General features: G+C 26.8%; 8 protein-coding genes across 18 annotated transcripts; 3 read left to right on the top strand and 5 right to left on the bottom strand.

Annotated features, from left to right (window-relative positions):
• Window positions 1–3458: 3458 nt before the first annotated feature.
• On the top strand, window positions 3459–6525 carry LOC112603545 (tubulin alpha-1 chain). The gene is made up of 3 exons (XM_025352161.1): window positions 3459–3587; window positions 4998–5220; window positions 5280–6525. Exons 1-3 carry the CDS (start codon window positions 3585–3587, stop codon window positions 6404–6406), a joined length of 1353 nt encoding a protein of 450 aa, XP_025207946.1. The 5' UTR covers window positions 3459–3584; the 3' UTR covers window positions 6407–6525.
• A 33-nt stretch (window positions 6526–6558) lies between these two features.
• On the bottom strand, window positions 6559–12050 carry LOC112603582. Its single transcript, XM_025352230.1, has 4 exons — window positions 11488–12050; window positions 7425–7621; window positions 6825–6926; window positions 6559–6749 (listed from the first exon to the last, which is right to left on the bottom strand). The coding sequence occupies exons 1-4, from the start codon at window positions 11660–11662 to the stop codon at window positions 6654–6656; spliced, it is 570 nt and encodes a 189-aa protein (XP_025208015.1). The 5' UTR covers window positions 11663–12050; the 3' UTR covers window positions 6559–6653.
• Window positions 12051–13480: 1430 nt separating this feature from the next.
• On the bottom strand, window positions 13481–26516 carry LOC112603634 (EF-hand calcium-binding domain-containing protein 4A-like). 2 transcript variants are annotated; one of them, XM_025352313.1, is made up of 9 exons: window positions 26151–26169; window positions 25562–25747; window positions 23193–23304; window positions 22632–22764; window positions 21367–21550; window positions 21145–21210; window positions 18961–19134; window positions 18710–18866; window positions 13481–13654 (listed from the first exon to the last, which is right to left on the bottom strand). In XM_025352313.1, exons 3-9 carry the CDS (start codon window positions 23281–23283, stop codon window positions 13599–13601), a joined length of 861 nt encoding a protein of 286 aa, XP_025208098.1. In that variant the 5' UTR covers window positions 23284–23304; window positions 25562–25747; window positions 26151–26169; the 3' UTR covers window positions 13481–13598. The 2 variants fall into 2 exon arrangements, with proteins under 2 accessions (XP_025208098.1, XP_025208097.1); XM_025352312.1 differs by lacking the exon at window positions 25562–25747 and having other exon boundaries at window positions 26151–26516.
• Window positions 26517–32931: 6415 nt separating this feature from the next.
• LOC112603638 (rho GTPase-activating protein conundrum) lies at window positions 32932–96021 on the bottom strand. 4 transcript variants are annotated; one of them, XM_025352320.1, is made up of 15 exons: window positions 95750–96021; window positions 68943–69119; window positions 59826–59975; window positions 49318–49701; window positions 47116–47225; window positions 37815–37957; window positions 35875–36031; window positions 35671–35806; window positions 35382–35553; window positions 34969–35316; window positions 34679–34868; window positions 34412–34595; window positions 34097–34263; window positions 33815–34005; window positions 32932–33191 (listed from the first exon to the last, which is right to left on the bottom strand). In XM_025352320.1, the coding sequence occupies exons 3-15, from the start codon at window positions 59829–59831 to the stop codon at window positions 33082–33084; spliced, it is 2298 nt and encodes a 765-aa protein (XP_025208105.1). In that variant the 5' UTR covers window positions 59832–59975; window positions 68943–69119; window positions 95750–96021; the 3' UTR covers window positions 32932–33081. The 4 variants fall into 4 exon arrangements, with proteins under 4 accessions (XP_025208105.1, XP_025208103.1, XP_025208106.1 ...); XM_025352318.1 differs by lacking the exon at window positions 68943–69119; XM_025352321.1 differs by lacking the exon at window positions 68943–69119 and having other exon boundaries at window positions 95746–96021.
• Window positions 96022–103426: 7405 nt separating this feature from the next.
• On the bottom strand, window positions 103427–106159 carry LOC112603546 (trimeric intracellular cation channel type 1B.1). 3 transcript variants are annotated; one of them, XM_025352164.1, is made up of 8 exons: window positions 105913–106159; window positions 105687–105815; window positions 105454–105610; window positions 105275–105370; window positions 105132–105220; window positions 104973–105060; window positions 104791–104911; window positions 103427–103725 (listed from the first exon to the last, which is right to left on the bottom strand). In XM_025352164.1, the coding sequence occupies exons 2-8, from the start codon at window positions 105805–105807 to the stop codon at window positions 103573–103575; spliced, it is 825 nt and encodes a 274-aa protein (XP_025207949.1). In that variant the 5' UTR covers window positions 105808–105815; window positions 105913–106159; the 3' UTR covers window positions 103427–103572. The 3 variants fall into 3 exon arrangements, with proteins under 3 accessions (XP_025207949.1, XP_025207948.1, XP_025207947.1); XM_025352163.1 differs by having other exon boundaries at window positions 105879–106158; XM_025352162.1 differs by having other exon boundaries at window positions 105917–106150.
• A 6164-nt stretch (window positions 106160–112323) lies between these two features.
• On the top strand, window positions 112324–127599 carry LOC112603513 (ATP-dependent 6-phosphofructokinase). 5 transcript variants are annotated; one of them, XM_025352111.1, is made up of 17 exons: window positions 112324–112848; window positions 112921–113014; window positions 114158–114309; window positions 115295–115695; window positions 118647–118755; window positions 122589–122777; window positions 123512–123702; window positions 124839–124926; window positions 125035–125046; window positions 125153–125173; window positions 125496–125642; window positions 125706–125864; window positions 125936–126088; window positions 126204–126430; window positions 126498–126595; window positions 126707–126929; window positions 127367–127508. In XM_025352111.1, the coding sequence occupies exons 2-17, from the start codon at window positions 112927–112929 to the stop codon at window positions 127506–127508; spliced, it is 2400 nt and encodes a 799-aa protein (XP_025207896.1). In that variant the 5' UTR covers window positions 112324–112848; window positions 112921–112926. The 5 variants fall into 5 exon arrangements, with proteins under 5 accessions (XP_025207896.1, XP_025207898.1, XP_025207900.1 ...); XM_025352113.1 differs by lacking the exon at window positions 118647–118755 and adding an exon at window positions 119486–119594; XM_025352112.1 differs by lacking the exon at window positions 112324–112848 and having other exon boundaries at window positions 112927–113014; window positions 127367–127599.
• Window positions 127600–132789: 5190 nt separating this feature from the next.
• Window positions 132790–136801, bottom strand: LOC112603540 (adenosylhomocysteinase). Its single transcript, XM_025352157.1, has 2 exons — window positions 136577–136801; window positions 132790–134206 (listed from the first exon to the last, which is right to left on the bottom strand). Exon 2 carries the CDS (start codon window positions 134162–134164, stop codon window positions 132857–132859), a length of 1308 nt encoding a protein of 435 aa, XP_025207942.1. The 5' UTR covers window positions 134165–134206; window positions 136577–136801; the 3' UTR covers window positions 132790–132856.
• A 155-nt stretch (window positions 136802–136956) lies between these two features.
• On the top strand, window positions 136957–140636 carry LOC112603541 (LETM1 domain-containing protein 1). The gene is made up of 7 exons (XM_025352158.1): window positions 136957–137531; window positions 138551–138860; window positions 138930–139114; window positions 139287–139400; window positions 139646–139817; window positions 139900–140046; window positions 140215–140636. The coding sequence occupies exons 1-7, from the start codon at window positions 137434–137436 to the stop codon at window positions 140395–140397; spliced, it is 1209 nt and encodes a 402-aa protein (XP_025207943.1). The 5' UTR covers window positions 136957–137433; the 3' UTR covers window positions 140398–140636.
• The last annotated feature ends 3543 nt before the right edge of the window (window positions 140637–144179 follow it).

A 144179-nucleotide genomic window follows, 5' to 3' on the forward strand; every position in this document is an offset into this window, starting at 1 on the left:
AAAAGGGATAAGTATACTTTGTGAATTATTCTGTAAAGTGTATATGATATGTAAAGTATTTAATTTTAATAAAAATATTACTGAGTATTGTTTATACACCTAATATAAACAACAAATACTTCAGATAGTTATACTGTTATTTTAATAAAGTCAACTTCATTGTCTTATAACATATTCAAATATTGAATTATGTTATCAAATCAACACTATATTTTAAAATGTGATAATTTATAATTAAATAACATTTATTAATCATTTGCATTTTTAACAATAATCCTACATAACTAAAACAATTATAGTTAAAAATGTTTCAAAGAGTAATTTTTTATATTATTAATTTAAAATATTCATTGGAAACATAATATGTAAAGTTAAGTCAGATGACTCATATATCCACCCTTTACCTAAGTCCCCATTTTTTATACTTTACCCTTATAGACATATTATAGTTATAGTATAATAAAAACGTGGGGCACCCATAGAACATTCAGTTTTTTTACATATAATGTACATGTGCATACCTACAACTATAAAATATTAACTACATAATATTGTAATATTGCATGTATTATGTACTTAAGTAATATTTGAGATCAATTTTCAATAGTTAATAGTTAGTAGTTACTAGTTACTAATAAAGAATAATCAAAACTCAAAAGTAATAAATGATAGTTGAATAATATGCGTTACCTATATTAATATTAGGTTATGATTTAAAATTAATTATTTTATATATTAGTGAAAATAACTGATAACAGTGATAATCATTAAAATACAACACATTACATTAAAATATAACACAATTATAAAAAGTATCTGGTATAATATTATGATCAAATAATATTTAAAATTAAAATGTAATATGTTTATAAAAAAACTAAAATTAAAAGAATCCTTCAATTAAAACCTGAATCAAAATTAAAAATATTTTCGTTTTATTGTTTTAAAAATAATTATTTCGAAACTCTACAGCAATAACTAACAACCATGAAGAAATGTTATAATAATTAGATTTTTTAAATGATAATCACTAATTAGTAATTACATTTGTAAATTTAATTTAATGCTTGTACAAAAATACCCTGAAAAGAAACAAAAACTATCTGATATACTCTTATACTAAAAAAAAAAAATTAATTTAGATGGTTTATTCTCTGTGTACTCGTATTAGACGTATATGTCTATACTTTATATTATTATTCTATATTTTAACCGTGGTTCGTTGAATAAGTAGGCGATGTCTACAAAGTACAGACAGATCGTAAATAAGAAATACAAGAAGAGAGTGAGAAGAACAAAAAAATGTTTCATTTTAGACACTGAGAACTTTTTTTTCTATCTTAGACGTATCTAATAATAAATTAATTCTCCTGGACTTTTGGCATTCATTTCGACAGTATAAGTAAAACACAGATGTTTACCAAGCACAGGTTCAATAAACTCTAAACAAATTTATTCATTTGGTACTGTTGTTGAGATATTTTAATGCTTATCTATATTAAATATTTTTTTTGAATAATATAAATGTTTTTATAGACAGTTTTCTTTTGTCTGGAAATAATGTTTTAGAAACTTTTGAAGTGCAATTCTATTATTGTTGAGCAGCTCATTAATTTTAAAATTTAATATACTTATAATAATGTAGGTACCTATATACTTCAATTCAATTAATTACAATAACATGTAAGTGTAGTACACATTTTGATGATATATCATTCTGTTATTCATGTTAAGTCACTAGTTACTTTTCACTTGTTGTTTTCCAACAATCGTTTATTGATCGGTTTTTATTAGCCCGAAATTAAGTCATTTTAATAATAACGTAATAATAATTATTATATTTGATGTAGGGCTTACAAATTTAACAATTAATAGCTTAGATTTTTAATATTATACATCATTGATATAATATCAGTCTAAAATATTAAATTTTATACGTCATGCCTACATTCGAGTTGATCAAGATTTATTTACAATACCTTGAAAAATTGAAAGTGTTTTAGATACCTACGCATTGAACTATTTAATGTGATACAGAGTGGCAGATAAGTTACTTTACAGTAAATCTAGTTTTACTATTAATACATGGCAATAGGCCTATTGATAATGTTATATACATTTTTAGAAATTTATATTTCAAAAAATCATTTTACAAATGTCATTAATGACCATTCACTAAGTATATAATATAATAATATAGTATAGACATATAGTCGTGTAGTTAACACAAATATTAAAGGAAAAAAAATGATCGGTATGTTATTAGTTATTACTAATATGACTAATATGATAAGTGTGCTATTATTATGTATGAAGGCATGTCAGTTAAGTTTAATAGCAATGAAAAAAAAATCGTATACACTGTAATTATTTACCTGAAATACTGCAGTAGCATACTTGCAAGTCAATTTACTATATACAAGTTTATATACAGTACATAATTCTCGTATGCATTTGGCTGTTTGAGCTAAATTCATTTTGAATGATATAAGTATTAAAGTATTATATGAATATTATATAGATCAATAATCATAATAGTATGAATCCAGTTGCTTAATATCGATTACGAATATTAAGATTTATAATAAATTTGTAAATGTAATAATAGGTAAATAAGTTTCCATTTTAATTTTTCAGCGTAATTTTGTACACTACCTATTTGATAAAATCGTGAGAAGTCGATTTTATAGGCGTTCCTATCAAATTATATTCCTGTTTTAAAATCCTATGTAGCATTTCGTAGTAATGTACAATAAAAATGATGCAATTTGTAACGGCATATCGCGTAAAAACACTGGACGGGTACGTGTAAGTCGAGTTTAAAGTGATATTTTATTATTTATCAACGTGTCGTCACGGGCAAAAGCCGTCGAATGGGCAAACGAAATGGAAAACAAAGGTTGTTTTAAACGTGACAAGATCGTTCGCTTTTGTCGACGTTAATATAACATCAACATCAAACGGCAAACAGAGTCGAAAACAAAAACGACCGTTAAGCTCGGTCAAAGGTTACGTATTCAGTTGGATTCCGACGGGAGCCGTACGCCCGTGCCGCCGACATGGCCATATCGCTATTCGCTATAGTGCCATACCGAGTCATTTGACGGGAAACGAACGGCGATAACACGTCGGGCGTAGGGGCGAGGCGCAGTATTGGCGGTTAGGCGAGAGTGAGTAGCGAGTGAGTGAGTACGTGACAGACGAACTGCCGAGAGAGATGGGGCGAGAGCGATGAAAAATATTAAAAAGGAAATAATTTAACGGACTCTTACTGAAACGAACGCTGGACGGGGTGGGCGGAGAGACGGGGTACGTTGGTTGCGTGTGCGTTGGTGATTCATAGCGCAAGCGGTGCGGATGTGGTGGGAAGCGTAGGCACCGCATTGCCGGTGTGCCGAACAGCGCGTCGTCGATCTGCAGACGGGTTTCGGAGCATACAACACGGACGCCGTCTGCCGTTTGGCGTCAATTTGTGTTTGGACGTGTACGAAGCCGCTTCGATCGCTTCTTGTCTGACATAATAAACTTTTAGAGTTTAACCTCAACCGTTCGTTCCTATCCAACGAAAACACTCAAACTTCAAAATGGTAAGTAAACGATACTCGATTTACCTCGGCGTTGTAATATTGCCCAAGTTTTTATTCGTTTTACGTACATCTCGTTAACACTCGTCTGAACGATCACCGGTGGCTGCGCCATCTTGACACGTCCGCGCTACGGGGCCGGTCGCTCGTCATCTTGGCCGTATTTCGTCGTCTTACTTTATTTCCGGCCGACATTCTTTCCGTCACCGTCACCGTTTACCAATTTTTTTCGTTCGCTTCCGATCTTTGACCATCGGACTAGCTACCGAATGGGCGTGACCGGAATTCCGCACGAAAAACCGTTAGCCGGTAACGTCTTTGTATGTTCGGCCGACGTGGCGATTTTTTTAAAACGGACGTGACTCGCGTTATTCTTTTCACGAAATGCTATTGACAAAAATATCATTTAAATATCTAGGATCTAGGTATTTTGTTCTTATGGTTTGTTTTTGGGAAACGGCTTGTAGATTGAGACCAAATCCGATAGACTTTTTATGATTATCATTGACGCGACAAAACGTTGGTAAGGGCGTAATCATCGTTACATTTAACTTTTTTTTTCTTTTTTTTTTTTTTGGTCGTGATAAAGTGGGTGGCGGTGCCTAGGTTATTGTTTATTATTATTACCGATTTGTATGACTGTAAAAAGTTTGGTTTTTTTAACCCCTAAGTGTCTGTATTATGCATTAAGACGTATTTAATATTTATATTTATTAATTGTTAAATAATAAAAAAAAAAAATATTAATGATCAATTATTTTTTAATGTTGGAAATTTTTTTGAGGTATAGTAGTTACTTGGTTGCTAAAATTTTAATTGAAAGTCATGAGAAAAACTAATTAACTTTTTTTTCTTATTTGATTTTTTCGATTTTGATAAGATAAATAGGCAATTAAAATGTTACATCTCGTTAACTCGTCTATTATTAATTATTAGTAAGTGAAATTAGTGTCTTAAATTACACATATAATGTACTGTTTTCAGTAATTTACAGTTATAACTATATTTTTATTTTATTCATCCTTGAAATTTTTTTTTTTTTTTTAATTTGAATTATACCTATAAATTGAATGATATTATTTGATGCTTCATTTGATTAATTTTTTTAAAATTAAATTAAATTTCTGATTTATAGAGTTAGCTGTATAAATATAATGGTTTTGCATAATCAGACTCAATATTTTTTTTTTAAATTTAAAATATTATTGGTGGTTTTGAAGACAACTAAATATTTCTATAGGTATAAAATCTGTATTATCATTACAGTCCTGTGAGCTATAGCTGCTATGTATTCATCGTTTTATTTTTAATTTATACATTTGATTGAAATTTTAATGTCATGGATTTAAATTGTTTTTGAAATAACTTATTGTTGAGAACCTATTAAATATTTTAATTTCTTTATTTTTATTGCGTGAATGTATCTCAGTACATGTTGGTCAAGCCGGAGTCCAGATTGGTAATGCCTGCTGGGAATTGTACTGTTTGGAACATGGAATTGCTCCAGATGGTCAAATGCCATCTGACAAGACCATCGGAGGTGGAGATGACAGTTTCAACACCTTCTTCAGTGAAACTGGCTCAGGCAAACATGTGCCAAGAGCTGTGTTTGTTGATCTTGAACCGACTGTTGTTGGTAAGTTTAGTAAAATATAAAATTTCTATTAAAGAATCTAATTTACATTTTAATTTTAGATGAGGTAAGAACTGGAACATACCGTCAATTGTTCCACCCTGAACAATTGATCACTGGTAAGGAAGATGCTGCCAACAACTATGCACGTGGACACTACACTATTGGAAAAGAAATTGTTGATGTTGTTTTGGACAGAATTAGGAAATTGGCTGATCAATGTACTGGTCTTCAAGGATTCTTGATCTTCCATTCTTTCGGAGGTGGTACTGGATCTGGCTTCACATCATTGTTGATGGAAAGACTTAGCGTTGACTACGGAAAGAAGAGTAAATTGGAATTCGCCATCTACCCAGCCCCTCAAGTATCCACTGCTGTAGTTGAGCCATACAATTCCATCTTGACCACACATACAACTCTCGAACACAGTGACTGTGCATTCATGGTTGACAATGAAGCCATCTATGACATTTGCCGTCGTAATCTTGATATCGAACGTCCAACATACACTAATTTGAATCGTCTTATTGGCCAGATTGTATCTTCAATCACTGCTTCTCTCCGTTTCGATGGTGCCCTTAATGTTGATTTGACTGAATTCCAGACCAATTTGGTCCCATACCCCCGTATCCATTTCCCATTGGTCACCTATGCCCCAGTCATCTCTGCTGAAAAGGCTTACCATGAACAGTTGTCTGTATCAGAAATCACCAATGCTTGTTTTGAACCGGCCAACCAAATGGTGAAATGTGACCCACGTCATGGTAAATACATGGCTTGTTGCATGTTGTACCGTGGTGATGTCGTACCCAAAGATGTCAACGCTGCCATTGCTTCTATCAAAACCAAGAGGACTATTCAATTTGTTGACTGGTGTCCAACTGGTTTCAAAGTTGGTATCAATTACCAACCCCCAACTGTGGTTCCCGGTGGTGACTTGGCCAAAGTACAACGTGCTGTTTGCATGTTGTCTAACACTACAGCTATTGCTGAAGCTTGGGCTAGGTTGGACCACAAGTTCGACTTGATGTATGCCAAACGTGCTTTCGTCCATTGGTATGTTGGAGAAGGTATGGAAGAAGGAGAATTCTCTGAAGCCCGTGAAGATTTGGCTGCTTTAGAGAAGGATTACGAAGAGGTTGGCATGGACTCCGTCGAAGGAGAAGGTGAAGGTGGTGAAGAATACTAAACATTGAAGTTCCCAGACAACCCATGCTTGATTTTACAATTCCAAAAATTTAATTAACCTCAGTATTTTTTTTTTATATGGACATTTTTAGACATTTTATTTAAAATAAAACACGCAATTTAAAGAACTTTGTTTTTTTATTTTTACCAAGTTTCCTTAATATTGTACCATACATTTTTCAAATTTATTACTAATTATCTAGATTACTTATTGCCAATGTATTTATACAGTTGGCTTGACAGTGGACTTAGTCTTTAGGGTACATCTTTTGTAACGATTTCTTTGGTATGTATCTAGCTCCATCAAAATCTTCAAAATATAGGTCTATCTCTTTGTGTTCTATCTAAAATGTTCAGTTTTATTTTATATTAAATAATGGTAATGTTAATTTTTCTTTAGAAAATTTGATTTAAATCACCTTGATGTTTTCCAATTGAATTAGTATTTTATCTTGGTCTATTTTAATCAATTCTTCATGAAATTCTGTTAATATGAAGTATTCTGGTTCTTTAGTCAGATCCTAATGAAATAAAAAATTTTTATTAATCAATGATAATTAACTATTTTATTTATATACAAATTTAAACGTAACATATTTTATTTATTACACAATTTAAACCTATTTTGCTTGAGTTTTTTAATTAATTATACTGTGAGTTGTTGTATTTGTTATCACATAAACTAATTTTCAGTTAAATAGAAAGTAGGAATTTCATAAATTAAAATAATTCAATTTTTTTTTATGGTTACAATTGTTTTTGTTTATAAAATATTAAGTAAAAAGTGATTTAACTTTGGTGTAGCTTACTCAAGCCTGAACTGATGGTACATTTTTCTAATATTGAATGTAATAATATGCATATTATACTTTTAAAAATGATAATATGAACAGTTAATTTATGATTTATTTGCAGCAATAAGTGGGATAGAAGTGATTTGAAGGTTGTATTATCATTTAAATTTATTTGTATATTGAATTAAGTTAGTATTAAGTTGTGTTGAAGTATTGTATACTTACTTTTATATCAATGTTCCATCCAACAATAATGCCAGCTATCATAGTCTGCGTCAATACTATTTGTCCAATTCTATATTCTAAATGAGGTGGTCTAAAGTTTCGAATTAAGTTTTTTGGTACTTCTTGGTCTTCTGTTGAATCATCTTTAAATGATTCTGATTGACTTAAATAGTTGAATGTGCTAAGCAGGTAATTTTCTTGAAAAAGTGAGTTTAAGTATTGGATTTTTAAATAATTATTCAATATAATAGACACTAAAATAATTTTTATTATTTTGTATTTGATATGGAGAGTGATGATGTTATTTTTCATGATTGCCTTTTGAAACGTTAATAATACTTAGATTAAATTTTCTACTTCATTATTATTTCTTGTAAGAAAGTAAATTTAGTTGATATTTGGTGGAAAGGAGGGAGTCAAAGTAATACATTTCCAGTACTTTTCTTAATTGGCAAAAATAGGAAGTTTTATATAAAAGTGGTTTTTGAAAAAATCTATTTTTAATTTGTTATATCTAATTCTAAAACTAATAACTATACAGATACTTGAAATTTTTATTAAATGTTAATTATATAATTTTCTAGCCATGGTTTAATTTTCAATGAGTTGACTTTTTTTGATTTATTAATACTTTATAGATATTTGAAATTTTTCATTTTTTTTTTTACTAAAATGTTCATAAAAAATTTCTTAGTTTGTTAAAAAAGCTTGAACATTTTATTTAAGGTTTCCAATAAGTTGTTATTAATTATTATTTGAATTCAAAAAAAGTTAGCTTGTATTTTATATATTATAGTTAGTTTTTGATGTTCAATGTATATTAAAACTTAATACATATTTAAACAAAGATTAATCCATCAAATACCATAGGTTAGGGTCTAAATAATTTACTTATTGAAATCTATTTATTTTACATAATTTCTAAAACAAAACTATTAATAATATTATGAACTTTAATAAAGTATTAAGTTTATTTAAAACTTAAACGTGTAAACATATTTATGAGTTAAAAACAAATTCACGACATAAGTGTAGTTAATTTGCCTATTTATAATGCCGCATGACAAACATTTCGTTATTTCATATCAATAGATAATATAAATCTATAGTAAAAATTAAAACAACGCTGTTTTTTAAAATAAGAACACATAATAGATATTTTTAATTTCTTACTAATTTAAGGTGTTCAATATTATTTAGTAAATTATTAATATATTACTAATATGTCATAAAAATTAAAGTTAAATTTAAATTGTAGTATATTGTATTGTTATTGACAATCACACTACTAGTATTTTTATTTTATAGATTTAGTATTGGGTATACAGTACATACATTTAAATTGAATGATCATTTTGAACTAAACAAATGAAAATTTAATAATGACTTTCGTAAGTATTAAAATTCATAGCAACAAAATTAATTTGTATAAAACTTAAGGAGTCACTTAAGTGTAGGTATATTAGATTTCGCGTGTATCTCGTCATTATGTAGACCACTGTAAGCCCACGACTGGTGTACTTGGCCTATATTTGGTATTGGTGGTTACTTACCATTCCGTTGGATCAGCATACTTGTACAATTATTGTTACTGGTGCCGTTCCCGAGGATTGTCGGTAAATGTGACAAAAGTCAAAGGAACGGCCAGTATACTTGTATTACTGATCCCACGACTGATTTGTGAAGACCAGGAAAAACAGTAGCATGCTAACTTTGGACCAGATCTAATGACGCCAAAGTTAATGAGTACTAATATTAAATAATATTTTATAATGTAATCATTTTTTTAATGTACATTAATATAAATTTTTTTTTTTACAAAATAACAAAAAAGTGAAAATATTGAATTATTATTAAAATGTGGCCTCCAACAGAGGCGTAATTACGGGAGGGGGAAAATATCCCTCCATCTGCTATATTTATTCATTTATATTTTATTGTTTCTTATCTTAATTTTAAGTTTAAATACAAATTTATATATTATTACGAACTAAAAATAAAACGATAACAATTTTAAAATTTCATTAGTAAGTTTTTAGTGCATTAAAATCCGAGCCTTAGTGATGAGTTATCAATGTATTATAAAGGGCGGTGTGGTGGCAAAGCCCCCATAAGTCTACCTTGAAGTATTTTTTGATACCCTTTTTTTTTAAAATTCTGAATTACGCCACTGGCCTCTACCACCAATATTTGCTATAAACAACCAGCTGTGAGAACAGTGTACTTGGTTACTTGTACAAGTGCTCAATTATTAGCGTATTTGGCAAGTACACCAGACATGGGAATGCAGCGTGCATACGTTAATGATAATCATTATTTATTACGTATAGAAAACGATTTTTTGTAAATATGTGTGTACCATTTATTTATGTTAATTTTAGGTGATATATTTTTCTATAAGTAATACGGTTTAAGTTAAACTATTTATTTTTTCAATAACATATATAAGATACCTATTTTTTAATATCATTATGTTATCGGCTAATTGTATATCTATTGATCAATTGATCACAGTATAGCCATTTGTAATAATTAATAACTAATAAAATTAATTATTTTTACACATATATTAAATAGTCCATAACTTATATTGAACACATAAAAATAAAGTAATAATTGACAAAAAAAAAAAATAAAAACCAAGATTTAATCTCAACGGAATTCTGAATTATGTTGACTAATGTTTGGTTTTAATTAGGTGTTCTGGTGTAGGTACTTTACGAATAATTTGTTAAAGCCATTAAAGAAGACGCTTTTTAACCACCATTAGAGGTAGGGGGACTAAGTCCCCTTGCACCTTTCCACTTTGTTTGTTAGCTGTTAGGGTTGCTACATTTTATTTTACTTAAGCCAGGAAAAATATGTTTCGTAAACTATAATCGTTATTTTTCTTTTAAGTACAGTAGAAACTCGATTAACCGTCACTCGATTTACCGTCAGTTTCTGTTATCCGTCATCGGTCACCGTCAAAAAAAAAATTAACGATGCGATTGCGATAAAATCGTCGCGGTACCTAACGCGGCGACTCTCTTGCGTATAAAAATAGTTTATATTGTTTATATTATCAATGTAATAAATGCGATAAATGCGATAATTTTCAATAAAGATGACGGATTATTTTGTTTAATATTTTTTAGAATGGTATTCTTTAAGTTATTACATATTACATATTATTTACATTATTAGTATTTATTATTTATTAGTACATATTTATTATTTATTACTTATTATTATTTTATAACTATTATATTAATTTTTTTCTGAAAATTACGTTGTAAAATACATATATACGTTTATTGAAAAATTGTTTTGTATTATTGTATTTCTGTTAATCGAGTTTCTACTGTATTCAATTTTGTGAAACTTCAAATCTCTATAAAAAAATGTATGTTCTTATATTTTCGATACTATTTAATTAGGATCAAAATAAATTATGACTTTTAATTGTTTAAGCTTTCTGACTTTATAAAAAAAAAAATTACTATAAGCAGTAGATAGATTCAAATTTTTATTTGAAATTCAAAAAGTGCCAAAATATTTTGATAATTATGTATTATATGTATATTCTATACAAAATTAATATATTTCTAGTTTTTACGGTTAAAATTACAAAAAATGACTTAAGTAATTTTTTGGTTATTTTGTAAATCACTGGGAATTTTTTACTTTTTATCCTTTGACATAAAAACTAGGTTTAGAAGATGACAGACAAATAAAATCACATGATCGTAAAACCAATACATTATATTATATACATTCATTGTCTTTTCAGCTTAAATCCTAAAGAAGTCATCAGAATTAAAAGAAAGCCGCTTATTCTATTCATAATATTTAGAATATCACTTGTTATTATACCTATATTGAGTCTAATGATTGTGGAGGTTTATTTTAGTTGTCACAAGTTGATTTCGTGAGAGTAGAAGATGTTGGTACTATAGCGAAATTGTCGATGCATTATAATTACATTTTACGGAACGAAATTTAAAAACCATTTGTTAATAAATTTATGCATTCATAGTTTCAAAAAAAAAAGTTTTGAATTTCCGGGTAACTTATCACTTACTCGCAACGTGGATGTATCCGGCAACGTGGATGGACAGCTGCAGCAGGTCATTCGGTATGTTCTTCACGATTTCCGATACTAAGTGTTTGAAGTTTTGATTGTGCTTGATCAGGTACATTTGTAACGGTACCGCCGCCAACAACAGCATCAACACAATGACGTGTCGGACTTGCATGATTCTACAGTAGGTGTTTTATTGACTATCGATTTAATACTGATGCACCTCTTCTGTACGGGTCATCGACGGCGTCCTGTCTATTTCGGTTATTGCAAATATTAGGCCGATGGTGATTTTTTTTTTTTTAACAAAAACGTTTTATAATAATATGATATGACGTGTATTTATTATCAAAACGATGAAAAATAAATCGCAAATAATGTGATAAACGCTAGCATCTTATTTTTGTGAAAATATTTGAGACGCGAACCGCATTACATGTCGAGTGAAACGGGTTGAACGAAATGCCTACCTATATTATTTGATAAATCGAAATCACGTGTACACTTAACGATTGAAAATATTTTGAATAATGTGCAGTGCTTACGATCAAATAATGATGTATAAAAGTCGATTATACAATACGATTTTATTTTCCACACCTCGACCGTTGGTTTGCTGTGAACACAGGTGTTTTATATTGTGTATATAATATGCTTATAGGCATCATCGCATTTAGCTATATTTAATGTTATAGCTAGTACACACGTGTATGTGATATAATAGTGTATATAGCATACAGAGTGATTCTTTTTACTGCAGTAAACACTTATTATTATCTCAAAAAGTTATATCCTTTCCTATTCAAGAGAACACAATTCTACTGTTGGCGTCGGATCAGACCTCTCTAATGTCTTTCATTATTATGCGTAGACAATTTTTTTTCTTATAGATCTTTTAACGATTTCAGTTGTTGTGCTGTAATTCTATGAATAGTAATCGTTATTGTAGTTGAAACTTTTCACCGTTACACGATTAAATTTTCAAAATTTTTGACTAATTTTAAGTAATTTCTATTCTACACGCTTACGGACCCATTAACACCGTTCTACAGTATGTTAGTATTGACTTATAATGTATTAATTAATCACTAATAACAATAATATGTACATTATTATATTATATTATAATTTATAATATTATAGTAATTATTCTTAAGAGGAAAAGAAATTACTAAAATTACTCAACACAAATAAATCATAGAATAGGTATCATTAAAAATAGACGCCGTTGAGTGGTCACTAATAGTGTCTCTTCTCAGAATATTATTTTTCGTATTTAATACTTGATCATTGCATTTAAATTTGACTCGTCTATTAAACTACTATAATGATGACTATTGACTTAATGATGAAATACACTCGAATCCCTCTAAACAACAGAATTATCCGGATTTTTTGTAAATCAAAATGTTCAAATACCTTTCAGATCAGGCATGGATCCAAGAGGGAGGGGATATAAGCTTCTTAAGCTCCCTTAAAATTATTGTATATTATATATTTATTTATATAATAAATAGTTTATACTTTTTAAAATCCATTAATACAATTATTTTTTATACTGTCATCAAATCTTATCTATAATATTATTTACAATATATTATGCACTAAAATTGAAATTGTATTTTTTTCTGAAAAAAATATAACCACCTTATTTCAGATTTATAAAGTATTTACTATTAAAATATAATCACTCATACTACGCCTACCTATTTCGTCTTTTGGTTGATTTTTTTTTTTGTTATCACGAATGAGACAAAAATTATCGTATAATGTGTAACCTATAATAATTATTTATTAGCGATAATATTATCGCATACTTATTCTTAACGTCACAATTTACTATTATATAAACACAACACACATATAGCATTATTATTATAAAAGTATGATGTTTATATTTTAATAAATACATTTATAATAATAACGTCATAACGATTTAAAAACAATTTTAAAATTAAAAAATAATAATAATAATAATGACGATGATGTATTATTGTCGACGCTATATTATTATTGAGTCTATGTTGATGTGTATTATATAGAACATATCAATGGTATAATTAAATAGTGTAACATGAGTCGATTGCACTGATGATGACTCCTCCTGAGCATTAGTTTAACAAGACGTTTTTCATGTCTTGTAGGATTTCTAACTGTTGCAAAAGTCCTGAAACACATTCAAAAACAGAAAAAAATAAAATTAGGCGTTAAAATAACAGTTATTATATGATATAGTAAAGCATTTAAATGTTAGATTACTGTACAGAAAGACATACTGACACAAGAAAATAGCTAGTGTAATCATTGATACGATTAAAAAGGCGAGAGAAAGGTTCTATTTAGAGCCTTAAGGGTTCCATATGGGCGTCCCCAGGGCGAGGGGAGACGGAGCACTTGCCCGTCGCTAGAATTTTAAATTTATTATCTCATATTTGTAATAATTTAATGTAATGATGACAAAACAGAATAATATAATATAAATAAAATGTAGGTACGTAAGTATAAAATGTATAAATATTTTCATTTATATTTTTAAATTAATTTCTCCTTTACCTTAGAAAAATGTCTAGGGACGCCCATAATAGGTTAGGTTGCATTAAAATAGTTAATAAATTTTAGTTTAAGTACCTAACTGCATAACTATTTGAATACCAGAATACCTTAATTAATAACCATAGTCCTTCCTTATATAATCATATAACATAAAGCTAATTGTATATTTATTTAACTATGCACGGCATATCATGTATAGATATTTATGGATACTGGATAGAAATTTCAATTGATTTATGTACTTTTAATCTATATAGGTCGCTATAGGACACTAGTCTGCTACTTTAATAAGTTTATGAAGCCATAACCCATTTTAGTTATTATTTATTTTTTGCGACTAGCATGTTAAAAAAAAAAAAAAATGATTTATGAGTATTTTTTTATATGTGTGAAATCGGGAATTGTTTATTTGATTTAATATTATCATTTCTAAGTTTATTTAATTTTATTTATAATACAATTGAAGACCAGAGGTAATTTTCTAGAGAAAAACAAATTTTAATGCTTGTTCGAATTCGTCAATAATGCTCAAAACAATTATTATCTCGTCGCTTGATTATACTAGCTGAATATCAGTTATTCATTATGACAGTATCTATACTCGTATACTATATAGTAGGTACCTACTTGTGTGTTTATTTTGTATTCCTCGAATCCGTAATATATATATTAACTGTATAATGTATTTCATTATTCTATTATTTGATTATAAAATTTATAACAAAAAAAAAAAAAAAAACATTGTAAAATAAAGATTTTGTTTAAACAATTAAAATTTAATAAATAAATAAATAAATAAATAAATAATTAAAAAGTATTTGTTTTATATTTTAAATTTTTAAAACGTTTACATTAAGCCACTGATAGACGGTATGTATTAAGTTAATCCTAACGTTTTGAAATGATGTGTATTTATTTGTTATACAAGTTTTAAATTTTAATGCATCGTTAAAGGTAATTAATATCATATATTAATAAATAACTTGTATGCGTAATGTGCTATTTGTTCCGCGATAATTTATACATACCTACTGTATCAAATGCTATGAGCCCAAACACAATTGAGTAATTAAAATCTGTTCTGATGAAATGCATTGGTAGAATTTTGATTTAGGATAGGTAAGCATATGAATATAAATCACGTGTTATAAACCAAGTACCAGGTATTTAATTCTTGGCTAACCTTTTTTGTTAATCGTGCTTAATCATTTCAATTAAATACATGTTGTTGACACATAGATATTTAAATATTTAAACAATAATAATAATGATACAAATAGATAAGGTACCTAAACGCTATATTTATTACATAATTCAAATTTTTAATAGCATAAAAACTTTAAACAAAAAGGATTCACTTCATTAGAAGACTACAGATACGCAGAATAACTAATCTAATGCAATTTTTATTCTTATCACAGCCCATAGGTATCTTTGACTATAATATTGTTGTATTAAGTGGATTCAAATTTTAATCAATTATTATTATTAATTTTCGTTTTCATGAAAAAACATAATATTTAATAAAGGTAACAGGCAGCAGCTAACTGTCGCATATACTATATACCATGTGATTGGTAATGTGTGACTGAGAGTGGACTTTACGATATATGAAAAAAGACTTCAAACTGTTTCGATTTTGAACAACATTTGCTTTTTTATTTCGTACCTTATACACCAACAATATCTAGTGAAAATAAATCTGAATTTGAAACTAGGTAGTTAATATTATTTTCAACTTTAAATGTGCTATCGATAAAAATGGCGTGGTGCCTTAAGAAAATCTTAGTCCAAAAAGTGGAAAAAGTTTTGGAACTGCTGCTCTATGGCATGCATATTTGCATCTATGACTAATATACACACTCTATGGCGTGTTTATGTTACGGTAAAAGTATAAATACCGGTAAATGTTCGAAATTCGGACAAAAATGTATAACTAATATATAAGTGCCGATCAAAAAATATATTGTGCAACTCAATATGCCACAGTTATCAAGCCTGCACAATTATTGCACTAATAAATAAATCATGAATGTAATTTCTATCTCTATTGTTATAAAAATTGTAAGGAGTTTTTACGACAGCGCTTACCGAGAGAACTACTGCACCGATTTGGCTGTAATTTTTTACTATTATACCTGACAAAACTGTCAAACTATTTTGTGTATCCTAGGTTTTACCGAAATCGATTGGATAATGTCCGAGATTTGGACATTTACCGGTATTCGTACTTGTACCGTAACATATATACTCTCTATACTACCTATAGACTATTCCTAATTTATGCGAATATAAATTATTTAAAATGTTTAATGTATGTAACGCCATTATAAGATAATATTGGTTATAAGTTCATATTTGATTTATAAGTAACAATTTTGATTAGGTCTCCATAGTTTCCATGTACACAAAAGGATAATTTTTGACAATTACACAAACATTAAAAAAAACTTGATTTGAAAAATATCTACAACACGTTTAGTATAAGTATATGTAAAATATATGTAAAAATTTCTATTGTGTTCTTCGTTATATTTCAGCTAAAACTTAAATAACAAAAGCATAAACTATAGCCTATAGGTACGTCTTGTCATTTGTTAATTGTTATGACTTATGACTTATATACGAGTTAAAACTTTAAAAGTATACAAAAAAAAAAAAGAAAAGAAATGACAATACATTTTAATTCATAACATTACATGAAATCAGTATTTATGAATATCTTAATTTTATATGTTATTTGTAATTGGTATTTCCTGTTTGTAAATAGTTGTAATAATAATTATACCTGTAGTAAAATATTAAAATTAAACTGAATGCCTAAATTGTACCATTATTTAGTACCTATATAGATGCCATATATTCAGGAATTTCGAGTATTCCATTAAGTCATGCTATCAAACTATTTCATATAGTTTGATACCTATTTTTAATTACATTTAATTGAGAACTTAGAAGTAATTTATTTACATACTTAAAGGTAAAATATTACTAGAAATTATAATTGAGTAATTTCTTATCAAATATTCATCATAAAATAAAAGGTATAAATTATTTTAATATTTTTTGTTTTTTAGACGTTTTAATATTAAAATAACTATAAATTTCTATATGCCTGTCGTATAATACGTAGAATTATTTTATAAATTATATAGTTCGTCTAAACATTATTAATTACTCTAGAGTCTAGCTGTAATGTATTTTAATGTATTTGTAGCAAATATTAAGCGAGAGCCAATCATACTGAAATTGTGGGTGGTATTTGAAGTTTAAATACTTTTTATATAAAATTGAGCTAGGTATTAATGGTAAGTTAGTGTAGTTTCACACCAATATAACACAAATCACTGATTTCATAACGATGTATGTATATATAGGTGATGATCACGTAGTAGAAATTGGAGAAGGGCTAAACTTCCAAAAATTATTCAGAATTGTATATGGGTACAAAAAATAAAAATATATTTTATTTATCTCTTCAATAAACAAATTTTTAAATAGAAGCAGAATGAAAGCTCATGAGTGATATTGATTAAATAAATGCTAACCTAACCTACCAAAAAATATTTATCTAAGAATTGCATGGCAAATTCCTGAAAAAATGCCTAGCTTATGTTATTTAAGAAGTGGTTTAAAATTTGAGATATTTCAGTAGGTATCTAATTCTGAAAAACCATGATAATAAAAAATAGTACCAGCATTTAAAAAAATTAGTATTTCTACATTTTTATCTATATTCTTAATTAAGAATTAAAAAAAAAAAAAAATAATAAATATACATAAATATGTATAATATTATTGGGTGCGCACTTCCAGCAATCAAGGTTTAGGTGTTAAGATGAATAATTAAAACATTTATAACCATTATACTTTTAGCTATATATTGATATGTTTTACTGTAATATGATTTTCTGTGATGGTGGAATTATTATTTTTAATGTTATCTACCATATATCTCTTTTAAAAAAATGAGAAAGTATTTATTACAAATACCGAATACAGTGAAACCTCTAAGTACCGGACACTTTCGGTCGCCGAAATTTTGTTCGCTATTTATAGGGAGGAAGGTAAATAAAAAAAGGAACAACATAAAACTTTATAGAAAACATGATAAACATATTATATCTATTTATAAATATATTTATATTACTTGTAAGTATGAATATATTTATACGTAATATTATTTAAAGCAAAATCAGTTACTGAATGTGACAGCCATTTCCTATGACGAATAAAATATGCTATATATTATTGTGTAAAAATGAAAAATGTATATTGTAATAAAACATACTTAGATAATAATTATGATGAAAATGATCAAAATCTAGCCATAAAAGTGACCGTTATTTAAAATTTATTCTGTAGATAAACAATAAAAATTTTCCTGTTTCTGAAAAATGCCTGTTATTTGGAGGTGTCCGTTTAGGAAGACTGCACTGTATATTTTAAATGAATAAAAATAATTTTAAGTTATTTAAAAATTTAAAAATTTAAATTTAGAGTATTTATCAATTATTTTGAAGTTTAAAGTAGTTAGATGTATATTACATACATCATGATAATATATTATTATCTATGCAAAGCATATTATGTATAAAATGTATTTACGAAATAAAGTATAATATATTTTAAGTAAATGTTTAATAGGAATTTTAAATTTCAAGCGCACCTTCTTCTTTTAGAGAGACCAAATTTTTCGCCACGTAGAACCCTTGTTTGAAATGTTTCTCATTGTTTGCGGCAGACTCTGCATTGGTCCTCTCAATGATTTCCTCTAACCGAGAGATTTTGGCTCGTTCCATATCCAATTCGTTCATCAGCCTTTCCTGAAAGTATTATGAGTACCTACTTATATCTACCATCTATTCCATCCGAACTTTTATTATTATTATAGATTGATTTTCAACGATTTACACTTACACGAGTTTCGATAAGTTCAGCGTTTTCCGCCATAACCGCCAGTTCACGTTGTTGGGCCACCACTAGCTGTCCCGCAAATTCCTGTCTAGTTGACACAGCAGCTCGGAACCTTTCCTCTTTGTCGGCCAGTTCGTTTTCCAACGCAGTTAGTTCTGACCGAAACTTTCTTTGGTCCTATATACGATTTGTTATGAAAATTTAAGATGTAAAATTAAAACTTTAACATCAAAATCTGAATTATGATTTTTAATGTAAACTCTATTCCAAGCCATGATTTTTCGACCTATGAGTAAGTATGTCTAACATCAGATGTCCTAAAAAAATATTTATTGAAATAGGTAATCAAAAATTAAAAAAATTGTGTTATTATTCTCTTGATAAACATATATATGTGAAGATTTATAATTACTTTTAATAAATATATATTATATGTATTGATATTTTCCAGTTGGTACAAAACACAACACAGGAAATTAATAGAAAAAATGGAATGAGATATTTTAAAAATCACAGCGAAAACAGTGAGACTATTAAATTGGTGTAATTTTTGTATAAAAAAATAAAAATGCCCTACACGTTTCCCTAGCGTTTAATATTATAAGAAACATTGTAATATTGCAGACCGTCGCAGTCGTAAACGAGTTGGAAGACTAGTTTTTATGTAAAACAATTTATTTTTAATACTACAGTATCATAACAGTGATTGGTAAACGGATGTTCATGGACATGTTCGTTCGCATGGTTTCATCTCATATTTAACGGCGATTACCTGTTTGGGCGCAGTTTAAAAATATTACCTGAAAATAATTGTTAACACGTTTGGGCACATTAATGAAAACACGTTTGGGCACAATATGAATATTGTAACTATGTAGTAATCGAAAGCCTTATAATATGTAATCTAATCTAATATTAAGTAAACGATCGTTTCATGTATGATCTATAAACCATGTCTTAATTATTGGAAAATACGCATCAAACATAGCTGTAGATATTTATCTGCTACTTGCTAGTATTGTTGTGTTCATCGTTTAACGTTTGATGGTTTACAGTTGTTGTGTATTTAGCTCTCGTATAGCATGACGTGTACTACAAGTTTTATTATTTGATATTTTAGTTTTAGTGTTTTAAAATATTTATTTTAATTTTGTATAAAATATGGAATTGAAAGTCGACGAAAAATTTGAAACTCGAATAGGCGATTTATGTATTATAATTGATGGCTATACATTTATTAAAAGTAAGGAAATTAAAGATAAAAATATTTATTTTAGATGAACAGATCATAAATTTAAACTTAAATTTTATTTACACCAAAGTTGGGTTTGTAAAGTTGTTATTAAAACATTACACTGAAAAACATATACAGGCGGATTTGGCTTCAAAACTATTTTGGTTCGAGTTTATTACCGTTTGAAAAAGTTAAGTATGGTTTTGTTAATCTTATGTTTATAGTGCCGCCCAATGTGACAGAATTTACTGATTATGTACTTGAAAACTATAGAAGATTCACAATTTCCATCTCTAATTTGGACTGAGGAGAAATTTTTATACTTAAGAACAACTAATGACCCGGAATCTTTCTATTCAAATTATAACCAACAATTTTATAAACAACATCCAAATTATCAAAATGTTATAAACGTATTGACGGAAATTCAAACGGAAACCAATTTTAAAATAAAGAACATTGAAAGAAAAATAATTAATAAATTAAAAAAAGAAACCGAAGAAAAACTAAATTTTGTTTAAGCATGTTGGGAAGCGTATGAAACTGAAAAAATATACTAAATTGTATGAAAACATTAGGGCCATGTTTGACGGTAAAAAAAAATTTATTAATTAATAGGATAATATACAATAATATTAATAAATAAAAATATTAATTTAGGATATTAAAAAAAAAAATCTTAATTTTATACTTTTGGAAGACTATTAACTATTTAACTCCTTGCGGTGTTTTCTGAGCAATGCTGATAAGCTTAGATTTAGTATAATATATTAATATAAGTAAAAAATAAATGTGCCTAAATGAGCTTTTATGAAGGGAAATATTACGCTGAAACGTTGTACGGATTTACGCCCTAAGTGTTTTGTTTTGGGTAAATGCGCCCAAACGTATTTCCCCACATTTAGCATGTGGTGAAAATTATTGACACGGTAGTACCTACGTTACATACATACTTCAAGTTTGGTCTTTTCTTGCTCTTCGCGGAAATGCGATTCAAGTTCTTCGAAAAGTTTTTGCATCTGAAAATCACACAACACACAATGATTATTACAATGTATTATCACTACTCATAATTCGCTGCGATTTTCACATATTGTCAAGTGATAAATTTGTGATAAATTAAACAGGTTTAAGTATAATTGGTAATATTAGGTAGTTATATACCAGTAACATACGTTGTTTTGGTGTTGGATCTCGCGGCTCTGTAGCATCTCTTCCAGTTCTTTGTCGCGTTCGACAATTTTCATAAGGTCCATGTTGAGCGCTCTGAGAAAGGCTTCGACGCGGCCCACCGAAACTGCATTGTCTGGTTCCGTTTGAGAGGCTGCCTTGCATATGTTCTCTAAATGTCCTATGCTCCTACAGAAAGCACACTAATTGTTAATAATCATCGCATTCGGTACATGTTGTAACACGATTAACTTATCGATGATTAATACCGAAGAAAAGGCAATTGAACTTAACTAATTATTGGTCATTACTCATTTCTCGGTAAAAATGTATTATCTCGCATATGTTTATAAGTCTAGACTGGACAAATAAATAATAAAAATTACTTAAACTATTGGTTTAAAACATGCATTTTAGATATTTGATATGATGACTTAAAAATTCAAAATTTTTCCAAAATTTTTAAATTTAACGTAGAGATAATTTGTGTTGTATTCGTTTATAAAATAATGAATGTACCTACAATATTTTGTGTTAAATTTAAGATTAGAACGAATCCTATTAGAATTAATGTATCATCAAGCTTAAAAATAAAAATATTATAAAGATAACCTCAAAGACTTTTATTGGTGTTTAAACTTTAAATAAGTTATTAGGTACCATTTAAAAAATGTAATGTTTAAATAATAATAATAATCAAAATTAAAATCCTACTACATTCATTATACCACGTTTATATGCAGTAGTTAATGCGTATTAACTCAATGCGGATTGAGTTAATGCGCACTAGGAAGCGGGTTTATATGCATATAAAATATCAAGATTAGATGTTGAACAAAATTAAAAGTTAATGCGAATGTTTTTTAGACCGTACTTTATACTTTGGATTCCATAACCAAAATAATTATTGTACTTTTATCATGGTGTTATTTTTTAATTAAAATTGAAATTCCCGCTAAAATATTAATTTGCATTAAAGCGTTTATATGTATTTTTTAATCCTGGAGTAAGAGTTAATTTGATTTGACGAATCGAATTAAATAATAAATTCACATTAGTGTTATTCGAATTAAAAATGCGGTTATATGCATCCAATTCTCGGACTAACTCAATGTGCATTAACTGCTGCATATAAACGTGGTATAGATGTACCATCCTTAATTTTAAGTTTGGTAGTAACTAAATTTACTCTAATACTAAATCTCTAATAACATAAAATTGATCAAGCTGAACAAAAATTTGGTACATTGTGCTTTTATAAATAACTTACAATTTAATCATATTTGTGTCTTTAATTGTTTGCAAAAGTGTTTGGATGTCTTCAGTGTAAGAACATTTGAACGAAACAATATTTTGCTGCTCCTTCCATCGATTATTCCGAAAATTCATTGGTGCTGTGTCTTCTGTGTGCGAATATATATATATATATATGATATAATATTATGTTTCATTAAGACGTATACATTTCATAAACCTGCACTAATAAATATGTTTTGATTAATGAAACGTTTCATGTTTGCAATTATATTTCAAGTTAATTATTATGTTCTATGATTTTTTAATTTATGATTAAATCAAATATTTATTAAGTCACGTGTTTTCAAAAAACGAATAACTGCAAAAATTAAATATTTCAATAACAGTGTGTGATTTTTGTTATCCTTTTCATCTAACATCTAACCAAATCCACCAAATTTTGTATGGACGGTGGACTATAAGATAGTTGTAACTGATGTAACCAATAACATAATTTTATAATTTATTATTTTAAGTTAGTGCATTCACTGAGCATCCTATTAATAGAAAACTATAAATCATAGAAAGTACTTACTGAACTTTTCCAAAAATTGATGAAGTGTGAGGTAACCCTTTTGCTCGACATCCAATGTATCAAATACGATCTCCAATTGCTCCGGCGTCATTGAGAGTTCGTCTTTTAATTTCTAAACAAATATTTTTTTTTTTTTTTTTTTTTTTAATAAAGAAATAATTTGATCCTTAGAATTAACTAAATGTATTAAAATATTACATATCTTACACATGTTAAATACTAAATGCATAATTATATTTTTGATTTAAAAAGTAACATTGTAGGCGCAATTACATACATTATTACATAGAATATTGAGTAATGTTTTGATCGACAATCTGATCGACTTAGTCGATTTTTTTGAAATTTTTAATTATTACATATTATACGAGTATATTCTGATGTAACTTTCAGCTTTTTTACAAATATATTGGCATTTGATCATCATACCTTTATACATCATTATTATATTCTTATTTCCTTTAAATGTAGTTTTGTAATATAGTATGATAAATAGATTTTTACATTATTATACTGTAATGTATTTTGTAAGCATATTTTTATTCAAAACTTTTTTGGGAAGTAAATAAAAAACCAAAATAAATTATTAGTATGTAAGTACAATAAATCGTTTTAAAAATCAAACAAATTTTGATTTTACTTGAATGAGCTTATAAGTTATATCTTTATAGCCTCACCGAATAAAAAAAATAAATATATTAAAAGTAAGAAGTGCTAAATATATTTTTTAAATATACCCCCCTCCCCTTTCTCGTGGATGACCTCTAAATTAGCTACCGGGTATAATTGTAATGGTATAAATAATATAGTTATTAGTGTATTTAGGTACCTATGTTCGTTCAATGGTTTTTTAGGTAGGTATTATAAACGGTATAGTGACAATGCGTTGTGTAAGCCGCTATAATATATGCACTGGATCGTTTATTCAATTTTAAATGTTGTTAATTGTACGCACCACTATATAGGTGCCTACTGTGTAGCTCTATGAGAATTTATACAAGTTTTTTCTTCATTATTTATTGTCTATATGGCGTCGTAATGTGTTATAATGGTATGTATTCCGTCATTGCCTTCGTATATGCATATTGCTTTTCGTGCGGACAATAACTGTGTAGTTAGGACACAAATTACGATAATTACTTTGCTTGTTCGTTGTTTAATAATAATCGAGTACATTATAAAAATATATATATATATATATATACCTTCCTATTTGGAATACGAAGCAGTAAAATAATTTATTATATGTGGTGAGTTATTGCGCTCGGCGATGGACTGGTTTTAAGTTTTATGTAAAGGAAAAATTGTGAATTAAATTTAATATACCATATACATTTTCCTGCGCTAAAACGTATTTACGACGAAAATTTGATCGTCTAAGCAATTGTAAAAGCTATATATATATATATATATGTAATTTGTACGTTAATTATATATGTAATAATATACGTACAAAATTTACTTTTATCGTGTTTAATTTATTCTCATTCAAATATTTTAAACTGTGTGTTTACTATACTCTATACAGTATATAATAATTATGTGCATTACACATATAATGTTTTATAATTTTTTTATTGTATTGTTTTTTAAGAATATTTTTCCACGTTAAAATTTGGTATTAAATGGTTTCGAAGAATTCTATAGGAAACTGGGTACGACAACATGCGTGTTTAAACAAGTGTTCGCCATTATTATAGGCGTAAAAATCGCTAATGCGTGTGTGGCAACTTCCAATATATACAACAATATATTAGTTTCAAATTTAATTCATTTTTTTATGGTCGTTTATTGTACTTTTTGAAATTTAGAATTTGTATTTACATACCTAATAAATTGATAATAAATTGATGAAACAGAACCGATAATGGACGATTATTGTAAGTTGTCCCAGATAATAATATAAAAATCAATACATTTTTAAAGTGTGTTTGTGATTTACTGTGACCGTTGGTTAAATAATTGTCATTATAATTATAGTTTAATAAATCTTAATATATTAAGCTTATTATTTGTTTATTGTTCTATTACGAGTATAATACCTATAAGTGTATTAAACAAGATAAGTAAACATATGATAGATAAAAGTACTAAAAAAAACACATTTAGCTATATTAAAAAAAAACCGTATTAATATAAGTTATAAAACGCAATTAAAAAACGTAATGGGGTAATACACAAAATTTATTTTAAAAATCGTGACGTCCATGTAGTAGAACTCTGTACTCATAAAATACAGGTATTATGAGGGTGTATGTGTACCATAGATGTGTTACATTACGCCACTATTCAACCGTTACATATGAAAACAAAAGATTTTAATTGACCGGGATGCGAAAAAAATAAGTTTTGAAAAAAGATATACCTACCAGCTACTCACGACATGCATGTTTCTTGAGACTCAAAAAACGGTCAAAATTTCAATAAAAATGTGAATTGATTGTAATTTATGGTGATGATTGCGATTCGTAGCGAACACTCGATTGATTCGCCTTGGTCGATACGTCAAGTGTAATAGTGTGTTGTCATTTCATTTATCTTAAATTCCGTGTTATCTGTCAATATACCGCAGAGGCTTAATTCATGCGATTGTAAATTATTATAATATATGAAACTGCAGTTGGTAACGTGAATTCGAGTTGAATGTTATGCAAACTTCGGTTTGCATAACCTTTTTCATTGCATATTGTAATAATAATAATAATAATAATTGTACTATACGCGTGCTATATATGTATATATGCATGGTATAAATTATAAAAAAACTAAATATATTCCGGCAAAAATCAAGATCCTTCGTCCTTTGTCCTTTTCCCGAGGCTAATAATATCTACGCGTGATCGCAGTATCGCAACAACGACGACCGCCACCACGACAAGTCCGTAATCTATACATCATAGGTTATAGGTATACTGCATAGTGGTATCCCATTTTTTATAGATATAATATAATCCTTACTTGCATGTCTCGCCTCACGATGAATCCCTTTCCCTCGGGGTCGCCGAGCTGAAAGAGTTTGTGTCCGATGGCCTCCATGACGGAGGTAGCTACGTGCACGGTATTTTTTCAATTCTTATCTCGAAACGCCACGACCCGATGCCGTGTTGAGCTCGCCGGTAGGAATGTACCGCAGTCGCAGTTGTCGCAGCTGGTTGGGCTGGCAAGCAAGCAAGTAGGAAGAGGTGGCGCAATAAAGTAACGCGGCGCACAAAGCTGCGTTCGCGCGGCAGACGGCAGTCCAAGGTCGCAGGCGGCGAGCACGCGTCGTCGATAAAAGCGGACCAGGCGACAGCGTGCGACTTTTTCGCCTTTTCAGCCGAAAAACGTCGCTGCCGCCGATTCAACGCTGATGCTAGCGATCTATATAATTCACTATAGACATAATATCATAAATATTTATTATGAATATAGATATGTGTTGAGTTTCTGAAACATAAATGATTAAGGAATAATTTAATTTTAGATTTTGAACGGAGCGATGAATGTTATTGATTTTACTATGATTTGTGTTCTTTTTGTATGTGTAGTCGTACACGATAAGTAGTTGATGAAATGTTTAGATTTTCAACTTCAAGGAATGGTTTTGGACTGACGATTGTCTACCTTTTTTATTTTTTATTTTTAGCTTATTCAGCTTTAATTTGTTCATTAGTATGATAAAAGTTTGAAATATTTTATTTATAAACTTAATCTCAGTAGCTAATATTTAATACATAAATACATATTTATATATATTATATTCATTTTTAATTTTAATTTTATTCTTAAATTAATAATAAATTAACAAAATACATGTAAACATAAGAAATCATCAAAAGATTGTAGGTACTTTTGATACTTCCTTTTAATCACTAATTATAACATGCATATAAGGTGTGCAAGTCGACGTAGAAAATCACTGAGGATTTTGGGAGTTTATTATTTTACACGATTATGATATTGATATCGTAGGCAAGAGTGCAAATGTTTTAGTGCGTCAATTGGCGTATAAATAATAAATCATCGCTGTCACCCCGTGCATCCATAAGTCACATAAGTGCCTATCATTAATTCATACGCGCGATTTATAGTATGTACTATTATTATTATATTATATTTACTCATATTCCGTGTTTTTCATATGACGCAACAAATATATCATAATATAGAGTGATAAGCAAAAATCATTGATCGCAAAAACGTTTATAACAAAAACAACAAATTAATTATACACTATAGCAACGTGTTATGTAAGTAATGCTTGTTGTGATATCTATCGCTTCGTATCAATTTTATCGTACAATAATCAGGCCTGATATTTATTGCTTGGATCAATTATTTATTTCATAATCTATGCCTGTACGCCGACCAGGATTAAAATAGGTAGAACGAACACATCTCCGGGACTCAGCGTTTTGTCAAATTAAAATGTTATAAAATGGTAATTATTTTTAATTTTGATAGTGAAAAGACATTAAATTTTGAAATAAACTAAAAATAAAATAAAATTATAGTATTAAATTATATTCTTGAGAAATATTAGGCGCGTAATACTGCGTACCTACATAAATTATCATTTATCAATACCATCTATACGTACATACTGACTGCTACCGTGATCAGACCGTGTTAAGACTGTTGTCCATTTTTATAATTAATTTTAAACAATTTGTTACCCGGAAGATGGTCCACAAAAACATCAATAATAAATGTTATTACATCGAATGTTTTTATCATTGATATTATTTAGGTAATTTGGTTAAAATTAGCGATTAAGTTAACCAGTTACGTCATGTAAACGAGTAAAGTTAGGTTAAAAGATGAATAAAGAAGTATTTAAATATATTAAAGAAAAAACAAAAATATTTATACATAGAAGGTGTCTATAGTAAGTCTGAAGTAAGAAAAGTACAGGTTATTTATTTATTATTTTTTTTCTTTCACATGGACCATTTTGTGTGTCACCAGAGAAAAGACCACTGATAAAAATACATTATTTTTAATTTATGTGGTGTTATAGACGCATTTATGTAGTTAGTTCTCGCTAAAAATCGCGCCACAGCTAATGATTTATTTGAGCAGTACATTCATTTCATATACCACGTTACAAGCGGCCATAAGTCTATAGAAGCCCCCGAAAGTTCATGAAATAGAATATTTTTGAATATTTGATTTTAATATTTATAGAACATTTCCCACAGTATTAACAAGCTGTCTAATGACATGCAATATATGCATAGTGATACAAACTTGACGACCCCAGGAAGTTAGAGATTTCTTTAACACAGAAATCAAATTAATAAATAGTAATTCTCAAAAAAGTCAACTAGAGCTTATATACTTATTAAAACAATAACATTATTTTATATTTGTATGTTTAAAAATCAACTCTGTAAACTTTCGTTTAATTAAAATAAATATTTTCTCAGTGTTTTTTTTTTTATATCATAGTAAAATTACTGTACTCCAAACTCGGATGATATACCTTAGCACGGGGCCCCTGCTACGTGGCACGTTAACTGCAGATATTTAATATTATATACTGGAAAATAAATTTGTGGCTATCATGTAAGATTATATGGTTTACGTGACGCCACTGTGTATTTTCTGTAGTAACACGTAAAGTGGTCTGTATGAAATAGATCTACTTAAATGAAGCAGATAAGAAAAAATAAGGAAAGCAAGTATAAAACCTCCAAAAATGATGGAATTTTCTAAGTTTTTTTTATCTGTTTTAAAAATAAAAAAACGGAAAAATAAATAACACTAAATAAATTCATTATTTATAGTTTTTTATTTTTTTATTTTAATTGTTTTTTAAATAACAATAGTTTTCACCTATACCTACTATAATGTTAATATCTATATTTATACAAATTTTAACTTTCAAATGATATTTTTAGGTAGTATTATATAAAAGTTTAAATTTTGTGTAATTATTAAGATTACAACAAAGTGTTTAAACATTAAAAATATATTATTTTAAAAAGTGAATATTATATTTAAAATTTGATGAGATTATTTTTGAATTGGTTAATCACCACAGTGGTACTAATATTATTGATATTATTTTTAACAACGAGCATGTAACTATAAAGAAATGCTTACGAAAATGTGGCCAATATTAAAATGTACAATGGACACAAGTACAGGACTTTATTTTATTCTTAATTGATAGGGACTCTGAGAGGTATTAATGTAAACTTGGTTGTGCGCATATTCATTCTACCACATGTAAACCACGAAGAATGAAAATGTCATGGAAATAGAGAGGTCTCATATGTAAGAAATTTCGTTCAATTTACATAAAGATGATGAATATTAATACAAGAATAAAAAATAGAGAAGTAACTTGGGGCGTATAATGACTGTGTATAGTAGATATCAAGTATATCTCGTCATTGAGTAGGTTTCTGTAATAATGTGTTAAATTTGAATTCAATAATAATTTATATATTGATGAAAAATGAAAAATGTTTGGAACCTCGAAAATAGTTCAACAATAAAAATAAAATGATTTTAAATTTTATCAAATTTCGTCAAAATTTGAAATCAAATGCTATTAAAAAAAAACTATTATGGCTATTTATTTAGGATATTTAATTGCTATAAAAAATTTGGGAGGATCCTGATTCAATTTTTAAGTTATTTTACTCATTTACAAATAAAAATTGAATCGAATAAAAACTAACAAAAATAGACAATTTTTAAGGTCTATAAATAACTTACAAAGAGCCAAAATATTTTCATTATATTTTTAAAGTATTAATATAAATATTTTTTTTTTAAATTGCAAGTCTCTATAATTATTTGTTTTTTTAATTAAGTATAACAAAAAAAGAAAATCGATTTTGTTAAAAACTGCTTTTGTATAACTATTTCTAGATTTTAGTAATTTTTTTGATTACCTCAAATGCAAACTAGTTCCAATTTACTACCAGAATATTCCCTTAAAGGATATTAGAGCATTTTTTTCCTATAAAAAATGTATTTAGATTACATAGTAAAAAAATTATATTCAGCGGAGCGCTTAGAATTTAAAATGTATTTTTTTTAGTTTATGTTTGATATTTTTATTTATAAATAAATTAATATTTTCTTCATTATCTATGGATGTTAAGTTATCAGATTAAAAGTCTCTTGTCATTTTAATTAACATATTCAAATCATAGTAAATATTATATCAGTTATTACAATTAGTTAAATTCTAATAAAATAAAAAAAAATTATTATTAATTATTATATTTTATTTATTTTTTCAGAAGTAATTAAATACATTTTTTTTCACTAGTTAGTCGTATGTATTATAGTTATTTGAAATGAAAAAAAATCAACTTAGTTACTCTATTGCGATATATTTTATGTATAAGCACCTACAACAATATCTGAATAATCTACATAATATATTAATACGCTACATTACTATGTACGTGGTTTAAGTCATCTGTTATTTGTTAATCATTACTAGTCGACCGACAGTGAAACATTTGCATTCATTCGACTGTCATCGGAATCATATATGCAAATCGTCCGAAATATATAGTTTTGATCTTCATTCGGCGTATTGTGTTAGGATAGCTTTGGTGTTTTTTGAAAGTTATTCTGTGGGTTGTGATCGAGTCCGTTATCGGTAAAGATTTTAATTTCACGTGCAAATAACTAATGACTATTTTGAAAGATTGTCGAAAAAAATTAGCTAATAGTCAGTTGTGTAATGACTCGTGACTAATAGAGAGTATGGATGGAGTATAGAATAACACTGAAGTTTTAAGGTGCAATAGGAAAAAAAAATAAAACTGTTAAAGAAGTCAGAGCTTGAAATGAACAATTTTCTAACTGTAACGTAACGCCCAAATTTTATTGTGGGTGGGGTCAATTAGTAACAGCTTTTTTGCTCATTAAAGCAAATATTTATTATAGTAAATTATTATTTTTTTTAATATTTTGACACTATTTATTCACCTATTAGTTGATGTAGATATAGTTTTTCAGTATATTAGGGCTTATATAGATGGCCCCCTTAAACGCATAGATTAAATTATTAAACAGAGAAGCCAGAAAAAGTTAGACTTTATAGAATTATTTTTATATTTTAAATCAATTTATTTTCAATATTTATTTAATGTAATGATATAAGTCTTGTGATACCTCAATTTGAACATATTTCGAGGACTTCAGGATCTGATCCCCGGTGGCCCTGGCCTAAATACACCACTGTAGCTTATAACTTACTAACTAATATAAAATGTATGGTTTATATATTTACTATATTTAATTAAATTAGCTCAATATTGATAAAATTTCCTATCTCAGAGTTTTTCAAACTTTTTTTTTATATTTCGTACAAATATGTATATATATTACAGATCAGTCTTGGTACTAAAAATGCTATTCAAATTTTCAATACAAAAAAAAAAAAATAATAATGTAGAAAATAATATTAATATTTAGGTACATTTAACAGTATACTTAATACTTATTTACACAAGACATAAAATAATATAAGATCCTCTAAAAACAATAATAAAATATTAATTTTCCATATTACCACCACAAGTCCACACAGTCATCTGTATACCTCTAGTGATATGCGTACCAGGGTCGAGAGTCGCTAATCAACTTGAATAAATAAAAAGTGTTAATATAATTATTAATAATATTAACCTTGTTACAGAAATCATTATTTTAAAGATTAGAAAATCATTGTTTATTTTTTAAAACTAACATGTAATTATAAAGAACCATATAAATGGCTGTCAAATATTTAAAAAATGCAAAAATAAAGTCTTGTACGATTTTGTAATAAATTCCACAATGTCTTATAATATTTGTATTTCATGTTAGTAGCTTGCTGCATAATCAACTAAATGCAAAATAAAAGTTAACAAATTGTATTAATATTTTTTAAACAGGAATAGTAGCTATAGCTCTGTTGGAAGGTTCTAACTTGTCACAATTGTTACAATGCTCAATTATTTGTGCAACTACAAAAAAAATATAAAACTGAATAATAATTAAAACAATAAAAAAAAAAAACAGATGACAATATTAATAGCCTATTATTGTATACTACAGCGTTTTTCAATCTTTTTACTGTGGCGACCCATTTTTTGAATTTCAATCTTTTAGTGACCCCTACTATTATTTTTTTTATTTACTGGCATAGATTATTATTAATGTTCAATACTATAAGTACTGTATATAATGAAGTGTTTTGTGTTTATTGATTTTATTTTTTCATTACTTTATTTTATTATTTGAGTTTTTAAATGTTTGAATTAATTTAGACAAATTTTAAATCATACGTTAGAAAACCTAAATAATAAGTTGACGATCCCCAAGGGGGTCGCGACCTCCAGGTTGAGAAACATTAGTATACTATTTAATATTTTTATATATTGAGTTTTATTGCTTTTAATAATATTTTTCACAAAAACCGTGTGATGACAAATGTTACTGAGTTTTGGCATTGTCAAAATGTCAGATAAAAAATATTTAACTTTTAATTAAAGAAAATATCAATTGTAAAAACAAAGAAAATATAGTTATATTTTAAAAATTGTATAATATATAATAATTTATCTTGTCCCTTGTTTTATTCATACAACATTTTAATCGACAATAAAGTAAATAATAAAAAAATAAATATATATATATTTATAAATAGATTACGTCATTATAGTTGTTGGTATCATAATTAATAAACAAGTAGGTAGCAATAGTAATAATAAAAATAATAATAATACAAATACAAGTTAACAATATATAAGCATCTTAATAAAATGTACAGTATAAAATCTCGGTGTCAACAAAACTATATAAAATTATATGATGGATTTTTGGTTTTACTTTCCTTACTGATCATATAGAAATAAATTCAAGTAACGTAAGTCAAACTACATTATGTCAGTCATACGTGTGTTATGCCGTTTCTGTGATCACATTTGACAAACCACTGAGCGTTCGGGTTTGCTTGGTATACAGCCATCATGTTGGCGGTGGGTTCTATGCGCCGTTGACCTATACACAACCGTAAAAAATACACATCAGTATATTATATTGCCGCCAAATAATAGCACAAGAATGAATAAAATGTGTAATAGGTACGCCGGATGTAATTTAAGTTTTTATGAATTCGCTAGTTAACGTGAAACACAGTGAAAAAAATATTAGTTATTGAGCATATTATTTTAAAGGTTATTTCAGTCTAATGGTTTTAAGTTTTTAAAAACACGTTAAACGAATAAAAATTTTTATTTTTTTCACCATTAATAAGTAGAGCATATTGTCGTATAATATTGATAAATTAATTCACGCTTTATTTCAGATTTTAAACAGACAAAAAGAACTGTCAGTTAAATAATAGAGTATAATTTTTGTTTTTTACTTTTTGCTAAGGAAAAAATAATTTACCATTTTAGCACACACTAAAAATTATTGTTCGAACGTGATGAATTATATGACTAAAATTTTTAAATTCTAAATTTATTTTTTGAACACACAATTAAATTAATATTATAATTTGAAATAACTTAAATTTTTTATAGGTTTATAAGTAAATACAAAACCGTTCGATTGAGAAATCAATTAAAGAATTAATACTTATTATTTTATAATTTAAACGATTATATGTAACGCATTACCGATATTGCCACCAGTCTCGTATAGGAAATGTGTCCGAGTAGCCATATCAGGATCAGCAGTAGTTAATAAGCACGACAAGTTTCCATTGGGGGCAAGTTCAGTTAATGCCCTTGACTTGAGGTCCTTACGGCCGGGTTTGCCATTGTGTCCATTTTTTGTTACTGTTTGCTTAGCAGCTTCTTCCACAATCCTTCAAAAGTGTAATAAAGTAGTAATGAATGCGTAACGATAAATATAATAAATATGCCATGATAATACTACGGTTTATGGAGTATACTCACTTAAGTATTACGTCTCCAACTGTGGTGGAATCAGATAAAAACAACGGTATACCGGAAATTCGAAATTGAGGTGCATCAACGCGGACCACACCGTCTTGATAATCTACCTCATTATTGATCTTTTTGGTGACAATATCTGTTTTCTTTTTTCCAAGGAACCTTCTTACCTGAAATATATAATGGTTATCATAATTAAAAATATGATAAAATAATAATAAATAATGATAATTTAATTACAGGACCACCTTTTTAGTGTTATTTATAAAAATAACTGATAATAACATAAATAGAAAGTGTCAAGCAATGTGTACTCACGGGATTATTATTTTCTTTCAGTCTGCATTGATATAGTTCATTGTTGTGTCTAAGCTGGGTCATAAGGTCGTTAGGAACTAGGCATAACTCTTCGATGTGGTTCATTAGAGTTTCGGTTAGACGGCAGCTTCGGGCAGCCTGATCCAGATGTGACTGCAAGTCTTTTTTCTCCAAATGCACGGACCTAATAATAATAATAATAATAATAATAAAATAATATATAATATAATTTTTACATTAACGAGTTTTATTTCGTTTATATCTTACCTAGGGGGGAATAGAGACGGTGCAATGATCATGGCCACGTTATGTTCGGTCATTTTATTTTCTAGATCGTGTCTTTGCTGATATTCGACCAGCTTAGACATGAATTGTAGGAGGGCACGCAATGTGGCCCTGTTTTCTGCAGGTAACAGTAGCACCAATAGGTTTAGAGCTCTTACAGTATCTAGTACAGCTGCAAGTTAAGAATAACAAAATGGTTTAAAACGGTTTAATAAGACCCTCCTAATCAATTCATAAAGCATGCAATTGAGTATAGGTCACTAGATACTTACAATAACTCTGGTAAAAAAAATTGACCAACTCATGAGTGAGCAATAACTCGGGCAAGTCTCTGAGCAAACGTTTCAGGAAAGCAACTAGATCATGAACAGAACATTTTTCTAACAGTTGATCAGCTTCTTCATGCTGCTTGGTATAGAAACACTTCTCAACAGCACAGCATAATTTATCGACTTTTGCCTTAGGAGCTGCCATACGTAATAGACCTTGCTCACCCAATCCCCGTTTCTCCAACTGTCCAAGTACCTTCTGGACAATCAAAGGTACTTGAACTCGGCGGTTGGCGATAGCCTCATCACGGTCGACAAGCGTTGACAACGAAACACCGAAAATTGTACCTTCTGATAAAACAATAATAAATGATTAAGTAAAATTTGTAATATTTGTCTGAGTTTGTTTTAATTACCTTCTCTTCTTTTGCGTTTATGTGGTTTTCCTTTATGAAACGGTATACCAGCACTGTCAAACATGGAGGAAAGTTCGAGGAATAATAAAGGGCGTAGTTTAGCCAAATCTTCGTCGCTTAGAGAGTCAGGCCAAGTCCTCCCAGTGTTTTCGTCGACGGAAGAACAGGATTTCTGTAAGAAGTTAAAAAAAAAACCGTAATTTTAATATTTAATCAGGTGTTTATATTGATCTATTAATGTGTTATAGTTTCAAAGGCAGTATATACTAAATATAATTTATATGTATACCTCCAATTGATAATTGTTATTTTGCCACATTTGTTCGAATCCCACGTACTGGGAACTATCCCGGTGATTATCGTTTGGCTCGTATAAACAACCGTGACTGCGGGTCAGGCTAGATTGAGGCACTACTAAATCCATGCTATTTAAGCACAAAAAGAAATTTAACATTACAGTAGTTATATAAATAAAAAAATGTATTTATCATACTTAGGAGAACCGACGTGTTCGTCAGAAGAACTTGAGTATAAATGGAGTGGATCGCTACCACTACGATTTCTATCTTTGACCATTGGTAACGGTTGTTGTTCGAATTTGTAGCCACGTACGGTGCCAAGTCTTTGAAAACCAACCATTGTAATACCATCTGTAATAATAATAATAATCAACATTATTAAATAATTTTTCAAGCACTCAAAATTCCTATTAAAACATAGTTATTAAAATTTATTATGAAATAGGTATTGTAACGTAACTATATATTGTAATGTATTTTGGTTTGAAAGTAAAAGTTAAAAAAAAGTAGAAATAAAAAAGTGGAGAGATTTTAGTAATTGACTTTAATAGCTGGTGGTTGACAAAATGTAATCATAAAATTATTTTCATGAGATTTAAATTAAAGTTAATTGAGATTGAATGATTTAAAGTAATAGCGATATAAACACATAATAGGTAAAATTATATAGGTACCTAATAAGTAAAACCTTGAAATTATTTAATTTATGATATACCTACTTAAGTTATAATAATTATATTTGTAAGGGAAATCGGGCAATGATTATGTATTTACGAGTCTCCCGATAGATTAGGATTTCTTAAATATTACTGAGCAACGGAATTAGGCCTTTAACTAAGTATAATAAATGAATCCCAATAATGTATTAATATGCAAACAATACGTTGTAGTTTGAACACTATTCTGATAAATTTTAATCACAGGGTATTATTTAAATTAGTAAAAAATATTTAAGTCATTTTAATGTCATTTTGAGATACATCCCTCAGATAAAGGTACTTGATCTCAAAGGCAGACCAGCTTTAGCACGAAGCGATTTTTGTTTGGAGCTCTTAGATTATTTAGTATTTGAGTCTGTGAACCTTCATGTCTGTTGTCACAATAATTTGTTATTTGACACTTATAATCATTTTATTATTCCGGGATAAATATTCGAGTAGTTGAGTGACGTTATTAGTGTTTATAATATTTTATTTAATACTGTAATGAGTACATAAACTAATGGTTATTTATTGTAATGAATAATAGTAAAGCATTTTGTTAAAATAATATGGTTTTTCGACTTTATTCATTATTACTACTCGATTGAGTACTACACGGTTACAAATGTTAAAATTTTTTTTTTTATTGAGTATATCCATATTCAAATTACAATAGGTTAATGTAATTTAAATTGATTGTACTTAAATTTTTTTGTACTTGAATATATTTTGATAATATTTAAAAAAGTTTAAGTCTAAAATTATTGTTTAAGTTTGGTATACACTATACACTAATTCATAGCTCCTGCGGATGATTTGCAGAATAAAATATATTGATTTATATTAAGAAAACGAAAAAATACTCCTATGACTAGAGATCAGATTTATACTCTCTTAAAATAATTTAAATATGTTTTTATGTGGTTTAAAAGAGGCAAGATATTCCCTTAATAATACCAGGTATATGATGTTTTATGTCTTTAAATATTTAAAATATTTTTTTTAATATTCTGTAAGAAGAAAAAAATTATTAAAATTATTCAGTTAATTTATTTTATTTTCTCTATAAATTTACAATAATAATTATTTGGTGCATAAAAATAATATACAATCTAACAGTTAATTATTTTTTTTTGGGAAAATATTTTCAAAAAAAAAAAAATATCATTTTTTATTCTTAAATATTCTTTAACGTATTGAATATTTTCTAACCCTTAAAATATACTTTTTATGCAAAATATAATTTTTCTATGAATTCCATTTTTTATGAATCGTAAATATATTTTAATCTTATTTAACTGCATGTATTAGAAAAAAATATGTGAGTTATAAATATCCGACCTCGACGACCTCTACTTATAACGATAGGTACTTAGGTACTTTATAAGTTATCACTTCTATGATTACGTAACAGTCAAATGTATTATACATACCACTTTCAGAAGCGACGATACCATTATTGCTTCGATTGCTTCTGCGAAATATGTCTCTTGATGGTAAAACTGGTGCACTGGGTATTCGGCGGACATCTTTTTTTGAATACGCGACTGCCAGTTCGTGATTGGGATCCGTATATCTGAAAACATATTACATCAATGTATTTTGTATGTAATTAATATATGTGTTGTTGATATTAGTTTGTTACTAATCGTATTTTAATTTTTTTTCCGCTTAAAATTATATCGCCAGTAGCAAAAGTTGGTACCTAAATTAAATATTTGATATAATATAGAACAGCAAAATACTTTTTTGTTGAGCTGATCGAAACTACTATTGTATTTTACTTAAACCAGGACAAATATGTTTTGTATGAATTTCACTCTTCCTCGGGCCATCACTTAGTTATTACGCACTATTTAGTCGTAATTTGGATATTACACGCAATGGGCAGTACTCTACGAGTCTGCGACGTACGTAAGGTAAAAACTAATTCAACATTACAAATTGGAATAGTGAATATTCGACAAAATTATCAATTATTAACGATAAGTGATAACAACAATTGTAGTGGAGATCAGGAAAACAATGAACTTATTCATCAATAATTTTTGTCATTGAGCTGGTAAAATAGTTTTATAATGGATTTTGTCAGTCCATTAAATAATCAAGTTTATTATTTTATCATTAGTAAAAATAAAATTGTTTTTTTATTATAGAAATATGTTTAGTAAAAAAAAACAAATTTTAACATAAATGATTGAAGTTAAATAATAGCAAAATTTACATTTAACCGTCCCAAAACACTCTTTGTACAACGGGACGCTTACTAAACTGTTTATTTAAAACAAGTATAGCTCCGGCCAAACTGAGAAGTATGGTACCCTATATAAGGTCGTATTAGCGCCGACGTGCATACGTGTGAAGTAATAGATTTGGATCGACCGGTCAAATGGATAATAAAAAACGAGTCAGTATATATCCTCGTCCGCATCTAATTGTATTAGGTATTATTAATACAGGATGATGAATGCACGGTTTCAAGGTGGTATTATACTATCAGTGAGGTTTCCCGAGAAAACATATATTACTTATACCAACACGTATACCCAAGCATGTCATATTTTTAATTACCCACGATATCCTTGACCTATCGAATGGTCTGGTTCATTAAATAATATTCAAAGAACATTTTTATTATAACACTGTAAAAATATTCAACCCATATCCATAGCCGGTATACAAAATAAACAGTTTCACTCTTAATGTCTGTGTGAACTTTGTCAAGTGAACATCTATTACGTAGTGCGTAGCTGATATATAATCATTTAAAACGAAAATGTACTTACAAAATGATTGTGTTGTGGGTTTGGTTGGTTTTTCGGTTAATAATTACATATATAAGATATTATACGAAAAACCTCTGTGTAACCCACACACACACACAACAGAACTTCACCAAAAATATAAAACCTATTGTGATGATAATATATAATATTATATATATATATATAAAAAAAAATTGAGTTTGCTAAAACAAACGAAACAAAACGTGACTAGCTTTCGTTTTGCAGTGGTTAATTCATAAGCTATTGTTTGGTCGTGTCCGTGGCTTATTAATTCCAACCTTGACTGGTGGGAAAATTCAACGCGGAGAGTAAAAATAATAATAAATATGTACTTATACGCATAGACTAAAGTACGAGAGAGACCGTTTACGGGAGCGAGCGGGCGCTTAATTACGAGAGTGGAGAGAGCCTTGGAACGGCAGGAAACATAACAAATTGTACAAAAAAAATGATATATTATATTACATTATACTTTCCGACGAAAAAAAACAGTTAAAATTAAACTAAATAACAGTCGTTAATGTACACACTCGACAGAAGGAAGGAGACGAGGCGTAATAAATAATAACGAAAACCCGTGTATTCCGCAAAACGCATTATTATTATCATTAATGAAAGCGCATTAAAATACATGTAGGTAGTCGAAAGCAAAAGCAAAAATGTATTAGCACCGTCAATGCACATTCATCTGAAAGTATTTTTCAAAAAATGCATACTTTCTTGCCTACCAGTACAAAATGGTCAATTTAAAAGCTACATCAATTTTTTTTTTTGGGCGTTTTCAGTGATTTTTAAGAAAAATAATGTTATACGTTTCTAAATTTTGTTAACCGTTAGAATTTAGATATATTTATAACTATTTTACTCAATTTTTACAAATGAATTCAATTTTATAGGCATTATTATTACCATGGTGACTTTATAGGTTTTTAAATTTGATAATTTGAGTGAATTATAACTTAAGTAAAAAAAAAAAAAAATTACATAAATAATTAATATACATATTAGATTGACCGACATAATAACGAAAACTAATAGACAGCGATTTATCGTTGTTTATGAAAACGTATGTGAGCAGTTAAAATGTAGACATAATATTATGTAAGACCAAATTATGAGTCAGAAAAAGACAAAATTGAAATAAGGCACAGATGCCAATCAGTATTTGCATGATTACCGCGCCAATGCTTAATCTAATGGTATATTATCAATGTATCAGATTTTCCAATTAAATTATTATTGTTATATTTGGGGCTAGGCTGACGTCATAGCTGGTATACATGCAAAATAGTCGGTAATTTAAATAAAAGCAGCATTTTTGTACCTAAAATACTCGGCTATACAATAGTATAAATATATTACATAAATGTTCGAGTATATAATATAATATTATACTTGTATAATCAAAATAAATAATCATAAATAAAACATGTTGCATACAATAATAATAATAGTAATGCAATATGGTATCTAAGCTGTTAAGTGTAAATTTACAGAAAAAAAATCGTTGGGATTAATATCACGGTTTAGTGGGCAGTGGCATAACTACGAAAAGAAAAGCAGTCCGGACGTGCGGTGCAGCCCTATAGGAGGTCGTAGTTGCGCTCTCACCAGTTACCACCACTATATACATAGGACATAGGTACGCTATATATATATTATAACTATTATTTAGTTGTTTATCGTTAGTCGACCAGTTAACGTCGGTATATGTGTATAATATGTAATAAATAATAATAATAAACGCACTAAACTGTTTAAGACGATTGGCCACGGTCAGCCACCTCGCGGTCATACATCGAGGTTCATTATTTGGTTTTCAAACACGCGAATAATCATGAAAAAAAAACAAATTACCCCGTTGTTGCAAAATTTTATAGCACAATGTAATTATACCTATTTTCCTTTAGGAACAATGTTTTTAGTTTGAAATGTCTTTATCAGGTATCCAAGCAGGAATACTTAGTATCCCCAAATCATTAAAATATAATCATGATTTACTGATTTTATTAGTTGCATAATAATCAAAACAAAAATGAATCTAATCAAAATTTTATTGGATATAGTTTATTATATTTTTTAATTTAAATAAAATTGAATTATTGCAAAATGCTTTTTCAAAAATATACAAAATAAAATATTAATTGTAAATTAAAAAATTGATGTTTCGCAGCATCAACAATAATTGACCAGAAGTGGTATAGCCACGGTGGAAGTGGGACAAGCAACCACGCCTCTTCATAATTGCTGTATTATCTATATATTTAAATTTAAAATACTCATGCGTTAACTTTTAAATTATTAATTCTTAATTCTGCGATCTACAACGATAGAGGAGAGGATTGCGACGGACTAACTATATGTTAGTAAATATAAATAAATCTGAAAAAAATCACAGGACCGAAAATTCTTTAAGTATTTTACGAAAAATGATTTCACATGTATTTTGGTATTGGACGAAGGAAATAATTATTAAAAACCTTGGAACTCATTTTGTTGTATAGTAGATCTCGAAAATTTCTACATCATCAGTGGGTTATCTACTGTTTGTTACGTATTAACCAACTTCTAAGAATGTTTTATAATTTATTAAAAAATATTAGTAATACTGCAGTAAGTTGAACTTGAACTAATTTTTGATAAAAAATATCATATAATATAATATCTTAGAACTTCAGTAAATATCAACATATCGTAAATAGGTTAGGTAAAAAAGATTAAAATTAGTGTAAATATTTTAAAAACAATGATAAAATTTATAAAATGTGTAATTATAAAAAGTTTGAAGATTCTAAAATTATTATTTTTTTTTAAATAAATGAAATGAATTTTTTTTTTATTAATCCATTTTTTTAGTATCCAATTATAAAGCAATTTTAATTTTAAGTAAATATTAAAAAATACCACGGTGGCTATGTATTTTCAATATTTGAAAATTGTTGTGAGAATCACTTAATATAAAATTTGTATTTATTTTTTAAGTGCTAGGTATTAAAATTTAAAATTGTATGCATTTTTAAATTATAAAATAGTATATGAATTATTGTTATTTTGATGAATTTTATCAACGTTTTAATTTCAAACGTTTATAAAAAAAATTGTGCACGTGTATTTTTTGTAAATTTTAATACTTTTTCAAGTTTTTTGACCGAAAAAAATTGACCTCCCCCTTTGCCAATCTAAAATTCTTGTTTCACCTATGTTGATTAGTAAATTGTACGTTTCCAATATTTAGCATAATGCGTTAACAATAAAACAATGACTTTTGAGCACAATTCCAAATTTGTTCTCTTAGCATACAATATCACCTGGTAGAATCATTTTTTTTATTAACTTTGGTTGATAGAATCTATATATAATACACAGTACACACGTAATAGAGTTGAACAAGTAAAACATGTAATCGCAAGTATATTGGTATATAAAACAACAGCAGATTATTATATATACTTAATGTTTATACTAAAAGTATATATATATATATTAGAATCAGATTATAGTAAATTTTGGTATTAAAAGATTTTATTTACATATACGTTTAATTGAATTTTAAATTTGAATACAAACCTTGAGAAAAATAAATATCAAATATTATTTTATGAGTATACCCGTATGCTCTGTTATACGTATATTACGTAAAATATGCTAAGGTGAAACATTTTATTTGTATGACTGTTATATTGTATTATACATTGTAATTGAATAACAACGTTTTCTGATAGTGAAATCTTATAAACTATAAATTAACCACATGACGTTAATATATGTAACATAAATTGAGGTAAAAGAAAATGAAGGTCACCGAAGGAAAATTGATTCGGGTAATAGGACTTAAACATATTTTATAAATATAAGATTGGCAAAATTTTGCAGTGTTATATAGATTATAGAATATATATTGGGGATTTAAAATTACTAATCTAATGAATGTAGCTGGTAATTACTTAATTTTATACGAATACTTTATTATAATAAACTGCTGTGAAAATTTTGATCGATCAGCTCTTTGTAGTTAATAATATATTTGATTATAACTACAAACGTACATCGTAAAAAGTTTTAAAAAAGTTATAAAATATAATTACACGAATGATCTATTTTTTTTAATAATTAAGAATCTATATATTCGTACCTTAAATTATATCTTTTTAATTGTTTTAAAATTTCACCTTTTAAAAAAGATCAATTTTGTATAGGACTTTACCATCATAGTATAACATAAAGTGTTTTTCTATTATGTAAAATAATTATAAGTCGATAAAATAATACTTAAGGCAATTACCTTTTGGAATTTTAACGATGCTATATTATAGTAGGTATGTGTATAGCTTATAAATATAATTTTATTACATTAATTTCTATTATGTGTAAGAATTTTGATTGGGAAATAATAAACGTATGATTACAAATTTAATATAAATTGAATAGTTTAGTTATTTTATTTTTACCATAATAATCTGAAGAGTTGTATTTTTTATTTTCAAGTGAAAACTATAAAAATATTTGTAAATCGTTGTTGTTGTTTATGAATGTCTTTTTCTTTTTTAAATTTAAAATTTAAAATGGCATTATTTAATGAACGATTATTGTAACAAATAAAAACTTTACTCCGGAATTTTTTAAAAATATTTGATTATGAAACAAGTGCAAAAAAAATAAATGGTACATTTCAATGGTTTTTGTATACGACATAGTAGACGTTAGTACAGTTTTATGGGAATCAATAATTTTTTTACTTAATTTTTGACACGCATTTAATGCGAGTGTTCACTGATTGTATGCTGTGAATTAGTATGCCCTATGTCAACAGGCAACTATTGTTGTAAAATTTAATGATATGTAATCAGTATAGGGTATACTGGTATACGGTAGAAGGTGATACCGAATTAAAAATAATATAATATTATAATAGTATTTTTTGAAAACGGTTTATTATTATGACTTCATAGTTTTTGATCATATTTTACTATATTACACTGTTATAGGGTATTAAGTGTTCATTTATACTTGTACAATGATATGACGTAAATGGCACGCGGTTATTGTGCGTACTAGCCAGCAAAATCGAATAGTAGAATTAAATTAAAATGTGAGGAAATGAACATAATATAATATGTATATTATTATTTATTATACGTACGAATGATATTTGAGTGTAAAGAATGTCACTCGAAGTGTCAATTTTCAAAATTATTTCCAAATACTTAGGTTCATATTATATAGTAATGGAAAATTAATATTATGTATTAAATTATTATTACTTATGCATAGACAATTTAAAAAAAATTTTCAATTGCGTTTAGTTAATGGCGTGTATGTATGTATGAATTAAAACCAGCTATTACTGATATTATTTTTGTAATGAACTCAAACGGTTTGTATTACATATCAAAAATAAGCGTTATCATGTTTATAAAAAAAAATAAAATGTTAACATAAATGTCTATACTTTATATAATTATAATGTGTACGGTAAACCTATGTATGTTTTTAGCACGCTAAAGGCTTCTCGTTTATCTATAAATATAAATAGTTCTAAAATTGAAATCTGATGATTGCTGGTGCATATATTTAGTGGCATACGTGAGGTGAGGTATTTTTTATACTTTGAACATGAATTTGAGCTTGGACCTCGAGTTCGTCAATATAATAAGTAGTTTTTACGTATCTGTTCAAAAATAAATTTCTCATCAGAAATATGTATTATTAATAAAGGCTAGGTTATACATTTTATTAAATTTAGGTAAAAATATGATACATTTTTTGTTACGGTTTATGATATTTTCCTATCTCTTCCCATACCAAATTGCTGACTACTTCACTGTTTGCGGTACACAGAGTAGTGGACAGTGCATATAAACATTGGATTTATAGCTGACTACAGTGAAGCGTGCGGGAAGACACGCACGCATCTGCGATATTATAACATGGCTAATAAAATATTGGACCATCATCGGTTACTACTCAAATATTAATTCCTGAAACCCGTGACTAGATTACCAGCACCGGTTTTAAATGATTATTTTCTCATCCTGCCGTGTCCTATTATTATTTGCACGAATGTACGATACAGGTAGGCGATTTATGTCAGATTGCACAAGCGGTATTGAAATTGGGTTACAAAAAAAACTTCCGTTGTCCGATGATTTGAGAAAATCCAATGAAATGTGATCCATGGGATATATTATATTGTTGTAATCGTAAATTGAAAATAAAATGTTTTGTTATTTTTTCTAGTTTAGAAGAAATGTCAGCAATATTGCTGTACAGCATATATGTAATGCCATACAAACAAAATATTAATTTACAATTATTATCAAATGTATTTATAAGAACCGAACATATACAATCATGTTTTGAATTTGATTCAAGCTACTTTGGATATTTTTAAAAGTAGCAACTACACAGTAGACATTGCAGTATTGTATAATTTAGGTATGTTGTACATTGTATAAAGTTCTTTGGGTATTTACTTTGCAAAGACAATAATTACAAAATAGTTACCAGTTATTGCTCTCAACAATTAAGATCAAATTACATTTCACTAAAGTCAATCAAATTCGTATTACAAATGTTAAGATCTATTAAATATTAGGTATTAATATTTTATATATTGTTGAAAAATAAATTTATATTTTAATGCTATACACAGTTTGTAATAAATTCAAGCACTTCTATATGCGAGGGTCAAAATTCAGTTTTAATACTTAAATTGTCTTTAGATTAGGCACATATTATGATTTATGAATATTAATTTTTATCTAAAACGTTTGACGGTTACCCACATATGCGTTATAATTATCTTTTTGACTGCACGCATATTCTTTATGCAGCCTGTATTTTAGTGCATAATAAACATCATTTCCTACCTCAGGCTAAATATATAATTAACTCGTATGCAATAAATTATTAAATGTACCGTATAGTGTAGATTGGTAATTAAGTATTTAAGTCAAGATGAAATATATAAAGCATTGAATAAAATTATGCGAACAAAGGATATAAACGATTTATATGCATATATTCGTTAAAATTATAACAGTTTCGTTGTGGGAGTTACTTGATATCCATGTATGATTGTATAATATTATATACTATATAGCCATAGGGATTCATAAAATCTCTAAATCGAAATAATCGTAGTCCAGTGAATCTAATATGAATTAAGCAGAAAGTTTGAGACACGTCTTCACAATCGTCATATTAAAAAAAAAAAATTGTGTTAATAAAATATAATGACTGTAGTATTATACTGCTGTAATAGTTATAGGTGTAAGTACATTGTACACGTGAAATGTGGACTAAAGAATTATAAAATTAAGTGATTGTAGTACCGTACTACAAACAAAACTTAAATCCATATAATATTGTTCATTGTACTACAGAGCAGGAACAATATAAGTAAATAAATATGTTTGAATAAGTATAATATTTTTATACATAAATTATTGCAATATGGTGCAAAAGTGTGCTTGTTAAGAATTGATTAAATTCATTTATTTAAGCGTATTAATCTATTTTGTTTTATTGTGTGTGATTAATGACTTGCAAACACAAAGAAAAACGATTACAAATCATTTTGTGAAACCGTATTAGCATATTATATAATTCACATACCTAATCGATTAATGGAGCTATGTGTGACGCTCGAAGATAATATATATATATATATATATATATAATTAATTTTGTGTTAATGACTTCTATTTCATTAGATATCACTTGTTTCGCATATTTCTACTGATATTGTAGTCCAACAATAACTAATTAATTTCATTGTAAAGTTATTTTACGAGTGTATACATTATTTTTATTGCTTTTTAACAATCTATGTAAGTATTACTACTATTTGTTTTATACACGTTTTTACATTCGTAAAGTATTATGCAATATTTCTTGCGATTCATATACGGGGTCAGTAACCCAAAAACTAAAATTGTCTACTCACTTAGGTAATGGCGTAGGTACTGCTATTTCCGTTTGAGTCCATGACATGGGTGGACTGTTTGAATCCGAATCTGGTGTTGCGCTTCTAGATCTAGAACTGGAACTCAAACTCTGAAATATTGGACAACACATGTCAGACACAATAATTCTAGTTGTACACATAAGAGAGACTAAGAAATATTACTCAAAAATAATTCACAGTAGGTATATTTTCAAGGAATTTTATCACAATTATAGTCAACATAAGGTATGAATTACAATCAAAATTCGATAAACAGTTTGACAAGAACACATTAAAAAAATATTGTTTAATCGTCTAAAGATCTGATCGTTAAAAAAATCGGCAGTCGGCACATAACCATTGATAATATGATGGATTTGGCATAGGTTGGTTTTTATTAAAACCATAGATTTCTAGGTATTTAAAGATCTGTGATTAAAACTTAACGCTTGAAAAATCCCATGGATATCTTTATAGTAACAGTGTGGTTCAATATAGTTATGTATATAGTTCGTAATAATCATAATAGCGAATGGTATATTATCATGTATGAATATTGTATATGTTAGGTACCTATAGATAATATTTAGTGAATATGACGTAAAATCATACGCTCGATAAACCCGATATTCCTCTTAATCTTAATTTTAAATTAATTTTAATTTAAATCTATATAGCATACTGGTTACTGGCCGTAGTTTTACTATTGTGAAATTTTAATTTATAAAAGCATAATATATTTATATTATTTAAATGGCTTTAAAAAAATAATTTTAATTTTATATATGTTTAAAGTATAATATGTATTGTATTCATTTTTTAATTTGTGTTTATTATATTATTCTCTTTATCTATTACTTGTTAGTCATAATATGTTAATCAAATATTTTAATTTTCATTACCAGCATAGTAATTGTCAGTTATAATTAAAACTATAGTTAATCTGGGGCTCTTTGGGTATGTTACCCATATATGATTACTCACATGGCTATCCTTTATGCATTTTTTATATACCTATGCACACAACGTGTAAATTCTCAAATGCATTTAACTTTGTAGCGTAATTTTATTATTATTTTAAAATACCTGCTAACTGTGTTTTAATAAAAATTATTTTTAACTATGTTCGAAGAGTGTTACAGATGTATCTTAAAATAAACAATAACCAGGAAAAACATCTATTGGCGGAAAAAAATTTAATTTAAAGATTTAATGCAAATACATGAATACAAAAATATATGTATAGCATAAAATGCTATTGTGTACACGCATATATACCTTTAATAATTATTTGAAATAATCTAAAAATGTTTATTTTTTTAAGAACTTCATTATCATTATATTGGGCTGGTTTGTTTTGGACATATTATTATTTTGTTTGCCTGTATAATTCCAACTATAGTCACCACCTAAATTGTATAAAGAAATTTAGACTCAGCTTATTCAGAATTGTAACATGCCACTGTTTCATTAGATTATTTTTAGACATATAAATTGTAAATACAAAATACACAATGTTTAATTTGTATAAATAATTTAGAGATACACGAATAACAAAATGTAAAACAATGACATTAACATTTTAGGTATAAAATATTATTATTGTCATTATATGATTATATTCTCTGCTTTGTAGTCTAACCTGATGAATTATTGAATTTCCAGAATTTCCTTAATCCTTCAGTCACGAATAAAATATCAGACAACAGTATTTTACATAATGATATAATATATTATCAAATAATTTACGGATCAAATAAGAACTTAGTAATAATGGATTATCTAACGCCATTAAAAAAATAATAATCATAAATTAGTGTGTCAGTAAGTACCTACTGTAACGCCCATAGATGTTCACATAAAAATGTAATTTATTTAGTAAATCCCAACTCTAACCAGTATGAATATGGTGTCTTATTTCTTAGTATTATAACGCATTTGTACCTAATACTTATAATCGCTTGTAAAAAATGTCTGACGAATAATATTAGATTAATGAGCTGTAATAGTAGTAAGTATTCAAGTATTCTTTATTTTCAGACTATTTTTGTACACTGATGAACAATACAAGAACGACAACTTTTAGTTAAAAATTATCGATATAGTTTCTAGCTCCAAAATATAAATACCGCACTAATAATATTGAATAATTATTATTGAATATATCTCCTATAGTTTTTTTCAGTGAATACTCAAACTTACTTCAAAGTCGCGGAAAACGTCTCTTATATCAGGTTTTTTGTGCCTTGCCTTTAGCTGTCTACCCCTTTGTCTAACCGTATGATTGAGTGAATGTACTCTCAACCTGACAGCGTCTGCTTGTCTGGTGGAGAGATGTCTAATCGCCGGTTCAAGTTCCGAATCCGGAACTTCGCACCCGTTCTCGAATGATTCAGTCAAAAACGACAGACCAGCGGAAGACAGCCAATCGGCTTCCACAGCGCCTTCCGGTAAGTGAGTGGCAGCAAACTCTTGTTCTGGTGGACATTCCTCATCCAGGTAACTATCAAGTTGTCTAGTTTCTTGGATGATCTTATATTCATTCCAATAGTCTTCGAAATCTTGACTCACATCAGTCTCCATAATCTAAAAAGCAATTGAACAATTTGATCAGTATATTTTAAGTACATATATATTATATATAGTCATAGCTATCTTTAATATATGTAGATATAATCATATACCAATATATACGAGTATTTAATAATATTTAATATTGGATAAATTTTAATTTAAATCTTAGCGGTGTGAGGTGTGTTTAACTTTCAAATCTTTATACAAGGTGATTCATTAAGTAAATACGTTGTTTTATGATTCTACGGACTTTCTATTACTCTAACGTCTCTAACACAAACAAATCAGACATTCTCAACGAATCACCCTGTGTTTATTAATATAGTTTAAACTTCGTTAATTGTCATAAAAATGTTATTATATATTGAAGAAGTTATAATGAATTTATATATATATTATAAATGTCAGAAAATCAACCTGAGTACTTAGAAAATTTGAACTTATGATAAAATTGTTTATCCTTGTATGATAAATTTTATTAATTTTTAAATTAATGATAATGATAATTAATTTTATTATATTCTGCGGCGGAATCAAGTTTTAAATTGTACAAAAGAATAATTAATAAAATAAAATTATGAATTTATTATACATATGTCTTGTATTTATATGTATCAAATAAATGCTTTTTAAAAGGTTTATTCTTTCAAATTTCAATGAGTTACAGCTTTATTTTTTAACAGTTAGAGTATAAATATATTTGAAATGCAGTATAAGTTAACATTTTCAAATATAATTTAAGAACCATAGCTATTTATAAATATTTTAGAAAATATTTAAATTTTAACAGTTTTAACATAAATTTTAATTTGCATAACTACAAGACTATCAGTAAGGCTGAGAAAGTTTCAAAAATTGTATGACATGTTATAAATAGCTTTAAATTCATATCAGATAACCCATATCGATATCTCTGATGTTATAATAGTTGAAAATATTGTACAAGTTTAATTAAGCTATTTTTCTTGAATATTAATGATACCATAAATAGATTTATTATCGAAGTATAATTCGTATACATTTTAAATAATATAAACACGTGATTTAAAAAATGCATTGTATTTCTTAAGGCTTGCACAGCTTGGTTTGCTATAATATGATTGCCTTTGTATACATGTATAATGTAGTTAAATGTACTTTACAGTTGGATATATTGTACGCTCGGCTAACTCGAGGGCGGAGACCGTCGATTGCTTTCCGCAAAGTAACTTGACTGAGGAAGCATCTACCGTGGTATGACAATCACGACGGGAGGCATGTGATGTTATTTTAAGAGAACGCCGCACCCGCATGTGTTGTCTCTGCCTTACATACATACAACATAGGAAATTTTCGTTCAACAGAATCTATTTTATGTTGTTAGCTTTAACATTAGAGTAAATTAACTTATTATCAAATTTAAATGTAAACATTTTATCTAGGCAACGACATAGGCTTATATATATATAATATTATAATTTTAAAGTGAGTTATGAGCATTTTAAAGTTTCATTATAATATTATAATATATAACTATATTTCAGCTGAAAAATAAAATCCTATGTCATTGCCTAGATAAAATTCTTAACTTTAAGTTTGATAATATGTAAATTTATTCTAATGTTAAAAATAAACAATATAAAACAGATTCTGCAGAACGAAAATTTGCTATGTTGTATGTATGTATGACAGAGATTACACACGGATGCGGCGTCCTCTTGATCATACCTATAGCAATGATAATTATGGAGGGAGACCTGGGAAAAGCTGATAGATTAATTTTAAGTGTATAAAAAAAAAAAAAAAATAACTTAACTATTATTTTAAAAACTAATTTTAAATATAACCATAATTTAAATTTCTCTAATTTATTTTTTGTAAATTAATTAATAAAATATAAAAAATTTGAAAAAGTGGAATTTTATTTATTTTGCCCTGGCATCTGGGAAAACGGTATACAATGAGATAAATAAATAAATAATAATTTATACTAATAAATTTGAAAATTGTATAATATTAATGCAAACTAATTAATAAATCAACTCATAATCAAAAAACAACATTTTTAAATAAAATATTTAATTCTTCATAATAGCCATCAATTTTGAGTGCAGATTTATATGCATTAAAAACTAACTAAATATGAGCTAAAAAAATCTTAAATATGTATAAATAGGCGCATGTAAATTCCACTGAGTGGGACTTTTAGACCATTTTTCATGTAAATTCCACAGATTTGTTTTTTTTACTTAAAAAAATTTAAATTCCATCGGTACAATTGTTTTACCTGAGAAAAAAATGTAAATTCCACTGGTACATTTTTATTTTTATTTAGATATATGGGATTTACCCTTTTACATTTGTGATAAATTAATTAGTATTACTGTATATGTGTGATATAAAATTATTACACATGCAATAATAATAAAACAATAGTAAGCAATAATAATAATAAGTTACAATAGATAATAGGTACATAATTTATGTACAGATTTCTTATTTATACATAGTTAATAAATTAAAAATTTAGATACTTAGGTATGTCATTTTTTAAACAAATTTAAAAAAAATATGTAATAATTAATAATGATCACTAGTTAGTAATTACTTACTTTACCATCATTGGAATTAACATGTTTTCAGATCAAAAATACGTACCGGTGGAAATTACATTTTTTTTTTCAGATCAAAAATACGTACCGGTGGAATTCGCATGTTTTAAATTCAACCCTAAAATTGATTACCAATAAATCGGTAGAATTTACAATCGCCCGTATAAATATATGCACTAAAATGTTAAAATATACACGAAAAATAAAAAAATATGCATACAAGAATTATTTTTTGAACAATAGGTAGTGAAATAATGTCAATGTTCAACCATGGCCGTAATCGATATTTTCTTATCTTGATATACGTATTTTATTTTTCCGATTATTGGTCTAAGGCCATATTTGGGAAAACCATGTATATTTATTAATTTATTTTGATATTTATTGAAACTATAAAAATATAATTTTTTTTTTTAAATATTTTTATAGACAATAGTTTATATTTAAAAAATTTCTAAAAAAAATATTAAAAGATGAAATATGCAAAAATATGCACAAAAAAGTTTCATTTTTTAAACCATTATGTTATGAAACAAAGTTTGTGCTCACTTAGCATATCATACGATTAACCAGAATAAATATGCAAATGCATACAAATCTGTTCTTTACTCATTATCATAAAATAATAAACTAAGTTTAAAACAGCTAATTTATAAATATTATTAAAAAAGCTTAAATTTTTATCTTTTATTTTTTTACGAATTCATACTATTTTAAATAAACCATTTTTTTTTTGTTTGGCGAATTTAAACGTGTGAATGATATTAATTTATTATCCTCGTATTACCAATTTAAATGCTCAATAATATTTAACCCTCAATATTGAAAAAATTATCATTCACTTTACCCAGGTCTTCTTTACAACGTTGCTTTATGGCCGTGTATGGCATATTCGTGTATAATTATATAATAAACAAGGTCCGTTTGTTGATCTCTAGTATGCAGTAAAAAATATTAAATTATTTGTGTACGTATATAATGTATTATACTCGTTGATTGGTGCACAACGAGGTGCCCATACTGTGCAAAAAATTGAATTCTGATCGGGTTTCCCTCGAGCAATACTACAAATTCGGTGCAGTACAAACGCATTGCGATAAGATAGCCAGGAAACCTCGGAATTGTTTATTGGTTACTTGTATGGATGATATTGTTTTAGAAACAGCTACGAATGAGTCAATTGATCGGATTCGTGAAATGTATTGTTAACGTTTATTTGCCCGTGGCAATATTATACTATTTATACTATAACACTATGATGCGTCACCATCTAACCACCTTATTATAGTTTGAATAGTAAAAATGTAATTTTCCTAGTTTGTAGGTAGCGTTCGAAATATAAATATATAATAAAATGAAATAAAACTATATGAATTCATATAACTGCTATTCAATAAACAGAAAATTAAAAAAAAAAAAAATGCAGCACATAAGCTAGACTACTGAACATATACTATTTATACTCGTACATGAAATTTATTTGTTAAAATAAAGCATTGCACAAGTTTACTATTTGCTATGACTGAGGATAATTTTTAGCGTGGTGAAAGAGGTTTCACGGTAGAAATTTTTTGGGGTGGGTAGTTGGATACATTATTATAAGCAATTATACAACATAAAAATTATATTTAGTTATGATAAATTTATCTATATCACAAAACAATTTTTTTTTTTGATATTTATTTTTTTTAATTTTTCTTTTTATTTAATTGCATTAAGTAAAATATTATAACATAATTACTAAGCGCATAGTAGGAAAAATTATCCAAATTATATAAAATATAATATCAAGGGACATTCATAAACCATTTACATTTGTAAATGAACGATATAAATATTACTATGAATTACGAGTATAATCACATTGAATATCTATAAGATATTGGTCGTGTTATTACAGAAGTAAAAAATACATTTTCTTTCGATAAATCAAAAAACCCTATGGCCGTAATTTATTCGAAATTGTTCATACTTCATTAAGACATTGTATATCAGTACAAATCATCCGATAAAATGTATATTGGGTTCAATGAAACTTTTGCCATAGCTCAGTAAGTTAGGTATCATAGGTACCTATTATTTTAAAACCACTCGGTGTCTATTGAAAATTTTTTTTTCAAGGAATATTATAGAAAACGACTTCCAATTTAAATTTGCTTAAAAGACCAGTAAGAAGTAAACAAATTTGGTGTAACAAAAACTAGTAGTAAAACAACATGACACAGATTCCTTCAATTTGTATAACTGTGGGTATAGAATAATCGGAATAGAAGTTGAAAAAATTATGTGTACTCGAAGGTACAAATCGATTTTTAAACTAGTTTTATGAAGTATAAAAACATTTCGTTTGTTGGTTTACCGTTGAGATACTAGATATACTAAAGTGATTTTTGTAAGTATCATTATAATAAATTATTTTTCAATTTTTATAAAAAAGAAAAAAATGAATTAAATAAAATCATATTAACTCCAAGTTAAAATATCTAACAAGTTCTAAAGTAAACTGTGAATCTGTGATGTTTATAGAGTGTTTACAAATCAAAATTTTATATTAAAAGTGAAAATTACAACATGGTTTAAGATTTAATTGAAATAATTAACACCATTATGAAAATTAAGATAGTTTCTTAGAAATAACTCATGTTATAATATTAATAATGGTAATAAGATAATTATAGTGTCTAGTCTTAAGTATACGTACACGTAAATCTGCAGTATACAAGTATTGCCGCATTGAATTTAAGTATGAATATAATTTAAATTACAAGAGGAACTCAACGTATTATACATAATAATATACATATACGGATGCAAAATGCAAAAATAAATAAGAAAATTTAAAATTTAAAATCATGATATTAAAAAAAAAAAAAAAAAAAAAAAAACTATAAAACTGTTTAACCTACATTTTGTTTACTAACACTGTATAATATGCTTAGTAATATTATGCATGTAATCATTTGGATAATATATTTTTATTTAGTGCTCTGTTAGTAAATATATGGAAAAAAATTTAAAAAACTTAAATTATTTATTTATTTTTTAAAATGTTTATTGTGTACATTAATGTATAAACAATAATAATATGATTTGCTTAGATAACCTTTTTTAAAAAAAATAAATGTATTCAAGTAAAACTACGCGATTATGTTGACTACATCGAAAACAGACGTTAATAACACGTTAATAGATCCGTATATACGTTTATCCGTTATGCAATTTAAATGACATCAGCTAAAAACTGCAACACGCGCGTGTACTTCGCGGGATTAACAATGAAAACAATATCACAATTGATGTTTAAAAGCATAAATGTAGGTAGTTTAGTTTACGGATGGATGATTAGAAGATAGTTATTATGTGTATGCGTTTAATAAAAAAGTATGCATACTAAAAATTATGTTACGAGTATTTAAGATCTCCCTATTAGTTTTAGAATATGTAAAAAATAAATCGTTTATCATTCATTTAAAAATATAGACTAAAAACTGTTCATTTTCAATCAAACCAATAATTTAATTTAACTGTATTATTATTTATTGTATCAGAGCCAATCTTAAAAAAATAATGTATCGAAAAAAAATATCTTAATTTTACTAGGAATTCAATGAGAATTTAATTTAATTTTTTAATTAACCTAAATAATTAAATATTTTTTTGGTTCGCTGAAAGTTTGTATAGGTACATGATAGGAAATGCGTATATTGTTTTATTATAATATTATGATTAGCATTCGACTTAGATAGTTTATGATATGTTAGAAATGTTTATCAACATAAACGATGCTTGTAAAAACACTGCTTGGAATAAACAGTACCTATTTAAAATATGAACGTTTACATAACACAAATTATGTCCTTAAGTCTTAACTAGCTAGAAGTTCTTTGGACGAACTTAATGATCTTAGGAAATCATAGGTATAATAATTAGGTTATTGGTTTAGGTGAATACCACTGAGGATCATAATTGTCTAGTTGCATTACGAATTATGCCTGGAGGGCTTACTTATTTAACTCCAATAAAAGTATCAATATCGACAGATTACAGACCTACCAAATTATTCAAAATTTTTAACTATCAAACATACATATAATAACCCATACTTAACCGATCTGATATGCTCATTTTTTACAATGGTTCCGGTATGTGATCTACCGGTCGCTATAACAATAAAAAATTAAATACAACGTATTAACGAATAAACGGGTATATTAGAAACAATCAACACTTAATTGCAAGCGGATACATTTTTTATTAATGAGATAAGTCAAATCACTGCCGGAAGTTTATTACGTCAAATTATTTAAGTGCAAATACCACTAGAAAAACTTCATAGAACCGATATACTATATAGCAAATACTCACCGGAGAGAGAAAATCTTCGGTTACAATAATTTTTATAAATAACTGAGAGTTTCTAAAAGCAAGAAAGGCATTCAAAAGCGTTACAAACCAACAATACTGCTATAGCATGATTATCCCTCAATATTTTAATAAATATTAATGGAAATATTATGAATAACAAGAGTCATAAAAGTCTCTTTCGAGATCAAAACGTTCCATTGACAAAGTTTAAGTTACTGTCGATATCATCGGTATCAATATTAGGTATATATTATTATTTGTAAATAGCATATTGGATGAATACCTTTAAAATTGTTTTTCTACATAAATTATAAATAAAAAACAATTTTAATTATAAATAAAATTATTTAGTGTTGTTTTTAATTACTTATATGATTGAGTAATATACTAATTTAATAGTAAAAAGTATGAATGCATGACGCATACCGGAACAACGGCTGTTTTTAAAACTTATTTGCCTACAACCTCTTTATACGATAGATGTTTATTTGTCGATTCGAAAATAATAATATTATTGCCATATTTTGTCATCATTTGGCGGCGTAGAAGCATTACAAATACAGGATTAATATTACATACGCAATACATTTCATATTATATTAGGTATTTATTGGCACACTTAAATATTTGCGCATGTGCATAATATATTATTGTAATTATTCGAAGAATGCTATTATAATATGTATTTCTGTTATCAGTTTATGTTCACATCAAGTAGTTATACTGTATTTAATATTTAAGTTGAAACAATATATTATGACGATGGCAAAGAAGGGTGTGTTGTTGCGGCGCGTAAATTTGAAGCGAAACCGTCGTCGCCGGAGGGAAGTGGTGGCCGGTGATCTAGTGTTTTTGTCAGTGGTGTGACTGAGGAAGGGGTGATGGGTGGAAGGAAAAAAGGAGCAATATCAGTGTTTTTGGATAGCGGCAACGAACATGTTTGCCTTGAGATGGACCCAGCGAGAAAACGACCAGACGAAAACAGCATATGTGTGCTGCCTGTACAGGATCCCCCTCCTTGCCACTCCGCAACATCGATCATTCTCCGGACGCGAAAATACCCACGTTGCCGATTCTACAGTATCGATATTTATTATTTAGTACCTGGGCGGCTAGGCGTCCGCATATTTTAATATGCATCCTACTTCGATGTATACAATAAAATATAATAATATCATTAATACTTAAATAATACAATAGGTAACATATTATCGTAGGAATACGACCGCGACGTATCAGTACCATAGAGCTCTCTGGCTGTCGGAAATACTATCGTTAGAATATAATATTGAATATACACCGATGATTATTAATAATATTATTCTAATAACCGCTGTTATCGTTTCCGACGTCCCAAAGACGTTTCCGTTAAAGTTGCGCCACCGATCGGCAACATGATTTATCGATCGCTTTTGTTTCGAATGCGCTGGTGGCTGGCGACCTCCCCAGCCACGATAGATCTTCGCCTGCCAAATCTCATTATATTATTATGTTCACGGATATTACAACAAACGCCTACCACGCGTCGAATGCATATTAAAACATATGATACGGCTTGTAAGTTGTACACAAACTGCAGTTGTACATAATAATATGTATATATATATATTATTATTATTATTATTATTGTTATTGTATGCGCAATGCGTCGTGTAGGTACTATATACATACATAGCCCGACATAGGCCATATAGGCGTGTAGGTACTCGATGCTCATTAAGGGACACCGCCGAGTCGGTTCGTTCGTTTTATTATCCATTAATATTGTTATCGTTTTGTGCTTTTGTATAATATTATTTACTTGTTACCCGCCAACGCCGACCATTAATCGCTGTACACTCGCCATGTCGAAACACGGTCCGGTGACGACATTTTTTTTGTCCTATACTCTTTTTGCCGGAGAGCGTTTCAAAAAATTAATTGACTGGTAACTGATTGCAATATATATAAATATCATGTAATAAACCGTGTACCGTATCAGCACAACGCGAATATACATTAAGTATATGTTATAAAGATACGCTGTAAGAATATGCACACTTAGAGAAACGCGTTAATTATCGTAACATCGTATAAATCATATACAACACAGGCTGATTCTTTTTGACTAAAAACATCGATTTTATCCGTAGAATTGAATAATTAAATTACATAATGCCCAGTAAATTATTTATTACATAATTTGATTCTTCAATAACATTAATTGAGACTTAGATATGGTCGAGGGATGAAATCCCTTGTATGTTTGCTCCACTAATCACTATGCTCATCTATTAAAACTTTAAATACTTATTTATAAAAAGGGTTTGATGTTCTAATGTTAGTAGTAGGCGGCAAAAATATACAAAATAGGATTGAAGGTTAGTTTACAACAAAATCTTTAATATTTTTTCTAAGGTTTTCGCAATATTATTCAACATGCATTTATAGGACTCAGTCTGCATGTTTCTTATATTGTGCAATTATTGATTATGATAGAAGATTTAAACTTGATTATATTACTTTCAATTTTTCTATACGTTTGCCGTCTGGAAGCTTTTAAAAATATATTTTTAACTGTGATGATTAATTAATTAAATTTAAAAAAATAGTTATCATAGTTTTTCTAATGTAAAAGTAAATTTTTTCTTACAATATAATAATATTTATTCAACAAAAATATTAAGTTATTACTATGAAAAAAATGATGCTCTCTATAAATCTATAAAATAGGACAAAAATATGTATCGACGATGAAATATTATGTGAAATAAATTTAAATCGGCTAATTTTATCTATAAATTTAAGGATGTATTTACCATATTTCAAAGCTAATAAAGCATAAATTAACTTTACATTAATAGCTTTTTTAATATTAATTATTATTCATACAATATGATATGTTACTATTTTCAAAAATTAAATTAAAATATAGGTTAATATTAAAAAAAGTATAATATATTTACGTACAATAATTACCACAAATTACGATAACAAATAATTAAAACCAAATTTGCTAGCAAAAAATACTGTGTAAAATTTTATACTTTATAATTATATTTTAAACTATATAATACTTGATATAGAATGCGTTAATACAAGAGTTTTAATTCATTTAATTATTTAAAAAATCATTTTAAAACAAATAATTTTTAGTCTTAAAATATAATTAGTTTTAAAAATTAAATAATATTATCTTACCTTCATTAGATTCAACTTAATTGATGGAATATTGAAGTCGAGCTTCTAAAATAATGATTAGTGACTGAAAGATAAGAATCAAAGCTTTTTATGAATACATTTATGATTCAAAAAATGATCGATAACTGATTTATTTCTCCTCATCGTCAACTAAAAAAAAAATAAATTATACAATATATTAATTTTTTATTATAAGAATAGCACTTATTTAAATAATAATAATTTTGTTATAACTTTATTATTATTAAAAATAATATTTTTTGTCAAAATTTTCATCGTTAACATATTACATATTTTATTATATTTTTATCTATTTGTAATAGTTAAATAGTTGAATTAATAAAGATACACACAAATTATTATGCAATTCGTATGTGATGGTACACTAGTTCTGAGGTAACGTATAGTGAGTACATGACCTTATAATTTATCGTTTTTGAAAAATAATATGGTAGCAGAGACTTATAGGTACTATATATAAAAAAAATGTATTGATCTAATAGGATAGACTCTTCCTGGGTGGCAAATAAAATAGATGATGATTTAATTTTCTATCAGATAACCAGCATAAAATAATGATCACTATAAAAATAATGAATGAAAAATGTAATAATCATCCCTTAAAAAAAATCAAACTAATTACTTATATTATAAAATACTATATAATTATATTAGGTTTTAAACAAATTGATAAACGAGATTATTTTATTGAGATTATAATCTATATAAGTAGAAAATTAAATGGGATATAAATCATTGACCTAACTCAAGGAAAAAATTAAGTTTATAGTTTTTAATAGACGTTAAAAAAAATATCAGTCAGATACGGTAAAATCAAGTTTGAGAATATCTATTCGTCAAAATCAATTACACTAACTTAATAGATGTATAAAAGAAAATCCAATTATACACCAACGAACGGGTAGTAAAAATGTGAATCTATATTGGTTGAAATGAAAAAAAAAAAACGATAACGAAAACGTTATAGAAAACGTACTACTAAATTATTACATAAAATGTAAAATTCAGAACTGTATATTAATATTTAATACAGATAGGAGTATGTAGGCTAAACTGAGATAGGCACCAGGTATGGGTTTATATATTTATTCTATTATATAAGAATACAAGACCACAATTTGAACATTGTAATAACTAAAAATGTTCTAAATATATAATATGCATTTATAATAATATGTAACGTCGCGTCAAACTTTTACATAATAATATTATATGCGAAGAGGTATACACGAGTTTGAATAATATAGTGAGAGAGACATTAAAACATAAACGAAATCCATAACGCTGTGAGCAAGCAATGTTTAATGTTGTGTTGCGTTGAATGAAATAGCATAATAATATAATGTTGTAAAACGCATCCTACTGCAGTACAGTAACGTTATATACTCGTCGGCTGAATCTTCGTAATTAACAGTAACGACGATATAATACACGAAAAGTACAAATTTTTATATGGACCGTTTAACGCGCTTTTGAAATAACAAAAAAATAAAAAACTTAAACCGAAACGCCTTTTCTCTATACTCATCTGTCTGCGCGATCCACGACTGCACACGGTTCACACGGACGAGAGGAAAAGTAAATATGTATTAACGAATGCATGTACGAAACACGTGTATAGTAGTATATAATATGTTTATAATAGTAAAAATAATGATTAAATAGTATAATACACGATAAACACGGTGTGCCATTTTAGGTATAATGTATGCGAGCGCACGGTGTCGGCACACACGTCCGCGAAAATTTCTCCGGTTTCACGGTAATCCCGTGGAGAGTGAACGCGGTGCTCAGCGTTATGCGAAAAACCACGGTACAGAACCACAACACTGGTATATTTATACAATAATATTATGTTATACTCGTCTGCAGTGCAAACAATAGAGGATGAAGGAAAAAAGAAAAATCACGAATCGTACATCATATTACAATCATATTATGTATAAAGTATTTATAGGTATAACATAATATTATAACACGGTTCGTAAATTGTCAAAAAAAAAATAAAAAAAAATACATATATAATAATAATAGTAAAACACCGACGGAAATGTGATCGATCATAACTAAAAAATTATTATACGCTATTGCTATATTATCGTTATTACTGTACCATAGGCATGCAAAGGATATTGAAATATTACTTTTATACCTGTGATTACTGTACACGTCATATTATTATAGGTACGTAAGGCGCGGTGAGGTTTTCGCGGCTCGACGTTTATGTGGAACAACCACACACGAGGCGATGTAGAAAAGCGAAAGTCAGCAGCGGCCAGAAGATTCTTCTGTAACACGATGTCGATTCGGATATTTGGCCCGCGGTGTGTATGTATGTGTGTGTGTGTGTGTGTGTGTGTGTGTGTGTGTGTGTGTGTGTGTGGTGTACACCCATTACCCCAATAAATTAAATATTATTATTTTGAGGATGACAAAACTCGACGAATCCGCGACCGAAACGATGTCCCCGAAGGCGAATTTCGCAAAACGCACACACATAATGATAATATATTACATGATATCTGTGCACACTGCACTGACAAATACGATACAATTATGTATGTGTGACTGTGTGAGTGAGTAAAACACGTAGGCAGGTGTATTATATAGGTACGTATTCCACGCCTCGACAGTTCGTATAATATAATAATACGGTAATAGCCACTTATCCACTTGTGAGATGTCCGAATATTCCGTTCGATTAGGTATGAAATATTATTATTATTATTATTATTTAAAAGTTATGATGTCTTCTAGGTAGTAAAACCATCACGCGTACACCAACAATACTCTATTCGGCCACTACGGGTCGACAGCATATGATACGGTAAGTACTAACTGTTATTATTAACTATTAATTATTATTATAATTTAGATTTTAGTTAATATGCGTTTTCGGGTCGTTGTAGATTGTCTCCTCTTTCGTAAGGCTTTCGTTGTTTATATTGTTGACGGTCAAAAATAATGAACTAGACACAAAAACGTAATATAAGTAGGTGCTATAATATTGCGTATATTACAAAATTGTATATTTTGCAATAAACGAATATTAATATGTAACCAACGAGAAATACATCGCAAATCACACCATTTTGAGTAACAACAAGAAAAAAAAAAGTGACTTAGAATTTTTACAAGTATATAGTACTTATATTATATTAAAACCTAACGTAAGTATATCATTAGAGAAACTCACTTGTAAATCTTTAAATTGACCATTTGTATTTTCTTTAGACGTCCATTTGTGTTTTATTTTCGACATAGCTATTAATTTTCAAAATTGATTAGATTTGGACAAAATAGTTCTATTATTTAAATTTAACGATTATACTGAAGTAAAATCATGTGTGATACGTTGTAAATCATTTTATATATTATAAGTACTTAATAAATAATACAAGAAGAAAAATGTATTATAGCATGTAAATTAAAATTTTATTTTTTGGTAATAAACTACAGTCAATACGAATCAAAGACTAAAACCTTATATAGGTACATAATATTAATATAGGTACCGCAAGTATGTAATTTCCAAACTATAGATTTATCTAAGCTCTTTGATTAGATAATTAATTAATACCAATAATTACAAATTAATATATATCGATGTAATAGAGTTCATTGCCATTGTAATAACTGCGTTCATCAATTGATTATTGTTTATTACCCTCTTCACTCATAATTACGTTATAGCTAGAGTAACGACACTACAACAAGCCATTCATTATTTATTTTTCTATTATCTATTATAGCATGTACAAAGCAAAAAGTAGACAATAAGTCGTGGTTAGGATTACATATTATAAATAGATTCATCATATAGTATGTACACTATACAGTATACTGTCTATACTGATGTTAAAAATTAAAATCCTTTAAATTATAAAGCGGCATTTAATAATTTATAATATTTACTAATAATACTTTTATATACGTGAGTTTTATACTTGATGGTACAAGTTTAACTAAATATATTAGAAATCATAAAGATCTAACTGCAGTTTGTTAAAAAAAATTAATGCATTGTTTCTCAAATAACATGTAGTATTTTACGAGTTAATAATAAACCACGTCGTAATTAAATATTTATATAGGTATTTAAAACCAAAAATATTTTTAATGTGGTGACTGGTATTTAATTTTGTTATGTTTTATAGTAAATAATAATTATATTTTTTATTTATGTTTTATGTATAATGTACTTTAATACTGTATAGATAAATAAAAACATTCGACATTTGACTTGATGATTAATGGTTTTATTTATTCAACAAAAAGCATATAAGATGCTTACTTATTTTGATTTGTAAGAAACAAGTTTGCTCGTTTAAAAAAGTACAGCGTACAATGTTCAAAAATTAATTAATTAAATAATGATTACTATGTAGTGTGTATATAATAAATTGTATGATAAATAACAGTTTAGTATCTACATGCAATAATATTGCAGTATTTAAATGAAAAGTTGTAAATATTATTTTATTTTATTAATTTTAGATTCTGAGCAGAAAAGTGATGTATTTACTTTCAAATGTTAAGTTTTTTTAAAAATAAAAATCATCTTTGGCCTTTAGGTATAGTAAACATTTTCCAGTTAAAAACTTAAAAAAGGTTTCTGGTAGAAAAATGAATCTAGTTTATATAATTGAAGTCTTTTGACTTTCCTTTTTTACAACAAATTTTTTTTTAACAAATTTTTAAAAATTCGTTTTTAAGATAACATTTTTATTAGTTGATTTTTAATTTATAAATGACATTATTTTTATCTGAGAATAAAATTTTCAAACACTTAATACAATATTAGTTATAATCATGTTTAGATTTTATTTTCATCATTTAGTCTATTTGTTTATTTTATTTTATTTTTTTTTAATTGTTGAAAAATCACTAGATGAGGTACTTGAAAACTTGAAACATTGAAACATTTAACTTGGTAACAACGAGGGTGAAAATTTTAAAATTGAGTGTTGAGAACACTTCCGTAGGCCATATTTATTAACGGATACAATAAATTGACATTAAAATACTAAATACTAAAATTTGTCAAACAAAAATTAGTTTTTGATTTGACTAAGGTAATACATGTTAATAGATTTAATTATAAATTATTTTATTATTTTATTTTTCCAAACATAAATTTGTATAATAAATCATTTTTAATCATAAAAAATAAAACTTAATTTTTATTTTTATCATATTTGAAAAAAACATGTATTTTTTATACAGTTTTATGTACCTAATGGTTTTGATAACTAAAAAGTGAATTTATAGATATAATCATATTTAATTAAATATAAAAATAGTCAAGTTTAATTGTTATAATTGTAAATTTAGATGATAATTGTATTGGCTAAAAAAGAAAAGATACATTTTGGTCAAAAAGGAGACTGTCTGTGTGCCTAATAATGCTAATAAACTACGTATGTTTTCTTGACTTATACGATAGTTTATCGTGGCCACTGTTGCATTTATATTCTGCACCCGTTGAAAATAATTGCAGTGTAGATGTCCTATTAAATATGATTAGATGACACCGTCGCGATGACTAATCGAAATAACGATAAATAAATTTCGATACGGTTCAATATTTTATTAATCGTACTATATTTTATCCATTACGTTTTTGTTCGCTATAAAATATTATTACTTATTAGCTACAGTTTAACGTCGTGAAACGTTTTTTTCCACCATATTATATTATATTATATTATATAGATATATTATAGGTAGATATCGCTACTGTTATACTATAACGATTCGGATTTTATATTATGTTTCTATTTGTGTTACAGTAGAAATAGTGGTGTATTATAATATTGGTTACTGGCGTTTGATGAAAACCGTAAAACAATCGCTCAGAGATAACATATGTTTCAATATATTAAGGGACCTATGTTGGTGAGAATGACACATTAGTTGACTTCGTACTATACTAATATATTATATTATATTGGGAAAGCGACTGCGATGATATACAAAAGTACGTTGTCGAAACGAGATGAGCGTGATATATATATATATATCATTATTGTGTTGCCAAAATGCGGTAAGACGAAATGAAAAATCGTAAATGTTCATCATTTTGTGGACCAATTTTATGAGCGTTGGTGTGCTTTATAGAGCAATAATAAAGGTAAATTATAGTACACGGCAAGGAATAAATTATCGGGAGAGATGGAAGAGAAAGAGAACCTGATTATTTAACGGGTAATTTGATAAATTATCGCCAAAAATTATAAGATAATCAATAAAATACTTTTGTCACGGTTAAAAAAATTGGATAAAGGAAAAATTATATGTGGCAGTGAGACGTGCCGGGCAAATGATGTAGACTGACCCAACAGAATGACATATTGACATGCCTAATATAATAAGTTATACTTAAGTTATTAAATTGATAACTTGTAAGTAATGACTATATTGTAAATAATCCCAAAATATCTTGGTCTTGTTTTGTTTCATTTAAGCCACAGTTATTTTGTTTTTGACGTTAATTAACGTTTTTAAAGTCACAGAGTTCAAAGATTCAAAATGTTGGTACATTTTGCGCTCTCTATTGTTTTTTTTTTTTTTAATTTACGCAAAGCATAAGCACACTACGATAATGTATATCTACGTCCTCCCGTTATTATAGAATTGACTAATTCATAAGTTATAACTAATGGTCCTACAACTCTTATACATTCACAAATACAAAATCCAATCTTGATACATCACAATATATAACCATAAATTTAGATTTTTAAGTAAATTTTTGATAGTTTTTTATGGTTGTTTTTATATTCATATATGCTATATTATATGTGTAAGTACAACAATATAAAATATCCTCTATTTACAGTTAATTTTCTAAGAAGAATATGCTTATTTTTATTTAAATGTACAATCAAAACACTAAATTTTAGACGAAAATACGAAATATAATATGAAAAAACCATACATAACCATCAATAGCTTTTTGTTATAAATTAAACTTAAACAACGGAATAGGGAAGAATTACTCTATTTTATCTGACATCCAAATCATGTGGGTCTGTGAAGTTTGTTTATTATATTTAATAATAAAGATATGTTTTAAACTTGTAATACACACGCAGACCCATATTTAGATTTTTTCCACCCACTACCATAAAAAACTGTACACAGTATGTTCTTTGTGTACATATAACAAAAATATAAATGTTCTTAACTGTCACGAGTAATATTGCCTTATGAAAATGAAATACTAACCTAACCTGCTAATACACTGAAAGATATCTCGTTTTTTTTTTTTTAATGTATCACTTAGAAAAAAATTGGCCGCGGACCAATTTTCCGTTAAATACTGAAACACAGAAACATAATAATAATGCTCCTGATAATAATGTAATAAAATATAATATTATACCTACGGGTACAATACTGCGTAGTGAAAACTGATTATTATAATATTAATTGTACGTTAATATTATAATTTAACGGTTATCGCTACATGCCGGGCGATAATTTGACCGCGTGCGTTCTTTTTTCTACTCCGCGCCGCGCGCGCAAAATAAAATGTATTAACATTTACGAGTCTGAAGCACGTGATCCGAAGAGTGTACGATACCTATAACACTATTACAGCTGAGAAAAAAAAATAAAAAAAAATAATACATACTCCATAGTAGTACGTAATAAGCACTTGAGACGAGCTGTTTTTAGAGCCTCATTTCAGCGGAGACATATAATGCGGGATAAAACCAAACCTGCTACAAGTACGTTATCATAAAAACCATAATAAATTTGCATGATATTTTATCTTTCACGGAATCATAGCGGCTTTACGTGTTTGCAAGTACCGTGAGTTTAACGACGCATTTGTTTTCTTGCAAACGCACGTCATCGTCTTTTATTGCGTGGATGTCGAAGACAACCATCGTCGTGAGGAATTAGTCATCAAAACATGTGTATTAACTGACGACCGATTACATATACGTAGGTATTATATTTTGTAACTTGTATAGTTATACAGACGTCAGTCAGATAGTTGTCGTGCAGAATATATAGGTATCGCTACAATATATGCCACGGATTTGAAAAATCGTGATGATTTGTATACAAACATACGCATATGTGCAATTATTATTATTATGTTGTTTTTTGTATAGAATAAAACAGAGAAATGACGATAAAACGCATTTTGTACGAGGTGATGACGTATAGATGAGTATATTATAATAATATTAACGGACGAACAATGAATCCATCATAAATTCGTAACTACACATTACAGTACTATGATGTTATGTAATTGAGTCGTTTAGAATTGGTGAGATGACGATGTGCTTGTACAAAAAACTTCAAGCTAAGTATATGTTATACATGTATATACATAAATATTGGATAAAGATGATTAATGTAAAAAAACGTTCAGAGGTCGAATAATGATTTTTCAGACTATGTAAGTTGACTTATTATAGATAGGTTCAATAAGAACATGTTGTAAGTAAAGGTATATAATATGTGTATGTGTGTATAATAAGGTGCTTGAATTGCAAAAAAAAAAAAAATACCTATAATGATCACACAAATGTAGGTACTAAAAATTTATAACCTTCTAATGTAGTCTATAGTGCATAATATTACATATAATTTAGAAACATTTGATGCGATACGCTAAAAAAGTTATAAGATATGTAAAAAGAAGACAAAAGGTACTTTATACCACTACGCATTCATAGTTCAAGCTCTGCATATATTATTAATGCGCAAGAAAAGTCAAAGTTTGCTAGTAAAAGGGATTCAGAATAGTATGATGTATACAGGACATATTGAAACAAAAAAAAAAAAAAAAAACAATAATAATACGCATTGTTTAGTTAACCGTAATAACTTAGTACTACGTTCGATTTACATTATAAATTTATGACGGGGTAGGTACACAATTATGCTCGTCTACCACAAAATGCACAGAAATTTTTTTTCTATTTTACCTTTACTAATGTACTCTGTACGCACTATAGTTGATAGCTAATTCTAATTTCGTAGGATTTTTGTCTACGCAAAAGTTCCAGTCGTTCACCTATATTATATAATATTCCGGATATATTATATCGGATACACAATAATATTTACCTCTCCCTCTCATCAACACTGCCCAAAGCGAAGTTACGATAGTCATGTAATACACTAAGCGATTTTTATTCGAGTAGCGGTGGTCCAACATCTTATGATAGGTCGTGATTACACACGATTTCGTTACGTCCGTCTACCAACCAGTAGTGTCAGATGCCCGGAAAATCGTGACTGGCCCTGTGGAAGGACGAGATGATCGTTATAACAATTTTCTTGACGCATACTGCACACACACATACGGATGGATCGCAAACCATAATGCAAAACAAAAGCTTGTGTAAATACGTTTATATATTATTATATTATATAGCTAACAATTCGATTTAAACAACACGATAACGATAATTTGGCAAGTTTGGGTGTATATTTTGGTTATGCATACGCAATAGTAAACAGTCAAGTCACGACGTAAACATAAACTACCTCCTTTAAAGGGTTTAATTGATTTTTAATAGATTTAAAATTAAAATTAAATTATACGTACATGACTGTTTTCTGGCTACGGTGTGAAACAGCTGGTGTCTACGGATATTTTTGTAATCTATTGTTAAATATTTTAACCTAAACTATGTTAAAAACAAATATGTAGAATATGAGTATGTATATGAACATTTTTTTCCATGAATACATTTTATATTCTTGATTATTATATAGTACCTAATTAAAAAGAATCGTAATGTAAAAATAAAAATATTTGTTTGAAATTATATGCTTAATAAGCAATAATAAGTTGGATAATATTTTTTAGATGTCATATAATTTATTATATCCATATGTTAGTGTTAACATGACCAGAATCAAAATCAAAATTTTAAGATTTTCAATTTCGTATAATATTATTATAAATTATAGAATATTAAATTACCAAAAGAGCCTATTTTACATAAAAAGATGATTTGGATGTATGCATCCAAGCTATATACACAAGCTTTGGAAAAAATAGTATTATTTAATGTTTTACTTTTAATATTAAAAGAAAATTCAACAGGATTGAAATTTTCTGTGTAAAAAATATTTGTTTAAAGACATTTGATTCAATTATATTAAGTATTAAAATTAATAATTATTATATGATTGTATTGAACAAAATTATACGAAAACCTAAAGTTGAAAACATTATAGGCTGAAGTTATTTTTTTAGCTAATAACTTACAACAAATAATATATATATTTATATATAATTGATCATAAAAATTAATATTATTTAAGATTTACCTTGAAACCTGTTGAGTTGACCTTGAATTCTTTTATTGATTAATTTGTATAAAAGACGTTACACAACAATAATATAGTTAATTTATAAATCGTATTCATTATAGATCGCTAATAATTTTTTTCCAATTTTCATAACTCCGAAGTACAATAATGTATTAATAAGTCATATAATATAAGTATTATAATATATAATACGTACAAAAATCAGTGCAAGATTAATTTATATTAATTTAAAATATTTTTTCACCGTGTTTTGAATGTAATTATAATTTATATATGTATGAAAATTATTCAAAATATGTATAGGTATAACACTGTCTTATGGTCAAACCACTTGAATGTCTTGACAGAGTATCCAATCCAGCAAAATTAATTTCATGTTATGGTTTCCTTATAAAAAAAAAAAATTAAAATATTGGCCATTGATCAATTAATTATTGCAAGCAAAGGTAAGTATAAATTATGTACATCTAATCCTACATTAATAAAGTATGTACGAGGATTTCAAAAGTATTTATGTTGACGATGTTTTATGGACACATTATAATACTTAAGAAATTTTGTCTTAAAAGTAAATATGAAAAAAATTGAAGGTGACCGATATATAATATATATTAATTTATTACATACAAGTGCATGACCTGATTAAGCATAATAATAGCTTATCGAGAAAACATATTGACAATTGTATTGTTAACGATATATATTTTGATTATCACAGCTGACCGGTGTGCGACATATTAAGAGATTTGCATTTGTACTCCGACAATGACAAATAAAGTTTCGTCGTAGATAATAAATTCATAATTAATTTCATCCATTGTAGTCGCATTTGTAGTTTCACAACCAATATTCTTATCTTCTTTTCTCTCGGTACACAATAAAATAGACGATATTTTTTTTTACTTCTACCGTCTAGGTAGCTGGTACAAGAATATAGGTAGGTACATTGTTCTGGCGCACAATGAAAAACCAATTTAGTAGACTTCAATAATCTATTTGAACTCGTGGATAAACAACAAATATGAATATTCTATCAAGAATTCGATTGCGAATGGGAAACTTTCAGTTTTTGACTACAAATTCAACATAACTTGCTATATTTTAAAACATCAAAAGTATAAAAATAACAATATAATAACAAATCCGTCGAGATACGATGATAGCTATATTGTCCTACTTTCGTCATGTCTGCTGCTCCATCAATAAATACAGGCCTAATCTACACACTGTCGAATTGCACCAGTCAAACATTTTCTGAACCATTTCTAAAACGTGTCGTATATTTTTTATGTAAAATGAACATTTTTCTGGCAAAAACTAACGGGGCATTAATATTTAATAGTAATATACACAGAATTCAAGCGTTCACTAACAATTTTGTGCCACTTTGACTAAAGGTTAAAGTGGAGAAACCGATCGAACTTATAGCTGACATATATTATGTAAAATATATTTATTAGAATCTATAGTATGCGCTGCATAATGCATTATCACAACGTACGCGGCAAAAGATGGTTTCGAAACAAAGGCACCAAAACCACTTATTAATAAATTAAAATAAATTAAAATCGTTGTCGTTTAGGCATTATACTAAACATACCACGTTTAACTAGAGTTTGGGAGTTGAGAATTGAAATAATATCATCCAGTCAGTCTACGTGCAAATATGTACGTATATATCCGGTGCCGACGGCTCGTGAGTAATTCACTAATGTGATTGGACTCGATTAACCAAATATGGCCAGAAATATCGTAAGAATACTAAATTATCATGTATATATATTGTGTCATACATTATACATAAGTAATTTTATATAGCATATATATAACAATTTATTAAACGTATTGTATAATTTACAAGATGATTTTTTTAAAGGTAAATATCTTGTTAAATACCATTATTTTTGGAAATATTTTTATAACTTATAGTATTTAAAGTTTAGATGAGTGAAGTAATGCGGCATTGGGGTTTAGAGGTACCCACTAGATATCTGTCTACCACTTCGCTCAATTTAACTTAAAATGCTTATTAGCTAAATCAATTAATGAATTAAAAATCTTTAAACATTCAATTTTTAAGTATTATAATCCTCGAATTTTGATTAAAAATAAGAAATTAAAACTGTATATTGCAATGCGAATAGTAATACAAAAAATAAAAATGACTATAATAAAAACTATGACCAAAAAAAATAAAAAAATACTAACTTAATAATGGTGATTAGAAAAGCTGTTGAGATTGTCGAGTATTATGGTGACATTGTAGAGGTAGAATTTGTAATGAATAAAAACAATGGAAGTAAGACGGAAACAAAAATGGTCAAATTTGACTTAGATTTTTAGTAGAGAGAAAAGTTATAAGGATAATATTTTAAAAATGATATACACTGAGGAGGTAATGACTAAATTTTAAACAAGAGATAGATTATATTTTTTATTCCACTAATTTATAATAGATGAACCACTGTCAGAGTCAGGTAAGATGAAATAATTTTACAATTAGAATCGAGTTTTTCAAACGAAAGTTTCTTAAGTTTTGAAATACTTAACGAATAATAAGGAAATTTAATCGATTTATAAAATATAAATTCCATTAATCAGGAACATCAAACTCATCGAACTTTTGTAAACTATTCAGTGCGCATGCCACGTTCACCATCATATCGCATTATATTCATTCATCTAATACATTCAATATCCGTCGACGATCGCGTAGTTTGTACATAATATAATATGTTTATAGTTGTCAAACAAATTACTTTCATAATATATATTGTACACAATAATATAGCGATGAAAAAAATGCACCAAATAAGTATTTATTTTCTTTCTCCTACAGCCAAACAGTCGATAGTATATAATGGTCGAAAATGTGGTCTCGATTTAACGGCATTAATGCTAAATGATTCCCTTCTTTTATTTTAATAGACGTCGAAAAATACGATACGCTTGCTTATATTATAATATCAATAATAATTGAAAATATTCTTATATGCACATTTTATATATTGCAGTGTGCGTCGAAAGATGTGTATGTTTCCAATCAAAATTAACATTTAAACGGTCGTTGCAATTGTACATAAGTACCCGATATACAATGTTTACTCGATTGATATTATTACTATTATCTATCGCGCAACAATGCGCATTATATACAATATTTGTTTAATATGAGCAATGCGAGTTTAGGTCGTTTCGAAACGTTTAGGTGCGGCATGTAACGAAACAACAATATAGGTAATATACCTATTACCTATATGTATACCTGTATTTATGGGATAAATAAAATTCAATTCCATTGTTTTTATTATATTAGTGTTATTTAATACTGTAGTAACTATTTTATTTTTCAAAATGTTTATAAATATAGATTAAACAAATTTAACTTGTTTCGTGTATAATATTAATTTTTATCAATATGAATTATTTAAATATATGTATGTTTCATCGATTAGTTTTTATCAAATTATGTCTGATGCAAAAAAGAATTACTAACAAATACAAAATTATTGTTTGTTATCTGCACGAAGATAGTATTATTATTATAGTAAAGTGATGTATATAAATTGCATGGCTAAGAATTAGCTAGTTGAGTTGTCAATTACGAAATTTAAAAATATAAAATATTTATTATGTTTCCATATTTGACTCGATATCACAATAATACCCACTTGTATTAATGGTGTGCGGTTTATTTTCTTCAACAATTTCTTTAAATATGTATGCCTAGAGGTATGTGATGGTATGCATCTGACTGACCGTGGCTCGGAATAATATGCAACTGGAATTATTCATCATCATCATCATTATTAAATATTATATTTAAACTTCGATTGCGAAACAGACGCAAGGTGAGAAACAATGGATGTTTGAAAATAAATGCATGGCGCGTAAACATATCATAATCTTGGTCGTATACTGCTGTATGGCGTAAATAAAACGCCAAATGGAAACAGTATCTTGCATTATTGCGTAGGTACTTTATGTGTGTATATGTATTATGTATATGACGAACTCTTATTGCGTACTGAATCAGGTGCAGAACATTTTAATCTACAATAATATGTTTTCATTAATAATACCATAGATCTCTGTTTCGGTCTAAAAATAAATATATTCACAACAACTCAATTTAAATTTCAACAATTGGCGAGGAAATCGCCGTAAAATCAATACATTTCCGGCACTTCACCAAGAATCTAAAAAATCGAAAACATCTATACTCACTATGTTTTTATTGTCATATGCGTAGGTATATTTAATATATTGTTGTAAAGTAGTTATTGTTATTGTTACACCTATATATTGTAAATTATGAAAGGTGTAATGTTATTGTTTTTTTTTTCGTTCGTAAGTATAGCTTGACGGTCAATGTTATTATAAATAACTTGTTTAATTTTAAACTTAACTAAAAAGAGTGGGTAAGGGATTATAATAAGAAGATTGTAGCTAGACAATTTGGTCAATGTATATTTCGGCATAAACAGTTTAAAAATTTAAATGACTTTTCGACTAAATCACCTCTGTACAACATCCAATGATCTTTGTCAGAGAAGTGGTGTATTTCAAATACCTGCCACCTGGCCATTAAAACCTTTGTATGAATTGTTATATCTTTAAAGAATATAATTCACTATAGAATATTATACGAATAATAGATCAAGTATGTTAAAATAAACCGAACACTTTAAGAATCGAAGACAGTCAAAATAAAGACGAAAGAGAGCATATAACTAACACATTGAAATATCGAAATCAACACGGACTCTTAGAGTTACTGCAGGCTTTTTGTTATATTGAATTATTTATCTACACCTATTTTTTAACATTTTAAATTATTAATTTTTTCAAATTCTTAATCAGAGTTGTAGGTACAGAAATTTATTAATACAAAAAATATAATTATTTGATGCATTATGTACCGTCTATACAGTTCAACTTGTATAACTTGTAAAAACTATTAAGGGAAATATTTTGAAGGATTTTAGTAGTTAAAGGTATAAATTATTAAAAATTAAGGCATTTATATTGAATAAAATGAAAGAATTTTTTAGTAATGTTCTGATTTTTGAAATAGTCAAACAATTAATAAGTAGCTGTGTACAAAAGTTGCATCAACAGTTTATAGAAAAGAATACCAAAGGACTATATTTACGTCTCAAAAAAATATAGATTGTATAAAGACAAACGTTCCACTGAACGTTTTTTCGATACAGACACGGAATAGTTAACGCACATAATAATTATTTTATTCTGGCTGTAGTTGATTATGCAATTTATGATTTAGAACTTTAATATAAAATAATTCATGCTATTTAAGCGTTGTACTCCTCAAAAACGAATTTTTACGCCGAATTCACGGATCTGCCAAAGTCAATGTAGTACCTATAATTTCCACAAATTGGTTATTTTTTATCGTCAAATTATTATTGGTTTTTTCCACGAAAACCACTGTTTCGATATGTATAAATAATAGAAATTTACAATTCCATACTAATCTGTAGATATGTAAAAGGGTAATGCCAATGCATCAATAAAATTTAAAATGTATCCAAATCTGATTGTACGGAACACCGCAGTAAAACAACTTAAAATTTCGAAATGAGCATTAGTTCAAATTTTGACGTTTTTCGTATTTATTATGTTTAACAGAAGTAGACTGTATAGGTAATGTTACATGCTTCACCTGCGGTGCAAATACATCCTTACTCATAAACATATCGTATATATAAAATTATGTTTAACTCTTGGCTCTTATTACGTCGTTATGGTGAGTTGACATGATTGTACTGTGTTCGCGGTGACTACGGGTGGTGGTAATTACTGATTTTTCCATTTTTTCTTCCTCGTCCGTGTGTTCGATGTATAAATAACAAATGTGAATTTTTCTGCTTCGGTCTGTAGAATATCTAGGTCTCATATATTTTTTGATTATGTGCACTTAAATTATACACAGTGATGTGAGAAAATTCGTTTTTCACGACCTACTTTTAGTTTCAATATACTAAACAGTATAATAGTTTGCCAGTTTGGGAGCATTTCAACTTCAGATTAGTTTCGGTAGTAGGTAGTCCACAGGACAAACACATTAATAGGTAATGCGTGTTTACTCGGAGTGCTTCAGTTTTTCTAGACAAATGTGCTTAAGTCATTAGTCATCACTCATTTACTCATAGTTCAATTGCATCATATTTTACATAATCATGTGAACAAGTACCTATTTGTCTTTTTTTGGTATACAAAAATATTAATAAACTAATAGATCTTGCGAACGGATCAAATACAAAAATCAAATATATACTTATAAGTTTTTTAATTATTAAGTAACAGCCATAATTAGTAAAGTTAATTCAATTTTATTTAAGTATTATTTATGTGTTAAATGTTATGACATTTGATTTTCTTTACGTATACTTTATCAAGCATACTTCCCTAATTTTTTCCTATAATCACATAAATTAATTAAAATTTTCATTTTTAAAAATTTTAAGTATACTTAAAGAGTTATATTCTCAAATAATTATAACTCCCAAATTATCTTCCAACCCTACAAAATTAAATAATTCAAAAATGATTCGTTCAAATTTCGATTTAGCTATATCAAAAATTAAATTTGATTAATAATTTACAAAAAAGGATGATTGTAATTTAATAAAAAAAATAAACAAGTATCGCCAGAATTATTAACCTATTTTGACGAAATTATTATCGAGTATCTATAACATTTTTCTTTAATTCTGACCTGATTATACTTCTTTATTTATTGAAATGTATACTGAACGTCATGTTCTTAAATAACTGTTTGTTAAATTTTTCATAAATGATAATATAATATTACAACTTAGACTGTGGTGCTATTATATATATTGAGTAAATTTAATTCATGATTATTGTTGATATTAATTATTAAAATTATTAACATAATATATTCCTATCCAATATTTTAGTGGACATTTAAATATAAGTAATCTATAGAGAATAATTTATAATAATTAATAAAGAAAATTAACGGCTATTTCGATATTTTATTTGGTTATACATATATATTAACTTTCATAATTTACTGTACTGTAAGATGTAAAAAAATGAGAAAAAGATCTTATGCTAAAAACTTTTCAAATAAATTGAGAATTAATTTTGAGAGCATATTACATAACTATACAGGAGGTATCTTTTTAGAAAAATAAACTGATAAAATATACAATGTTTTTAGTTTTAAATAGGTATCCATAAAAAGATATTTGGGTAAATAAAATAAAACATTTTTTATAAATGTCTGGTAGAATTAATTTATACTTTAAAATATGATTCTAATCAGGGAAAGTTAACTCAGGTAATGCATTTTTGAAAAATTAAAGTCCCAGTCAATAAATTAAAACTTTTCAAGTATTTTTTAAATCACTTTGTTTTAATTTTTTTTTAATTTATAAATAACAATATTTAGACTTGCGAATAAAATAAATAACATATTATCATATACCTTTTACATGTGACTGCAACATGGGTACCGTCATTAACCTAATAATAACAACGCAAGTCCCATGAAGTTAAACGTAACTGCTAATATGTATTGAATTATTCCACCACGTTAATACGTTCAATACAAATGCAAAATATTAAGAGTGTCATATGGCTAGCAAAATATAATAATATGATTTAATATCACATTAAATATAAATCATCTATAAGAGCGATTGACGTTAAAGCATTTGTCAGTGCAGTCGCCAATACTCGTATCATTCCGCTCAATGGGTAGGGAGGATATGAAACCGTACAAAATAATTTTCCGGCTATGGACCAGTTAAAGCGACTATAATATAATTTTAGTATACATTCAATAATATTTCACTAATTTTATTTTTTAGAGATCAACGGACTACTCGCGCTAATATTTTTACTAAAACGAATTCAGTTATATTAAAGCGTTGCAAAAATGTAGGCGAGGGATATTAAATATTGTCTATTTTTTCCGCATGCGAGTTTAGAAAAATGGATAAAATATTAATTTCTTCAACAATTTAACATGGTTTTTTAAAAACACTGGCATATTTTTAAAATTAAAACACAAATTTCTGTTGAAAATTTGAAGTATTACTTTTAGATACCATATACTTAAAAACTTAATTTATGGCATGTTAAAGATTTTATTATATTTAAAATAACTTATGGTATCCAACTGATTTACAACAAACATAATTCACAACATCGGCGTTGACTTTTAGATTTTAGCACGGGAGAAAATAAGAACTTAAACTGTATAAGGATATTATTCCAATTTTCTTCAATAAAATCATCCGAGTAGATACAGACGTACAGTCGTTTTTAGATAGATTGGCAGTGCGATAACAGAAAACCAGGGAAAACCATCATCAGTAGGTACTTTAATAATTAATATAGGTAGTTATACAGGTATATATAATTATGTTTATTTACTTATAAAGCCATAATTGTGATATTATTTTATCTCTAGTCATATTTAAACAATAAGTTGTTTTGATAACATTTCCATGTCAAAGCTCATTAGCTAAAAATGCTTTAATAATAATCAAGTAGTTTTTATACACAAAAGCAAAGTACTATTTTCACGTTTTACATTTGTTATAATTGAAATATGGGGACGATACTCCTCTTAAAATCAAAGTACGAAGGCGATTGTCTTCGTTGATCCCGTGAAGTCGGCGCCTATATCTGTATTAATGCATTATAAATAACCTTAAGTTAAAATTATCATATTTCTAAGAAATACATGTAACAATGTTTATTATGATTTTTTATTTATACATCCCATTTTAAATATTTTGATGGTTATTCGCATATCTTACACTTACAAATTTGATTATTATAATTTAATTACATAATAATTTGTTTTCTAGAGTATGTCACGTATCACTTGATACACATGCGCATCTCATTTTCACGTCACACGATACAAGTATTATGACTGGATTAAAAGGAATACATAAAATATCGCACTCATTGTTGGATTGTGGCTTGTGTGGGTAACGCATGTGGATTATAACTTATAATCAATCGATAAAAATTATTATTATAAATATATGTTCAAACAATTATTCTGATTACAACAACGATTTTAATGTCTTTATCAAAGACACAAGGTATGTCGCACGATAGTATGTGCGTCATATCGATGATTTTTAATAAATACGAGAAGTACAATACCGTTCCGGCGTTACGTTGATTAACGCACAGAAATCACTAAATTTTCATAGTAATATTTTTACACGAGAATTCGTTTAATTTCACTTTTTTCACGTTTGATTGTTTCCCGGATTTACGAGAAACAACACGAAATTACGATAAACGGTAAAAATATTCGCTGCACTTCACGGACTCGTAAATCCGTATACCAACTTTGGCAATATAGTTAGGAATTTTTTTCCTTCATATTTTTCAATTCTCGAATTTTCGAAGTCTATTATTTCATCATCTTTGTTACTTCTTCGTGGTGATTTTTTGTATATATTAATTTACTCGAGTAATTTTGGGTTGCACACAAACTATAAATTTGTCGTGTTTATTTTTGTATGACTGTGAAACACGTGTTTTTTTCACTTTTTTCTTTTTTGTTTAAACCGTCCAATCTTCAGCGTTCGAAGAGTTACGGCCACAACGTGTAAGTGTATAACATTATCTATAACAATATGGCCGAAGATGATAATAATATAGTATTTTATTGTTGCGTATATGATAATATTTTTTATCATAAAAAATTGTTTTTACTTTTATTTTTTCTCATTGTTTACCATATAATTTTACGCGTTAACATCAAAATCGCGTTTGTGCGCTGTCGGAGATTTTCGCGTTTTGTAAACAGTAGCGTTGAAAATAACGATTTTTTAACAATAATATAAAGACATCGTGAGAAATCGATAAAAACTAGGAAAAATACCTGACGAGTTCATAAATCGGATTAATCGTCAAAATCGATTATTCGTAACAGCTAATGACTATAATATACCTAAGCAGGCACACAATATTATTAGGTTAAATATTATTTTAATGGTTATAGAAATATTGATTATCTTTAATGTTTCAAATAATAAAATTACGCACAAATGAACAAACCACAAGGTCGTATTGACGGTTTGGAAAGCGAAAATCCTGTTAAATCATAACTGAAAAAGAAAATGTAGATCACTATTTTAAAGTGGCAACCGACAAATGACGAAACACATATTATTATGTTATTGATTAACGAATTCGATCAGTGTTTAAAATGTTTAAATACATGTACAAATTGCATAATTTTAAATGTATAATGTCATGGTGACTGACCATCTAGTCCTAGTTTAGAGTCAATAAGCCTAGTGTTTAATAATGACACAATTGAATAAATATTATAAAATTAAAATAATAAATATGATTGTATAGAAACGCATATTATACCTAACAATGTAAAATGTCTAACACAAATGTATTGATAAATATTATGATATACATAATATTATGGATGTATATATTATGTACACAATTGATTATTTTTATTTATTTATAGGTTATACAAATACATTTTTATAAACGAAATAAATATTTCTTCAAAAAATAATATTATGACACATTTACTTGATTTTAGTGTATTATTTAAAAATACCAAGTCCTTTAAAAATATACTATTTTTCAAACACTGACCAAGAATAATATTCTATTCTATGATATTTATAATTTTGTTGTGTTCAATGGTAAACCGATTTCAGGTATTTGTTTTTTTTAAATATTAAATTTGTTTATTTTAGTATACTTATTTTATTTAGTATTGGTAAAGATAGAGTCTACGATAGCCCACAAAAATATACTAATAATAAAATAACAAAAAATAATAAAAAAAACTAATAATAATGATTTTTAATGTAGATATATATTATACTTATATGCAATAACAATCTTATATCTTATTATGATTATATAATATTAAACAATTTTGATTAATCTAAAATTAAAATGTTACTATTTAAACTGTAAGACGTGTATTTTTTTTTTATTGTGAATAAATTAGATAATGTATAGTTACATAAAAACTTACCTATTAAAGATTTTGTAATATTATGCGGTAAATTTGTAATTATGGTTAAAATATAAGAAATTTTGAATTAAATTGCACACAATTATATTAATATTAATGAAGAATTACTTTTTAAGGTTTCAATTAAGCTACTTTAAATTTATAAGTAATACATCTTTAGTAGTCATAATATTTTTATTAAGAAGCCACATATTTTATCAATTTAATTATACATAGCTTAAATTTATAAAACAAAATCAAAATACTTAATTTACGAATATAATTATACTAATCTTACAATTGAAGAATGTATGAAGTAAAAATAGTTAAAATGTTTATAGTTGTAGTACTACTACAAAAAAGGTGTAATTTAATGATAAAACAATATTATAATAGTATATATTACATATACTTTTTAAACTAGGACAACTAGATACTAAAAAAACTTTAGAAATGTATCTTAAAAATAAATTGAATGTGTCCCCCTAAAAAAATTTGTAATCATTGTTTCTTTATGTATAAAATAATACAATTATTATCAAGCCAGTTTTATAATAAGCTATGATATTATATTTATAGAAAAAAATATGAACATAGTCAAATCAAATAGCTCATGTCAGAAAACGATTAGATAAAAATTATATTAATTTCAGTAAACGTGCGTATGATTTTCCAGCAATTATATAATTGAGAAATAACGAAGTAAAGTTCCAATGAAATTTAAGATAAAATGAGTATCCATAATTTTAAACAAGTCAATATAAAATAACTATATTTGCTACGGTAAATTGCATACCAATAGGTAATACAGCCATTCATTCCAAATACTTATATAAAGTAGCCAGTAGGTATCTATGTTACTCGAGTATAGTTCAAGAACTCTGATTATTATTAATTAAAATAATTAATGGTCAGTATAAAACACAATACCAAGTTTTCATCTACACACGATTTCATGAAGATGATCATTACTAAAGGTGTTATATTTATATTTATATTTATTTATTAACGGGCGAACTATTTACAGCAATTTAGCACAAAACAATAATAATTAAGATACATATAAAAGTTTAACATGATAATAATTCAATAAAAGTAATAATAACAATACTAAAAAAATTTCAATATTAAAATATATTATGATAAATGATACTCTCTTTAACTAACCGCATCATGCGATCAATAGGATTATTTTTGCCATAATTGGTAGTATGCGTAGGAACTAAGAATGGGACATGGTGTCGAATAGTGCGAGAAGGGACCTTAAAATTGACCAATGCAAAAAGTGAGGGAGCATGTTATGTTGAAATAAAACAGTAAAAACAATACACATTAATATTTCATAGATTTGATTTGTGTAAATTATGGTTTCTCAAAATCATAGAATAATCATTAAACAGTTTTATGAAAAATATATACGAATAGTATATTAGTGTATTATTGAAAATATAAACACGATTGCACACGTACACGCGTGTTTTATGTAGGTACACAACATAATGTATGTATACATACATGGACGATATATCGACGTACTACCATTATGATGTATATATTATATAGACATCTAGCGCAATTGACGCATCACGAAAAATTACAATAATTCTGTGTGTAATCACTAGAAAATGTTTGATTATCTATTTCAATTAAATACTAGATGAACGCGAGGTATTTTTTTACTTAATTTATATATGAAACCTTATTACTCATTTACGGTTGATGAGTAATATCGCTCGTCACAAATGTATTGAACGAAAACACTCCACCCTAATTTTTTTTGTGTTCACGTGGGTCATCACACACTTGTAATGATATACCGTATAAGAAAAAACAACATCAACAACGACGATGTCGCCGGAATGTAAAAAACCGGCCTAGACTTTGATTCCTATTTAAAAAATCCCCTTTCTGTGTACACCCACCCGAAAAATCAGACGGTGAGTAATGCTCATTGGTGTGTTATAATACCAAAAACGAGTATATCTAAAATTTACATTAAGTATATACCTACACATGATAGCCATTTGAACTGAGATCAAGCCGATATATCTTTATTCGTTCAGACGACTTTAAATTTTTGTTTACGCTATAAACAATACGATTATACGTTGGTCTCGTTTTGTCATAATTTCTATGTATAATATATTTTATTAGGTACCTACCCTAACAACGTACACTCACTTTAAACCAATACACATATAATAAATAATATATTGTTTTAATACTATACATTACGTATAATATACCACGATCATCGTGTAGTTGTAGTATTATCGTATCTAAATAATTTTTAAACTTAAAAATAAAAAAACCAAAAAATTGTATTATGATGGTTTATATAAAAAAAAAATCTTTAAAATTGGTAGGCGTTATGACGATGAATAACGGTCTATGTTGAATTAATTATCACACGTAGATACATAACTGATCGAGTTCTTGCTTTAGGTTATATGATGTGTGACAACCGAAATTCGGCCACGGCGACGAACAAAACCATTGTCCACTGTCGCAGTAGTCTCATTGGATACGGTCACGTATCAATGTGTTCAACGCTGTCCATCCCGTCATCCCCAAGAACTTCTATATAGGTACAGTAAAATCTTAAGCGGAAAGTGCAGTGTTCTGTAGACCCAGACAACAGCTAGACATTTATTATTTCTAAGCGTTAAGTAATTTTCCGGATGATGGGTAAAATTGTATGTATAAGTTGAATGTTGAGTGACTATCAAAATCAAAAGGGAGTATGTAAATCAATAACGATATACGTTTTCGATTTATTTTCTGTGCAAAATTATTATAATGAGCATAAAAATTAAAAGTCAACTAGAATTAATTATAAACAAAAATCAAGTAACTGTCCTACCAATACAAAGGCCTGTGAAAACAATTAAAAATTCATTAAATAAATAATTCATATTTTCTCACATAAGTCACATGTTATAAGTACGTGACATTGGACTTCGAATAATTCAAGTATGAGCTGTTTTAAATATTAGATATACATGACACAATAATAATATTAGTTTTATTACATCAAGTAATTTAGTTGGACCGAAAATGCATACTGTAATAATTTATAGATATGATTGTTTTTCAAATACAAAATTGCTCAAGATTTAAATGTAATAATGTAAAAAAATAAAGTCGTACGTCACATATTTTAATTTCAGAATGATTTATAATTAATTTTGATAATTAAAAAATTAAAAATGTATCATAAATCATAATATATCACCGATTGAAAAATAAAGTATAAACATTGATATTACAGTATATAGTATGTATTAAATTGACATGTTGTACCTATAATATTATGTATCTCTTTTACATAGAGATATTTTTACTTGAAATTTAAAGAAAATTATACTGTAAATATGTTACAAACATTAACAATTCTGGAAACGTACCAATATTTAGAATAATAAATACCAGCGGGTTAGGGTCAAGACCACATCCAAACAGTTGTCAAACATGTTCATGAAAACGATGGTTTTTTTTATATGTAAAATAGACCGATGAAGTATAGTTCGACCTCTGGAATTTCGAATGTGTTACCAAATAAATTAAACAGATTTATTTTTGAATAAAACATTTGAATAGCGCATGTAAACTTAACTTGAAGAATAATTCTCTACTTTTTAATGTGAAAGTAATAATAATATAATCAATATCTATGTGTGTAATATTATTATAATAAGCTCATGAACAATATAATTACAAAAAATAACTAATATTATTTTATAAATATTCTTAAAGTTATGAACATGATTTACCAACTTAAAATAAAATTTACTATGCCATACTTACTATTACATGCAATACGCTGTAATAAAGAATATTTTGAAATTGTATTTATTAATAATAATATATTTAATTTATAGTAATACTTTACAAATAGGTTGACATAAAAAAAAAATCCTTTTCAATTTATTTATTTTTATTAAATTTAAAATAGAACATTTATAATCTATACAAAATATGTAATACATACAATATGAAAATTCTATAGAAGAAATCAGGAGATGTGAGTATAGAAGTCACTTAGTAGTGCCACCTCAGTAATATGAATTAACAAATAATACAACCAAATATTATTTATTTATTTTATTTTACGGGATAAGCCATTTGACAAAAGAAAAAATGTACAATATTGTGTTATTATGTTATTATTTTTTATTAAAAATGATACATGTTTAAACTTAAATATTCAAACTTTAATACTCACTTTAAATGTTTATCTATTATTTATCTAAAATAGAGCTATTAAAAAATAATGAAAAATAAATTCATATTTTATCATTTCTATATTATACATAACACACCGAAATAATCAGAATATGTTCAATTTAAATTTAAAATCACGATTCACGATTCTAAAAAAATTAATTGATATATAAAACGAACAGTCTAAAATTAAAATAATAAAATATTCAATAAAAATCAATACTCAAACACAGATAAGTATTTAAAATAAAATTTAATTACTTTGTAGCTATGTGCCATACTAATACATTATATAGCATAAAAAATGTTTTCGATAAATTGAATTGTATTTACAAATTTAAACGAATTAATTAATGTACTCGTATAAACATAGATACAATTCTACTCAATGAAACTTAACCCACGCACTATATATTAGTTCACTTTTATGTTGTCAAAATACGATAGAAAATGGACAACCATGAACTCATGATTTAATTGTTAAATATATTGATAATATGTGTAATCTGATGGTCTTTGTATTCCTGTCATCGAACTTAGTATACGGTTTCCCTAGTACCTACTTATTTTGAAAGGTGACGTGATACTTTGAATTCAAACGGTTGTGTACGAAAAATGTTTAAATAAATTTCATTTTATGCGATTAAAATAATAATTAAAAACTTAATAAACACGCGTACTCAATTTGAGCTAATGCTCATTATAATTTGTAGAACCAAACAAAACTCGATGGTGAATAATAAATTTAGAAAATAAAATATCTCCTGCCGATCCACACATAAACAAGATAAGCGACTAAATTGCGGTTAAATCGTTTGTTACCTCTGTGACCACGATAATGTTTCATTTTTAATGCTGCTCCCCAATAATGCTGTGGGTCGGATTTAACCAGTTATAGTGTCATGAATCACAATTCAAGAAATTAGATCACTAGATCACCAATTTTTTTTTATCATTTTTACTGGGAAATAATTCGAAATATGTCGTGACTGTAGAAAAAATGTTTTTCTTTAGACAAGTATTCTAAAAAAACGAAAATAATGGATCATTTTTCACAGTGCAGTGTATATATAATATATTGATACATCGCATTATCATGTTTAAGTCAAAATATATGCTTGTTTTGTGATACCTACTTAAATTGATGTGTCGTAGTAACACGTCAAGTATTATGCGTTATATTTATTGAAAGTTTAAATATTTACTAGCGATTAAATAAAATTGTATAGTTCTTTTTTTTTTTTTATTAGCAGCTACTGTCACTGAATTAAACAAGTTTTTTAATAGTTTATCAAATTGCCTTTATGCAAAGTTCGTAATTTGACGAAGAACGTTAAAAAAATGTTATTGATCATCCATTTTTTTTTTCATATTGATTCATTGAAACGACCATATTAGTTTAAAGTCTTTTCCCTTGGGAAGAGTAAAGTATATCTCAAAAAACTACTACCCCTTGTCTAAGATGAGAATTTCCACTTTTGTGGACATCACTCCCACTTCCCAGTAGAGAGCGTCCAGCGAGGCAGGGTGTAAAAATTGGAACGAAAACATAGGATCTCTTCCAAACAAAGTAGTATTTTTTGCATTGTACTTTGATTATCAATTGATAATAGTTTTATGATTTTTAGACTATATATTATTATAATAGTGATTAATAACTGAATACTGTAGCCTATAATAAAATAGAATATTTCAAAGTGAAAAATAAAAATATAATTCTATATTCAAATGGCTTTTTAAACTTTGATGGAATATTTTAAGTATTTATTAATTATTTAAAGAAATTTCAATTAAAATTAATTACAAATAATAAAAATATACAAATTTTATGTTGTTATTTGTTAAATAATAGTTCATTAGCCATTATGCAATAGTATCTATACACATTTAAATTTGAAGAAAAATTATAATCAATTTATATTTAATTATATCTACATATTTTTAATTTGTTTTTTATATAATATACATATATATTCATATCTAAATGTGACTTGTAGCATTCAAAATTATTATCACGTCTAAAAGGAATACCTAAAGAACAATAACTGTACCATTCACTTACACGCCACCTATTATAAAAATAAAAGATTGATCATCTACCTAAAAATGTGCATGTGACACAATTTTATGACTAGAAGCTAAAGAACGTGGTGTGTATTGTCTACAAGTTCGTGCCGTGTATTGTAAATGCACTTGGTTACCAATATCATAAGCCGAAACATAATAAAAATATTAATTTCATTATAGTTAATAATATCAAGTACAAAAATAATTAAATTATAATTTTTAGTTTAACTGGTGTACTATGATATGAAGAAAAATATTTTTGAACGTGTATAAAGGATTTTTTGTAGTTTGATTCAAATTCTTTAATCTTAGCATGTAAAATTTAATAAGCACAAAATTATAACAAATTAAAATAATATAAATTGTATTGCGAGGTGAAACAATAAGCCACAGATAAGGGTTAATACATAAAAAAAACAACAGAAATAAGTTATTGAAACTGAGAAAAAATAAAAAGAAAGTTTAATCAGAATGTGGTAAATCGTACAATAATGAATGAGTGAAAATATCGATATCAGAAATAAAAAATAACTAGAGAAATATAATTTCCTTTGTTCTATAAGTAATGATTTATTTGACCTTGAAATCATCTATTACTTCAATTTATGATCTATAATAAACACTTCAAGATCAAGCTCTCGGCATATTTGTGTTAAACTTCAGGGCCAAGAGGTAAACAGTGAATGAAAAATTTCTTTTATTAGACAATAAAAAACTTGGGTAAAAGAAAGACTATCTATTTTAAAATTATAGTATGTAACTACAGTAAAATAAGACCGACTATCTTATGTTGACAAAAACCCACAGAGAAAGTATAGGAAAATTAATATTATAATATAGGACCTTATTTTATTATTTTGATAAAAAAAATTAAAAACTCATAACATTTCTTCAAATATGAGTAATCAATGTTTGTAAAATATTTGGATAAACCTATGTGTAATATTGATAAAACATAATGCTATTAATAATTTTTTACATCTAATCTAATAATTTTATAAACAGTTTTATATTTTTTTCATATATTAATAAAAATGTGTTTAGGTACATTAGATGGATGATTTATTATTATTATTATTATTTTAAAGTGATTAGTAGGTATACTTAAAAAAACATGTAAAACAAAAACAATTCTAACTAGAGCTCAATTTAAATAAAAAAGATTCTGAATTACCATTCATCAAAAACTATTTATTGTTTATACATTTCAGTATCTTGAATGTATTCTGTGGGTTTTTTTTTTAAGGTACTAAAAATTGCTAGAAAATAAAACGAATTATTTCCATTTTACTACCACATGAAATATCTGAGTTCAATTTGTGACTTGGATAAGAGTTATTTTGGGGCTACGTTATACTAATTTTTGTCCCTTCTTTACTACCTTAAAAATGATTAACATTAAAACCAAGTTGTAATAAAACTTGCAATTTTTTGCATAGACATACATATTTGCTCGTATTAAAATAACATGATTTGTTGTAACAAACTAAATAAGTGCATAATCCATACTCACAAGTCAGTAAATAGTAGTGTCATTACATCATCATTAAAATCCACATTGATGAAGATTAATCTGTTTTTTAAGATAGTTAGAAGTTTTCACTTGGTAGAAGATATTGTATGGAAAATTTAAGCAATGCACGAATAACGTTAGATAACAACAGTAGAAAATCAGGAAAACATTAAAATATTTGATATTGAGTGAGTATAATTTAATTCAATGGCTATTGTCTAAATCAAATTAATATCATGATAAAACGACATTATTAAGTAGGTAAGTAAAAACAAATATTATTTATTTAAAAAAATCTATTAGTATGAAGAAATATTTCCATAGTTCATACTTATTTTTGTAATGCATTCGAAGACATATCATATTTGTTCACATATAGTTTCTATTCGTTATTTAAAACACGAAATTAAATAAATCAAAATACTTTTTTAATTGTTTCTGCTGATTAAACCTAGCATAGAAATTAAATGATGATAGAAATATCAAATATTAATATTTAATAAAATACAAAAATAAAGAAATTTATATTACCTATTAATATTAATGTTAGTTACCACCAATCAGTAATTAACATTAAAAAAATCGATTTATTTCAATTATATAATCAATAATGATAATATTATACATAATATTGTTCTAGTTCACATTATCAATCAAAATTATTATTAGAGTTTTATTTTTTAAATATTTTTGCAAAAATACCATTTATTTTTCAATAATTTGTTTGAAGATTATGAATTATAAGCACGAAACTGTATAGATACTGTTTTCATAGTATATGTAAAATACCCACTATGGTATGACAATGGCATTCCTTCGAAATATTTTAGTTTAATTATGTTACCAGTCAAGAGTTGATGATAATATTTACATATAGGTAGCCAAATATTATATATATATACATATTATACATTTCTCGTGTAACTGACGATTATAAACTGTACTATAGAAATCTTTTATTAGTATTAAGTGCACTAAGAAAACAATATGTGTCTAAACAATTTAATAAAAGTATGTTCTAGTATCGTATGTTACTATTTTTTATGCATCATGAAATTAAAAAAAAATATTTAGATTCATTTTAAGCTATTTATATTATAAATCTATTTACAACTTACACTGTTTAATCTAGTATCTGTTGATCTATTAACTTAAGTTAACATTAACTATAGTATACATTAGTTCAGTGTAGAAATACACTAATTATTATTAATAGAAATAGAAATTATTAATACCAATATTTAATAAAAATCTCTAGGAATATAGACCGACCATCTTTGCTTAGAATTGTTTTTCATTTATCATTGAATTCAAATATTTCAAATTTAATCCATAGATTATAATGATGAGATACATTTGACCCCAATTATACAGCAAAGTAACTATTCTGGGTTCTCTTTAATTGACGTAATATCATGTAAAATAATAATAAATTTCAATATTTTACAATTTTTTTTTTTTTTTAACAGTTTAACTAAAAATTAAATAGTAATAAACCATATATAAATGAATAATGAATATATAATGTATATATAGACTAATGAGAAGTTTCCTCTAACATATGTCTATGTAATGTATATTTTCTAAATTATTCAAAAATGTACTTATTATTCTATTATTATTAAGAATAGATTGTAAATAACTTTTTTTTTAATTTAAAAAAAAAAAAAACTATACAATTATCATATTATTATAATATTTTACAAATTTATAATTTTCTTTTATGAAATTAATTTTTATACATTTTCGTGTTGTTCAGTTGAAAAATAAATACTTTTAATATCAAAAATGTATACGTTAAAAATAAACTTTTAATGGAACAAATTTACGATATATAACACACATAACTATAGACAGAGTCATATTCTAATCTATATATAATAAAAATAAAAATAATATCTATGCAGTTAACATTAATTTAGTATTGATTGAGATAATTATTATTGGGAATATATAAATTGGACCTTTTTCAAAATTATTAAAACAACTAGCTCACATTACACAGTATAATTATATTCAACTTTTTTCTTATTATTTTAGCGTAGTTTATATGTGATCAGTTTTTGTAAAACCCATGAATATTTTAATAAAGTTGTGAATTAAATAATGGATAGGTTAATTTTAATCACTATAATGATTGTTTTTTATCGGGTTTATACAAACTGCACTAAAATAACATACCAGAAAACATAACTATAACAACAATTCACATATCCATTTTTAAATTCTAAATTTTAATAAGTATTAATAAGTTGTTCAAAAATGAATACTAAAAATAATAATGTGTTATTATGAAAAGTATAAACTTTGTAGACTCATTAATAATTTAATATTAAGGAACCTATTATTATGCTGTATATGTATAATATGTAGTATGTGTAACCAGTAACCACCTTACAAATTACTCTTGTTAAATAATTCTTCAACTAAATTATTTAGATCTTATACGAAAAACAATATTTTAAAGTGAACATCCAATAAAACTATTTTATAGTATATTAAATACATATCTTCACTAAATAATGTTTATCACTTAAAAAAGACTAAAAAACAAGTTAATTATTATCAAACTATTTTTTTCATTACAACTTTAAATGATAATTATGTTATTAAATAAATATAAATAATAAATTTAATAATGTTGTATTAGTTTTAAGTATTTAAATTTCTAATGTAAAGTAAACAGTTTCCTTTTAAAAGACAATTAGATAAGTCCTTAAAATTAATTTATTGACCATAGACACTTAGATATGCATTTGTTAACAAAACCATATCAACTTCTTGAAGGATTGTATAATAGTACTAAACATAAACTAAACAATTGAACATAAAATAATGAACTAATATAGAGTCCTTCGCATAATTGTGCAAAATAAACGCTTTGATATAATCAATTTAATAAATCAAAAGAAATATTGAATTATTGAAGTTTTGCTAAGCTAAGGTATAACCTTCAGAATATTTCGGTATTGATACAAATTAATTTTAAAGTAAGTACCTACGTAATGCATGAATAGACAACTATTGATTAATTAAAATTAGTTATTAGTTTATCCCTCATTTCCTTGTTTAAAAAGTAAAAATCAGTAAAAAACATCAATAAAACGTTTCCTGGAAAAAACCAAAAATGTCTTGCATTAATTCCTTTATATGACGTAATTAGACTGTAAGTACTTATACAATATTTTGTTTCCAATCTACAAGAAAATGTGAAATCAGTTCCAAATGACAAATTTCAATAATAAAACTAAATTAGAATATCTATAATACTGAAGAAACTTATTTTTATCTACATCCGCCATTTAATTACCGTTCCGTGCAATTGAACTAAAATCTATACCGTTTTAATCTCTCTTGCAGTGAGTAATCAGTGGAGTAATTTTTATGTCCGTTCCGGGGGTGGATATCAGTAATATACTATACTTTATATTTTTTAAATATATAAGCATATATTTAATTTATTTATACTTGATATATATATTTTTTAAATTGGTATTTATATTATATAGGTATATTAGTACTCCAATAAAATGCTTAAACAATTATTTTCGAAAGAAATTACAAATAAAATAATAAATAGGTATATTTAAATCTTGATAAATATTAATATCATTCAACATAATTTAATTAATTAAATCGTTAAAAACATTTATTTTCAAATTTAGTTGAGTGATAATAGTTTTACGATAACAATTAATATAAATAATAAATTATAAAAAATAAATTACAACATAATATTATAATCTTTAATGACGAATTAATTATGAGAAATATATTTTATACTTTTTATTTGAGACAATTACAATTACCAAACCGTTATTTTTGATTTTATATCGTATCACACTCAGAGTTCCGCATTTAAGGAAATTTCGAAAGTAATTAATAATTGTCAAGAATGAAGTACTTAAATATGTATATCATAATAATACAATTTCAAACTAAATTAAATATTTAAGTAAATGTTTAAATAACCAAAGGAAAATATGAAAATAATAATTATTGTAAATATTCAAACAGATTTGTTCTGAACAATTCTAGCAATAAATGCTACCTAATGTCATTGTAAAATTTAAAATTATAATAGTCTACGTTAAATAAAACTAAAGTTGAAATTAGAGTTGAAAAATATCATTTCTATTTCCGACCGATTTCTTTAATAAAATAAATATTTTGCAAAAAATAAATTATAATTTCATATACCAACCTAATTGAATAATGCGAATTCAATGTACTTTTTTATGTATAGCACTTTTTAATAATAATAAATACAATTATGGTAAAAGTACTACAATAACAGGTCATTAATGATTTTACAAATCCTTGACCCAGTTGAATGTGTAAGAAATATATATGTATGCATTGCGGATCAAACTCATCATCCTTTAACTCCATTGACTAGTTCTAGTTAATTAATAGTACTTATAGAATTCCTCCGTGTTACCCACTTCACTTAATAGATTAGATACTCGAATAGAAAAAGAGAGAAAATGAAATTACTGACGATAGTCAGATAGTGTAAAGGAGGGGTCGAGATTTTAGCGGTTTGCATATATATATAATTTTAAGGTCAGCTAACAGGTTACAAGGTGAATTCCACTCTTATACGCATAACATATATAATATACATATACATTATACATACATATCATAGTACCCACCTTATGATTATAAAAATAATAACAACACCGGTTAGATTTCAGACCAGCAAAATATAAGAACCGTATGCACTGGATAAAATCGAATGACTGAACCAGAATGTAGACGTTTAAGTCTCTCGTCATAAAAGTATTATTTTATTGACAAATCATCAGTTAATTAAATTAAAATCAAAAAAAAATATGAACGATAGAATTAAAATCCTTAGATTTTATATTATTATACACAAAAATCGTATCAAAAATCTTAAAAACTGTACACAGTTTGGTATATCAGCACAGAATAATACAATTAATGGAACTATGATTACATGTATAAATTACGTTTTTCTTCAAAATTTTTTATTTAAATAAATTATCCATAATAATTAGCTTAAATTCTAGCTCCAAATGTCTGTGTAATTAAGTTCTAAAAAGATGACAAATATTAAGCGCCTATCTTACCAATATGAAATATACGCTTGTGTTGATAGTAATGTTGTTTACAATTTCATGCTACGCGCGTATTCGGTAGGTGTAAAAAGTCTCAAATATTAAATCAAGACAATCATCTGTTGTTAACCTACTCTACTATATAGTATATTGTATAATACAAAAACTTCAAAAAAAAAAAAATAATAATAATAATAATAATAAATAACATGCAGTGAACGCTTAACATGATATATCATATATCTACCTACATCTACAGTCTATACATTTATAAAGAGATTACTTATTTAAATTAAAATATGTATTTACTATATTTATTTTATTAAAATGATTTCATCCACTTTGACCTTATGTAAATATTATATCATTACTTAAAATTACCATTATATAATTACATATAAAACAATAATATTTAATTAATATTTTAAAACAAACCTCAAAAATCTCGTAAGAATCATTAAGTTTAAATATATAAATTCATTAAGGTATATCAAATAAACTACCAAGTACTAATCTAGTTAATTAACCATATAACCTCTTTCAACTTAATAGTTTCTTAAATATTTAAAAAAAAAAATTTTAATTTCGTTCAATCTGAATCTGATTAATTTTTAAGTTTAAAAATATGTACATAATTTATATAAACAACATGTTACGTTCAAAAAAGAACCATCATAAACTATTTAAATATATATCAACAAACAATAACATTTTTGACTAAAAGTGCTATAATGATAAGTGGAAGGTGAAAAACAATTATTTTTAATCTCGGGGGGGGGGGGGGCATAAACAATAATTGCTTCGGATTTGACTTTACTTTTTAAAGTAGGTACTCACTACTTGCCTTATACAACTATATCCAATTAAACTTATCTAGTATCCCTTCTTTTAATGATATAACGTGTGTACAATCACTTTAGATGATAATTTTTCTAAGAATCAATGTTTTTTTGATTAAATTATTAAATAAATTAAAATTCTGATTAAATATGTAAATAAGACTAATAATAGTAAAAAAATCTCTTTGAAATAATTATCATAACAATATTTTGCGTTCAATAATTAAATGGTAAACTCGAACGTATTATACCACAATTATTGAAAGTGTTTAATGTGTAACGACTCGACTGTCAACATTCATGTAACTTTAATGTAAGCATATCGAATTACATTCAATGCCTGTGCGGCAATTTCAAGGGTAATTATTTGTATATTTTTCCTTGACGAGGACTGTGAGTTAATTAAAATATATTTGTGTAAACGTTCAACAAAATGTATTTAAGCATTAAAAGTAAGCGAAAAGTATAACAATTGTGTGTAATTATAGGTTCTTTAAAAAGGAAAAAATATGTATGATGGCTTAACATGATCTTAATATAAGTTGTTGATTTTTGCTAGACAGTATTATTGTTATTATAGTTAAACAGTATAGATTTAGTCTATTTAGTCCACAGACAAACGAAATAATATTATGTAGATACCATGCTAGAGGCATATAGTAAATTTTAAAAGTAGGTAACAATAATAATCTAACCCTAATCATAAACATAATTGACAAATGTAATGGTTTTCACGGTTAGGCCAAGTATAATATACTTTATAAGTGCGTTACGTATTTAAATGCCATTAGTTTAAAGAAATAAAAAACTAACGTGTAATTAAGTGTTAACGTACTCACTTGTTATATGGTGCGGGACGCAGCGAACCCGCTGGTCTTTCGACCGATCACCTTTTACGCATTTGAACTCAAACACAATATGGAAAAATTCTCGTTTCATATCATTCAGAGAGAAAATTTTAAAAAATCACAAACGTAAACTAGGTAGATATTATGTAAAATAAAAAACAATCACGGTATCTACAATTAGAAAACGAACTCTTAACGAAAAGGAACGCGTGTACGCGACGACACTATCATTACATAAACGACATCTACTCTATACGGAATGCGGCCACCGACTAAGCGGCTAGCGCGTAATGTTATGTGGTGTGTGGCATGTGTACCGTCGCCGTCGCCACCGCCACCACCTCCGCCACTACCACCACCGTCGTTCAACAGGTTAAGATATATTCAGGTTAAGATGGGCACAGCCCACGGGAGTTCGGGCGACGGGTCCGGACGAAAACCAAGAGGAAAAAAATCATATACGCATACCTATTACGATTTAGATAGGTATAAATGTATAATAATATATATGTGCCTGTTAATACCTGTAGGTATAATATGTTATAAAGGATCCTTATTTATCGCTGCGAGTGAAAAAACGAGTTTGGGGGAAAAAAATATGAAACGAAAGAGAGAAAACTTAAGACACAATACCAAAACAGCCCTACACCAAAATAGTAGGTACAGGTGAGGGTTATTTTTGTTGAATTGCAGTAACTATTATAAAACATGTCTACATGATAATAGCGGCCGGCTGCGCTCGAATAGGATCTATATATATATTATATTATATCCACTATTTATATTGTTATTATTTATAATAATAAAATCATTGTGTACTATATATTTATACATAGGATTGCTGGTCAAGGGGAAAGAGGCAATAATAATTGCAGTACCCATGAAACGAGCATGTCAGACATTTACGAGTACATTCTACCTATATTATTGATTGAATATTTTTTATACTCATTATTAACTATTGTATGGTCCATCTAGTATATATATATATATATATATTAATAAATTAATATAATTAACAGCGTGATAAAGACAATGATAAAATTGGCCAATATCCCCAAATATTTTTAAAAAAATGTAAAATTTATTAATTATAAACCTTAACTCATTGAAAAATTATTCCGATAAAATAACAATTAATATTTTGATAATATTATTTTATTTATTTTTAGACACATTTTTTGTCCCCATAATTTATGTTATTTTTCATCACTGCTGTCTAAATCTAGCGAGTATAAATAATATTATATTTTTTAATTAATAACAACACAAATGAGCATAGAAAGTGAACGCTCTGTTTGTTCACAGTTAAGAGATTATAATATAAGAATTACAGGATACCTACTAACCAATTTGTGATAACTATATTTTTATATTTTAAAATAAAACCAATACATACTTAAAAATGATTATTATTATTGGTAATAAAAGCTGAGTTTTATAAAAGAGAATAATTTCAGGACTTTAATTATAACCAAAACGCATTTTTGCGAAAACATTTACTTAAACTGTTTAAATGTTTATACTTTAGACTTTTAGAATTCAGACTATTATTAAGATTTATATAAAAATAATATTCAGCTGTATAATTTAGACTTATAAATATTGATCTAAGTTTGTCTTATTATATAATGCATGATTTTACTTACCTGAAATAAAATTTATGTGTACTCATAGCTTTTTAAGATTACATCATCGCAATCTTACAAACATGGTCAGGCTTTCATACGTAAAGACCATTTTCTCAATTTTATTTCATTTCATATGGCTAATGTTAAATTCTTTTGTTTGTATCTACCAGTTAACGCCATCGCTAAGTCGTAATTTGGAAGCCAAAAATAAAGAGAATAAAAATGTGTTAATCAATTTCATAAAAATGTATATAAGGTACACACAAGTACACAACTACACAACTACACATAAATAAATGATAATACATTAATACTATTAATCATAATGTACGTATTTAATTATACGTACATATAGGAGCTACAAACATTTTCTTTTTATAGTAAGTTAGTAGTCATTGTTCATGGCTACATAATAGAAAACCGTTATCATAAAAAAAAAAGTTAAAATATTAATAGCTGTAAGTGCTGAGTGTTGACATACTAATAAAAAAAAAAATTCTTATGTAATTTTAAATCGTATTTAAATTTAAGAAACAATGATTGAATAATCATAAATATTTAATACATTACTCTGATTACAAGACAATTAACTTATTGAGCACAAATAAAAAAATCTCACCTCACTATATAAATAATAAAATTAAATAATGCTTTTTTTTTTCAATATCAAATAGTCTATTTAGTTCATTGTATTTTTAATGAATTTAAAAAAAAAAACAATTGTATCTTATTCAAATGTACAAATAATATTAAATAGTTACCATTATGGGCATGACGGCAGAATAAAATATAATACACTCAGTTATCGAGAGTGTTAGATTTGTACAGTTAAATCTTAAAAGTTACGAAAGATAATATTTTTTTAGTTAGGTATATAACTTACAGTAATATTTAATGATTCGAGTGTCTGAAAAATATAAATATAAAATTAATTTTTTTGTTCTGCACGCGCATAAACTGGTGCATAAATGAACTTGTGGGTGAACGAACATATAGAAATTGTACCTGAACCGCAGTTGAAGTCCCACCTACAACCAAGTTAAATGGTTAGTATAATTTAAAAGTTAATTCAAGAAATAAGATACTACACTTGATCATTGAAAAGTGAAAACAATTATACGTTTGATTATAAATACTAGTACCTATTTGATATTTAAAGTATTTATAATTAATGATAAGTAATAAATATTATACGAATATGCGGGTTATTTTTTTTAAATTTTGTCAACATTTATAATTAAGTTTATTTAGGTTGTGATTGTTATTTTATTACGCGCATTAAATTTTTTCAAATTGACTAGAAATAATTTTTTCTGATAAGATTTCTATCTAATTATTTTAAAAACTATCTGACCATATAAAACAATTTCAAAAAGGTAAAATAGCATATAGAAATGATCTTGTTCTAATATTTTAAACTAACTTAGAACAAAATATTTTGATAGATGAAGTTAAAATATTAAATCTGATATGAAAATTAATCTCTACAAGATAAGAAATTTATTTAATGATAATTATATAACTGATACGCATTTGTCTTACTTCTTTTGTTTTCGTGTTGAAGGAAAAAGTCACGATATTGCTGTTTTGACATTTTAGATATTTTGGTTTCTGTATATGAACTCCTTATATGTCATATAAACATTTGCAACAATAAAGATTCAAGCCTAAACTATAAAATCGCACATTTTATATATTTTCAACTTCAAAATATTTTGCACATTTTTGTGATTTTGATGAATTTTTGTCAAAATTTTAATTTCAAATGTTTAAAAAAATAAATTATACCTATATATTTTAAACATTTTTACATTTATATAGTAACAACATAAGTGGAATTTTAGATTAAACTTATTAGCTTTTTTTTCGATATTTATAAAAATGGTGACTGTTGACGAAAGATAGACACCGAAACACAGTACGAGCAAAATATTGATGCTGAGAAATCGATAGTGAAACTTGGTCGACGGGATTGCCGTGCGACGAAAAAGATTTAGTGGACCGTGCCATGCGGCGGTCCTGATATAGGAATATATAGGTACTCTTCTCAAGTTTCGCGCAGACGTCCCATTGACCGTGTCTGCGTCCGATAGCCGCCGAATCCAGAAACATTGAGTTTCCGAAGATTTGACGCTGCTAATAACGTCCGTATCCTTAGCTCTTATTATTACCCTCCCCGAGTTAAAGTCTCCGCCGCTCTCGTTGGTTATCATCGTGGCGGAATCGTTGACTACGCCGGTACTTAAGCTGCCGCATAACTCGTTGTCCGCCATTCCGCGTGACCAAAATAGCCGGACACCAGACGGTTGAGCGCACAACGCTGGCGAACCTACCCATAGGCGTAACTAGACCTTAAAGTTAGGGGGGGGGGGGGTGCACCCGAATATTTCTTATAAGTAAATAAGTGGGAGTTGCTACCCCTCCCCCCCCCCCCCCCCCCAAACACCTTACATTCATTGATTATACATGTAATATAAATGTAAATTAATATTTAATTATAAAACAAATAATAAACCAAGTGGTATTGTGGTTAAATATTTATATATTAACATATTATTAAGTATTATTTTATATATAAAGAATTTAATGATTTTTAGTTTATTGACAACTTCTTAGTAGAGAGTATTTGTGTAGTAAAAATTACACAACATGATACGTCTTACACAGGATCATTACATACAATAATATAGTTTAAATTAATATTTTTCCAAGATATTAATAAATAAAATAAAACGATATTTTAAATTTAAGTTTAAAAATGTTACTATTATTGGCGGGAGTGTGGGACTAGGAATTATGACAGAGGGGACTAAAATTTATGTTGGGGGGACTAAGCTCCCCCAAGTCCCCCCCCTAGTTACGCCTATGAACCTACCGCGTCTTGGGGTACCGGACAACAAGCAAGGTTATCCACTGACATGCCGCCAAGCACCGTCCATACTTCTTGTCGTGTTCTCCTGATCCTTACTATGTTGCTGTCGTCCTGTCTGATGTTTTCAGAAAAGTGGACGAGAGTTGGGCTCGTGGACGCTATTTGCATCGGGCGTAACTTTATTACTTACGATGTTTCTTAAGTTCGTCATACAAAAGGTTTTTTTATTTTATTTGAACGTAATTTGATTCCACAATTTTGCATAAAAGTTGCTGAAACATTCGCAGTTTTAGTAAATTGTAATAAAAATTATGTAGCCCGGTGTGGTACGGTGGTTGGCCTCATTCGCTAATGTGTTTTAACTTATGAGTTCAAGCATCAGCCGGTGTCGCTAATTCCTGGATGGGTGACCATCCGAGTTTTTTTATGACGATTCCTCGCCACATATACACGTGTTCCAAAACATTAAACAGTAGGTAATTTTCCTCATAGTAAAAACTGACTATTAGTTAATAACCATCGCTGTTAGAGCCTAAAAACTATAAACAAAATAAAAATAAAATAAAAATTATAATGTTATGTTTTTAAATGGTATTGTATTAAAAATTAAAACAAAATTAGTTAAAATATATACAAATAAAATTATTATAGTTATTTTTAATTATTTTCCTCAATATCAATGATTAATTTTAGAAGAAAATGAATAATACATTTATTGTTATTACTAATTAGTAGGTAGTTTGATTTTTGTGTATGAAATAACAACGATTATTCGTCCTCAAATTCATATTTATTTATTTTACAACATTTTAGTGCTCTTAAAAACAATTCAACGATACTTTTACATCTGAATAAAATATGTAAGAATATTGTATAACTGAAATGATTATGTGAACATTATCGTCTATGATCCATGTCCCATAATAGAGGTAGTCAATTTTATGACACGCTCTGTCAGTCGTTAAAAAATTGTTCAACCATGATAAATAATATTATTAGGTAAAAAGTATAAATAACGTCATAGACTCGTAATTTGTTGAGTTCATACCTTATATGGTTAAGAAAAACAGCAATAAGACAATACTTCTAGCTATAATAAATCTGATCGATAATCATTACGATTTTATATAAGATGATGGATAAGTTTACTTAAAATAGGTACCCCCTGCTCATTTGTTAATACAAATTAACATTAGCATTGTAGATAAAAAATGTATGGAGCTAAATATAGATTTAATGACGTTGGAAATATGATACGGTTTTAATTTAAGGTATCTTAAACACCGAAATATATATATCATACAATATATAATTGAAATTTACAAATTATTTCTTGAAAATTATATTTTAGTACATACATAGGTAGATATACTATAACTGTTACAGTTTTAAAAGGGTTACAATAAATTGAAATAATATTGCAAATAAATTTAATGAAAGTACTTGAATTAAAATTGACTAAATTAATTAAATTACTATATAGTGTGGGTGTAAAGGAACGGTTGTAGTTCTATTCTCAAAATATATCCATGTAGCCATGTGCCTGTGTAGGTAGGTACATTATTATTTTACCATAATTTCTGTTAATGGTTTTTTTTTTCATCATACTTATTGGCATATGTATTACATACATAATGACATTTTCAAAACATTTAAAATAATTTAAACTTAATAACACATGGTAAGTAAGAATTTACTGCAAATGTATAAATAATTAAAATTATTTATGTAATAAATGTATTGCAAGTATGAGTAAGACTTACTCATAGTTTTTCTGATTACCTACCTAACAATTTTTCTTTAAAAAAAAAACTGATAAGTTAATCTGCTGTTGCCTGTTGCTGTATATAAAAGGTATTGAGTGTAATTTATTATTGTCCAGATTTGTTAAATTTTTATTTAATAATATATCGCTGTACATAAATAAAAATTCTGAGTAGTAACAGTCTATCAACCTATATTTTTAGAAATTTTATTATTTAAATATGAAATATTTTATCTGTAATGATTTAATTATAGTAATATATACATGTATTATTATTATGGATTTATACCTAGTTATACGTTTTAAATTTAAAAAAAGAAGAAAAAATAACTAATAGTTCTTATGTACTTCATTTCAATTCTTAATCAATTATAATACTAAACCTGATCATAAATTGAAATTAAGCATAATTTTATAACTTGATATTGATATTTAATTTTGATAATATAATATAAAAATGAGAATTTTGTTTATTAAAACAACAATTTATTAAACTGAAAGAGGAAGATCAGATTTTTTTTTGGAGGATAGTTCTAGTCCTTTTTCCTAAAATTAATTTAATTAGTACCTATAAAAAAAACAAACACAACTGATTGTGTGTGGTATAGTGGGAGATTAGATAAGATTAAAAACACAATTATTTACAATAGATAACCATAGTTGAAAGATTTTTTTTATTGGTACCTACTTTAAAAAAAAAATACTGATATAATTGTGCATAAAAAGAGAAGTTTCAGTTTAAGGTCTTCAGTAAATGAAGTATTAAAAAATATTAAATACATAACACCTACAATTTTCTAACTTCCACAAATTAAATTTTAATATCCTTGTATACAAAAGTTTTAGGAGTAAAGTTGTTATATTTATATTTCACATTTGAAAAAACTGCTATTGTATATAATGTTATAAATTAATTTAAAAATAACAAATAGAAAATTTTAATTAAAAGAGTATTTAAAATTAAAAATGAATAACACATTTTTACTATTACATCTTTAAATATATATATATAAGAATCATAGTTGTGTTAGGGGGAAGCTTAAAATGTTGTTTATTCTGTAGTATACGCCATATGACTTTATCCTCTTGGTCATATTCATAACTATTACTAAAGTAAGGTCAATGTCAAATTACACACACATTAGTTAATAGATAAACAGATAGCTGTCATGAAAGTTACACCTCATGTTTTCAGAAAAATTTATCTCACCATAATTCGTATGGTGGCATAGGCAGCAAAAACTAACTTAATATTATTTCAATTAAAGTGTTTATTTATTATATTATTAAGAGAATAATAAAATAATTTTGACATAGAAAATGTTTAAGTTTTTAACAATTCATCAATATTACATTTAGTTATAAATATTAAATACAACAAAAATAATACATTAAAAAAAAAAAAACTGATTTTATAATTAATAGTCAGTTGGGGGAACATATGATTTGTTTTTGTGCATGAAAAATGCATCGACTAGATATAAAATAATTCATCACATAGTGAATATCGTGAACATTTAGAACATTAACCAAATATCATTTATGGTTAATCTTTCTTTTTTGTATCTCCTTTATCATCTTTGGTATTTTTGAATGCTTTAGTAGTATAATCAAATATACCTCCAAAGAATATTGCACATATCAAGTTTTCAAATGGTAACATAGGCTCATGTATACCCAAAATCATTGAAGAAAATACCTAGAAAATAATAAGATATATTATTAAAAATACTGATAATTGTATATATTATAAATGAATAAGATGATTCATAAACTATAAATCTATATATTTAATTCACTTTGAAACTATTAATTTTGATTAGGTTTTCATACATATTATTAACCAAGCAATGACATTTATAAACATTTTTAAAAATAATGGGTACAGAGGAAACATTTGTACATATAAATATAATTTTACCACAAATATTTTTTCTTTATTTTATTAGGTTTTATATCACAAACTAATAAATTCATTACATACACTTATTTAGGATATATTTATATCACTAAAAAAAATAGTGACAGAAATAATATATATTATTATTCCAAAATTTATAATTTGTTTTTCCAATTTTTTATTTTAAATCTACTCTTGGAATAATATCTGTGTTATTAATAAATTAATTTGTTTCTTGGAGAAAAATCTATAAATACATAGATATTATGCATATAAAAAAAAACTATAACTATTAATTTTCTAAAATTAATTCTACTCTGTTGAACAAAAAAATAAGTTTGATAACTTGAGCAACAATAATCTAAGAATTATTCTCTAAATGAATATCCAACTAAATCTTTGGTAAATATTTGAAAATTAAACGTCATTGCAAAGTATTCTACATATTATGCATGTAGCAAATAGACTTCAAAATAAATAATAAGACATAAAAAAAAAAAAAACTTTAGATAGTTGGTGTATTATCTTATAATAAATATAGTAATTATAGGGATTATATAGATCTATAGATTTCTAAAATCTAATTATTAAGGTTTATAGTAGGGCTTGTTTTATACAGACATGTATTGTACATGGTGTATTGAAATTTAAATCATTTCAATTTATGCTTTTCACAACAATAAAGGCAAATTTTGCAGAAGAACTTAAAATAATGTAAATTTGAATTGAACAATGTAAATTGTAATCATGTTAACCATGCTTTATATTTTAAGATATAATTTTAGATAAAACATTTTCAGATGTTTTATTAAATCTTACTTTTACATTATTTATAAATTAATATTTAAAATATATTTAACAAACCTTAAAGTATATGAAGAAACCAATGACAAAAACATAAACGAAAGCATGTGGAGCTGATATCAAATCACTTTTAATATCAAGTACAAACACCACGGATGCTATAATACATGCCTTAGTAGTACTGTAAGGAATAAATTTAATATAATACAATTTTAAAAATAACACAAATTTATTTTACATACAAACTTGGTTGTAATGTTTCAATAGATGTGGGTGTCCATACTCCTCGTAACAGTCTTTCAATAATTTTTGTAAATGAAGCACCATTTCCTAGAGTCAATAAATATATACTATTTTGTTTAACAAAATTATAAACTAAATACATTAATAAATTTTAATACCTTTAAGAGTCCCGATTAAAATCATTATAATGTAGGCGTTGGGATAGAGTTTAGCTGCATGCAATACACCATCATGTACTTTTTTGCAACTGAAAATAACATATTTGTTACAAGAATACAATAAAATAAAATAAAATACATACCGATATATTTCTTTCATAACAGAAAACACTATTTTTACAGGAAGAAATTTTGCAATACTGTACCCAATATCAAATGGTGTGTAAAAAACTAGATACCTAGGAAAATTAATTTGATAAAATAGATAAAGAATAATTAATTTCTAGAGATCAGAGTGTTTATTATTCATAAAAGTTATTACCACACAGCTGAAGCAATTATAAGTTGTTGAGTGTTTTTGAGCGGTGCCAAAGGGGGTTCGCCGAGTAGTGCAGCGCTCAGCATACCTCCGGCAAAGACGACCAGCATCGTAGATAGCCAACAGGAAATGGGATGCTTACGCGAAAACGCCAGTGCTCCTGTGGAATGCGACATATGCATGCACAAAAGTAAGTAACAATACTGGTCGATTTAAATTACTTGTTCCATTATTACCTGGACCGAGGTCGTCACGGACATGGAGCGCACAGAGCACGCTATGCGCCACGTCGAAGTACGGGTACATCTTCCATTTGGTCACTTGGCTGGCAAACTCCAAAAACGATTCGGCGTCCATGGTCCGTCCTATACAACCACATAAAAATATTATATTAAAATAACTTGCCTGTTACTCTCGATCTATATTACAGTAATACAGCTGTGGAGATCTCCAACGGCGTACCTACCGAAAATTGTGGCGGGCTCTGTGAGGTGCACTGTCGGCGTTTACCGGGCGAATTATCTATCGTTAAACAAGCAGACCTGCCAGTGAGATCAGTAAGATAATTATAGCACCGTGCCCCGGCGAGAAGCGTGTCCGTCCCGTCGGTGTATAAATAAAACGCGCGACAAACGACGACGGCTGAGATGCGCACTGCGGACGACGCTCGCCGTCGTCAGTGTCGCGAAGGCGTTCGCTCAGGCGTTTTGTGATTTATAAAAAAACAGACTCGCCACGTTTCCTTCAACTGCAGCTTTCGACTGCCGTAAATATTAAACATATAATAATAATATGAGATAATGATAATGGCACAGCGCACTAGATACCGTCACCACAAACTATGGTGACTATTTTGTTCCGTCACTAAAGAATTCCGTTGAGTGTTAACAGTAGATGGTGTTTAGATTTAAGATGTGTTCACCCACAGTCTATTTGCATACTGACATCTTGACAAGCTTACTACCATAATAAAATAGATTTATTTTTTACTTATTTCACTGTTCACTGTTGTCCCTTGTTAGTTTTTTACGTAACTGTCATAGCACCACACGGTACACACTATGATATTATAATTTATTATCTCCATAGCACGCGTATGGTCGTATATTTAACTATGTTATCATTAAACAATTGCCGCCAACGGCGCCAACAGTAAACAGATAACAACTGTCAACTATTATACTGAATAGTGAATACTCGTATTAACAAATCAATGCATAACATGCAATAAAATTTACATTGAGCGTAGTTAACTGGTTACTGGCATATGGCATCAATTCTGCTGCTGGCTGCTGCAGAATACTCCCACGCAAGACCGGTGTCCGGTGCTACAAATTTCGGGACTCCATTCAAAATATTTTAAATAACATAATAATACACAATAATTAATACTTAATATATACTTTTTAATTTTTAGTTCAAATAAATTAAATGAATGTATACAAGCAGTTCTTGGCCACAAAAATATTTCGATACCGAATGCAGATATTCAATACGTAAGAGAACTCGATCTTCACGCAAATGAAATGTAGAAGGTTATGGATGGAATGGAATCAAATGAAGCAGTTCTAGAGAAAAATAATTTCACACCGAAACCAAATCTAGGCTAACCCAATAATATTTGTGAGTGATGTTATAAAGTTATGAAAGGAATTATTGTACAAACAATATCCATGTTCTTAAAATTAATTGTAATGCGTATTTGTGTTATACTTCAATAAAAATAATTTACATCATAATATTATATTAAATAACTGTTGTTTTTGTATTTTTAGTCTGAACTTACCTAAATTTTTATTTTTTTATTGTTTAAAATTTGCAGATTTATTAAGTCGACTGGACTATCAGGTACTTGTCAAAAAAAAAAAGTTTGCAATTATTTTAAAAATATTAGTGAATTTTTTAAATCAGTTTGACAATAAGGGGACTTTTATAAACTAAAAATGTATTGATTTGCAAATTATTTTTAAAATGAGTAGGTACATAATTTTCAAATTAATTCTTTGTGATGGGATGACACCTTCATGCACGTAAAAATAAGTGCTAGTTATGTTTTGAAAATTGCATCATTTAATGTTTGCGGGAAGCTGAGGAAATACGCAAATACGAATAACGGATTTCTATACATATAGTGCGGGGGGAGTGACGTGTGAATCTCAGGTTTGGTCTTTCTAAATATATGCTAAATATTGGAACAGGAAAAAGATTTTTTTTTTGGAAATATTGCATTTATTATATTATTATAAGTATTTAATTATTATAATACTATATATTTATAACAATTTATATAATACTCAATTTTCTTACATATTTCTGTAAATACTGTAAGACAGTAAAATAGGTTCATAGACCATAGTGTCGATAATATTATATTAAAATAAATTAATAATGTCAATGCGTATAGTAAAATAATTATAATAGCAACTTGTGTAATAGGAAGGGTTAATTTAGTATTATATGCTATGATTAATGTAAGGTAAGAACTTTAAAAAAATGTATATTTAATTAATACATTATAATTTATAACAAAATATTACACAGTTTTTAAAAATCTTGTTACAAGGTTTCACAACATCCATGATCCATAGGTCTTCATTTTCAGAGTTACTTAAATGATTATTATACTCCTCATAAACAGATTTTTTTTTTAAATACCATAATCTTCCAAAATTAATAAGTTCTTATCAAAGTTTGTTTTTTAATTCATTTTCACTTAAATGATCATCAATAAACAACTTCATTTTTTTTTTGTGGGATGACTTTGTCAAAGATTTAGTTGGATAGAAGTCCATTTTTAAATAAACTGAAATTTGATGGAAATAGGTGATAAAGATAAGTCAATATCAACAAATTATTATTATTTGAAAACCACTTATTCGTACTTTCCATAGTAGTACATGTCCAACACAGTTCTATATTTTTATGGTAATTTTTTTCTCTTTCTTCTTCTTCAATTGGTTCATCGTTACTTTCATAACTTGCTACTTTTCTTTTCTTAGCCATACTCTGAATTTTTTCAATTTCTAGGTCTTTACTAGATTCATCAATTATTTTTTGTATCTCATTACATCCGACGATTTCTCATATTCATACGACTTTGCAACACTATTAAAGTGTAACATTACCTATTGTATTAATAATATACTACAATAATTGCATAGTTTTTTTAAGTTTTAATACAAATAAATAGTTCACGAATTTACTTATTTGTAATTAAAATCTAACAAGAAATAACCAGGCAACGAGCGCATAATATGGTTCAGGCCGTTTGGAAAATTCTCATTTCCAAATTGACCACTCCGCCCTGGTATCATTATGTCAATAACGAGTATTAATATAAATACAATACGTAAGTAGGTACCTATTATTCTCTAAGATATTACTAAACTAATATTTCAATTATAGTTTGAAAAACATAATATTATTATTATGCCACTAACGATTCGTTTTTCTGGAGTGGGGTCCGCTTCTGTCGACTGTCTCTGTGGAACTTTGTGCTGATACATCGGTTGCACTGCCCTTGCGTCGGCCCTGCTCCCATGTTTTAATCTATGACCTATATAGGTACTAATAATATAATAAAACTGATGTATTGGTTTTTTGTTTGAACGTGCTAATCTCTGAAAGTTGGAACTACCACTAGGATTTGAAAAAGCCTTTTTGCATTTGGTGGTCCAATTTATGAGGAATTATTGGCTATAATATGTTATTTAACATCACGCTATTCTCTTAGGAATCACATGAAAAGGAAAAAAGAAAGAACATTAAGTGAAAACGAAGTACTAGCGCTGGTGGGCTAGGTACTGTTCGTTTTTCTTTTTTTTTTTTTATTCAAATCAAAAAAGGTATGTATCAGCACAAATCATCAATTTTTTGTTTATATGTAAATTGTTGTATGTCTGCTCTTTAAATATTTTGTGAAAAACAGTGAGGATTCTAAATGATGACCATCAATTAGAAGGTTTTACGGAAAATATAAAAATGTATATCTTTTAACGTATAACATTGGTATATAGAACATCTAGAAATAGGTAAAAAAATTTATTGTTCAAATATCTTCTTTTTTTCTTTACTTCATAAATGTTTTAAAGATGACTAATCATACTTTATTTGAATTAGGAACTAAAAGTTATTACAGGCACAAACTTCAACAATTAATTTTTAATTTGTACTTTACATATAGTTATATAAATTATAGTTTATGAAAAATTGTTATGCAAATATTAATAAATATTAATATCCAATTTTCAAATTATTGTTATGCCAAGCTTTGAAAATTGTTACGCAATTTTAAGAACTTATTGTTATGCAAATAGTTGTATGTTATGTCGTTATGATAATTAAAATATTTGTAGGTACTGTTGGAATATTTAGGGGAGGAGCAAAATGATACCTTTGCCCCTCACAAAATTATCAGGACAAGTGTTCTCCTTGCTCCCTCTCACAATTACACCACTGAGCTATGTTATACTATTAATTATTATACAAGTAAAAAAAAATATTTTTATTGTTTCAGAATTTGAGTAGAGCGATCGAGCGATGAATGTATTAATTGTACAACGATGTATATTTTTTATAAAAAAATTTTTCTATTTGTCATCACTTCTTGGGTTAATGAAAATGATTTAAATTTCAAAAATTGGGGGTGTTTTTTGGCATTAAATTGGATCTCATTGGTACTTTATGGGGTAAAAATTCTAAAAATACATTTTAAAATTAGTAAAAGCAAAAATTAAACTAAGGAAAAACTGTAATTTTTACAGAAATCCAGTTTTTGACAAAATTGATTTATTTATTTTTGTATAATTTAAAACCGTAGATATTTGAAATTTTAATAATTTCATTTACTTGGGTACCTATGAAATTTTATAATCAGGAAAAGCAAAAAAAAAAAAAAAAATAATAATCAAATTTAAATAGTTAAATTTTTAAAAAGTGTGTTAATAAATTATGTTATCATTTAAATGTTGTCTTTGATAACAATATGTAGAATTACGTGTAAATTTATTGAAAGACACATATAATACCTTAACCAACGAAGAAAAGGTATTAACCACTAAATCTATTATTTCTAAAATTCAATATAGGTTATAATTTGTTAGATAGTGTTATATTTTTCAGTATTTTATTGTACGTTTTTTATTGCCTTATATGGATTATAATATGATCTGGATAGTAATATAAATTATTACTAAGAATCCAATTACCATCTTGAAATTTGACTATGATATACAATACTCTATAAATAATAGAATAACAAAAAATATATCATGTAAGTTTTATGATATAGAATCGTAGATAGGCACTCAAGTAATTTGTTTGTCCAAACTGATGTGAAAAAAAAGCACATCATAATGTTTGCACCATATCGATATTATTATATTAATACGAGTATATTATGCATTATCCTAGAGAACTTTTTTTATACATGTTTGGATAAACAAATAATTTATGTGATATACAACTTATTTGTTTATACACGCCATTATATTTTGCAAATTGTGATTAATCGCGAAAGAATTCGTACCACTTTTGATTTTTGAGAATGAAAACTGAACAGTAAAAACTAAAAAGTTGTGAGTAAAAGTTAAAACTTTAAAGGTAGTTAGATTTTTAAATTTATTTTGTGGTCAAATCTTTGAATAACTATAATGAGATAAATTTAAAATTAGCATTAGAATATTGAAAATATCGGGAATAATAAAAAAAAAAATCATCTCATTAGACATTAAATATACAAAACAGTCTTAAGAATTAACACAAATGTTGTACCTGGTCAATTTAATTAATATATTAAAATTGTTTTCAAAACTAAAGACAATAGAATCAATTAATCTCATTAAATTTAAGAAGAGTGAAGGTGTTAACAAGATGCTATAGAAAGTACCAAATTGCAAATGAAAAAGAAAAAAAACTGTTTCTTAGCAGGTCATGGGGCAGTGGATAAGACAGTAGGAAAAATCCAGGAGAATTATTATTTTTCCAAGGTGTGTTGTTATGTGTGATACCATATTACTTAAGTTATTATACTATAAATATTATGGAATTAATTCTCTAATTAATCTAAAATTAAAATAATATATTATATATGTATTTTAAAACAAATAATAATTATAATAATATCTTAAGTAAATAGTGCTTTTAATATATATATAAATTATGTTTATCAAAGAAGTAAATAATAATAAAGAAAAAATAAATATATCATAGGTAGGTACATATTTTATGTATACCTAGAGGGATATAAGTTAATATTGATTTGGTATTAGTTGAACATGCTGAGATGAACCAAAAGTAGTTAATGAGGGTATGTTTATAAAAAATAATTCTCAATATTTTATTGTCTGATATTAATTTTTTTGTCATCAAATGTAAGGCTTCTTTTTTACTAGGTAAATAGCCAATAATTAAAAGATATTCAATTCACAGTTTATAAATAAAAAGATAGGTACATATAAAAAAGTTAATGTTTTTATTATTTTTGACTTTTGAAATACTTACTTTTTACATTTTATAGAGTAAAAATACTGAAGTTATGGGGGTGAGATGGTGGGAATACCGCAAATACCATGTAGCAATATTTTATGTTTGTATATAATATATAATAACGAGTTTGGTGGTGCCCAACTTGCCCAATAGAACAACATGTAAATAAAATAATAACATTTTGTGGGAATAATATGATTAAAAATTTAACTCAATCCATGAGTAAACGATTTATCATGGGTTATCAAATGTCAAATGATTATGATAACAGTGGCGGCGTTTCAACTTTTTAGTTATTTTCTTATCAGTATCATCGTTTATCGCATAATTGATAAATGATAATATTTGCATTCAATATTTATGGTGTATATGGTATACCGCATTACTGCACTTGCGCGTGGTTGTCATCTTATACAAATATTTCTGTCATAGCGCGATAGTAGTAGCACACTTTTCGTTGCCTTTGAGTGTTGTATGTATACTCGTCCCGCTACTCCACTGTTGACCTTACATTCTAAAGTCCCTCCCTTTTTTCTTGTGTTGAACAGTGTAATAATAATAATTAAAAATTAAATTTAACTAAAAAAAAAAAATAACTTTGTCGTACTTTGTCTATTCTATTCATTGACCGTGATCCGTGACCTCTTAGAGGTCGTTCTGTAGGTACTATCTTCAGACTCGCGGTTTTAAAATAGAGCAAAACATCGGATGCTCTTGCAGTACTCAATTGATAGCGGAACCGATTACTGACAATACGTTACTGTTCGTCGCCAATCAGCTCTATGGCCCTACTGAACATGATTAAATAGTCGCTCGTTAACATTAAATACATTTATATTATTTTTAAATTATCTTCCTCTTCCCGTGCGTAAAAGTCCAAATTGTTATCAGTTTCAGTTCGTTTGTACACAAGTAAGAATTTTATTTTTTTATTATTGTCATTTTTAATATTTTATTACTAATATGTAATTTTTTTTTTTCAAGAACATTATGGAGGAAGATCAAAAGAGATTCATTGAACGGGGTTCTCACAAAGGAAAAGGTCTTGCTGTTTTCACTAGTGGCGGTGATTCACAAGGTACTAAATATTTTTCAAAATTTTTTCAATTACATACAGACGAGTTGAAAACTAACTAAAAATTATGAATTTGTTAAACCAAAAAATAACTGTTTATTTATCTTTAAGAGTGGTAGGTTGGGTTTTTTACATCATATCTGTATCTAGTTTTTCAATTAAAGAATTGGAATGATATTCAAGTGAAGAATAAACTTAGTTTTATTTTAAACGTTTTGGAGATCCTTACATCAGTATACATATTTAACTATATTTCAGTGCTCAATTTAAGTATAACCAACCATTATACAGTGCTTGCTTTTAAAACTGTATTTCATTATTATATAGAAAAGTATAAGTAAAATTTATCTAAAGTATTGAATATTGAATTTTATAAATAGTTAAATTGTTTAGTTATTCAGAGAAATTACTTTGCCAATCAAATGAAAAAAAACACTATTTAAAACAATATCATGCTTACAATGAAAATTCTAAATTTCTTACTGTAAAAAAGTATAATTTTATAAATATGCACTTATATATTTGAAAAAACATAATATATAAACTGTAAACACTTATTTGGAGTATATCACTATTTTATTTTATTGTTGTCATTACTTACTGTTTTTATTAATATATTATGTACTATTCGTCCTCATTTAATATTAATCAAATTAAAACAAAAAAAATTTCACCTAGGTATGTGATTATATTTTTAAATTCTATATTTTATTAACATTACAAAGTTTTATTATTTCATCATTTTACTCATACCTACTTTTAATTATTTAATTCATTTTCATTACTTGATGTTTTTTTTCTAAATATAATTGTTGTGTTTATTTGGTGTGTTTTAAAATTATATTATTAAAAACATAAAAGTAAAGATAATTTTGTACAAAAATTTGTGGGTAAAAGTCTTACTTATTTCAAATTAATCTAAAAATATGTTAATAGGTATTTTAGAATAAATTTAATATAATACGATTGATGTTGGCTAGACACAATAAGATTTGCAATTTTTTTTGAAACCCAACTCAACATGACTAATATTATTTTTCTTATGTTCAATAATTCTTTAAATAATTTTTAATTACTATTAATATCCTATTTTGGTAAAACTTTAATAGTTTAAAAGAATTTTATAAATTATTTTTATTTTTACAGGTATGAATGCTGCTGTTCGTGCAGTTGTTCGTATGGCTATATACCTTGGCTGCAAGGTGTTTTTCATTAAAGAGGGTTACCAAGGTATGGTGGATGGTGGGGAGAATATAGAAGAAGCTAATTGGTCTTCAGTGTCATCTATTATACATAAGGTGTGTTGAGTAAAATTAATTTATGAATTTTTTTGTTAGAATGTATGTTTATATAAATATAAAAAATTTGATAGGTATGTTCTCATAAATATGTATTGTTTTTGGTTCGTGCAATGTATTTTAAATGAACTACTCATTTTGAATTTTTATGAAGTTGCTAGTTTTGTTTGTTGTACAAGTGGTCCAAAAAGTGTTTACTGTTGCAATTCAATAAAAACAATAATTGTCTAAAATAAACATGTTTTCATGTAATAAAATAAAGGATCATGAAATTCTAATTAACTTATATATTATAGATATCTTAAGTCATAGTAAATTTTACACTATAAAATAAGTTGAATGATGAATATTATAAAATTGTATTCATCTTTATACATCTTTAAACAAAATCTGATCACCTATAGAAAATTGTTATTTAGTATTGTTGTTAAATAAATATACTCCTTGTACTGTTTATAATTAATTTTTGTTTTTCCATTTTTAGTATTTGAATTTTAAAAAAATATTGACTTTTGTGTAACTTACTTATATGGTGATTTTATAAATATAAATAGATATAATTTTTTATAAAAAATAACTACATTTATGGTTACTCTTATAGCATGACCTCAATAAACCAAGAAAGGCCAAGTTTTATTATAACTTTGATGATCAGTAAAATAAGTATAGATAGAGACATTATTTCAAAGTTGAACGAATTTGTAATTTTTATTATGTCTATATTTTTATTCATCAAAATGCAGCTCTATTTTTTAATGGTTAATTGTGGTAAAACTATCATAAATGTACTGCAAATAATTTCATTTTTAAATGTTATTTATAATATTGTCTGTTGTATTAATCTACTTGAGATGTTCTTTACCTTATTGAGTTAAATTATTGCTGACCTTCAAATAACCCCTAGTCTTGTTTATAGAACATTATTGAATACATGTATTGTATAATAATTATTGATAATTACAGTATTTAATATTTTATAATTTAGGGTGGTACTGTAATTGGTTCAGCTCGATGTATGGATTTCAAAGAACGTGCAGGACGAGTAAAGGCTGCTTGTAACCTAGTTAAACGAGGAATTACAAATTTGGTAGTAATTGGAGGTGATGGTTCTCTAACAGGAGCTAACCTATTTAGACAAGAATGGTCTAGTCTTCTAGATGAACTATTGCAGACTTCACAGATTAATAAAGTTGAACGTGAAAAATATGCACATTTAAATATTGTTGGAATGGTTGGTTCTATTGACAATGATTTTTGTGGTACTGACATGACAATTGGTACGGATTCTGCATTACATCGCATCATGGACGCAATTGATGCTATTGTATCAACAGCCTATTCACATCAAAGAACATTTATTATGGAAGTAATGGGACGTCATTGCGGGTATGATTGTTATTTATAATTATTTTGTAGTTTTAAAAATTGACAATTTTTTAAGAAATTGGGTGATTCTATGACCTTAAAATTTAGTAGATACTAGATAGATGTAACCACAAAGATATTTTAAAGATTTTTGTAATATCTTTTATTGGAAAGAAATGCATTTCTTTGAAATTTATCATTCAATGAATACTTTATTAAATGTTAATGTAAATTATTGAGATCATTTCAAAAAAAAAAAAAAAAAAAATAAGTTGCATAATGTTTATAATATTTAAATGTTATCTCAAGTTTTATAATCTCTTGGACAATTAATTGACTAAATTACTCATTGTAAATAATTAATTATTGAAAAATAATTATTAATTTATTGTGATATCTGGTAATTTTGGTGGCTCATTTATTTGTATAAGCCCACTTTTAATATACATCATGTTTATGTAATTTGTTAAAGGTTGGTATAAAATAAAATTTTATCAATATAATTTTTTTTATAAAACATAAACGATTGATAACATAATTAAATGTGATAATAAGCAAGCAATAAAATAGTTTAAAAAAATTATATTACTATAGTTTTGCATTTTGTTTTAATTGGGTTGATATTAATATAAGTTTTATCTTGATAAAGAGGATTTATTTTCTAAATTTTAGTAGATTAATTCATTGATTTTATAATATTCCTTTAAGTTATTCTAAATAGATATAGTTAATCAAAATTTTGTACTGTAAGGACTTGATTTTCATTTTTGCCAATTACTAATTAATTATATAATAATTAATTTAGATAAGTACTTCATTTTGCAATTTTATAATTTAGAAGTTTTTCAGAAATAAAAATTGAATGTAATACATACATTTTTTATATCCTTATTTTAATACTTATTTATAGTATGTTCATGTTAAGGCATACCACTAAATGTTTCAAATATTTGACCTTATAAAGATGGGGTTTTCAAGAAATGAAAGGGAATATAAAAGTACACATTTTCAGTCAAATTTAAAATTGTTTAATTCTTTCTGTATACACATGCATATTACAACATATTTTTTTAAACAATTTGTATAAGAAGTTTTTTTTTTATTACAAAGTTGGCTAATTGAAATTTAATATCTATGAATAATCTATTTTTGATGAAATTTTAATTGTTCAACTTATACTCAAAAATTGAAATAATATCTTTGATATTGTTAAATGACTATTTGTAAACAGCTAAGTAATTAATGAACATTTTTTTTTTTTTTATGATTTACTTTCATTTTTGCCATTCATACTTTTAAAATGAGATACCTAAATATTGAAAGCAATTAAAATAATAAAAGTTCAAAACAAGATTTATTTATTTGTAATTATTAATTTTAATTTTTAACTAACTAATAAATCGTTCAAATTTTCTACCTTAGTATTCCAAACATATTAAAAATTCTATTGATGTGACGGTATTTATTTAGTCTTTTTTTAAGTTATTAAAACAAAAATATTTTAACAATATCTGACATATTATTTCAATTTTAAAGTATAGGTTAAATAAAGAGTTAAATTTTCATAAAAAACGGATTATTTGTAGATATTATATTTAATTTGCTAATTTTGTAATTAGAAAAAAAAGATATTGAAAATTAAAAAAATAAAATAAATTTGTATTGTGTATGCGCTTATCAAAGATTTGTCTGAAAATGTTTATTTCAGTACTCCATTTCATTTCTCATAATCCCCATTACAATACAAGGTCATCCACTGAAATATTGAGAAGTAATTCTTAGCATGAATATGTTATATGAAATTATAATTTATGTTTAAAATATTGATGTAACTTATGTTATTTTATTCAATTTTTCATTAATACTCAATATTTTATGTTTGAGAATATTTTTAAATAAATTTGAATTATTTTAACATAATATTAATGATATGCATAATTTACTTTTACTTGACAAGTTAAAAATAATATTTATTGAGTTTTTGAAATTCAATAGGTAGTATTATTAAAAATTAAAAGTATAATTAAAAAGTTGTACATTATGTTTATATTTGTGTTGGGTACAACTATAAGTCTATTAATATATCTAGTCTATTTATATAAAATGCTTTTAGATTTGAATACTTGAATTTATGGTTTTAATAATTTAATAAAATGAATTCTTTTGTAAACTGTGGAAGTTATAGAATGATATAAAAGCTCATCATGCTAAAAAAATATTTTAATTTTTAAATGTGACAGAATTATTTTATTTAAGTTTTATATATTATAATACATTCTGTATTAAACTTTACCCAGTTTTTAATCATGGTGTTAGTGATAAGTGATAACCTAATGAACAACTTAAATAGTCATAGAATCACCTAAAATGAGTTTATTTTGTTTTTTAGGTTTTTAAATCTTATCAATATATTAGGGAAATTAAATTAGTGAACTAGCTAAGTCAATTATTGTATTTCAATAGAAATTCATGATAGTAGAAGTTTATTATGAAATATATTGTTTATTGTAGTCTAATAGGTAGCTATAACTAATAGGTAACTCAAATCAAAAATAACCTATTAGTTATTAAGTATCATTAAATTAATTGGACTTTTGCATTTTACTAATTTTATAAATAATATATTATTTTTAATGAGTATATTTTAAATATTTTAGTAGGTAATTGATTGTTTTTGATATTAATAAATTGAGCAGTATTTATAAAATACATTATTCATAAAAAAGAAAAAAAAACCTTTAGTTGTTAATAGAAATTTTTTTATTGATACAATTATTTACTTAACTTTGAAACTGTAAGTAATTGACTTGGCTTTGATTTGCAATTTTTATTTGTTAAAATTGAATTACTTAATAAATAAAAATAATACTTTTCCATATTGAAATTTGGTCTATCTCTTCTTTTTATAACAAAATAAAAGTGATTGAAGTGTTCTTGTTTCAAGTTTAATAACGCCGCTGTTGCATATAAAGGTACCTTGCACTTGTCACAGCCCTCACTAGTGAAGCTGACTACGTGTTTATACCAGAGATGCCACCACCACGTGATTGGCCGACCAAACTTTGCACCAAATTAGAGCAGGCAAGGACTATATTATAGAAAGAAAAACAGTACATGGTCGTTACCTTAACCTGAAATTCTTGCCAACTTCTTCTTGGACATGTATTTACCAACACACCTTTAAATCCATTAACAATCGCTCGCACATTTTGATCTTATAATTTATATTTAATACTAAAGCATGATTATCTCAGTGTTTTATTTTATCTGTCTTTGCGCTTAACTATTTTAAATTTTAAGTTTATTCTCGCCTCATTTGTAGATAAGGTCATAGGAAGCTCACTGCGCAAATACATTTTATTTATAAAGGAAACTGCTCTGATTTGTCTGTGGCTATGTCGCGGGGTGCAGTGTACTGTAGTGGCAAAACCATAATATTAATAATAATAATAAAATATTTACCATTATTTTTTTAATAACAATTATAATTACATGCCTTTCTGTATAAGGCAATTGTTGTTTAATGCAAGGCATTTATTTTATCTTATTGTTTTAAAAAAAAAAATTACAATAAATCTGTTTTAATTTTAGTACCATTGTAATTTGTTAACAAAAAATAGTGCCTTGCTTTAAAAAAAATTCGCTCTGTATAACTCATGTGCATATTATATTATATTCATATGCATTATATACATATATGTATATACTATATAGTATAATAATTTGTATACATGTATTGTTGCCATGTATAATATTGAATTAGTGAATGTTTAGAAATGGTGAGAGTGTGCTATATTAAAAAAATGTGCAGGTATTTAGCTTTGGTTACGGCATTGGCGGCAGAAGCCGATTTTGTGTTCATTCCAGAATGGCCGCCTCACCAAGATTGGGCGTCGAAAATGTGTAAAAAATTGCTACAGGCAAGACTGACTTCTGTTTTACAGCATACAAATATGATGCATGAGTTGTATTAGTCCGCCAGTGTGTTATACTTTATCTTTAAATATTGCATTAATTATTATATGTTATTATACTTGGGTTGTAGTTATATCGTGAATTTATTATTAATCAGTGTAATTTCATTAAATCTGGCTTAGAAATTGTTCATACTCCAAAATGATTATAGAAAATATGTTTTAATTTTTTAAAAGGATTTGGTTACAAATTATTTTATAACTACTGTTATATAAGTCTGACAATTTTGAGGTTTTAATTATTTTTGTCGTTGTTCTTAAAGTAAGGATTTATAAATATTTATATTAAATTTAAAAAATGCACCAATTATAATATTTTATTTTTTGTAAAAACTTGACTATCATACATTTTCTATTTCAACGTTAAAATCATTTAACTTAATAATTTTCATTTGAGATAGTTGATTTATTATATACCTACATCAATTAGTTGAGTTTAGTGTTTAAAATTTTTATTTTTGTTTTTCAAGAATTCAAGCTATTGTTTCTAAATGTAGTTCATGTTATATTTTTGACGTATCAAATTATAACATTAATTTAACCATTATTCTATAGAGTATCTAACAATTATTTTGACCTAAATTTTATGAATCAAATAATTATTGTGATGAATAATGATCATTGATCTGTGATCATAATAAATTCATAAGTTATTTTATGTAACAATGAATTATTGTGTAAGTGACTTGGATTGATTGTGGTATGTTTTGTCAATTATGACTTTAGATATATTGTGTAAAACTGTACGAGAAAGAGTAATCATTATTTTAAGTGTTCATTTATGCATGCATTAGTTTGGACAAGGATGGCAAAGTTTTATAATTTAGTTATAAAAATATTGTACTTGAGTTTAGTTTTTTATATGTTAGTTGTATAAAAAAATGCAGTAGGAGTATAAAATAAATATCAAGTATAATACACACATATAAAAATGTATTTTTTTTTTTTAATATACTGGTACGTTTTAAAGGGTTTTATCATATTTCATATTTTTTATCATATAATTTTGTTAAGTAGATTGTCTGTCGAATAATCAATTAACGATTATTGTTAATTTAAAACTAAAAAATTAAATATATTATAATTGTTTGGAATCTTAAATTATTATGTTATAAGGCCTGTTAGTAATTTATAAAATATTCGCCATCCCTGGTATAGAATTATATTTTACTAACTAGGAGTATTTTTGCTTTGCAACTCATTTATATTTGATAATATACATTTTTGATCTCAATAGTGAAGGGAATTAAAAATTGTGATGTTTTGTGTGTGCCTGTGTCAAACAAAGATCCCAAATATAAATTTAGACGTATTCTATTTCTGACGTACCTACTTATTCTTTAACAAATCGATAAGAATTCTGATAACAAACGTTATTTGAAATCAACTTTTTAGTGTTATCTCTCTAGATTCTAAAATAGAAAAAATTTTAAATTTTTCATGTTTCAATTTTGGATATAAATTAAATGTGAGAAAGTCGATCTCTGGTAAACTTAACTGCAATATGTTCAAATCAAATGTTTTTAGAATTCTTATCGTTTAATTAAATCAATTGGTACCTACGTTGGAAATACAACACATCTAAATTCCTATATATGTAGTGCATGTTAAACAAAGATTGACAATTATTATTGCTTTTATAACTAATCACTTTAATAACCTTATTGGCAATAGGTATACTTACTAGTTAATATTTGTATTACGACTATTTATTGATAATTTCCATTTAGACGCTTAAATATTATAAATCATCACTAAAATGATTAAGGCTGTCTTGAGATAATACGAATAGCTTAATTTATTAAATTTATAGAACTAGTTGTTATAATTCAATTATCACTTTATAATTTTTATAAATTTAGTTTAATTTTTTTTTTTCATAATTTCACGCGCTTACGTATTTTTAACGCATATAACTTTAATTACCCCTTACCTATGTCTTAATTCGGCACTAACCATAATAATCATATAAAACGCGAATAATATGATTACTAGTCATCGATTCTAAGCTTTTGTAAATTGTAATTAAAAAATAAATAATGTATAAAATTTGTTTAATGAACAAAATAAGGGTATTACATAATTATTGACTATGATTTATCTTCGTTTTTGACAATATAGAATATATTTGACATTAAATGCTATGTTTACTTTCATACTTTTCAAAAATATTTTTTCGCTTGCATGTTAAAAAAACGAAAATAATTTTTTTAAATAATTTTCTAGAGATACTAGAGATAACAATTAACAATAGTAAATAAATAAATCTTTGGTTTTAATTGTTATGTATCGTATAGGAATTTACCATTTCTTGTATTTTTTAGGCTTAACCGTTAAAGTCCATTTATCGATTCCGGAATTATTTGAACCACATACATTAATATGAAATTTTCCATTTTAAAGTTACCTTTAATAAAGACTGTATGATAATACGTAAATAATGCTGCTTATACGACTATAATAATTCTAATAAATGTTTCCTATTGTATTTTTTGAGTTCATTTTCATTAGTCTCATGAAAATAGAAAAACATTTTTCTTGCGACAACAATATATGTAAACCTAATCAATTATCACTTTGGCTGCTGTTTATCATCATCCTTGTAGAATGTTGATAGTTGTTGCAATGGGGCCTATGTACATTTTTCCATTTAATTGTAGTGCGTGACGAAATCTTTTGTAATAATTACTAAGTTACTAGATGTTGTTAAATTATTGTTATTGAAAGGTGAAAACCGTTCAATTTTCGAAAATTTAACAAATAATGTTTATGCATATTGATGGGTGCCTAGTAAATTGGGTGTATTCCTAAAAATAAACACCTTGCTGGTGGATGAAAATTTTCTTATTTTGAGCTTTGCGAACGAGCTTTTGGGATATGACATGCGTCATTAGACTAATTTTTCAGTTATTATTAATATTCATGTTTATGTATATTTAGGAACGGACGGCGGGACAGCGTTTGAACATCATCATCGTGTCTGAAGGCGCTATTGACCGTGACGGGCAACCGATCACTGCCGAGATGGTGAAACAAGTAGTAGTCGACAACTTGAAACAGGACACGCGAATCACGGTCTTGGGTCATGTCCAGAGAGGAGGCGCCCCATCAGCTTTCGATAGAGTTTTGGTAAATATACACAATATTATTAATTTGTATTAGGATGATTACAATAAACTACAGGAGGTGGAAAGGGCTGAAATTTTATGTGGTTTAGAATATTATTTTTAATTACCCACGGAAATAATCTGACAATATATATAAATAATTGTAAGTATCCATTTACTATTTATTACTCAATAATTAAAAAAAAAATATATAGATTTTTTATGGTGAGAATTCACCATGTTTTATTTCATTAACCTAGTATACAATTGCCTAAATCCGGCATTTTTGATGCTTTTTTTTTAGTTCTTCCTTTCCCTAATAATTTATTAAAATACAGAATCTCATCAGATGGTTTAAAGTTGTAAGCGTCTGTCATTATGGTAATGTCAAATGACGCATTTCCTAGAATTTCGAATGTTACCTAATAATAAGTCACGTCATTCATATAATCATGTAATATAGACCCGTAGTTTTCAACCGTTGTGTCGCCGATTAAGTCCAAATGTGTCATGTGAAGTATTAATATTAAATGATACAACATTTTTTAAACAATTAATGAGCAAAAAAAAAAAGAAGGTTTATTTTAAATTGTATCTATGGGCTGCCTGGGTTAGTGTGTCACCATTTTCAAAGATCTAAATTAGGTGTCGCCATACAAAAAAGGTTGAGAACCACCAGTATAAACAGTATAGTATCTATTATTACGCCAAGTTATATTATATTTGTGGTTATTATGACATTTTTTTTCGTTCCAGGGGTGCAGAATGGGAGCCGAAGCCGTTATGGCCTTAATGGAAGCTACACCAGAAACAGAGGCTTGCGTTGTGTCGTTGGATGGCAACCAGGCGGTCCGTTTGCCACTGATGGAATGCGTTGAAAAGACCAAAGCCGTTGCCAAAGCGATGGCGGACAAAGAATGGGAATTAGCCGTGCAACTCAGAGGAAGGTAAAACTTCTATACAGCATCAATTTACCCGAATAACAAGATGGTGTTATTTTTAAACGTTAAACCATTGACGTAAAACAAACAAGTATCTACTCAAAATACCACGAGTATACTGATTTCTGTTAGCCTGTTTACCGTTTTATGGTTTTAGAAAAGTTAATAACTGTAATTCCTGTTTAAATAACCGATGTATTGATAATTTTTATGTTAACAATTATCAATAACACACTAAAAATAACGCAAGGCAATATGTCAAATAAAAAAAAAAAATTAAAAAAAATATACAATTATGAAATTATTGGCATCTAGGTTGTGTTTGGCTGTTTGACGAATTCATCGATATGGCAGTATATCGCAATCCTAAGTGCCAAATAATGAAATAAATAAAAACTAAAAAAAAGTTGTCAAGCTGTTCTGCTGTGTGTAGGTATTGAATATATTTCGTTAATGAGAAGGTCACCATAATTCTTAGCAGAGCAATGAATGTATTAGTTATAGATACAATAAAGGTTTTTTTTATTTTTTGTGTCTTATGACATTTTTTTAGTGTGAACAAATGCTCTGAATCATCTATTTCAAGAGATGTTTCTGGTATGATCTGGTTTATATTTTTGATCAAAAGTGTATATATATATTTTATTAATTCTTTCAATAATTAGGGAAAACACACAAAAAACTCCAACATTTTTTTCATTGTAATATTTAATATTAAAATAAATATTTTGTAGTTAAGTTTTGATTATTAAAAATTTAAATTGTCTCTGTTCAAAATTGTTTTTGATCATGTATAATGATTTATCATTGAATTTAAACTTAACCTATCTATCATTGTCTACTCAATAACAATACTTAATCATTTTATTTGTTTTTTCCAAACATTGTTTTGGACTGGAAATGGGATGAACCCCTAATTAAAAATTAAATTAAATTTTCTAATAAAAAAAATAATAAAAATAAAAATATAAAACCAAAACATTGTATTTAAAAAATATGTATATTCTGCTTTTATTGAACAATATACCAATTGATTTGCTTAAGATCGCCACTTATAATATGTTTTAAAAACTGTATGAACTGTGGAACAATATTTATTCTATAAATGAATTATTTATTAATACTTAAATTGTTTTTTTCAGGAGTTTTGCAAGAAATTTAGAAACATACAAAATGTTAACACGATTGAAGCCTCCACGTTCAGCATTTGATGAATTGGGACGTGGATTGGTAAGTTAACCATTATTTGATTCAATTATTTTAATCTTAATGAAATTCCCATATTTTTTTTATTAATTTAAACAATGTTATTTGATATTTTTTCCATGAATCCTTTAGAGTCTAAATCGAGTAAGTAAATTGATTTTCCAATTTGTTGTGCAATATATTATTATTGCAAGCATTACACACATACAATAAAAAAATCACACTAAAATTATTGTTTTTTATATAATAGCAAGACACACTGTGGGGTCAGGTAAGATGGCTTATGGTGGAGTAATGATATTTTTGGAATATTTTGATTTTTAAGCTTTATAACGCCTATAATGCGTAATTTATGATTAAAAATTTATAGAAAAAAACAATAATTATTTAAACATTTTATCAAATTATTATAGAAATTGTTATTTAAATAGGTATTAAAGTTTAATTAGTGTTTATTATTTATTTGAGTGTTTTGATTGGGCTTATATTATAACGCAGATTTTTTATTTACAGTGATTTTATCAGTATTTTTCATTTTATAAATGAAACTCAATTATGGCATATTAATGATTTTGAATCATTGTCAATTACAGGAAGGTTATACTCTTGCTGTAATGCATATTGGAGCTCCTGCTTGTGGTATGAATTCTGCTGTACGTTCGTTTGTTCGGAATTGTATCTACAGAGGCGACACTGTTTATGGTATTCATGATGGTGTAGAAGGTTTAGTTGCAGGAAATGTGAGTATATTATTAAGTAATTTTAGTTTAATTATAATTTCAAATGACTATTTAATTGCTTAGATTCAAGTAATGCAGTGGGCCGATGTTACTGGCTGGGTTGGACAAGGTGGTGCTATGTTGGGTACTAAGCGTACTCTTCCTGAAAAAAGAATGCCAGAAATTGCTGCTAGGCTCAAAGAGTTTAACATCCAAGCACTTTTGATAATTGGTGGCTTCGAGGTTAGTAGCTTTCTCTATAATTATAAGTACTTTTAAATAGTTTGAAATTTATATTAACTTAACTAATTTAGGCTTATCAAGCTGGAATTCAATTAGTTCAGAACCGTAAAAATTTCCCAGAATTCTGCATACCAATGGTTATAATACCATCAACTATTAGTAACAATGTGCCTGGTACAGAATTTTCATTAGGTTGTGATACTGCTCTAAATGAAATCACTGAGGTTTGTAATTTTATTTAAATTCTCCTAAAAAAATTTGTATCACAAATATATTTTATTTATTATTGCTCTTTATATATTTGTATAGCCTATACTATAGTTTGTTATTTTATTTTAGATTTGTGATAGAATTAGACAGTCTGCTCAAGGTACTAAGCGACGTGTATTTGTTATTGAAACTATGGGAGGTTACTGTGGATATTTAGCTACTGTTGCTGGTTTAGCTGGTGGTGCTGATGCAGCTTATATATATGAAGAAAAGTTTACCATAAAAGATTTGCAAAACGATGTATATCATATGGCTTCAAAGATGGCAGAAGGTGTTCAACGTGGTTTGATATTAAGGTTAAAATTTAAAAAAAAAAAAAAATATATCATTTATTAAATCTTAAAATTGTATTTTTATTTTTAGGAACGAAAAATGTAGTGAAAATTACAACACTGACTTTATATTTAGACTTTACACTGAAGAAGGAAAAGGATTATTCAGTACTCGTATGAATGTTTTAGGTAAAATCCATAAAATATTATGTTAAATTGTGTAATAAAATAGTTAAAATCAAAAATTAACTTGATTTTTAATTGGCCTTGTAAATTTTCATTATAAATGTACCTTTCTAGGTCATATGCAACAAGGTGGTTCACCTACTCCGTTTGATCGTAACATGGGTACGAAGCAAGCAGCAAAATGTGTGGAGTGGTTAGTAGAAAAATTGAGAGAATCTACTAGACCAGATGGAACAATTTATACAGATAATCCTGATACAGCAGCAATGATGGGTGTAATAAGACGGCAGTATCGTTTCACACCTTTAACTGATTTATTGCCTCTCACCAACTTTGAGTAAGGACATTTTTTTTTAATGATTTTTATATTTTATTAGTATAAAATTTCATTTGAAAATTTAACAAATTATTGAAATTATTATGTCAACTGAAGTGTAGGTTGTGAGAAGGAATTTTCATTTTAATATTTTTATATGTTTATAAAATTAATTTATGTTACATTTTAATTAAATAATTATTTAATTGGTTATAAACTTATAATTTATAATATAGAGTGAATATTTTAAAATGAAAATAGTGTTTAAAGGTCATTGTAATAATGACATTTAACTATGAAATTTTGAGATAAGAATATTTTTTTTTTAAAGGAATGTTAATAATAATTAATAAGCTAATGTTTTGCTAGGGTTATATGATTGTCTTTTTACTTATGCTTAATACAAATTTAAATTTATAAATATAGTTTTAAAAGTGAAAAATTATTTTTGTTTATAGGCAGCGTATAGCTAAGACTCAGTGGTGGTTGAAATTGAGACCACTCTTACGTATACTCGCTAAACACGATAGTGCATATGAAGAGGAAGGTATGTACATAACAGTTGAAGAAGGACTTGAAGCAGATACATTGTTGGTTTAAACAAATACTTTACTGATTATATATGTTTTTACTGTAACTGTTATTTTTATCCGTAGAATGTGCAAGTATAATATTAATAATAATGACTAAATTTAAATTAAAAAAAAAAAACCATTTAATTAATATTTATTATAGTTTATACATTAGTAAATACTCTAGTCATCAAGTGTAAAGTAGGTAATACTTTTATCCTCAGCAAATTATTTACCAATATTGAAACTATTATAATAATGTTTGTTAACTACGTTTAAACTGTTTTTTAGATAAATATTTGTGTTTATCAGTACAATGCTATCTAGTTTGATGTTTAAACGAGATAATAAATATAAATAAATATTATTTAATGTAACCAATTAATTTGTTGTTAAAGTAGTTAATTGTTTTCCAAATATTTCTTATTATATACAAATATCTGATACTACTACTTAACATAAAAAAGCATTAGCTATTTTAGATTAGGATTTTTTTTTTTTATTGTAAAATTTAATCATATCATTTTAATGCTACAAGTTTTAAACAAAATAAAAATTACACTGTTCAATACAAACTAAATGTGATTTCAAATTTTTTTTCTTGTCCTCTTTTAACTATCTATCCTTAAGATAAAAACAATGAACTGAAAAATAAAAAAAAACAAAACATAAAACTACACACCAAAAAATATGTTTATAGAAATTTATGATATTCCTAAGATTTAATAAGATATATTTATGCATTGTGTATAATAAGAAAATTATTGTTGACAAATACTATTTTTAGTGGATTATGCTACTATGTTTATTATAATTTAAAACTGTTATATATAACAGTTATATTCAGTGGCGTATTTTCAATTTTCTTGTGGGGGGGGGGTCTTAATATTAAATACAGGTTTATAATATTATAATAAAATACATACGAGTTATGATTTAATAATGATATTATTTATATTATATTATATTTCACTATTATTATGAAAATAAATGTCAATTAATAGTTTTTATAGTAAAAAAGGTAAACGTCTTTTTTTTTTTCGCCAGTTCTTCAATAACTTCCTCAATAACCTAACTAAAATCTGTTTTATTTTGTATATCATCAACTTTTTCTTGTATAGGTAAAACATTTATAGTAGATTTGAAAAAAGACTGAATATTGGGTTGCTTTTTAGAAGTCATAATTGTGATCTGTTTAGAATAATATCATATAAAATATATTAATATAAGTATTAGTATTATGTATACCTAATGTATTTTTATTTTACACTTTACATTAAACAATATTGTTTGTAAATTAAATCAATTAAAAATTAGAAATTAATAGTTACCTTACGTCCTTATTTTCTTGTTAAGTGTTCGTCGTTCGTATATTCGAAAAACGTGATTATATTATGTCGATGCCGTCAATAACAAATTGCAAATGCCAAATATTTGAAATATTATTAATATCAAACAATCGCAGACTGTCTACTATAGTTTATAAATTATAATAGACAGCATACTAATATAATTATACATAGGTATATTACGTCGTTATCGTCGTCGGATGGTGACGACGCGATAAAAAAATAACCAAAAGTTATTTTTAAGAATATTGTAATACAAACATTAAAAACACATAATATAAATTAATATTATTTTTCTCGTTACCACGTAGCAAGCTATTTATGATTTTTTTCTGTGGGGGGGGGGCGAGACCCGGGACCCCCCCCCCCCCCCGTAAATACGCCACTGGTATTTAACTATTATTTATTATCATATATAAAGTGATTACTTGAAAATATGATATGTATACATATGTATTCAAAGCAAAATGTACATGTATAAATCAAATATTATCAAAATAATTTTGTTAATTACATTTAAAATGTAATATTTTGGAACACCAACATTAAAAAAGTAGGCAAGTGGATACTGCTCTTTTGTACATTAGTAAGTCACTATTATGGGTATGTTAAATTCATTAATATTTATGTGCAAAAAATAATTTTGAGTGGAAATGATCACTAATTACATTTTGTTATTTGTTTTTTGATAAAGCTATTAAATTCATTTATTTTACTTTTAGTAATACAGTAGGCCACCAGATACCACCCTCATTTTGATATATAAGCATTTTTATTGTTCCAATATGTGATGACTTACAGAAAAATAAAACACATCATTATAAACTATAAAATCAATACAAAATTATTAGGTATGTGTATTGTGTCAAAACTGTAAAATATATATCTATTATTTTACATAAATTTATTTCACAGGGTTTATACTCCAATAACCTATAATAAATAATAGAATGAGATGAGAAGAATGAGTGAAATTTAATTTTTAAACTATACTTTAATTTAAATTATTGATGACATAAGTCATCTACACACAGTGCGTTGTCTATTATTTAAAATGTCAAGTTGGTTAAGTATTTATAGCTTGGTACTGTGTAAACGTCAAACGCTAACGTATAAATTAGAATAGATAATTTAAATCTTAGATTACTGTGAGAATACTGTATACTTAGAAGCTTAAAATACTTATTTAAAAAACACAAACTGTGCCATTCAACCATTGTGTTTTGGCAAACGTTTATGATCGATCGACTTTACTAGTCTATCAAACTTCTTTTCTCAAAATCTGTCAATACTCAATAGTCAAGTACCTACGTAAATATCTATGGAAAAATATAAATAGGTATACATGACACTTATCACTTATTACTTACACACATCCAATAATGCCTAAAAATACCTGTATGGCACGATCTAAGATAATACTATCTTTATTCTTTAAATCGTGCTGTATTATTATTTGTTTGAAATATTTGTATAGTAGTCAGGAAACTTGTGTACCTAATGAAGATCTTAGTATAAAAAACACTCATGTACAAACACTGTATAGAAACCTATAAATGGATGCAAACACGTCATTATTCAATTTTATTCTCAAGTTTCTTCGTAGGTCGACTAATCATGTTTTTGGAGCTAAAAAAATAAAAACTCGAATTACGAAACATCAAAAAAATATTTATCGCGAAAGTTTCTAGGAAAGACGTAAACTAAATTATCTCATGTATAAAATAATGATGTTTGTCGGTCTCATAACATCATACAAAATATGCACCATTGTACCCATACAATTTGCAATAATGTTATAGGTACCTACTTACTTAAATTATAATGTATTATACCTACAGCTCAAACTAGAGTTCTCGGATTTGAATGTGAATTAAGATTTACCCATCATCTTTGGCGTCCGTAATAATTAATGTTTACGGTCGATTTAACAACGACTGTGAGTTTCTAAAACGTATAAGGATGTATTCAATTGAATACAGAATTAAGCGTTTTCTGTGTTATTATAAAATTGCATAAAAATCCCGCTGGACATTGTCAAACGAATACCTAATTTAAATTTTTTCACGTCAGTCATAAGTTATTCCTATTATAAAATTACTGATGATCATGATAATATAATTAATTAATTATGATTTACCTGGGAAATCTACGTTTTCTGAAACAAAAACATCTTTTATTATATATATATAAATATGCAAACATCGACTAAAAAAAATAAAAAAATAATGATAACTCACATAGATTTGAATGTCATTTATCTTGACTTATATATTTGTCATTTGTGAGGGCATAAGGGAGGGGGAGGGTCGTTTACTATGCATAAATCCATAATATAATAATTGTTGTATTGAGTCGTCGAGGTTTATCCGACCAAGCAACAATTCGTTTTCATCGTACTTATCTAGCTATAATGGTATAATAGGTACACTTGTCCGCAAAACCGCGTTTACTATTTTTCATTTGTACGATTCCTGGTGTAAATACGCATAAACGTTTGAACTTTAAACCCATATAATCGGCACATCTTAGACTGGAGGTCACCAAATGGCGAACCACAGTAAAGAATAAAAAATAACATATACTTAATTATATATGAAAAAATGTTTTCATTAGGTACATTCAATTTTTAAATAATATCTATTATAATATGTTAAAAATATATATGTATTTATATTTTTGATGGCCCGCAAAAAATGTTCAGATTCCTAATGTGACCCTTCAAGAATATTAATTGGTGACCCCTGTCTCAGACCATCGTGGACATTAGATACCCAATCTGGCTTTTGTAGACGAACATATTCAAACTGACACAATAACACGGGGGCGCATGTGTAGAATTTTCTCTAGGAGGATATGAAATAACTTTTTAGTGCTTACATAAAATTATTAAAATTATATAATTACCTAATTATAGTCCTCCAAAAATTGAGTAATATTTTTATGCTGGTGCGCGCGCCTGGTCTCCTAGCCAAAAATAGTTTTTCATTGAAAAATAAAATTGGATATACCTAGTTATTGCAATCTTTTAATTTCAGTTACTCTGTATAAGGAATTTTATAATAATGATAAATTGATGAATGAAAATTATAAATTACACTCTTATTTATATAAAATAAATTACAATCGATTATGTATAGGCATATAAATATGTATACTTTATCAATGGTAATTTCACTCACGATTCAAAGGATAACAGAGTTATATGTAACAACTATACTGTTATATCGAGTCTTAAAAAAAAGGAGGTAAGGGAAAGAATATATCCTCCACAAATACACCACTGCAATCACAAATGCCGTATGAGACATTGGTAGTGTAAAAAGTTTGGCATTCCGAAGCGAAACGGACGATATGGACGGTAAAGTTAGAAATAATATTATACTTAATAGCTAATAGTATATGAAGTGAATTGATAGACTTCATTTGTTGTGTTGTCTTTCTGATGTAAAAATATAATAAATAATAATAATTTAGTGTGCCACGGAGCGAGCGACTGAGTACCGTTTTACATGTCCTGTTAGTTTATGTATATGTCATGGGATGCTGTCTTTGAATGTAATCAAACTATAAATTGCAGCATGATTCAACTATACACACGTCGTACATGAGACATTACTGACATACGATTAGTTAATAAAATTATTATTCTTATAAATAACATTATGCATTATAATGTAGTAATCTATAATATATAATTAACTTTGTTAAATTTTAGTGTTATTAAATTAGTTTGAATGATATATCAGATAATGTGTACGTCATTACAATATAATTGAACTAATTAGATGGAAATATAGAAATAATAAATTAATCCATACAAATTCTTTGGGAATATTTAATGGAACTTTTAACGTACCATAAAATTGGTTATGTTATTATCAGTTCTATACTAAAGAATAATAGAGGATTTAAAGATAATCTAATTAAACAACACATTTTAATATATATTTTTTTTAAATATTATATTTTTGATAAGTTGAAATAAAATGTACTGTTAAATTGAAGTTTATTTCTTTAATTAATTTTAGTATCTGTAACTGTCTGGTTTGTATGGCCCTTCAATTGGTATTCCAAGATACTTAGATTGGTCAGGAGTGAGCTTGGTCAACTTGACACCCAAATGGTCCAAATGTAAAGCTGCTACTTCTTCATCTAATTTCTTAGGTAATACATATACATCATTTTCATATTGTCCTGTCTTGGTAAATAATTCAATTTGAGCAAGAACTTGATTAGTAAAAGAAGTGCTCATAACAAATGATGAATGCCCAGTAGCACAACCTAAATTCACCAATCTTCCTTGTGCCAAAAGAATTATGTGTCTGCCATTGGCCAGAGTATATCGGTCTACTTGAGGTTTGATGACAACTTTATCAACAGCATTTTTTTCCAACCAAGTCACGTCAATCTCACAATCAAAATGACCAATATTACATACAATAGCATCATCTGGCATATTTGGGAAGTGTTCACCAGTTATAATACCTTTGCAACCTGTTGTTGTTACATATATTTGTCCCTTTGAACAGACTTCTTCCATAGTGGTTACTTCAAAACCAGCAATGGACGCTTGAAGTGCATTAATTGGGTCGATTTCAGTGACAATAACACGACCACCAAAAGCTTGCAATGACATAGCACATCCTTTGCCAACATCACCATAACCAGCAACAACACAGACCTTTCCTGCTATCATAATATCTGTTGCACGTTTCACACCATCAATAAGGGATTCACGACAACCATATAAGTTATCAAATTTACTTTTTGTAACTGAGTCATTTACATTAATAGCTGCCATCTTTAAAATACCTTGTTTTTTCATTTTGTATAGATTGTGAACACCAGTGGTTGTCTCTTCAGATACTCCTTTGATTCCATCCAAATACTGGGGGTATTTCTCATGTACCAGTGTGGTCAAATCTCCACCATCATCCAAAATCATATTTAAAGGTTTACCATCGGCAAACACTAATGTTTGTTCAATGCACCATAAGTACTCTTCTTCAGTTTCACCTTTCCAAGCAAACACAGGGATTCCAGCTTTTGCAATTGCTGCAGCTGCATGATCTTGAGTACTAAATATGTTACAGCTAGACCATTGTACTTCAGCACCTAGTTCAATTAGAGTTTCAATGAGGACAGCTGTTTGAATAGTCATATGAAGACAACCAGCTATACGAGCACCCTTGAGAATTTTGAGTGGGCCATATTTTTTACGTAAAGACATTAAACCAGGCATTTCTTTTTCGGCTAAAATAATTTCTTTACGGCCCCATTCAGCAAGAGATAAATCTGCAACTTTAAATTTGTGGGTGACTCCGTTTTCCATTTTTCTTTTTTTTATTGAAGCTATTTTGAATGTTTGATATATCTACAAAAACAAAATAGATACTTAAATTTAATCTTAATATTATGATTAATCACAGTTACAGATTTTGGGTTATACATTTTTGAAAAATAACTTTTATGCTAAAGAAACATGAATTTAAAAGTATGGATATTTTTAATAACTGGTTAATTATTCTATGCATATATTAATACGTACATAATTTTTTTTTTTGTATTAATAATTTAGCCAATATAAACAATAGGGTAAAAAATAAATAAATTACTGGTAAAGTATTATCAAGTTGAGATGTGACATAAAATATTTTACATGACGTATGTTGTTATTAAGGCAGGTAAATATGAAAATAGGAATATAGCAGTGCCATCATCAGTATAGTAAAATAACATTTAGAAAACATGTTTACTAGTTGGTCGGATAATATAACACAGCGTTTCCCAAACTGTGGTCTGCAGAAGTAAATTTAAAATACTATATTACATTATTTATTATTGGTTTTTTAATTTTTATTTTTATTAAGGGAGTTTGCAATTAATTTTACTATCTCTAAGGGATCTGGCAGATAAACAGCTTGAGAAACGCTGATATAACATATAAAAATCAATAACCTAACTTTATATAATAAAATAAAATGTTAATTATTTTTTCTCATTCATATATAAATACATCAAAAGACAATGTTTACATGTCTGTAGTTTTATAGAATAAAAAACTAAGATATGAAATACCTATTTAATTTTTCCATTGAAAAATATTTGTAAAAATAAAATGAGAAGAAATATAAATGTCAATACTGAACTGTGTGTGATAAGATACTAAATTTTAAGCAATATTTTAGAGTATGTTGATCTTACAACTATTAATGTTTTTTTGATTAAATATAGACTAATGACAATAGTTATCATAATAAATATCTAACATCATTAAATTTTACTATAAATAAAATCTTATTTTTTTCTGATATTATTAATTATGTTTCTAACAGAATTTACCAACTCATCTATCATTGCTATTGGTATTTTTTTAACATATAAGCTAATAATAAATGAATATTACTATCTAACCAGTTTTTTTTTTTGTTTGGTGATAGGCACTAAGAGTTCTTGTTATTTCATGATTGATAGAATTACGTTCATGTATTAATGACATTTATACCTATATATAACAGTTGTAATTCTTAGTAACACTTTCGAAATTTTTAGTTAGAATGTTTACTGTGATTTTTATAATAATTCTTAATTGATTTAATAAAATATGTTTCCAGAAAATTATTAGTTACATATGAAATACCATTATTAAAATTTTACTTAATTATAGTAATTTATCAAGATCCACAAACAAAAAATATTTCTAAGGTAGGTAAAATTTTAAATATTTTATAGAAATATAGGTACTGAATACATTACAATAATTAGATATTAAATTATATTTATATTTTATTTTAATATTTCACAGGATGATTCAACAAGTTTAGTATACTTAGTTCCCTTTAATCCTTTAATGTTGTATTGATAAATATACTATATTTTTAATTTTTAGAAACTTAAAATTTTTTATAGGTACCTACCATATTTCAAGGAATGTTTTTTAACAATATAAAATCTTTTTTACTAAAATTTGTTAAGTATATAATTTTTTTTTAAACATTCAAATGCAACTTAAATTTGAACAAGAAGTTTTTATGTTATAAACCTTTTATAATAAGGGCGATAATATAATAATAATCCTCAATAATGATACAATATAAAATAGAAAATAGAAGTAATAATTAACATTCACCCTAGTACTTGGTATGCACGGCCAATTTTTATTAATCTTAACATATTAACTTCCTTGTCAAATTATTATAGCTACCATGACTTTAAACCTAATATTATGAAATATTATGTTTAGTACATATATTTTAATAATCTAGAAAGCAGAAACTACCAAAACAAATCTCAATTTTTATAGACATCTACATCAACATTTTTTATCTATGGCTCAGGCTGAAGTTAAGGCAGAGATTGAACAATGATTTAACTGTTTATGTGTGACTAAAAATCAAAGTACATTTGTATATATGAAAGAAATTAATATTAAATGAAGAACAGACGATTAGGCTTAAATTATATAGATTCATGGTGGAATATTGTATGCTGTAGAGTTTCACTTAAATTGGTATATTTCATACTACTCATTGAACCAGTGATTTAAAATAATTTTCAGTAATTTGGATTCTAATTTCAAATATACAACAATAATAAAATTAAATATGTAAAATGTAAACATATATATGAATACTAATTATAAATAACCAGATGGTTATTTTCATTAATATTGTCCGATACACAATACTCGCGACAGTGATTAAATATATATAAAAATAATAATATAAAACTATAAAATACTTACACGATTCAAACGCGAATGAAAGCCGGAGTATCGGACGATTGCGTGGAGACTTGAAAAATTAAAGTGACTAGTTAATGGTAAGTGGTTTACACCGTGGAAGATAAATTGAGTAAAAAAAAATTACACGTCTCGTTTGGAATGGACCAACTAACGGCTTTTAGGGATGGCGTGATGATATTTAATCGTTATTGCTCCAATGATCGCAATAACCTCATGCGTCGCGCGCGTCTGTGTGAAAGAAAGAAAGAAAGACCGACGAAGACGAACCAGCAGGTTTGCGTCACGATCGTATTATCTCTTATTATTTGATAAAATATTATACATATAATTGTTATTGTATACCGTTTTGTGATTTGTGTTTTGGACCGCGTAACTATTAAAACATCGATAGTGCAATCAATAGTAGTACGGCGGGGAAAATATATTTCGTACGGTTGCTCGGTAAATTAATAGATTATCGTTTCTGACTTGTTCGGAAAATCGGTAGATTTCGTTAAAAAATAAATAATTTATTGATGTTGATAATTATTAATAATAATATTTATGTCGAAAGTCGCGTGACTCGTGACTCTTTATTCTTTAATCATAGCCAAGCTCAGATATTATATTCGTGACCAATTGTGAGGCAAAGACATCAAGTACATTATCAGCTGTGCTGTTATCACTACTAGCTATCTGTCTTACATTATATTTTGTATTTTTGTTTTCGCCAAAAACACCGATTTGGAAATAATACAATAATGTAAATTTCAAACGCAAACGTTTATTGACGACATAATAATATCGGCATTCAGCAATCGTGTCAAAGCTGAGTCCGATTCAACTTGTCAGCCGCTGCTAGCGTCGGGCTGCATAAGATGAAGTTCATGATCAGCACGTCTCGGCGCTATGCTGCTACCAGTTGCAAATTGTTAACTTTTGAAAACAACACATACAAAAACTGTCGATTTTTCAGGTATGACGGAAAAGCGGATCACTCGTTAAATCTTTCATCTTCTGCAGTATTGTATGACAGTAATCTCTCCGTCCATCCATATACTGGTTGGATATTGTATTTGATAGTATGGGTTTATCAATTTGGGTTAGATCTATTTAAGCATAACTCTACAATCTACCTATTAATTTTGATTTTGTTTCTGCTTTTGCATTCAAATATGGTTGGTGTTTGGCAATCATAACAATTTTTTTGAAGTGATAGGTACTAAACTGTTTTTGTTGAGAAATATTAATCTTTAGCCAAATATTTTATCATACCTTGTTATGTAGGAACATTATTTTAAAATACCTACTACATTTAGTACAACTATGTGAACACTTTTTTATATGTCCACACAATAATACACCTACCTACTCTCTGCCTTAAATATAGTTTCTTCTTTAAACATCTATTAATGAAATGTGCCAAGTTAAAAATATTGTAATAGTTCTAGACTTTGACAATATAATGTTTGAATTCTTCACTAGTACTCTATACTTAAATATTTTTATGTATTTTATTCAATAATTTTGTTGGATAAAAGCACTCTATGATTGCTGTCTTTATATTTATTTTTGTTCTTTTCTTAATTTATTCAATTTCTAATTTAAATAGAATAATTTCAATCTTGAGTTCTTAAATATTTAAAAAAAAAAAAAATTAGTAAACATTTCTTACTATAAAAAAAGTTATAAAACTATCAAATAGAAGAGTTTTAAGCTTTCAAAACCTATACTCTTTACTGACTAGAATTTTAATGATCGTTTTCTTTTTTATACCTTTGATATTTATGAATGGCTCATTTAAGTTAATATAGGTTATTTGATAATGTTAAGCTTCTAGTTGTACTAATAAAAATATATAACAATAAATAATTAATAAGTATTAGAATATTATTATGAACGCTCAAATAATTATTTAATTGGTCCACTTTTACATTAAACATAATAATTTAGAATATATATTATTATTTAAATAAGCTTTAAATTTATTTTTAGGAATTCAGTAGTTTTGCAGTTACCAAGCAAGGAACCATTGAAAACAGATGCAAAACCTTCAACAGTTCCGCCCTATATAAGTGGCAATAGTGTTGATAATGCTAATCAATGTTTACAATCTACTGAAAAGAAAAATGCATCTTTAAATAATACTGTTGTTAAGCATGATAATAAATTAGACAATAAACAAAATATGGATGAGACAAAGATCTTAAACGATAATAATTTCACAATGCGACTAGTTAATAGGATTGAAAATTGGTCACCATCTACTGCAAAGTATGCAAGACTGAGTGTTTTTGGTTGTAAAGTAAGAAATTTACTGAGTGGACTATAAATTTTATTTTAAATTCAAACATATGTTTCTTTTTTATTTTAGTATCTATACAAAGATGTTCTAGTTTTACTGTCAGCATATAAAAAATATTACAGTTCTGATTTGTCATCCTTAACTTATGCTGAGTTGGAGTTGAAATATAGGTTGCCATTACAACTGGTTCGTTTGACACCAATTCTAATTTTTTGGCCTGTACCATTTACTAATTTGTTTTTGTTTCCATTAGCGTAAGTAAAAATCTATTTATTTTAAAATTATACTATTATCTTTTGATTCAAAAAATATAGTTCTAGGTTTATTAGAATTTTAGTCTTGTTTTATGTATAATAATAAAAACAATAGTCTTCAACATTATTGGTATTATAATTTTTATTTTTTAATTTAATTATTTAATTTTAGGTTCATGTTTCCTAAGTATTTATTATCTGAGCATTTTTGGACAGATGAACAACTTAAAGAATATTGGATAAAAGATCAACAGAACAGTTTTGAACATAACACGAGAGTTTTTGAGTAAATTTATTTTTTTTATTTAATTATAGATAAAAAATAGAAAAATTAATTGTATGAAAATATTAGTAAGACATAATAATATGTAATTTTTGGGCCTTAAGTCATAATCCATTGAGTAGTCTGGCTATCGTAACCAGGCTGTCTTGTGGATAAGGTCTGCCCATATATTGAACATATTTATGTATTGTATTTATTATTCATTTTTACATAAGCATGTAGATTTGTATGTTAGTTTATTATGTTAGGCATTTGAGTTTAATGGCTGAAGAATGTTCAGATGATATGCTTTTAAAATGGTTTCGTGTGATTGAATGTCTGGGAGCAGGAGGCGTATCCCCTGTGGAAGACATTATTCAAGCCATCCCAGTTTTTACTATGTTCCCATATCATTTTAGTACTTTACCTCGTCAACATATTGTGAGTGTTTTAAATTAAATACTTGTTTTGCTATTCAAATATTTTTTTATTATTAATTATTACCTTTATTATTTAATTAAAGAAAGTACTATTAAAAATGTATAACATGCATCGTGGATGGAGAAGAAGAGTGAGGTTAAAGAACTTAGCACAGTATATCCAATTAATGGATAAGGCAATAGAATCTGAAGGTGGACCAGATAAATTAAATGATAGACAATTACAATGGGTATGTTGTTATTAAAATATTTTACTAATATGTAAATTGATAAATAATATTATTATTGTGTAATGTATTTGTATTTAAAAAAAATGTATAATTATACATTCTCATATATTTGGTAGAGTGCTATATGTTTTTATTATTTTAATTGGCAGTTTTCTATTTTTGTTGCAGGCATGCCTATTTAGAGGTTTGAACCCTTTTTCATCATCTAGGGAAACACTTGTCCTATACTTAAAAGATTGGATAAAGATCTCCTCGAACATTGATAACGATTCACTCAGTTGTATACTCCACTGTCAGGTTTTATTGGCATTAAATCGACCAGAAAATGACATACTAAAAAAAACTGAATAATAAATGGTGCTTAAATAAAAATTAAAATAAATAACCATTTAAAACGTAGACAGATTAAACCATTGTAATTACAATAATAATAAAATCTAGTCTGTACTTACTTTTATTTTGTAGTACCTATGTTAATTGATGTTTTGTAAGGAAGAATGAATATCCAGTGGTGTTAATAATATTCTGTCTTGTTGATATTTTATTTTGTTACATTGTAATTTTATTAAATAGATTTTTTTTTTTCAATTTTAGTTGTGTTTAAAATTTGTTTAAAATTTTTATTATCTTTAATAATCATTTTAATATTTTTCTATGAATATCAAGAGATTAAGACCATGGTTTAAGATAATTATGTAAACAGTGGTCATGACCATTGCGTTATGTCACCAAGTACTACACCACGATTGTGCTTAAATTAACATTTTCAATGGATTTCATTACAACGGGCTAGTATAATAATTCTTATTAGTAAGCTATATATATTTTACTAATACGTAGTCACTGATATTTACTGACTTTCAAAAAGGTTATTGTGAGAACAATACTGAATATAATGATCACAAGGTGAATCGGGCTAGTTTAAAATCCAATTACACTGTTAAGACACAGCACATTACGGCATAACGAATCATCCAAATATTCACACTTAGCAGTCATAGTATGTCATCTACCATAAAATGATGTAATTACTCAATACAAACCTCTAGCGTTGGTACTTAAGTACATTTTGGTTGTTAGTTACACGAAGCTAGTGTTTCTATGTAGTGCAGACAGTGCAGTGTTTTATTTTGTTCAATAAAAAACTGTAGCATATTTCGTCATTTTTCAATGCCAGATTTGGTTATTGTAGCAATTTTATTAGACGAAAAAGAAAACAGTCTCCATCTACACTGAAAACCATTTAAACGTTTATTTGCATCAGACATTTTAAAAACTGATATGAAAATAAAACCACTTGAATAAAATAAAATAACTCAATTTAAATAAACTTGTTAAAATTGTAGTAAATAATTAGAGTCTTTGACTCTCCATTGCACATACACTTAATGTCGTTTTCATACACTGAATAGGTAAATAATTAATAAAACGATAGTGGGATACCATTTACCATAATATTATGTTATTATCGTGTTAATTATTCAATAATACTGAATTTTCCGAAAAATGTTTAAAAAATAGTTTGTCATAGTGAAAAACCTATAATCAAGATCCAAAAAATGGGTTAACTTCAAAAATTAGTTCTTTAGAAAATTATAATTTCACCATTGCTATCAGTGTCAAAATATATAATATGGGTTTGAAAAAAATAAATTGTAAAACTTAATGGAAACTATAAATTGAATTTATACGTATTATGTATGGACCTATCTAAAATACATGTCTAGTATTTTCTAATTTTCAACGGATGAATTTCTTTTACATATGCTTCAGTTTTAAAACCAAGAATATTATTATCCTAAATAATTTTAAAAATATTTATTTTAAACTTTTTTCAAGGTTATGTAATATGACATACAGTTACCCACATAGAATTATTTATTTAAAACATCAATATTATATATTATTTAAAAAAAAGCTTACTAAGGTACTTTTTCTTGGATGATATTGTTTTTGTTCTAATAGTATTTTTTAACTTCTTAAAATGTTAAGTTTTTATATATGATAAGTAGGTATCTATTTAATATAACACTAAAATAAGTAAAATATATACCTAATAGCTTTTTATAAGACGTACCTATTCGTTAGTCGTAATTGTGGAACTATATAACTTGTAAAATGCCGATAATTCGTAAACTAAAATCCATCACCATTTGTATTTAAATAAATAAAATATTAATATTCATTGATAAATCTTTTTGTAATACTAAAATAAATTATAATAATGTTTTTGAAGTAGATAAAACATTTTAAAACTAATAATTCATCCGCCTTACAAAAAAAGAAAAGTAATTTTCTAAAACGTATTATTTTTATGTACCTACCTATCTACTTTATGTAATTCTACGAAATTTGTGATATTATTATAATTCATTACCTAATCAATTACAAAAACATTTATAACTAAGATATATTTTATGATCAGGACCGGGCCGTATCTTCGATACAAGTATCTAACATACGTATCTTATAGATACAATATTGTATCAAGTATCTAGTATCTCGATACTCTAAATCCAAGTAACTAATATCTAGTATTGTGATACTGATTTTTGAGTATCTTGCCCATACGAAATTATTTTTGTGTATTTAGTTATACCTGTGGAATTTATGCTTTTACCGTAGGTGCACATTGGGTGTGAATTTAGGGGGTGCTGGAATAATTTACAGTAAACAGATCAGTGTAGGGCTTTACCCCCCACACCCCCCTAATACCATAATAAATTGCATTCTATTAATTTTTAATTATTATAATTAATATTAAAATGTATTTATATTATATATATAATAATAATAATAATAATAATATCTAATCACTAGTTAATTTTAAACAAGATTTAATTTTCTGTTGGATAATGCAAATTTTTGTTATATGATTGCTGTTAATGTTCAACGTTTAGACGAAAACTGGAACAGTGGAACGTGCATTCATACAATACAATCAATACATTATTAATCGTGAATTCATAAGCTACATATTGTCTATTTGTAATGGAAAAAAATTCCAACCCAATGAATCACAATAATTTTCAAATGATTGATAAAATATTGAAATAAATTTTACAGGAAACTGGGGGTGCTAAGCACCCCAAGCACCCCCCTATGTGCGCCTATGGACTACGTCCGTGCCTTATTAGATATCCATATCCGTAATCTATACAACTGTATACAGTACATAGTGCCTGTGCATCGTACTATTCGTACTTGTACACTGTATGTCTGTATAGTCTACCTATCGCGTGACTGAAGACGGCGATAAAGTAAGTAATGAATACAATGTACAATGAGATTATTAAATCAAGGTAAGTAGGTACGAGTGTACAACAAGTATTTTTTATACAAATACTGAATACTACACAGTAATCGGTATACACACTAGATGTCTACACTATGTACCTTTGACGAACGTTTGCAGTATCCTTATAAGTTATAATATATTAATTTGTCCAAAATACAAAATAATTTTTTAATCAATTAATTTTGGGTGGAAAATATTTTAAAATAAAAAACTACCTAAGACAGAAACTGAAATTATTAAAGCAGAATGTGTTCTTTGCATTGGCAAAAAAAAAAAAAAAACGAATATAGTGACACTTAAAGATCCACATAAAATTTTCACAATTTTCTATGTATAAATAACATTAAAAAAAAAAAAAAAAAAAATCCTTCGAGTAATTTTTCTAAATATATCGAATATTGAGTATTTAAATACTTAAAATGTAAGTATCGAGTATCGCGATACTGATTTTTTAGTATCTTGCACTTCCCTGTATATGATTTGTGTATTAGTTGTATAACCTTTTTAGAAGTTTAGTTCACTTTTTTGTATGTATCTATTTGTAATTGTTTATCATATCATTAATCATTTATGTAGGTATATCATAACACATTAAATAATAATATAGAAAAGGTAATTTTTGTGGTAAGTGAAGTGTAAGTACAGTGCATATTTATAAATACACAAATATATAAGTATATAACTATTTAGATTTAATCAGTATGAATATAGTAACTATTAAGTACATTTGTAATAATTATTGTTATAAAAATAACACCTCGGTAGTGACCACCAGACCATTGACCAACCTATATACCTAAGTGAGTCATGTTAATAAAAATTTCTGTATAGGTAG

Source organism: Melanaphis sacchari, unplaced genomic scaffold (assembly GCF_002803265.2).
Source record: "Melanaphis sacchari strain LSU unplaced genomic scaffold, SCAv2.0 Contig10_pilon_pilon, whole genome shotgun sequence".
Taxonomy (NCBI): Eukaryota; Metazoa; Arthropoda; class Insecta; order Hemiptera; family Aphididae; genus Melanaphis; species Melanaphis sacchari.

Coding starts and splice junctions, on each gene's coding strand:
- LOC112603545 (XM_025352161.1), top strand. Junction 5,221..5,279: donor TCTTGAACCGACTGTTGTTG/GTAAGTTTAGTA, acceptor TTTTAATTTTAG/ATGAGGTAAGAACTGGAACA.
- LOC112603540 (XM_025352157.1), bottom strand. CDS start 134,164: ATGGAAAACGGAGTCACCCACAAATTTAAAGTTGCAGATTTATCTCTT.
- LOC112603541 (XM_025352158.1), top strand. CDS start 137,434: ATGAAGTTCATGATCAGCACGTCTCGGCGCTATGCTGCTACCAGTTGC. Junction 137,532..138,550: donor AAAAACTGTCGATTTTTCAG/GTATGACGGAAA, acceptor ATTTATTTTTAG/GAATTCAGTAGTTTTGCAGT. Junction 139,115..139,286: donor TTGTTTTTGTTTCCATTAGC/GTAAGTAAAAAT, acceptor ATTTAATTTTAG/GTTCATGTTTCCTAAGTATT.
- LOC112603634 (XM_025352312.1), bottom strand. CDS start 26,228: ATGGAGGCCATCGGACACAAACTCTTTCAGCTCGGCGACCCCGAGGGA. Junction 21,551..22,631: donor GACACAAATATGATTAAATT/GTAAGTTATTTA, acceptor TGCTTTCTGTAG/GAGCATAGGACATTTAGAGA. Junction 18,867..18,960: donor CTGAACTTATCGAAACTCGT/GTAAGTGTAAAT, acceptor TAATACTTTCAG/GAAAGGCTGATGAACGAATT.
- LOC112603546 (XM_025352164.1), bottom strand. CDS start 105,807: ATGGACGCCGAATCGTTTTTGGAGTTTGCCAGCCAAGTGACCAAATGG. Junction 105,061..105,131: donor TTTAATCGGGACTCTTAAAG/GTATTAAAATTT, acceptor TATTGACTCTAG/GAAATGGTGCTTCATTTACA. Junction 104,912..104,972: donor GAAACATTACAACCAAGTTT/GTATGTAAAATA, acceptor TATTCCTTACAG/TACTACTAAGGCATGTATTA.
- LOC112603513 (XM_025352111.1), top strand. CDS start 112,927: ATGGAGGAAGATCAAAAGAGATTCATTGAACGGGGTTCTCACAAAGGA. Junction 115,696..118,646: donor GTAATGGGACGTCATTGCGG/GTATGATTGTTA, acceptor TTGCATATAAAG/GTACCTTGCACTTGTCACAG. Junction 122,778..123,511: donor CAGCTTTCGATAGAGTTTTG/GTAAATATACAC, acceptor TTTTCGTTCCAG/GGGTGCAGAATGGGAGCCGA.
- LOC112603582 (XM_025352230.1), bottom strand. CDS start 11,662: ATGCAAGTCCGACACGTCATTGTGTTGATGCTGTTGTTGGCGGCGGTA. Junction 7,622..11,487: donor CGGATACATCCACGTTGCGA/GTAAGTGATAAG, acceptor CACTTTTTCAAG/AAAATTACCTGCTTAGCACA. Junction 6,927..7,424: donor GATGGAACATTGATATAAAA/GTAAGTATACAA, acceptor TTATTTCATTAG/GATCTGACTAAAGAACCAGA.
- LOC112603638 (XM_025352318.1), bottom strand. Junction 47,226..49,317: donor ACGTTTTCCGCGACTTTGAA/GTAAGTTTGAGT, acceptor CCAATATTTCAG/AGTTTGAGTTCCAGTTCTAG. Junction 36,032..37,814: donor TATCGTCGCTTCTGAAAGTG/GTATGTATAATA, acceptor TTATTATTACAG/ATGGTATTACAATGGTTGGT.